Source organism: Strongylocentrotus purpuratus, unplaced genomic scaffold (genome assembly GCF_000002235.5).
Source record: "Strongylocentrotus purpuratus isolate Spur 01 unplaced genomic scaffold, Spur_5.0 spur5_scaffold_1, whole genome shotgun sequence".
In the NCBI taxonomy this organism is placed as follows: Eukaryota; Metazoa; Echinodermata; class Echinoidea; order Camarodonta; family Strongylocentrotidae; genus Strongylocentrotus; species Strongylocentrotus purpuratus.
This window is the reverse complement of record NW_022145594.1, coordinates 23,643,261-23,787,439: the sequence shown is the minus strand read 5'-3', so window position 1 is coordinate 23,787,439 and position 144,179 is coordinate 23,643,261. Positions and strand designations below refer to the sequence as shown.

Here is a 144,179-nt window from a genome sequence, read left to right as displayed (position 1 = left end):
AAAGAAAAGGGGCACCTCTCAGTTTTAAATAGGGCAATTATCAGATGTGAAGGGGCACTTCTCAAAAGTGAAAAGGGGCACTTATTGCAAAGGAAAATGGAAACTTGTCAAATGAAAAGGGGCGCATGTCAAAATTAAAGGGGCACTTATCAGAGGTGAAAAGGGGAAGGGGCACTTTTCCTAAGGAAAAAGGGGGAGTTCTTATAAAGTTAAAAAGGAACTCACCTATATAAAAAAAAAAGGGCATTTGAAAAAGGGGGCACTGTATCCCCCCCCCCCAACTCTTTCTCCCTATCTCCATCTCTCTCCCTCACTCTCTGTTCTCTCACTGTTCTATTTCAAGACTTTTTCCATGTATAATTCAATGAACCAAACAGTATACACACTTTGGCATAAATAGTCATTTCTGACTGCAATGCCAAAACAAATTTTAAATAAACAACAACAACAACAAGTATACACACTTAAAATCAAAAGATATGAAAGGAATATTGTATATAACATATCAACAATTATGTTCAGTTTATTTATTTTTCTTAAAACAGAAAAGATTGTAATTCACGATGAATACGATTATAATTGAAGGTCAAATATTAAGCTCCAATAGCCTCATAATCTGCTACTTGAAACTATTAGAATTAAATGTTATGTATTTGTTAAATTACTTTTTCCCATTTTTTAAAAACAAAGCATAGTCTACTTTTGAGCCGTGTTTCTTTTGCAGGGAATCTGTTATATCATGACTTGCACTATATTATAAAACACATTATAAAACATGATTTCTTAAATGATTCAAAATCACGATTTTTCCAGTGAAACAATGAACATCTGATGTACATAAAAACATCCTTATGAGTAATGGTTGCTTTGTGGTTCACACACACAACAAGGACATATCAGGCTTTTTTTTGTCCATGGTTGCTTGTTTGTTACCATAGCTTCATGTTATGAGGATTATACTACAAAGGTTTTTATCCCCATGCAGTCACAGTTACAGCAGATGGAGTCTGGTTCATTGAAGAGGCGAGGTAGAACTTCATAGTTCTTGCAAGTATGTCTGTTGAATGAAAAGAGAAAAGAATGAAAGGAAGCACATTGAAACCTATTTCTGTTAAACATTAAAAAGGTCTTGCATGTACATTGTGGTAAAAGTGGAGTGCATAATCAATAACATGAAAGTATTGATGGAAAAATGTGAATGAACAAATGCCATCCTTGAAGTACCTGGGCATACAAACAACAACTTATTCGTACAGCCTACCTGTCAGAAATTCAGTAAAATTCAGGAAAAAGTCAAATGAAAATTTACTGCACTGTACTGTACTGCCGTCTGTAGGTCTCTAAGTACTATATTGTTAGTGGAAGTTTGAATTTTCTTCTGACCCAAATTTGAAAGTAGTTAATCAACTGTTGATTATTTGTGTCTTATTTTCAGATAGTTCCGCCCAAAAGTCTAGGCCAAGCTGTCACTGTCAGGAGTGACTGGTAGCCATGGCAATCGAGCTGAAAGTATTAGCTCGTGTCCATGTAAAATGAATAAAAGTTTGAGTGTAGATTGTACCTACATTCATCAGAAAAAAACAATTTTAAATCACTTCATAATGTACCTGTAGACAAATTTGCAGATTCATAAATTCAGCAGATCTTTTTAATAACAATTGTATAAACATGATTTAGTTTACAAAATCTAGGCGTAATTACTCACCAGCAGACTTTCCAAGAAAAATGGAGTATCTATTTTTCCTGTTCAGGAAATAACTGGTGTTGGGCCAACTGGCTTAGAGATGCCTATGTGGGTGCAGTCAATAGCACCGACCATATTAACGCCAGGGAAATGGCAGTAATTAAAAAATTCATGTTGGGTCTGCACTCTGCAGGACTGCCTCTCTTGTTGAAGGAATTGTGATGTATTGCTCCAATCTCCTGGCAATGGCTATTGAGATGGAATTCACAAGGCGGGACATCATAGCTTGGGAGAGGCCTTTTTTTTCTTCATCCCTATACATCAATTGAAAAGAAACTTAAATAGCAGAAATTCAAGATGAAAAATATGTTGATATTTGATAAGAAATTACAATTTCTCTTTCTCTGTAGTTAATTTACTATCTAATAGTATTATTAGACTAAACTACTGTAACATTATCAGCAAATGTATGTCAAAAAGGAATCTTCTGTCCATTTCCTTTCAGGCCTAGACCTGTCTGGACTAGACTCTTATTGATGAAATTTAGATCTAGGTCTACTAATAATATTGTTTAAAAATATATATTTTTCTTGAGGGGGGGGGGGGGGGGGTGGTTATGAAAATCAGGGTGGTTATGAAAATCATCATCATCCTGTAGAAAATTATCGCACCAACAGCCACAACTAGCACTGCAGCTCAGGCAGAGGTGATACCAGACCGAAATTTGTGTCTCTTTCGTTCGTTAGTCTCTGATTTGGGTAGTGTCGGCTCCTGAAAGAGAGGAGCCGACCCTACCCAAATCAGAGGCTAACGAACGAAAGAGACAGCTAGATCTAGATTTACTTGGCCTAGTGATGGTCCACTTTTAGGCAACAGCGTCTCGAAAATCCACTATAAAAGTAGATTCTACGTTTAGCAATAATAGTTTTAAGGTGGTGTTAAGGTGGTATATGCGTACGAAAGTACAACAGTGCCAAGAAAAAAATTACCCTGTAAGAAATTGCTCAACCTCAGGAAACGAAGTTGTTAACCGACAATTATTTGCACGTATGGGACTGGTCTGCGAACACTGTGAAGATGTACCAAGTTTCCCCCAAATTTATTTAGTTAAAACATTTTAGATTATCACCAGTACAGCAACATCAAAGTAACAACAATACTTTATTAGCTGGTGTAACTTTGATGAGCGCTTATCCATACAAAAGAGTGTAAATTGTTATCAAATATAGAAATTCAAATGCAAAACTTACCGTTCACTCTCCGCGGAGAGTCGATTTAACTAAAACGTGACGTCACGCGAAGTTAGTCCGAACTATGACGTATTTAAACCTGCCCTCTGAGCGGCCTAAAGTTAGGCCGAACTATGACGTATTTAAGCCTGGCTTATCTTTAGGCCACCTTCGAGAATAGCAAAAAAGAGAGTCCATGGTTTAAACCAGGTTTAGGCCACTGATTTAACTTAGGCCGCTTTCGAGAATACCACCCGTCATGTTTTGTTGTAATGTTTTTCATGTTGAATAAAACGTAAATTAAAAATAATAATCTGAAGATTAAAGTCAACCATGACCACATCGGGCGGGATAGATGTTTAGGGGGAATGGTACAATACACACCACGCATGTTTCAAATAAATTAAAAGAACTGTCTCGAAACACTCTAATATCTTGAAAAATTACTGTGACTATACGATTGTTTTCAAACCGAGGACATGATACGTGCATGTGTATACAATCTCATAGAAAAAAAGAAACTTGTTCAAGTAGTTTATTGTATGTTATGATTATCTAATTGATAGGGAATCATTGTTATTCAGTAGGCGTTTTATATAATAAAACAAAAAGGGGAATGTATCAGCGCTCTTTTCGAAGGAAGGGAAATGTATTTAATTAACGAAATGAACGGACGAAGGGTCGTGTTGGAATCCACGAATTGAACGTGGTCGGAATTGGTGTTGTTCAATAATATGGATAATATATAGAGAACAGTACATGAATTCAAGTAATCTTACCTGTTACCTCCGTTATCACCGGGATCCAGTCTTTATAATATCGCTTATCAACCGGGCTGTAGATAAACATGAGAAAATGAACCCATTCGGAATCATTATTATTCTCGTGGTGATAATGATAACAAAATGCATAAAATTTGATTCAGCAGCCTCCTCAACCCCCTTGAAAGAAATAGTATGCTACAACGATTAAATTAGTGATCTGAGTACTCTAAAATTCAAACCTTCTTCATATCAAAATTAACAATTCTCGCTCCATCGAATGTTATTCGTAGATGTCAACCTTTTTCTTAGCTCCGTAAACATTCTAAATTACCGCTATCTCAATTAAAGACCAAAAATGAAAATAAGGAAAACGACGAGAAACGATTTTATGTATATAACAGTAATATAATATATTTGGCTCTATAACGTACAATTAAACATTCGCAATTATAAATATTCACTCTCGGTCATTACGCAAATCAAGTGGTGCAGTACTTCTTGTTCATTACAAACCCTCTATCAATAGGCCCCCAAAGTCAAGGCTTGGGGCGATTGCTAACCTTTGATTTGTGTTTTCTCGTACCCCTCGCTAGAAAGGATGACATAACATACATAACTTTGCCTAACAATCAGTTGGGAAAATACAGACTCTCATGGTTCAAATAGAAGAAATATTTCCAAACAGCACTCTCTACCCCTAGGCTCTTTAAGTTTGTACTTAGGGGCTTAATTTCCCGTATAAAGGAGGAAAGGCAAACTTTTTTCCAACATCCGGCAGGCGAGATAACATAATTATATTTATACACGTAATTCCTTTAAAGGGATAGTTGAGTTCTGTTGCAGAGGGCGCTACACAAAATAATGTTGTGTGAGATATTTAAAAACTGAGTGTCAAATTTGAAAGAACATACAATTTAAATGACAAAATCACCTTTGTTTGATCATACTCGGTTCAGAGACGGCTGAAATATCCATAAATATAACGATTTCTAATACTTGTATACCACCACAAATACTAGATAATTTAGGTATTATTACGCACAACCAGCCGGCCCAGGTATTGTTATTTTTAATTAAATAATTATTTAACGGTCACCGTATTTTTCTTAAAGTGGAGCTGAATTGGTATGATCGTATTGGCTAAATTTCACACATTTTGGGGTCTAAAATTACCTTCATAGCAATTGTAGGTTCTAAAAGGGCACTAGAAATGTCATAGATAAGAATAAAAGCAACATGCACTTTGAAGGCATTTGCGGTCTGAAAACAGAACTCAAGTATCCCTTTAATAATTGTGCAGTATATGGATTTGCTTTCAGCACTTTTTAGCGTAGTTTCAAACTTTCTAAATATCTTCTTATCGCATCCGGTCTCTACGCTTCCTCTCATTTTAATAGGTGGAATGTGTGTTCTTAGTTTTTAACTGTAATGAAGGGGCTCTATTTAGCTGGAAGTTTTGTTCTGTTTTTGCATATGTAATCTTATTTATAGTTTAGAAGCAGGCTGTACATTTGTCCCCTATGTATAAACTTCGCGAGTGAGTGAATGATTAAAGATCAGAGAATGGAACCTTCATTTTGGTGCTATTTTATTATGAAAGAAAGAAACGGGAACTTCGCTGCCCAAATAACCAACTCACATAGGCCACATGCTGATCAAAGAGATAACCTATTTTCTTCTATGGGTGTGACTTTTTTTTTCAGATTTGCGATAAAAAATCTATATTATTTGATTTCAGTAAATATGGAAAATCAAAAAGATAATACTCACAGCATAAACTGCACCATACATCCAATCTTCCCAGTAAGGTCGTGTCCATCTTGATTTGATGTATATTGTGGGATTGTAAAATAGAAAGTATTTGATATATTGTGCATAATGGACCTTTGATATATCATGAACATTAAATTTAGCCTCCCCAAAAATAGATAGACAAGCTTGTGTAGTTCGATAAATAGAATGCAATATGCCTAATAACACAAATGAATCAACTGTTTGTGCACTGGCATTTCACGGAACTATACAAACATATGCATTTTGTGGTAATAAACACGGTAAATATAACGCATTTACTGAAGAGAATCTTTCATGGGTTTGGAATCTAAATATATATGTAGCTTGATAAGTATGTCACGTGGTGATTTTGTAAGAATTGCAGTAGGCAGTAATGGTCCAATACCAAAACCAGAAATGGAAACACGCAGAATAACAACAACAACATGATGATGTGTGAAAAGCCCCATACATATATTATGAAGCTCACATAGAGGTAATCACTCTTATCCTGCCACATGGCTAATCCCCATTGTGCCAAGCCTCAATTCCCCCCAAGTGCCAAGTTTATTTTGAGATAATCGGATTAACGCAATGGTAGTATCAATAGCGCGTGCGAAACACTAGGCACAGTACAATGGGCATGAACAATAACTGCTATTACGAATGCGAGCAAACGTGCAAGAAGCAGCGAAGCAGTAGCTTGCTCGTGCGTGGCAGGATATGAGTTAATGAAATGGTGCATCTATATATCAACACTGTGTGAGCTTCATAATATTGAACATGTCTTTGAGAAATGTGTGTTAGGGCTTATTATGGTTCTACCCTATATGCTTTTCAGAGAGAGAAAGAGGGTTAATTCTATAATTATTCTCATTTACTTTGTTATGATCCCAATGTGGTGATCTGACGTTTGACCGTGTTCGAAAACCTGTTTCTGCAATTTACATACACAAGTGTAAGCCAATGCATGATATCATGATGGTACGTAGTCTCCAAACTAATTGAATCAGCCTGGTCAAGTACATCTTTACAATGAAACATACTTTATCATCTACAAAATAAGCCAGGTCATAATCTGTTCTCCTTTCCTGCCTTCTCTCACTTCACCTGAAGCACTGTTTTGGGTGTGCATCTGTTCCATTTTACCACTTTTTATTTATTTATTTCCTTATTTATCTCCTTCCTCTATCTCTACTGTATACATGTACCTGACTTCACGCATGCCCGCACATATTCATGCATACATGTAATTTATATGTTATGCTCTGATCACAATTTTATTGCATGATGATTACTATTTTCGAACAGTTGTTGTCTTTTGCCATGCTTATTTTAATCAATGTTAATATCTCGTAGTACAATAATGTAGCCTATTACAGTAAATTTCTTCAACTCAACCAATTTGTATATTTGAGAAGAGGTGCTTTTATCTATTTAAAGAAAATAGCTGTCTTTTATGAAAGTGTTTATACCCGTAATACATGCAATGGAAATTATGTGATCTGTTGAGTTTTGTACACCTACAGATGATCTGTTGTAATTTTTATTTCTGTATCAAACAATTTTTTTTCTATTAACCAGTATAATCATGATTTGGAGGAATCATTAGATTCACATGAAATCAGAACATTGTTTTTTTCTTCAGAAATTGACGTTCATTAAGAACTAGTTTCAATTTAAGTGGCATTTTTTATGTAAACAACATTCATAGAAACGGTACATTTAGCAGTAGTGCTCAAATTGGGTATGAATTAAAACGGGGGAAATGCAAAGTATTGTTTGACCTTGCAAAACTTCAAAAAGCGATTCCAAAACAGTTGCTGAAGTAACTCTCAATTAAAAAGAACTAATTCCAAGAATTCCAAGAATTATTAGTAGAGGTAAAATAAAAAAGGCTGTATGAGTTAACCGGTAGAGTATAATAGGACATGCTAAGCCTAAATGATGAGGTTGCTAGATGCCGTTGGGGGGGGGGGCTTTCAGATAAAGATATCAACTGGCCAAATCGTTATAAAAGAATTATTAAAGATGTAATTGACATAAATGATAATATTAAGCTGAAAGAATCTCACATTAACTTAGATGTTGTATAACATTCTACCAATGAGAAAGAATCTTTTGATTAGGAATCTTAATTGCACCTGATGATACGTGTACAACTTGTAAAGCAAGTGAAGACATTGTTCGTGCGTTTATTTTATACCATTGACCTTATGATTACAGGATAAGGAAAAAAATGTCATCAGCTTCATCTTGGAGGAGTAGTTTCATTTGAACTTTTTTAACAAACAAACACAAATATATCAACATTGCATTTGTTTTCAATATACAAACCGCCGAGATTTTGTATGATGACAGATATAGAATCAGTTAGATATTCCTCCTGATCTTCAGTAGATGTTTGACGATTATCAGCAAGCTTGCTCGCCTCTACGTCCCCATCAAGAGCGCGTCTCAGGGCATGGACTATTTTGGACGCATACCCGTACGGATCGATCATACCAATGACAAGCTTCTCAGGAAACACCACCCGTTCATCATCACAACGTACAGCCTTTCCTGGTTTGTACGACAAGATTTCATGCCGTAACTTATCATTCCTATTCCTAATCTCAGAGCTGGATGTAGCCATTTTGAATGACTACCTGCCTATATTGGAGAGGCACAACCGAATGCAATTGATTTGATCAATATATTCATGCATAGTAAATGTTTACTGTTCAAGCTAGATATGTCTATAGACTGATAATCGGTTCCAAAGTACATCAACTAGTACTGAATGTGTATTAGTGATAATTGGAGCGAGGTTTATTTTTAGTAAGGATAAGGTCAGTATATGCCGTGGACTTTGTATTTCCAGTGTTGCCGAAATTATTGCTCCATGGGCATTATCAATCCTATAATTTAATCTTTTTTTAAGGGGTTTGTGATTCGCTCTGGTGGCCTTTTTTTAATACTGATGCATCTTTTTTTCCTTTAAAGCCCCACTGTCCTACTTGTAGCTACTTGCTCCCTCTATATAGAAAACTTCCCCAATCGGAGCCTGTTGGTCCCCCATGATCCCCTATTTCTTATGTTATTTGAGAGCTGAGTTGATGAGATAGCCACCTGTCAGTGACCTCGCTGTGTGGTCTAATCCCTCCTAGCCACACTAGTGTTGATAAGCTTTAATAGTTACAATGTATGTGCACTGATTTGACTCGTGACCACTGAGCTGCCCGTTCCCAAGCCCCCCCCCCCCCCCTGACATCCATTGTTTGTGACACACACACAAACATAATACTTTCAAGGTGATAGGCTAAAACACATTACTGATTCAATTAATTAATATTCAATTTAATTGAAATTGTTTATTTATAACATTTCAGCGGGGCCAAAGGCAGAATTGCGATCTTTCATTTTCTTCACATTAAAAATACAAAAATATATATACAATCATAACAAATAGGTACAGAAACAATAATGCGAGATAAATGCGAATGTGTCTCGTATATGCCTCCGCTCTAAATTCAGTTAAAGAATAGATATAAATAGTGGTGACATATGTCACAATGAAAACGAAAAAGCCTTCTCTTATGGTTCTTGAGATATGGCAACAGCAACGCTAAAACATTTTCAGTGAAAAAAAAACCATGTGACCTGTGACCTTTCACCTTTCAACACAAAATCTGATCAGAACATCTTCCTATGTAATGTAATGAATACTATAACGAAGTTTGAGACTTGTATCTCTAGTGTTTTCTTAGGTATCGGGATATAACAAGGCTATATCTGGAATTGCAGAAATTGACCTTTGTGACTAGCTTTGATCAGATGATCTTCCTATGGTAATTCATATTAACACAGCTATAAACCCCTCAAACCTTTAGAGACATGTCATTTGTATGAAGATTGATAATTCCAGATATTTGTTTTTCTGAAATTTCTTGATTTCGAAAGTTCATTAGAGAGACGATTAATAATTCAAAAAATGACATGGATTCATAATTCTGATGATTCATAAGTTATTCAATAAAACAAAGAGTTTATTTTTATGAAAGTAAATAATTCTGCAAAACATAATGAAAAGCCTGTATCAGCTGCATTACAAACCCTTCGTAACAAACACTTTGTCTACTTTCCAAATTATGATTGTATTTGATTTGATTTCATAGGTTCTGGTTCTTGAAAGATGAAGAAGGTATCCTTTAAATAATTAAAGTGAATTAATGACAATTTAATTAGCATGATAACGTATTTATAGATTCATGCATTTAAATCTCTAAATACTGAGAAATTTAAAAAGAAAGTACATATATAAATTATGTTAGATAGGTTTACATGTTTATTATTCAGCATATTCCCTATAGTCCTATATTCTACGTATTCATAACAAAATATCAATACTGCACAGATCTATTATACACAAACATACGCACTTAGTATTATTTATGTATACAAAGAAAATCAATAAGTTAACAAATATGTTATATGTTATAAATTTGGGGAAGGAAAAAAAAGAGGTAAAAATGGGGAAATATTGAAAAAGGCAAACAGTGAAAAAGTTCATAAAGAAGAATTTCATGGTCAATTGTGTCGCCATAGCAAAAGTCAGATTACCACAAGTAAGGCAAAGGTATGGCACTAGATTGTTACATGTATAGCCCCTATAGCAGAGGATTTGATATTTAATCCACGATGTCAGTCCAATAGCTATTATGACATGTACACCAGTCTTGTCAGTGCTTATCGTCAACAGCAAGATATCATCATTCAGCAGTTACATGTAATGTTTAAATTACATACTACATACATGATTGCAAATGTTTTTATTCTATTAGCACAAATTATGTTGATCAAATAATGTTATTGCATTTTTTGTATAGATGTATGCCAAAAATTATACCATATTTCTCACAATTGCGCCAGGATCCGGACTCGGGAGTGTCATATTTCACAGACATGACGCAATATTGCTCACTATTGTTATTATTACTAGTTGTAGTAGTTGTACTCCACATGCATGTTCTTGTACAGCATAATATGATAACTCGATAATAACTACGCGCTTCCGAAGGACTTTGGACAATTATGTAGTGCCACACAATGTCATGGCAGTGAATTACCACTTGAATTTGGTGAGAATGCGCTCTGTCCATCAACGATTTTATCCATATTATTGGTCATGGCCACAATGCGACCGAGTTTATGCGACAGTTGACCCAGCATTTCAACAAGGTCTACCATTGGTAGCTTCCTGAGTTCATCATTATCATTGTCCAATGAGAGGGCTTGTTCCACCGATGAGTGTCTATTGCCGTCTTGTACGGGACAGCCCAATTGGCTCGTTTGAATGGGTGGATCCGACCGCCGTACCTCTGAGAACAGGGCTACTCATGATGGAGCGAACGATGTCGGATGATGATGGTGATCCGTCACGCCCATCGGAGCTCATCCCGGAATCGCTTTCTCTTCTCGATAGCAAGGGCATAGACTGAACACGCCTCACTAACTCTACTTAATTGGTAACATCTAAGAGTAGAGGAGAGTCGAAATATAAAGTTGTGAAGATGGAAAACTTCATTACCTAGCTAATACATGTACAACTTTCAAAAAAACAAAATAAAACTGATTTGCTTTCACCCAAGCTTTTCTTAATCTGTTTTTGTACGCCTTTAAGTAGTTGTATTATTAATGTAATAATATTTTGAAATAAAAGTAATATTTATGATGATGATAATGATGAAAATAATAATATGAATAATAATTTGATTTTTTTTCTCCAGGGGATACAAGGCACTGTCACTAGGTCTAAGGACAGATTCAGAATTGCTTAACCGTTTCTAGTGCAAGAAAAATCTATGCCAGTGTTTAAAAGGGTTGTAGAGGTGTTGGAGTCCAGTGGATGAGTCTTTGGACTGTGAACCACAAGTTACGTGGCTCAAATCCCTGTCTCAACATTAATGTCTTTTGGTTCAGGAGGGCTTCGATCCTCTGTCTTCCTTTTTCCCCTCATCCTTTTTTTAATGTTCTTCCAACCAACCCTTCTTCTATCACACTATTTTTGCTAAACTTAGAATTTAAGACCAAACAACACCATCTCTATATAGCCTAACTTCCGTGTAGACACAACCAGTTCAGGAGGGCTATACCTCTGTCTTCTTCCTTCCCTTCATATCATCCTTCTTTAACTGTTCTTCCAACCAACCCTTCTTCTATCACACTATTTTTGCTAAACTTAGAATTTAAGACCTAACAACACCATCTGTACATAGCCTAACTTTTGTGTAGACACAACCAGTTCAGTTCTATTTAAAATAGCAATACTAATGATAATGCTATCTTTATATATGTTATAATTTCATTATACTTTATTATATACCTCACCTAAGAAATCCAGCCATCTGCTTGGTCGAAATTGGAGTCGTGCTTTTAGCCATTCCCGTAAAGAAACAAAAAATGCCAATACCGGTTAATAGTCCAAGAGTGAGATCCCTCAAAATTCTGGTTACCATAAAAATAGTAAAATTTTGCTGCGATACCCATTGGTTTACGTGTTAAAATGTTCTTTGTGCGAGCGTGGACACCATACAGTGCTTTTTGTCTGCGATTCCCAAATGATTGAAACGTTCAGTCATTTTTCAAGCAAAGATTAAAGACAGTGTCTCAGATTTTCTGTGATGTTTTAACCAATCTTTACTCAATAAATGGATAAGGTAAGAATTCTTGATAGATTTTCGATTCAATTCGCCATATAAAAGACATATCAACTGCTTTAATAATCAAGATATGCAGGATAGTTTTCGTGTATCGTTTGTTCGTTCGTTCGTGCAAAGAATATCAGGGAGTAGATTAAGATCCTTATTAAGCCAACAGATTGTCTTATCATCGAGCTCACGAAGTCCGGAAGCGCCGTGGGGGGATTTGTAGATCGATCGGACAATCATCAATGACATGATCCATAGTATGCAAATACCAGATAAACATGAAAGCATTTGCTTTGACTAGAGAACGTTTACTAAAGCCCTACATCAAGGTATGTCTTGTCCAATAAGAGTTCATCAATTGTGTCCCACACTGACAATGATGATAATGGTAATAATAGCAATAATATTGATAACACCTATAATACCAATGATACTATTGATATCAGCAATACTACTGCTATGGACCTATGGTTGTATTATACATGCAGAAAATGTTCTCTGTGTGCAAGTCCTGGGTATGAACACAAATGCATTGACTTTGATTATAGAGATCGAAGCTCTAAGCTCAGCAGCAGGATCCGTCCTGTCCATCAAAAGTTTTTCAAAATTGCCTGTAATTCTGTAACCTTCCAAAAAAAAGATGTCACAATTAAAACGTCAATGACTTCAACATTCTGCAGCCCGCCTATTAACAATGAATAAAAATTCTGATTCATATCCACAATTCTCTGTTCTTTCCATTGGTTGCCAGATGACAAAAGGATTACATGTATCTTTTACTAGTACATCATTCAGTTTCCAAATACAATCCCACACGAATTCTTCACTCGTCATCAGACACGCTATTGCTTCATACACGTAGAATAGAACATGCTTGGGGCGATCACGCTTTCTCAGCCATGGGTCCAAAACTCTGGAATGAACTCCCTCTACAAAATACGTCAACTGTCGTCAACAGAAACATTCAAAACACAAATGAAAACTACGTACCGGTATTTATTTTTTTAGTTGTAATTATTGCAATATTCTATGTCTAGGAGAAATTCGAATTTCATTTTTTGTTTTTTCTTTCTTATGTTTGTTACATGTATTTTTCTCTAAGCGCCATGAGCACCGAAAGGTCGACCTGTGTGCTATACAAGTAGCCACTATCAATATTATTATCATCATCTGGATTTATTGCCATCCTGTCATAGGACTAAGCAGTCCAAGGTATTTGGTCATTTGGTCTTCCGTTCGTCACCAAGCCTTAAAGGCCCACTGCACTACTTGTAGCTACTTGCACCCTCTCTATATTAAACAATGCCTAATCGGTGACCATTGGTCCCCCATGATCCTCTTTTTCTTATATTACCTGAGAGCTGTGTCTAATCTGTCTAATCCCTTCTATGAACTAGTACTGATAAGCTTAAACAGTTCTCAACCTACTACATTGACATCAAATGTATCTTTTCGCTTCTTTAATTGATGTAGAGTAGAGGTGTCATGGATACCTCACCGGACTGCGGATCACATGGTTCGAGGTTCGAAAATGTATTGTTGTTTATGTATGTACATGTTTGTAAGCAATGTATTGTATAATAATAGAAATGTTTACACCCTTAATAAGTTTGCCACATCAAAAAGAAATACAAATAAAGTTCATAAAATCAAGGTAATTCAACTTGTCAGTCTATTTTTATTTTCATGTAGCTCATTTTAATTCAATAGATATATTTTACAAATACATATATAATACATGTCATGGTATGTGCAGGGTGAGGGGTTAAAGGCCACCCTGGTAGTGACGGTTAATGTCACAGACTTGGCAAAATATGCTTTTCTAGGTGTATCTAGAAAACCAAATTGGTAATCACTTTTATTCACATGTAGGTCTGGTTGTGAAACTACTTATTTACATCAACTGAATATGTGAACTTCAGCAACATATCTATACTCATCATTAAAGAGAAGGTGGAGTTCTGGGAAGAGGTGAAAAATAATTTGTGAGCGTTATCATTCTTATTATGCAAGTGTGGAAGAACATCAGATAAGACATATGTTCCCTGAAAAGCATGGCTCTTCAAATGCCTTCATATTCTAAATATGTCATGTAACATCGTAAAACTCCAGGGTAGGATTTTTACGCCACGTGTTGGTGTAGTCCCATATACCGGTACATCTTTCTGTGTACAGTGTTTGTAAGTTTACCAAGACTTGGCCAAATTTCTTATCATTTTGATGATTCCAGAACCTTGCAATACACACAAATTCTTGTATGCTAGATGATCAACCTTTTCTGGTCGATTCCACACTGTTTCTTTCACAATGCAATCACATGACCAGAACTCAACTTCATCTTTAACATCATCTTCACTGCCAATAGCAGTTTGGTTTAATATCCTTTCTATTAATACATTTATTTCTGGGCCCCGCCTTATAAAGACTTGCGATTGATCCAAATCAATCGCAAGTTTGCAGTCTCCTATATCTGATGTAGGCCTACAGAGTTTTTATTGATATTACTCGCAAATAAGTTGCAAATGAACTCTTTACAAGACGGGGCCTGGGTCATATTTCACCATTTAGGCAAATACCTTTATACAGTGTAACAAATACAAAGTAGCAACACAATAGTTAATGTTAAAGAATGATAAGGCCTTAAATAAAAAAAACTTGTTGTATTGCCCTTTGCAACCGACCGACAAATCTGAAAATCTACGGTCGGCATTTTATTTTTTTATTTTTTTAAATGTTTTTATTCCTCCATTCTCATTCGTGCAAACCATGGATAATTATAGGGTGAAAAAGGTATCAATGGAATGATGACACTGAAAAACAGGTATTAAAGCATTAAAAACTGAGAAATATCAGCAAAAAGAGGGAGGCAAAAAAACAAAAAACATTCAAATCTGACAAATGTCGGCCCAAAGAGGGCGACAAAAAAAAGTTTTTTTTTTTAAAATTAAAAATTCTGACCGACTGACCCATGTTTTGGCACCCAAAGGGCAATACAACAAGTTTTTATTTTAGGCCTAATGGTGTTTTGGTCATATAATCCCCTTTATAATGAAGTATTCCATGCCAGCTGTTGGGGTTTCATTTGAACTGTTTTGCCCAAGTAACAGCATTTCTAGTCAGGGTCACGTCTTATAAAGAGTTGATATTAATCAAACTTATTTGCGATTGATATCAATCACAAGTACAGTGTATACACATGAGAGATGTGAGACTGCAAACTTGCGATTGAATAAGGGAGTTTACAGATACAATCTGCGCATGGGCAGATAAAGGTCATTTGTACCAAAATGTTAAAACCCACAGAGATGAATACTAGATATGCACTCATGAAAGTTATGTAACATTATTCATTTATGCACCAACGGTACATTCTATGATACGCAGGTGGAAGTATTATTTTCAAGAGGTCAAACAAAAGGTATTCATGAAGCACATCTAGGACTTTGGCAGTTATTATTCTAAGATGCTCAAAGTGGAACTTCTCCATGTGCAAAAGATCTGTGGATATTTGGGGTCATTTGTACCATGTGCTATCTGTAAACTCCCTTATTGGATAATGCGCAACTCTTTACAAGATGGCGCCCTTGTCTATCATGGCGGTTTGCTCTCTGTATGAGGTGCTTTTCTCTTCAGTCTGCCTCCACCTCCCGTCTCTTTCCTATATTGGTCTCTAGATACATAAAAGGAATAGAAAAAAGACATGAATTGATAAATAAACTTTAAAAGTTCCCTCCTAAGACAATTTAGACAAAATTCATCGTAATACATATCTTCTTCAACAGTATAGGCTTATGGGTGCACCAAGTAAGAGAGGGGGGGGGGGGGGAGGATTGGGGAGTCCTGAAAAGGATCTTTCTTTGAGCTTTATAGTGTGCCAGGAGTGTCATTTTTGACAGACATGGCGCATTTTAAATGTTCACTATTATTAAAGAGAACTAGTGCCGGTTGGAGAGGAGGGGTAGTAGGAGGGGCTCGACGTTTCAAACAGGTTGACTATTCGTCGTCAGGGGACCTTTATCTTCATATACCTATCTTCTTGGTCATAGATGGATGCTGAAATGAAGAGTGCATGTCTATGCAAGCACCAGAAAGTGCTTAATCAATGGAATTTCAATTTCTTTTTACAATTAAACTTGCCTTTTGATGACATAGAATGATTATAGCGTGTATTGACGTGTATAAAAACTTGTATAAAGAAACATGGTGTAAAAACATCATCTGTATAAAAAATCATTGTATAGCACATGGAGCGAACAAGCTATAAAACAACAGCATGCTAAGAAATGTTGTATAATGAAACTACTTTTGGTGATGTCAATCAGTGCTTGCTCATGGTAATCCCCACCTAGTTATACGACGTTCCTATGAAACAACATTCAGACTAGACCAGGGACTTGTTTCACAAAGCCTTTTTCCCCATGAAAAATGACAAAAACCAGTGACAAATCTGCAGATAACCAATCAGAAGCACGGATTTCAGTAGCTTATAACAAAAGCTGTCATTTGTCACTGACGACAAGTTTTGTGAAATGGGGCCCAGGACACGGCTTCGTTATCAAGTTTTTGTTTGATGCGATGCTCGAACTAATGTTTTGTTATACAACGTTTTTTCATACGACGTTCAAACAACGAAAGGGTATTTACAGTCTAGCTAAACGATTCTTGTAGATCGAGCTATATGTATACAATTAATTTTAGTAGTCTGAATGCAAGAATATTCTTCAAAATACACCCTAGGCTCAGCATAAGGCTGAGTTGAGAAGCTTGACACAATGTACCGTGTCCGAGCTGGTCCTTGGGCGTCTTATATAGCCGATAGGCCTTTTGCTCGTAAGCCACTGAATTCTTCAACATAAACAGTTTAACTTTTAAAAATCCAATTTATCCAAATCTATATATTTTTTTTTTAAATCTAATTTTAAAGGGGAAAAAAAAATCCTAAGAGAAGAGGCGTAAATATTCAATTCTGAATGACAAACGCCTATAAACTAAAACAACAACAACAACCCTGGGGCCTGGGCCATTGCAATGTGGATTCAAGAGGCTTGCTCAGCATTTCACCCGTCAATATTCTGCAAAATAATTATGCTTACGGTTGTAATAGATAGACTTCCTCTTGAGATTCGGGATGCTCCTTCGTTAGATTCTTTTAAATCCTCCCTTAAGACATTCCTTTTTAATTCTCCCTGTTAATCCTCCCTGTTAGTCTGTAGTTTTTCACGGTAGATGTAATGTAATTGCCTTAATTTGAATTTGTAATGTTTTGCCCTAAAATTAATTGTATTCTATTGTATCTATATGTATTGACTAGATGTATCTGTGCTTATGTATTTTTGAATTAATTGTAGGGTGATTAGTATATATTAATTATAGTTATTGAATGTATTATTATCTAAGTACAACTTTGTAAAGCGCTTAGAAACATTGTAATAAGCGCTATAGAAATATAATAATGTATTATTATTATTAAGTTTTGACTTTACCTTGATTGCCATCTTCTGCCCGAGTTCCAAACCCTGCCGAAAGATGGAAGCCATTCATCGCTGGTAGGAGTCACATGATCAAACTTGGCTCCGACTCGGTTTGGATTAAGCTTCCTCTTCTTTTCTCTATCTACTGCATGATGAAAACATAGCGAGATAGCTTCAGTTTGGACTTGATTACCAGTAATATTTGTAGTCATATTAAATCATACCCCCATTGCAGGGCTTACATTAATCCAAGGCCACCAAGGCCACCAAGGCCATGGCTGTGGACGCCCTTTTGATTGGCCTCAATGCCCCTCTCATTGGCCTTGGAGATTTTGTGTGCCCTTTCCAATTCTTCCTATTTGTGCTGTAATATAGGAATGTGCCCTACAGAAAAGTGGCCTTGCCCTAAAAATATTGAAATTTAAGGCCTGCATTGACTTCCAATTAATTCCCATTGAACCTCCTACAGCCAACAACGCAAGTATTCTTCTGGGGGACGGTGTTTCACAAAGATCCTAAGCCGAACTTATCTCTAAGTTGGACTTAACATTATGGAAAGCTGTTAGTATCTATGAAAATATTTTGTAACAATTATTTTAAAAGGCATGAAATGTTGATTCAAATCGTTCATATTTTCTATCATCAAGGAGATTTCATGATCTTGATGTGAAATTTATAAAAAGCCAAAAATACTTGATTTTTTGCTTTTTAATATATTTTATTTCAAGGCTAAAAATAGCTCTCCATAATTTGTAATTCCAACTTAGAGTTAAGTTCAACTTCGGATCTTTGTTAAACACCCCCCAGCTGGTATGGTAATAAAGATCTTACCTGCCTTTTTTGGGGTAAAAATTGAATAATAATGAGTAGTGAGAAAGGAAGGATAAAGTAAATTGTCATCTCACATGCACAAGGGATTCACCTGTTAAGTATGAAATGAAAACATAAAGCTAGTCTGCAAACTGTTTGCCTATCTTTTTGAAACTATACAATATCTTTCATTTTTCTTAATAAGTTGTAAAATGTAAACAATATCATCACCAAAATGAAATGGATGGTGGTAAAACGTCGTGAATTCTTACAGTGTTTTTGGAAGTCTTCCGCTACTGGACCAATCACACCTGATGTCCCTATATCATCTGAGTCTGATGTTAACCACGGGGGTGCGGCACCTGTGTGTATGTTACCGTCTATGGAAGCCTGCTTGGTCTTTAGGACAAGCAGAAACAAAGAGAGAGAGAGAGAGAGATAGATAGTTACAAAGTGGTTGAGAAAAAGCAGGTGATACTGTGACAGATATACCGGTATACAGAAAAGGAAGGAAATTAAATATGCAAGGTATAGGATTGATCGTGAAATAGAGAGATAGCAAAAGAAGAAAAGAATATCCTTCTTCTGCACTCATTTAAGAAGACATTTTGAGGAAGGTGCGATGGCTCAGTGGTCTCATAACCGGGAGCTCCCATGTTCGAAACCACTTTGATGCACTAGCGCCCTTTGGGAAAGCCCCTTGCAAACACACGAAACAAGTTCTCAAAAACACCCTTCCCCGTTCTAGAAAATCGTAAAACAGGTTGTGGTCGGAGTAGAATGTTTAACTTTGTCCAAATAATGTCTATAATACAATCCTAGTTTGTTCATAAACAGTCCTCAATATGTCCATCTCTTCTTCTTCTTCTTGGGTGTAGTCTGCTTCCTTCGATCTTGAAGATTCTTGCAGAACGATGGTGTAGTGTGTGTGTCACAAGGATAAGCATGTGCCAATATTTAACAAGGTGCAAGTAAAAGCAGCATTGGATCTAGCTGCTGTAGCCTCTCGTCAGTTGGAGACGAAAAGCTTCGACAGATGGGGCTGTCACGACATTGGCTGGGAGGGTGTTCCATGTCCTCACAGTTCTGGGGAAGAAGGAGTTCTGGTGTTGTAGAGTCCTGGATTGAGGTCGGAGATATCCTTGTGTGTGAACGTAGCTGTTGTTGGTCTGATGGATTTGGTGATGTGTGCCTCTGAGTTGAATGGAACTAGCTGGTTGTGAATCTTGTAGAACATCACAAGGCGAAGGTGTTCTCGTAGCTGTTGGGAGTGATGTCTATCCAAGCTCCTGCAACATTGAAGATACGCTGGATGTGTTGCGGTATTGATTCAATGTGTATCGGCTGCCCTTCGCTGGATCATTTTCCAGCTTGTTGTTGTACTTGGCCGTTAAAGGATCCCATACAGAAGAGGCATCCCTCTGTACCCATCCACAGTCAGTTCATATCAAGTTCAGATCGGATAAATCTGCCATTTCCAAGCAGTCTAGGCCAGTCCGCAGTCGTTTTAAACCTTTTTTTAAAACCATTCTTAACTAGTTCCACCTCGTTCCCAATATGTCTACTGGTAAACTCATTCCAAACTAGTTCGCAACTTGTTCTAACTAGCTTGTAACCCGACCACCACATTCAGATACAGTTCGACTTGTCCTCTTGCCATTCCTCATCCCCGATCAACGCTTCGAGGTGCAGATCAAGACATTCAAGTACACCACTACAGTCGTATCCTGTGTTTCATCATGACAGCAAAGAGAAGTGCCAGAAAGCTTTAAAGCCCCACTGTCCTACTTGTAGCTACTTGCTCCCTCTATATAGAAAACTTCCCCAATCGGTGCCTGTTGGTCCCCCATGATCCTCTCTTTCTTATGTTAGTTGAGAGCTGAGTTAATGAGATAGCCACCTGTCAGTGACCTTGCTGTGTGGTCTAATCCCTTTTGGCCCAGTAGTGTTGACTCTCTTTAAGTTGCTGAGTCTCCCGAGCCTGTCCCTGGACCCCATAGATCCCCACACTCTGTTTCAGTAGATGACGGAGAGCAGGAGAAGTCCCTGAAGAAAACCAAGACCTGAAGATCCCCAAGCTCCAGCTCCTCTGAAGGTCAGTCAGATCAGGCCCGAGTTGCTGAGCCTCCTGAGCCTGTCTGTCCCAGGACCCTGTACATCTCCACATTCTGTTTCAGTAGATGATGACGGAGAGCAACAGAAGTCCTTGAAGAAAACCAAGACCCTAAGACCCCCAAGCTCCAGCTCCTCTGAAGGTCAGTCAGATCAGGTCCAAGGTTGCTGAGCCTCCTCAGCCTGTCTGTCCCTGGACCCCGTAGATCCCCACACTCTGTTTCAGTAGATGACGGAGAGCTGAAGAAGTCCCTGAAGAAAACCAAGACTCACACCCGGCATGGCACCCCTGAGCAAGCCAGATCAAGCCCAAGTTGCTGAGCCTCCTCAGCCTGTTCCTGGACCCTGTAGATCTCCACATTTTGTTTCAGTAGATGATGACGGAGAGCAGCAGAAGTCCCTGAAGAAAACCAAGACTCACACTCTTGGCAACCTTGAGCAAGAAGAAGCCATGGTGGAATGGCTCAAGGCCAATGAAGTTCTAACAAAAAACTTGAGGCATTTAAGGACACAAAGAAAAAGATTTTCCTGTGGCAAAAGCAAGCAGAGATGAAGTCTAAGTTACGTCCGCCAACAGCAACAACTCCTGACCCCATAGATGAAGACCGTCAACCGTCCCTCTGGACAGGTGACAAGTCAGTCTGACACTCAACAGTAGTATAGCACCACAGCAGCCTCCACCACCACCACTGCACTACTTGTAGCTACTTGCGCCCTCTATATAACAAACAATGTCTAATCGGTGACCATCAGTCCCCCATGATCATCTTTTTTTTATGTTGACTGAGAGCAGAGTTGATGAGATAACCACCTGTCCAGTGACCTTGCAGTGTGGTCTAATCCCTCCTGTACACTAGTACAGATGAGCTTTAAAGCTCTTTTCATCCAAAAAAAGAAAGAATATGATATGTCTGCTTTAAATATGATATGTTTGCTTTGAAAAATATTTAGATAAAAAGGAAAATATCTTACATGTGAACCAATGGATGCGAGTCCTCCTGATGATATAACTCCTATGGTTCGAACTCTGCCCAAAATCTGCTTCCCTCTACTGCTCTGCTGCTGCTCAGAATGTCTAAAGGATAGCAAGTAACAAGTCCTTATAATTAGAGGTGTAGAGGTCCGCGGTTCAAGTCCCGCCGCGGCACTAATGTCCTTTGGCAAGACATTGATCTACATTTGCCACACTCAACCCAGGTGATGTAAATGGGTACTTGGCAGGAATTAATTCCTTGAAATGCTGGTGCGCCACAGTGGCTGTCTTGCTAAAGCCAGGGTAATAATCGGGGCAGCGACAAGTGAGCTATATAAGAAGCTACCATTATTATTATTATATCAGATACAAATTTCACCTCAAGATTCTTCTTCTGAGGCTGCCCTCTTAGTCGAGCGCTGCTTTATGATGACAGTCTCCTCCTCTTTTTCTACAGATGTATAGGATAATACTTTAAATTCCTAATAATATATTCTAGAAAGGTAAATCACATTTCGACATGAGGTAATTGTTATTTGCCTATTTGTATTATGCCTTACATGCTTTATGTTTATTCAGTTAATGTTTTAGAAAAACGCTGATATCAAACCAAATCAAATCAAATCAGAAACATGTACATTTAATCAATCCATTCCTAAAAAAAACAATCCTTTCTGCCATAAGCAAGCAAATTTACAAGAGGATATGAAGCAAAAAAATGTTTTTAAGCAAAATTAAAGCTTATGGTTTTATTGAAATTGAAATAAACAATGCTAAAACAATAAATAGAAAATAGGAATATAAAGATATAGGATTACACATGTACATTAAACCTATGCTAGCACGTTGTTATCTTTGCTTAAATTCACTCAGTAAATCAAGGCTGTTGGTTCGTAAATACATGTAAATAGATGTAAATAGATGGCCCTACAGACTGTTTAGCAGGTCTGTAATATATCAGAGTTGAGACTATATTTGCCATCTCCCTGGTTATGGCCGATTTCAAAATGCTGCTCGCACTTTAGTAAATACATTATAATAATGAGCAATTCTGAGAAATGTGTTCCATATGATGAAAGTCTCTTATCCATTTATTTTACAATTTTCATCCAAAAAGTTGACTACCGGTATTGGGTCTTTCTGGATCACCCTCATTCAATGAGCATATTAAGAGATTTTCATTTTGGGTCAAGCTTTTCATAGATGGAAGACCAGTTTACTATTCAGCATATTCAAATTTTATGCATACTTTTTAACCAAAGGTTGTTTTTGACAACATGAAAGCTTGTCAGCAGCTAGCCAACATATCATCAGGTAATGTATGCCGACTGGATTCCAAGTATTGTAGTTCATTCATTAATGACAGGTTAATGGATAACTTGTCACTACCGTATATGTCCCCAGGAAAGAAACATTCATGAATTTGAATATATTAGTAAACCAGTCTTTTAAAGGTAATGCAAAGTTTTGGAAATGTTGAAAATTGGATTGATAGTAATTCTTTAAAATGTTGAAATATTGTGATGCACCTGTGGATGTATTATAAGCACTAAAAAATTTAGCCCCTAAAACACTTTGCTTTCAAGAAACTGAATAATCCCGGTAAATTTCAAATAATTCAAATAGTGCCTAATGCCATTCCATGGTAGCTGCGACCATGAAAATCTCAGAAATGCAGTTCTGATATATAATTCCAAACGGGAATAGTAAATCGGTCAATTGTAGTCAGGAAACATTGTTTCAAATCTAAAGTAATATCAGTCTTGAGAGGACGCTATGCAACATAAAGAGTTTATTATTTACAATTTCATCACTTTAGACTCGATTTCAACCGCGACAACGATCATTGAATATTGTAAAATCGCATATGCTTTTAATATGCTCCTTTGAACCAAATTCATGACCCCATACCAAAACGTTGTAACACCTTTAAAGTACACTTAATGTATTCACCAAATTATGCATCATAATCCTAATAGTTATGGAATGATGTATACTGGTACCTTGCTTGTGTATCTAAACTCTCATCTAAGGATTGACCTCGTGATGACCTTGACGGAGGATGTTCAGGTTGTGATGTGTTTTCTTGGCCGGCATGCTGTAAACGCTCCTTCTCTAACCTACTGATACTGGATGCACTCTACAAAACATGAAGACAGTGTTATAATAACATGGGGTGGTATTCTCATAAGTTAAGCCGGGACTACGTCCAGACTAAACAAGAATTTTAGTTCACACTTCTATCGAGTGCTAGGTTTCATCTTCCTCCTTCAATATTCATGACAAAGATAATCTACCAAAGACTTTGTTAAAGTTCAGCTCATGCTCATATCATCTTTTTCTTCCCATATTTCATTGCAAAATTAGTTTTTTGGACGGGAATCGAACCGAGTACATCTGCATTGTGAAGCGATGTCTTATCCACAAGACCACTGTGCTTCACTGATATTAACTTGTTCGGTTCACGATGTTAACACTTTCTGATGTTAATGACTTTAAAAAATATGCTGATAAACTACTTGTACTCCTTTGTTGAGTAGGAGGGGGTGTCCCCTAAACAAAAAAAAGAGATAAAAAAAAAAAAACGTGAGGTAGAGAGGCGTAGCCGGGAATCGAACCAAGTACATCTGCATTGGACCGAGTACAATTTTTTGGACACTTTTCATTGAAGGATTAAAATAATCTGTACATGGTAAATGAGTTGGCAACTGGCACTCCATAAAAGTGTGGACTATTAACTAATTAGTACGCGCTACCAGAATACCACCCATACTCACTATGAATATGATGGACAAAGAAAGAGGACATAATATACAGTTCCTCATTCTACCCTCAACGATTGCTGTGGTAGACAAAGGAACATCCCTTAACTGCTATTATGTAAAAATGTGTAGAACCGGTGTCACATGCATATTCACCTGTTCTACTTATTTTTACATAATAGCAGTGAAGGGATGTTTCTTTGACCACAGTACAGCAATTGTTGAGGGTAGAATGAGGAAATGTAAATTTTGTCCACTTTCTTTGTCCATCATGTTCATAGTAACTATAGCACACAAAGATGATATTATGATGATAAAACTGCTATAACATTAGTGTGAGTATCATTTTTAACAAGCCTTTTAAGTGCTTTTCATGATCCTCACACTTCAGATATATCTCACTTTACACGTCTGTATTTTGCAGATTATTTAATATTGTTTATGAATCTTGACGCGTAAATAAATAAAATGAAAAAAATGAATGAAAATAATTCATTAAATTCTGCCCTTCTTGTATAGGTAGGCATACTGCAGTATTTATATACTTCTGTTTGTAGGAGTGCTTAGTGAAATATCCTAGAAACTTACAATAATAAAAGAATTGCGGATTCAATTCCAGAATGCCTGGAGAAGATTGACATGCCTTAGCATTTCAGTTCTCAAGCTCAGATTAAAAGGCACGGCATGCTACTAGGAAGACTTTGAATGCTAAGACATTTATATTTGGTTAAATGTACACCATTTAACTTGTATCAAAATTATATATTTAGTGAGTAACAGAGACTTTGAATGCTAAGACATGTATATTTGATTAAATGTACACCATGTAACTTGTATCAAAATTATATATTTAGTGAGCACCAGAGACTTTGAATGCTAAGACAAGTATATTTGATTAAGTGTACACCATGTAACTTGTATCAAAATTATATATTTAGTGAGTAACAGAGACTTTGAATGCTAAGACATGTATATTTGATTAAATGTACACCATGTAACTTGTATCAAAATTATATATTTAGTGTGTAACAGAGACTTTGAATGCTAAGACATGTATATTTGATTAAATGTACACCATGTAACTTGTATCAAAATTATATATTTAGTGTGTAACAGAGACTTTGAATGCTAAGACATGTATATTTGATTAAATGTACACCATGTAACTTGTATCAAAATTATATATTTAGTGTGTAACAGAGACTTTGAATGCTAAGACATGTATATTTGATTAAATGTACACCATGTAACTTGTATCAAAATTATATATTTAGTGTGTAACAGAGACTTTGAATGCTAAGACAAGTATATTTGATTAAGTGTACACCATGTAACTTGTATGAAAATTATATATTTAGTGAGTAACAGAGACTTTGAATACTAAGACATGTATATTTGATTAAATGTAAACCATGTAACTTGTATGAAAATTACATATCTAGTAAGTGAGTAACAGAAGGACATTGATTTCCTTATATCATATACATGTAAATGTCAAATGATGGCTCAGTGGAAGAGCAGTGGTCTTCCGGATTCGAAACCAATTTGATGCACCTATGCCCTTTGGTATTAAAAGGCATTAATCCATATTACCAAGTCCCTTTGACAGGACTTAAAGCCATCAGTCCCCTGGTTGCTTTAACTTACAATACTTAAAAGCATACAGATACTTTCTTAGCTGTTGGATAAAACAAACAAACCAACAAACCAATCCTTCCGACTGTATTCCCAGATTGCCATCTGTTTATAGCCTATCTTCATGTAATTTCTTTGTAACTTTAATCCAAAATCTTTCCAAAGAATTAATCATTAAACTGACCTTTTGTAGATCTGAGTAAGCTTTGTTTTCAAACTGGTCCAGGACTTGGGCTAGCTTGGTCTTGAACCCGCTGTAGTCCTCATCAGAGAAGACCAGGCGCTGCTTAATCTTCTCAGGATCAGCATGATGCAAGCGATAGTACTTGGTGGATGCTATCTTGTGGGAAACACTGGTATATACAAACACATATATTTTAGGTTTGTAATATGATAATATTTATCATTTAAACTGGAGGTTAAGATGGACTTCTGTTGATGGGCTGAATATGAACAAAAATGTGTAGTTCAAGTTCAAGTTCAAGTTTCAAGTTTCAAGTTTCACATTTCACAGAAAAGAATTCACATAATTGACTAGATTTGAACATAATATGAAATATGCAAAAGTGTCACATTATATAATTAATTCTGTGAAAAGACGTCGAAATTAATTGTATTGAATAGAAGGTTGTAAGCTCAGCTTGTAGATTATAGCTGTGTAGTTGAATGACTATATTACTGTGATTAAAGGACAAATTAAAAAGAGAGATATCAAATTATCTAAACAGGGGAGGAACAATCCAAGGTGAACAAAGAAATAAAACGTACCCGTAAATCTCTGTGTATAAGGCGTACTTTTTTGCCGCCAAAAAAAATTGAAAGTCAGGGGTGCGTCTCACACAGGTACACAATTTTTTTGTATTTTTTTTGTGTGTCTTCAAAATAGGGGTGTGCCTTATACACAGAGATTTACGGTAAGTGTAGATCTCTAAATTATTTTTTTTTTTCAAAGGGGATCAATGAACTAAACAAGATCTGAGAACTGGGCCCCGTCTTATAAAGAGTTGCGATTAATCCAAATAAATTCGCAAGTCCTCCAATCAATCGCAAATTTGCAGTCTCCTATCTCTTATGTACAACAGATTGTGATCAATATGTCAGCTCTTTATAAGACGGGCCTGATCGATACCCATTTAATCAGGGATGCCAGTTAGAATTGATCAGAGGGCCTGAAAATCACCTAGAATGAGCTATTTTGTACACACCCTAAACTATACGGCCTCAAAATAAATCGCCAGGGCCTGAAAACTTGTTTAATGTATTGGTAAAAGAAAGATTGCTTGCCAATATTCAGTATGCCTACCAAATTTGGGGGTTGGAGACGAATAAGAAAGTCAATGCTGAAAGTTTGACTAATATTCCATTTGAATAAATACCTTGAATAGAAAATAAGTTGGGCTATAAATCTACAAACTAAATTATTCATATCCCTTCTAAATTTGAAGAATTTTCATATGGTGCTTTTGGTTGAATTAGGCCCTTTTTGTTGATAAATGTAAGCCTTAATTATATGTCACATACTCAAGAAACATTAATCAGGACAAAGCAATTTTTCTCATACATGTACTTAACCCTAATAAGGCCGGGCTATTTGAGGTCTTAAGATCTCGGCCGCAAAGCGGCCGATCGCCGCGAAAATTTGCACGCATGTCAAGTGAAGTGTATAGAATAATATGATAATTTCAATTTTTTGAAAAATTCACTCATTTGCATATTTATGGTAATTTATGCAAATAAAGTCATAAAAATCACATTTTTACCCATAAATCATATATTATTCATATTTAAGCATTCTTTTTCACTACATATATTCATTAAACCATTCTAAATAATAATATGACAACAAAATTTGGAAGAGCCAGCTTATTTCTTATGTTATCCCTTATTTTAATAACTTCTTATGTATTTCATTGTTTTTTTAACTTATGTATTTCATTGTTTTTGTTGTTTTATTTCATTTCTTACTACAATTCAACTATATTGACTCCCAAAACAACCACTTTAACTTTAAACAAGACCCAATAACCCATGTTTGATCTGTTTTTAGGAAAAATGACTTTTCCATATGTTTTGTACACAAATCACGAAAATGAGCGATTTTCGGGCTGACATGCAATGACAAAAGGTCACGTGACCTTGTAACCGTAGGTCTGATTTTCAAAAAAATTCTTTTAAAAGTTGCGCAAGACTCTAAAGAAAAAAATCAGCGAGTGGCGGGGCGCCATCCGTATGCGTTCCCGAGCAATCAGAAAAATCGTGGAGGGGGGGGGGGGCCATAATGGCCTCTCTCTCTCTCTCACATGATGCATCCGCAAGCCTACTGTACCATGCAAGCCGAATACTTACAAGCAGCATCGAATAATAAAAATGTTGCTCACCTGCACAAGTGTTCTATAAACATTGCCAATTTGACCGTGAGAAGTCCATCCTGGGCATGTCGAGGAACGTCATGAGAACAGAAGATACACCAGTAGGTGGAGCCCTTCTCGTACGACCCTTCTATGACCTCTGGGCAGCCAATCAGAGCCTCCGCTGCTTTCACCTGCCATATGGTTCAGGAAAAGGGTGAAAGTGTGAGAGAGAGAGAGAGAGAGAGAGAAAGAGAGAGAGAGAAAGAAAGAGAAGAGAGAGAGAGGGAGAGAGAGAAAGAAAGAGAAGAGAGAAAGAGAGAGAGAATTAGGGAAAACCAGGAAAGGAAATTAAAAAGAAAAAGGGAGATGAAGAGAGAGGTATAGAGAGATGGTTTCAAAACATGACAAATATACTTTGAACATCTCTACTACATGAAGGTCTGCCTGAAAGAATGAACTCATCTTTGTTAATCCGTTTAACTCTACCGCAAGCCCTAAATAACTTGGGCTGGGGTTTTTCAGAAATTGTGCGTTATTTGATGTTAATAAACTGAGAAAAGGGAAAATGTTCAAAACAAGCAAGTTTTTCTTTCATATACATGTGGCGGTATATAGTTTTTAGTAAAATTCTGGTTCACAACTCTACACATCAGTTTCAAATATGTGGACACCATTTCCAAAACAATTTTGTTCCATCTTTATTTTTAGCATTCATTAAATTTCGAGATGAAAACATCATCTCCTTCATCAGTCTCTCCCATTCACTTATTGAGTCCTTCATTTCCATCTCTTATCTTCACACAGTTTCTATTTTTACCTCATCTCTACATGCATTTCATCCATTTATTGTGATCTTCATTCATTCAACCACTCTCTCTCTCTCCTCAGCTGTCTTTCACCCTCTCTCCTTTTCCTTATATGATCTCATTCCCCCTCTTCTCTTCTCTTCTCTTCTCTATATCCCACCCCACCCCTAGTAAAACCATCTCTCACCTCTCTCTTCCTCTTCCTTTTTAATTTCCTCTCCTGGTTTTCCCTTTTCTCTCTTTCTCTCTCTCTCTCTCTCTCTTCTCTTCTCTTCTCTATATCCCAACCCACCCCTAATAAAACCATCTCTCTACCTCTCTCTTCCTCTCCCTTTTTCTGCTTAATTTCCTCTCCTGATTTTCCCCTTCTCTCTCTCTCTCTCTCTCTCTCTCTTCTCTTTCTCTCTCTCTCTCTCTCTCACACACACTTTCACCCTATCCCTGTCTGTCCCATGTCTGTCAATATATCTCGTTCACAACAGTATGCAGCAGTATACTATCGAAGATAACTTTAGAACTATTAAAAAGATTAATAATAATAATTTAAACCTACACTAAAGAAACCTGTACATAAACAGGAGCATCATTTTTGACAAACATGGCACATTATAAATATTCACTATTATTATTATTATTATTATTATTAAAGACCACCTGCCTATAAAGACTTCTTTTCTTGCCTCCCTTCAGCGGTCTGTACATGTTCCACTGTTTAACCATTATATTCAATTACAACACAAAATAAATGCTATGTACATTAAAACTGTGAGGGAAAAACAACTATCACTAACAATACAAACTATTACATCATTATGCATATCAGCTTTGTACAAGAATTTTTATTTTTTTGCACCTAAATGTACAGCATTACAAGAGTAAAGGAATTTCACAACACATTGAATTAAAAAAATTACCTCATCTCAAACAAGGGCAGATTAAAAATACAAATACGATAGATGTACAAATAGGTTAAAATTCACAAACCATTTTAAAGTTCCCAACATATGACTGAATGGAAACAAAGCAGTCTACCACAAAAAAATGAGGATTACTGGGTATCCACATTCAAAGTTCCTGAAGGTATATTCTTATGATTGTAACATATGAAACAAGTTGCAATCAATCATGCAAATCTATTATACAGTTGTACCTTAAAGGTAAAGACCAGTTATGGTCATGCGATTGCATTGTGAAAGAAACGTTGTGGAATCGATCAGAAAAGGTTGATCATCTAGCATCTAGCATCTGCAAGGTTCTGGAATCATCAAAATGATAAGAAATTTGGCCCATTCTTCGTAAAGTTACAAGCACTTTACACAGAAAGATGTATATGGGACTACCCTATATCTCTCACAGACCATGAGAGAAACAAGTTTACCAAATATATGAATTAGTAGGCGGTTTCCCGGCAAATTTTTTTATCATCATGTATTAGTCAAAACATATTCTTTCACATGATTGGTAATGAGAGGTTCCATTTCATTTTTTGAAATTGGGGCGTTTCCAATACTGGTCTTTACCTTTAATCTTGCTGCAATTAACTGTCATTATTTCTATGCAATATTACACAAATAATGAATGGTTATGAGTTCAATAGTGCGAATATTTTCACGAGTTGAAAGATTAACATTATATTCAACGAGGCGTCAGCCGAGATGAATAGAAGTAACGTTAATCTTTCAACGAGTGAAAATATTCGCACTATTAAACAAATGAAAAACATTCATTATTTGTTTTATACAACATCAAAGCAGATCTAATAGAACGTTAATCAACAAATTATGCTTTACTCCTTATTTTAAAGATAAATTAAAGTTGGAGTCAAGCCTTCTCGATTACATTCAGATTGCCTTCGCGTCAGATACATGCAGGGATACTTGCAAGGCAGAGAGGTACACAAGTGAGTGCATGGAAGGGTCTGGAAGATATGGTGGTGGAAGTAATAAAGAAAAGTGGATCGAGATGGATGGATCATGTGTTGAGAAGGGAAGATGATGAGCCTGGGAAAAGATCATGGAATGCTCCCCAGGGGGTGGAGAATGTGCATACATTGTGTGCGGGTAAGCCTGAATCCGATGACTGGGGGTAATAATATGATTGCAGGGCCCTCAGGGAGAACAGTACGAATACTGATGAGGCTACCCTGGGTAAACAAGACATATTATTATTATTATTATTATTATTATTATGGGATCTGGAAGTGGATGCCATAGAAGGGAAAGAAAGATCAAAGATCCCATGGAAAGATATGGTGAAGAAAGGGAGCGGTAAGGTTGGTCTAAACTCTAAATGAGGAAGCTCGAGACAAGAAGTGGAGAGAGGGAGTGCCATGATGACAAGTAATCCTTCGTTAGCGGGAAAAGCGCAGACTTTAATTAATAGTGATGAAGATGATGGTAATGACCTGGATGGAGAGTGGCAAATAAGGATTAATGTCTTGCCAAAGAAAGGAAGTTTAATAAGGCCAGGCTGGGATTTGAACCCCCAATCCTTCAATTGAGAATTAAGTGAATGAACCACTATACCACGACACCCCCAGTTCATACCAACATGCTTCTATGGTTGACCAATCAGAAGGTTCATGATGATTGACCAATGTAACTGACCAATCAGATTGTCTGATAAATCTGGCTAATCACATTGACCAGATCAACGTGATGGATAAGATTGATCAAAAACATAAAAATTAAAATAAAATCATATTTTAAAGATCTTACAGTATTACATCTCAAAAAATCTATTGAAACATATATTTGTGGAGAACAAGGTCCATTTCTCATTGAAATACATTTCTTTGAAAGAGACAATTCTACTTAAAATCCCTTCATAAATCAGTCTACCATAGTCTGTTCAATCGATTAAAAAAATAAAGTATTACCATCAAAACTATGGATTAATATCATGTTCAAAGTAAACATGAAGTGATGCCCTGTTCTACAAAGTATAAAAATAAGCAAACTTTAAAAGAATGCAATATTTACAGCAGAAAAGAAATGATACACTCTACTACATCTACTTTGATTTCATTACTACATGTACTTTTCTCAGTACAAGATCACAAAGCCTTTCAAAAAATCAAACTAAAGCAATTTCAATTGCCCTGTGTGTCACCATCTCCGCATCTAGACCTTGCAGCGAATGAATGTAGTTTCACATTTAAGCATCTTGGGATTCACAAAACAACTCTTTGTAAAAATCTTCTCTTGGTAAGCTGACAATGTACACACAGAATACAAATGTACAGGTGTATATACAATACATGTACAAAATATTTTAAAAATCAACTACAGTTGTACATAAGACACACAAATTGAGTTTCAATACAGGATCGAGTGTTCATTGATTTCGACAATACAGACATGGATGGAGAACTCTTTTAAGAAGACAAGAACAAATTAAAGCAAGTCAAGCTGGCACACCCTTCTACGTAAAAATACTAAGAACAATTTTTACATTCCAAAGTGCTTTCAACTCTAGTAAAAGTTCAAAGTTTTTAAAACTAAGTGTGTCTCCAAATCATTTGTTAGTTAATATGGACAGCAAGGGGCAAGAGCTTCAAGCAAATTTGTTGTACCAGAGGTGTTGTGGTCGAGTGGATACGTCGCCGGACTGTCGATCACAAGGTCCACGGTTCAAGTCCCGCCGCTGCACTAATGTCCTTCGGCAAGACATTGATCTACATTTGCCACACTCCACCCAGGTGAAGTAAATGGGTACCTGGTAGGAATTTATTCCTTGAAACGCAGTGCGCGTAACAGCAGCACTGCTAAAGCCAGGTTGCTGCATTATTGTAGAGCGCTTTAATAGAGACTTATGATAAAGAAAGTGTTAGGCGCTATATAGACAAGGATAATTATTATTACCAAGATTTCCAACTCACCAAAGACAGGTAGTTATAGGTTACACAGATTTACAGATGTCGTTTTCATTTCTAGATTGATAACAGAACTTTGCCCAAAAGGAGGTAAGAAAGTAGGAAACTGTTATTCCTGACTGAATGAAATTAGTCTAATCTGTATTTTACACAATATGACAATGTGGGAAAAACTATTGATAATTACACCATTTGTAAATTTAGGACATGTTCACTATGTACATTAATACATCAAATCTGACACGTATACCCAGAGCTGCCAACCTTGTGCAATCAAAAAAAGGAACCATGATGGCAAAAAAAAAGGAATTTCAAGCAAAAGCGAAACTTACAACCATGCGGGACACACTTCCAAGTTCCAATGCAGAATTGTCTATTCCTCATGCTAATAATTCCATATTATTTAGGACCTACCGGTATAGTTTATTTACAAGTAGGTATATAGTTTTATGTTGATGTTTGTTTGCATGGTATTTTCTTTTTGAGAATATTTATGCTTTTCACTTTATTTTTGTTTACTATTGAAGTAGTGCTAACATTTTAGGACATTTGGTTGATGTGCAACAACAACAACAACAAAATATATAAAAACCGTATTTTGTGAAGAAAAAAAGTACTACCGTAATCGGGAGTAAAAACAGAATAGTTCCGGAAAAAACGTAATGGTTGGCAGCGCTGTCTACTGGTACTTGAGAGTTACCGAGACTACACAAAATGAGCCAAAGAGCAAGTCGTCAAGGAATCTAAAAACCTGCTTTATCTGGCATATTGACAACTTCCACAAAATATTTTTGATTTGGTTAAAAAGACTTGAACTGACATAATTGTAAAGCGAATTTGAAAATACATTTTAAGACTATTATCATCTGTCCCTTCTGGTATTTCTTCATATTATTATTATAATTATCTTTATTACTATTACTATTCCTAACATGTACTACTGCTACTGCTGCTACTGCTTCTACTATTACTACTACTACTACTACTTCTACTGCTACTGCTGCTACTACTACTACTACTACTACTGCTACTGCTACTACTACTACTACTACTGCTACTGTTACTGCTACTACTACTACTACTACTGCTACTGCTACTACTACTACTACTACTGCTACTGCTACTACTCCTATTATTATTATAATTATTATTTTATTTTTTTTATTTTTTTTGTGCAACGCCTTTAACAACTTATTTCTGAAATCAATATCAGAATGCAACACATATCAAGGAAATATTATTATAATTAGAGTAAACTGTATATAAAGCTGCTACTGTCAATATGCCAGTCTTATGTTCCTTAAATTCAGAAATTGTAGTTAAGAATTTAACTACATGCAAAAAATGAGCTGACAAAGCTTGTGCAATTATGTAATTATCGTAAAAACAACTAGCGAAAATACGAGTGTCGCTACTATCCACAAATATATCTGTATCCAAAAATATACATGAACAATTCCTGCATACACAATTGGTAATCTCTATAAATTCCAACTTAAGTCCAATATACACTATGCTTTTTCAAGAAATACCAGACAGGAACAGAAAATCTAAGAAGCCAGGAGATACAGTAGAAGCACTGCGTCCTAAAGAGTTTCCAAAGCATGTATTACTTTTAGATTTAGCAAAGGAATGATTTGTACATTTTTTTTTTAATCTTGTAAATTTTATCTGAAACTAAGATGTCAAATATAGCATCTTTCACCTTTGACATTTTAAAGGGAGTGTGTCATGACGAGACTATGGGTCCTTCACTCGGCCCTACCTGGGGTCAATCGGGTATAATACGACTACGGACGACGCGACCACAGCATTCACGTGCGCGCAACATACGCGAAACCGAAGCGTGAGGAGCACTTCGGTCTGTTTCGCGAATGCTAGCACGTGCTGACCCAGTTTACGCGCACTGACCCAGTTAATCAAGTCTGTTCGTTTACGTGCAGTTGTCCAAAAGAAGACGTAGCTAGCGTTAACTAGTATTTCCCATGATACACTCCCTTTAACAATTTTCTGCAGTTACAGTGATAAATGAGTTTTTGCATGATTGCCAAATGAACATACCCTTATACTGGACAGAAGGAAAGATTGTGCTGCTTACATAAAGTTAGCACACATTGAAGCATGCAATTACTAAGAATGTGACGGACAAAGAAAGCGGACAAAATAAATGTGGTAGACAAAGGAACATCCCTTCACTGCTATTCAATAGCTGTAAAGATAAGTAGCACAGGTGAATATACATGTAACACCTGTTCTACACATTTTTACATAATAGCAGTGAAGGGGTGTTCCTTTGTCTACCACAGCGATTGTTGAGGGTAGAATGAGGAACTGTATATTTTGTCTGCTTTCTTTGTCCGTCATGTTAAAGTGCATATTAACAATGGGAGGGGATCAAAGGAAGAGGGAAATAAACAATTAATTAAATCCAAGGGGAAAACAACATCATTAACCAGTTGAGTACTAAATTAGCCCGTGAAAACAAATGGTGAAGTAGTGAATCATTTGTTCAAATTTAAATGAGGTAGCCGCATCAGTATCAATACTACTCTCCCTACAGGCTTTCAATTATTGATACCCAAGCATTGCCGGGTACCCAGTAGTGGTGGTAGTGGTGGTGATTTTACCTGACTGCTAAGAAAGAATAAATGCTTGTTAGTAAGCAACCAGAGGACAGACGGCTTTAGGTCCTGTCCGAGGGACCTGGTAATGAGGATTGATGCCTTACCAAAGCGCATCTACAATGTACTTGGTTTCAAACCAGGATTACGAGACCACTGCTTTACCAACTGAGCTATCTACCTAATACACCAGAGGACAGAGGGCTTTAGGTTCTCTCCGAGGGGCCTGGTAATGCGGATTGATGCCTTACCAAAGCGCATCTACAATGTACTTGGTTTCGAACCAGGATTACGAGACCACTGCTTTACCAACTGTGCTATCGCGGCTTCTCTACTTCATACACCTGGGGGTGTTTCACAAAGATCCTAAGTCGAACTTAACTCTAAGTTGGACTTAAAAATGATGGCGAGCCATTTGTAGCCTAGAAATAAAATATATTCAAAAGCGAAAATTGAAGTATTTTAGACTTTTCATAAATTTCACATCAAGAACATCTCCTTGATAATAGAAAATATTAATGATTTGAATCAACATTTTATGCCTTTTATAATAACTTTTACAAAATATTTTCATAGATGCTAATGGCTTTCCATAATTGTTAAGTCCAACTTAGAGATAAGATCAACTTAGGATCTTTGTGAAACACCCCCTGGGATAGGAGGGACCAATGTAGGCAAAATTCCTCATCCAAGGCTATGCAAAACAAGCAAGGATTGAACCCGGGACCTGATATACGAGAGTCATCACAAAGGGGTTCCCCAAAATGGTCAAATAGGAATTATCTACCGGTATCCCCCAATCTAGAGCGGGGGGAGACCAGGGTGTAACATGTCAAGAGATGTAGGGTCATTGAGAAATGGTCTATCCACCTACTATACCCTAAGAGCAAGGTGAGACGTGTGTTTAAACATAAAGGTGAGTTCTGGTAATGCGATTGCATTGTGAAAGAAAAGGTGTGGAATGGATCAGAAAAGTTGATCATATAGCATGTAAGTATTGGTGTGTATTTGCAGGGTTCTGGAGTCATCAAAATCAATTGGGCCCAGTCTTGGTAAAGTAACAATCACTGTACACAGAAAGATGTATATTGGACAACACAAATAGTGTCAGGGCTAGTACTACAGTGTACCTTGATGTCCTTATCTTTCTATGCTCATTACTCAGCCAGTATACATTTTCTTCCAAAATTGTTTGGCACATGACATTTATTTGTAATCTTGAACATTCAGTGTAAGTTTCATGAGATTCTGTGAGAATTCATTTTCTTTTTTTTACCAGAACTCAAGTTTATCTTTAATATCGTCATACTGCTTTCAAGCTCAAAACACATTCAATAGTCATAGAACAAATGGGATATTTATATAGGGAAATAATCCATGTACATTCTCCTCTACATTTGCTGGCGCTCGATGCCAACAGGCACCCACTACGGGCACCCGCTAGACACGGGCCCCAAATATAATCTCCAGATCCTAAGATTTGTTGGAAGGGAGTCATGAGTCAGTTCCATGTGCAGAAGGCCATAATTCGCTGACACCAGACTTGGTGGGAAAACCATTAGTGGGAGTACAAATCTGCACACAGCAAACCCGTTGGCCAGTCAAGAATTACCCCTTTATTTCTTGGAGAGTCTAGCTTCGGATCCTGATTCAGATCGGGTGAGGGAAAAGCAAAGCATTAAATAAGGTTGAATGGTCATAAAACTTGGGTGAACACCCGAACGGTGTTGAATTCCCCATGACAGCTAACTACTGAGTGTCTTTAATTGAAACATGGGCCCTGTGCAGAGGGACTTTAAAATTCAGTCAGGAGCCTCAGGATCGAGACCCAGTTTAAACAAAAATTGATACGGAGCCCTGACATGGGAAACGAATATGTCAATGAATTCCAAACTATGAAAAAGCTTCAGTCCTTTTACACCAACCCTCTCTTCCCTGGGTATGCCCAGATGCTAGCACCTTTCAATAACCGGTACAGATAAATGAAAGCCAAAACACTTGATACACAAGGATGCCAGTCAGTTTTACTCACTGGGCCTGAAAAGAAGCCAGAACAAGTCAAAGCCCCATATGTGCTGTACAAGATAAAGCCTGAAAAAGCCTAAAATGGGAAGTTGACAGGGCCTGAAATCAGGCAAAAGCCTAAAGACTGGCATCTATGGATACAGCATGAGCAACGATTTTGGCTCCATTCTCATGAGCAGAGCACCAAATTTTCTCTGTCCCAGTCATACGCTAATGCTTTGGCATGAAGCTCGTCGATATCATCATACTTCACCGTATAAAAGGTGTAGAGATTGTTCAGATGACCAATTTGTTCCTCGTCCAGCTTGAGCAATTCACTAGGAGAAGTCTTGTGGACCACCTTCCCTTCGTACCACTTGTACAGTCCATGTTTGCCCAAGCTGCAGCGATGCCGGATGCGCTTTCCAACAATACCATCTCCAGGAAATTCATCATCTTTTACGAATTCCTTCTCTTCGATCCCCGCTGGTTCGGAATTACCCTTTGCCTCATCATCAGCATTCTGATTGGACCGAGTCTTTTCAATTGCTGGAATGTCCTCACTGCCACATTTTTCAGACTTATTTTGTTCTTTGTCTCCTTCAACTTGACTCTCTGTTTCAAATTCATTTGGACTCTCATGTTCTTGCTTGTCATCATTGGTTTCATCCATTTTATCATCATTTTGTGGTTTAGTACTTTCCTCCTGAGTGGTAGATCCATTTGACTTTTGTTTTTTAAGTTCCATTTCAGTCTGCTTTTCGAGAAAGTCATCATCATCATCATTCTCCTCCTCATTCAATACAATGTCATCTTCCTCACTGCTTTTGTCATTGGGCTGATGTCTAGCATTTGTTTTTCCTGGAGAGGATTTCTTTCCAGAATCTGTCTTTCTCCTCTTGGGACTGTTCAGCTGTTTGACAAAATCATTCAGAGATCGTTTCTTCACCTTCTCCTTTGCGGATGCTCCCCGCCAATCCCCAAAAGAGGACATTCCCGCTGCCAGAGCGGCAAAAGCAGATCGCTCCGGTTTCTTGGGAACCTCACCCTCGTCCTCACTGCCGCTGTAAGGTGGTTCAATTTCAGAGGATTTGTGAGTTTCCTCCTTATCAAGTTGGGATTTGTCCCTTCCCTTCCGAGATCTAGGTGAGGGTCCCTCTCCCTTGTCTGAATCCTCTTTGGTCTTTCTAGACCTTGAAGACCGTGAAGACCTTGTTGACCTAGAGGGTTGTTTCTCTTCTTCTTCGCTTGAGACTATTTCCGTATTTGTATGGTTCACTCTGCCATTTCTGCTTTCCCTAGGATTGATCCTTGTGAAATTCTTAGAGGTAGGCTTCTCGTCAACATCAGAATTATCAGAATCCTGTTTCTTTGATGAATCGGAAGTGACCTTCCTTGAATTCTTATTCTTAACACAGCTCACATCTGCAGTTTTCTGCTCTGACTGAAATTTGCCGGATCTTCTTCTTGCTCTATTTGAAAGTTTGTCGTCTTCTTCCATCTCTCGGTCTTCCTCATCGCTCCTCTCTTTTTCATCATCAGAGTCTATCTTTGGTTCCGGACCTCTCCTAGCTGGACTTTTTCTTGCACTTGTTTTCCCTGACTTCTCAAACGAAGTACAGTGCCTTCGTGTCGTTCTTAACCCTGTCGACTCTTCGTCACTATCTTCAAAACTATGGTCATACTCTTCTAAAGTCTTCTTGACTAGATGTTTACTACTAATCTTAACCAGAGACACAGACACTCTGCTAGAGAAGAGCTTTTCCTTGTCAAAATTGTTGATTTCTTCTTCGGTGGCCATGGATTTTGTTGAACTTGAAGCTCTACTACCCATCTTCTGCCGAGAAACTTTTATTGGCGTTCGAGTCACTTTAGTTGACTGTGCACTGGCTGTAGGGTGAGAATGGCCCTTTCTGGGGGAAAGCCGTTTGACGTTGACAAGTGGTCTCTTAAGTTTGGCTTTTACGCCTGGTTTGACTTGAACAGTTATCTTCTTAGTTTGCTGTGATCCCCTGGTACGTCTCACCGGTTTTTCCTCATCACTTTCTTCTTCTTCCTCGCTACTCTCCTCCTGTACCTCATCTTCACTATCGTGTTGTGCTTTGTCCGATTCCACCATTTTCATGACATTGTCCAGCTTTTTCTCGGCTTTTTGAAGATTCTTGCATATCTTGGCAGTCTGACTTTCCAGGTAGTCCATCGCGATTCGCATGTCTTTCTTTAGAGTATTCACAACTCCGCTCATGGACGTGAAAAGTTTAGCAGCCTCAGCAATATCTCTCTTGATAATACTGGTATTCCCAGACTTGCGTCTGATTGTCCTTACTTCACCTTCCTCGATGCTGTTATCATCCTCCTCCTCCTCATCCTCCTCCTCCTCATCCTCTTCTTCATCCTCATCATCGTCATCATCATCATCCTGATCACCAGAACTATAGTCATCAGACGACTCTAGTATTCTTTTACGACCACTGCTTCTGGCAGGCTTTTCACCAGTACTAGAGTCATCAGATGAATCTAGTATTCTTTTACGACCACTACTTCTGGCAGGCTTTTGTACTTTTGATGTGGTTTTCTTTGCTGGGGCTCTTCTCTTTGTATTCTTAGAAGATGTAGATTGTCTAGTTTCCTTCTTACTCAAGGGTGATAATGCTGCACTTCTAGATAAAGTCTTTGGGTCAGGTTTACTCATTTTGGCCCGAGCAGCTATTGCTGCACCTCTAGATAAATTCTTTGATTCAGGTGTAATCATTTTGGCCCGAGCAGCTATAGCCGCGCCTCTAGATATAGTCTTTGATTCAGGTGTAATCATTTTGGCCCGAGCAGCTATAGCTGCACCTCTAGATAGAGTCTTTGATTCAGGTGTAATCATTTTGGCCCGAGCAGTTTTAGCTGCACTTCTAGGTGATGTCTTCCTTGAAGACTGTGATGTTGACGCTTCAACTGCTTCTTTTTCCTCACCACTGCTCAATTCCTTATCACTTCTGTTGTGAATATCACCACCATCGTTGCCATCAATTTCCCCATTTTCATCTCCATCAACAGGTGAAGATGATGTGACCGGTAATTTCTTTTCACTTGGTGGTTTATCCACTTCTGTGCCCTCTTGAAGGAAACCGGATACATCCATGGCTTCTTCTTTGTCATTCTCTGCATCATCCTCAGAAAATTCAACAGCGATGCCACTTGCTTCTGGTGGATGCTCCAAGGATGGCTTAGTTATATCCTCTTTGCCATGGCTCGTTGTAGGGAACTCCAACCCAGAAAATTGGAATTTTTGCAAGAGGTATTTCTGAGCCAAAGTTAAGCTACTCTTCTTCCTTTTCTTGGTCTCTCTCATCAACGTGGCGCACCAATTGTCAACCATCTTTGAAGTAAGGTCAAATTCATCGCCCCATCCCATTATTTTCTTGATCCACCCTGCCAGGGTCTCATACGTTTCTTTTGTACGGGTCACATATTCACTGAGTTCAAACATCACTCTGTTCGAAATGCTGTCAGGATCAATAGCCTTAGGGAACAACTTCTCCTTGTCAAAGAGAATATCACCCAAGATTCCTAGGGATTCACACTCTGGTCCTATCGGGAAGCAACCAGGGGCTAGCCATTCTACAGGTTGATGAAGATCATCATCGGTCTGACCCTCTAGATCGTCCATCTTGGCTTTGATGTCGCGGCAGAAGTCCTTGTGAGACTGGTTGCGGATCCTAGCTCTGCCAGCGGACAAGACGGTGATGGCAAGGTCCAGATTGGGATCCAAGGGTTTGTCCACCTCCTGCAGGAGATCAATGATCTTCTGGACCCTGAAGTAGGATGCAATACCATCCTCCCAGTGAGCTGCAGCATGAAAGAAATATGAAGAGCATCAGTTGCTTGATGTAAATGTCATGTACTGATTTAAAGGCCGTCAACACTACTGGGCCAGAAGGGATTAGACCACACAGCGAGGTCACTGACAGGTGGCTATCTCATTAACTGAGCTCTCAACTAACATAAGAAAAAGAGGATCATGGGGGACCAACAGGCACCGATTTGGGAAGTTTTCTATATAGAGGGAGCAAGAAGCTACAAGTAGGACAGTGGGGCTTTAAAGGATTGACTAATGTTTGCTTTAAGCCGAGGGAAACGAATAAGGAAGTATTTTGAAAGCTGCATTCTTTTCAATTGGCAGTTCAACATTCTGAATGCTCACGCATGTCTAGGGATCTAGTTGGCATGAGATGTCTTGCTTTGTGCTGTGATGAAAGTCCCATTTTATAGGGATATCATTATTCATTGTGCCAATATACCCAATGTGGATTTGAATTTCCTTTCACAATCTGTTGGCTGATAAGATTACAAAGCAACCAGGCTGAAAATTGCCTCTGTTAAAATAACCAAACTAGACAAGATTTCAAAACAAGGGAAACGCTCTCGGCGGTCTCGCCTGCATTACGCAATTCGATATGATGAAAAATTGAGGTTGGAGCATTATTCACAGGCAGGGTGGTTCATTAGCAGGCCCCCAAAAACGAAATCCTCTGAATATACCGTAATAAGCATTTTGAAGTGAATTATGACTAAGAATCATCAGAAGAATTATTTACTAGTAATTGTACCACGATCAATAACTTGAATGAAATATGAACAAATTAATCAACAAAATTGATTAAATAATTCTCATATTAAGTTGTGAAAACATAATCCCAAGTCTACTGACCAAAAATGACCTAAAATGACCTTGTGACCTGGAAGTTGTGTCATATGATTTGGGATACTTGATTTCCCTTGGGTACAAGTTTCATGGAATTTGAACAAACAATTTTGAAAATATGCTAAAAAATTTATATCTTAATGTTGATGACACAACAAAGTCTCAGTTTGTTGACCTAAAATGACCTTTGACCTTAACTTAGTGACCTGAAATTCTACTCACATGATTGGGGAGACTTGATAACCCTATAGTCCAAATTTCATTGACTAAAAACTTATACTTTAAAAATTATATCACAAATTCAAAAACTTAACCTTTGGTTAAGTTTTTGATGTTGACGCCGTAACCGCCGTCGCCCCCGCCGTCACCGGAAAAGCGGCACCTATGTCTCGCTTTTTGCTACACAGGCGAGACACAAAATTATAAGCATTGGTCTACTATTCCCATGATAAAAATGTTTTTCCTGTGAATTTGACCATTTCAGTTCCACTTCCACTTGCCTGGTTGAATAAATCGAGCTTCTAAAATGTTAGTAAATCTATGTAATTCTTAAAGGCCCACTGCACTACTTGTAGCTACTTGCGCCCTCTTACAACAAACAATGCCTAATCGGTGACCATTGGTCCCCCATGATCCTCTTTTTCTTATGTTAACTGAGAGCTGAGTTGATGAGATAACCACCTGTCCAGTAACCCTGCAGGGCGCTCTAATCCCTCCTGTAAACTATGGCAGATAAGCTTTAATGAAAAATGTACATCATCTTAGCCACTTGACTGCTACATGTATTGGCTTAAAATTTGTTCATACCCCCTGTGCTACAGCATTTTTGTACTGTACACTGTACACAAAAAAGCCAGATTTTTGTTGGAAGAGCGCCATTTGTGAAACAATTCTTTGTGAACAGAGAGCATCATTAGTTCTTGTATTTTTGTGTAGTTTCTCAATCTCTGAGCAGAAATCTAGACTTTCTTCTATAGGATGAGATATACATGTAGATGGCTTGGGATTTGACTTTGTGAGGTTTAGGATTAGGTATAGAGTGGTGAAGTGTGACGTCATCAAAAATCTAATTTTAGAATTTCGCAATTTTTCTTCATTTTCCGAAATGGCATCAAAAATAATGTACAAATGTCGAAAACCAATTAAATATGTTAAGTATTGGCTGAGATATGACCATCTGAATAAATATATGTCCTATGGGAACTCAGTGTTATATGCTCTGGCTCCTAACCATTACGAGCCAGAGCATATAACACTGAGTTCCTATGGGGAATATATTTATTCAGATGGTCATATCTCAGCCAATACTTAACATATTAAAGTGGTTTTCGACATTTGGACATTATTTTTGATGCTCTTTCGGAAAATGAAGAAAAAAATTGAGAAATTCTCAAAATAGATTTTTATGACGTCACAGCTTTGGTACTCTATAGAGCTAAGTCTAGGCAAGGATTAACACTAACAGGGACAGAGTAGTACACATGGCCCCTTACAAAAATATCCAACAATCAAGAGGTACCTGAATCACCTAAAGCATACAGACCCACAATATTAGGCTCCTAACCTGGGGACAATAACGAGTGTGGGGTTTATAGCCATTTGGTCTGCAACTACATGTCACTATGAATATGACTGACAAAGAAAGCGGACAAAATATACAGTTCCTCAGGTAGACAAAGGAACATCCCTTCACTGCTGTTATGTCAAAATGTGTAGAACAGGTGTCACATGCATATTCACCTTTTTACATAATAGCAGTGAAGGGATGTTCCTTTGTCTGCATGAGGAACTGTATATTTTGTCTGCTTTCTTTGTCAGTCATATTCATAGTGACATGTAGTTCATCTACTACCCAATTGGTCTAAATTACAATATGGTCTACACCCAGCCTGTCTAATCTCCACATGGTCCCATAATTATTTTGCCTACTTATCATTTGGTATATCACTTACTTGGTCTAATTGCCAGTTGGTCTAATTTCCTGTTTGTCTAATGCCCATTTTTTCTACCACCCATGACTAAGATCTTTGAAAAAGTTGGTGATTATCATTATTGATTAAATGATTATTAGATAAATTGGATAGTTGACAAAATAGGCATAAGAAAAACTGGCAATTAGACCAAATGATTGATAGACCAAATGGGAATTAGACTTATTGGATATTAGACCAAAAGGAAATAAGACTAATTGACTTTGGCCTATACATGGTAATTAGAACTAATGATAAGTATACAGAATGATTATGAGAGTACCATGTGGATAGTAGACGGGCTGAGTGTAGACCATATGGGAATAATTGGGTAGTAGACGAACTAGTTGTAGACCAAATGGCAATTCACCTGAGTGTGGCACCCTTCATAGTTATTTCATTGAATTGAATTGAGGGCTAAAATCAGGGCTCCCACTAAGCTGAGTTGTATTAGCAATTTAAGACGAGTTGTGGTGAGTTGCCTCAAAGAGGCACTCGCAATAACTTGGGAAAGCTCTTCTTGTAACTCGGGATAACTCGCAAAAACTCAGTATGGCTCAGCGTAACTCTTTACAACATTCTTCGACTCTCCTTGAAGTCGGGAGCAGTTACAAAATTTTGAAAATTTTCAAATTTTCACTGATTTGTTGTTACTTGAGGTGAATTCACTTACATGTACATGTACTCCTAATATCCTCGCATTACTCGTAACAAGCTCGCACTGCACTCTTCATAAGGTGGCGAGTTGCTACGAGTTATGAAGAGTGCAGCACGAGCTTGTTATGAGTAATGCGAGTATATTACGAGTTTTACGGTAAGCAAGTTTACCTGGAGTTACAATGAATCGTTGTTACTCGAGGTGAATTAGTTGTTACTCGAGGTGAATTTGTTGTTACTCGAAGTGAACTCGCTTACACTCGTAATATACTTGCATTATTCGTAACAAGCTCGCGCTGCACTCTTCATAAGGTGGTGAGTTGCTACAAGTTATGAATAGTGTAGCGCGAGCTTGTTACGAGTAATGCGAGTATATTACAAGTGTAGGCGAGTTCACCTCGAATTACAACGAATCGGCAAAAATTTTGAACAACTGCTCGCGACTTCGAGGAGAGTTGTGGAATGCTGTAAACAAGCCATACCAAATTGTTGCGAGTTATCCCAAGTTACAAGAAGAGCTGTTCGCGAGTTATTGCAAGTGCCTCTTTTAGGCGACTCACCACAACTCCCCATAATTAGCTAATACAACTCGGCTAAATGGGAGCCCTGCTTAAAGGTAATACAAAGTTTTGGGAAATTTTGAAAATTGGCTGGATAGTGATTCTTTACAATTTTTATATATTTGGATGCCCCTGTGGATGAATTATAAGCACTAGAAAATTTAGCCCCTCAAACAATTCTGCTTTCGAGATAACTTGAATATAAAAATTTACCGGTGCTCCCGGTAAATTTTGATGAATTTCAAATAGTGCCTACAGCCATACAATAGTAGTTGGGACCATGACAATCTCAGAATATGTAGTTGTAATATATAATTTCCAAACGGGTTTAGCCAATTGGTCGATTTTAGTCAAGAAACATTGTTTTATAGCTAAATTAATGAATTGACCTTGAGAGGGAGCTATACAACATAAAGAGTTTATTATTTACAATTTCATAACTTTAGACTCGATTTCAACCGCGACAACGATCATTGAATATTGTAGGATCGCATATGCTTCCAATATGTTCATTTGAACCAAATTCATGACCCCATACCAAAACTTTGTATTACCTTTAAGTGTTAACAAGTCACGCCAGAGTAATTTTCAGCTAGAGTGCATGCACGCATCATTGAAGCATTGCATCATAAGTAATACTAACCTGGTCTGATTTGATTCTTGAGCATGTCATCGAGCTGCTCCTTGGTTAGGGTCTCCTCGAAGATCCTCTCAGTCACCTGGTTGTCCAACGTCACCAGACTGTCCATGGTCCCAGGTCACCAAGCTAGCGCGTATTGGGTGTAACTCCCTCCTTCCTGATCACAACCTCAAAGGCATCAGTTCTGTATGGAGAGACGTTGGCTAACCATCAGATTAGATTAAAGATAAAGACCAGTAATATCCATGGTCAAGCGATTGCATTGTGAAAGAAATGTTGTGGAATCAATCAGGACAGGTTGATCATCTAGCATATAAGTATTGGTGTGTACTGCAAGGTTCTGGAATCATCAAAATGATAAGAAATTTGGCCCAGTCTTGGTAAAGTTACAAGCACTGGACACAAAAAGATGAATATGGGACTACACGACACATGCGTGATATCTATCGGGTCCAAATAGATATAATAATTTACCAAATATATCAATTAGTTGGTGGTTTCTCAGAAAAATTTGTATCATCACGTATTAGTAAAAACAAATTCTTTCACATGATTGGTACTGTAATAAGAGCTTCCATTTCATTTTTGGAGAGGGGGGCATTTCTAAAACTGATATTTACCTTTAAAAGAGAGGTGGCAGGGAAGTGACTCTGAAGCAAGAAAGAAACATATGGTTTGATATATATATACACTGTAAACCAGTTCTCCACACTAACTTTCCAGTTAAACATTTTTGGGGTCCACCTGCATTGGCTCCCTGTCAAGGTTCAACATTTGTGGTCCAAAGTGACAATTTAGGGGACCCCATGGATCTGTTGAGTTTGGTCTAAGTCTATTCTTTCTTTCTTCTTTTCTTTTTTTTCTTTCTGGTAGACTATTTCTCTTTATCTTTGACATACTTTTTTCAAAAGGATGGGGACCCTCTAGTCCCATCCCCCCCCCCCCACCCCACCCCCTGAGCACCTTCGTTCTGTGGGCCCTGACATGTACATGTAGGCTTCTAAATAAGCATATCTTTTGCTTGACTGGGAATTTGGGAATTTGTCATTTTCCAACAAATGCATAAAAAAGTATAGTCTAGTCTCTAGACCTAGACGGTAGAAATAATCTTATTTTTTTTTAAAGTAAACAAAATCCCGGAAAATCATGTCACTTCAGCAACATTTGTAAATCACTGGTATGGTAGTGGTATCGAAAAAGAAATAAACCATGTTAGAATGCTATATAAGGGGGGAGGCAACTACATGTACATGTACCTGATTGAAACATAGACTATCTATAAAAATACAGAATAACAACCAGTAGGGGCGCTGGTCCGAGAATAAGGATCATCCACATAAACGAGGATCGTCTTTGTAAACGCAGACGTAAGCCATAAACTTAAGTGAAATACTTAAGCTGAAAAAATCTAACAAATAGAGGGTTTGAGCTTTGAGTTGACTGAAATATCATGACATGTCAAAATCTCCTTGGTGTGACATAATAATAAGGTATGACAGTATTCACATTTCCATTGAACTTAAGTTGCGCTTAAGTTGACTCTAGGCCCTCTTTCACTTAAATTTGAAGCCACTCGAGCGGATTGGTGGGGGCTGTCGCCCACCTAAAACGCCGGCCCCCAAAAAAGGAGAGAAAAAAAAAGAAGGAAGAGGACGTAAAAAGAAAAAGGTATAGATTCGAGAACAGTACAACGAATCGTCTTCTTTCTCTAATAATTTAATGAAACGTCAAAGCTACCGCGCGGGAGAGGGGGGGGGGGGAACTGAATTCAGACAAGGATTAAGAGTCGATCGAAAAAGGTACAACTTTCTTTAATAATCGAATGAAACGTCAGAGATTACGCGCTACCCGCAGAGGAAGGGGAACTTGATTCAAACAAGGATTTAGAGTCGAGGACGGTACAACGAATCGTCTCCTTTCTCTAATTAAACGTCAAATGAAACTGAATTTAGATAAGGATTAAGAAAATTCGAGAACGGTCCAACGTCTCGTCTTCTTTCTCTAATTTAATAATTCAATGAAAAGTCAAAGAGCGTGGGAAACTCCCCCCTCCCTGTACCTAGGGAGCGCGCTCAGTAAGTGATTTGCACATTTTGCGTGCTCACAACTGCCCCCCTAACCTGCTAACTGAAATCCTGGCTACATAGTACGCGCTTGAATGGGAGTGGGTAATCGAAACTCACTGGGCGCCACTCCTACAGCGCTCAATGCGCAAAGTTTTTCGTGCAACACCCACTCTCTCTAGCTCTCTACTCAGTCAGCTCAGTTGACATTCTCATCTTCGATTCACAGTTGCAGCCTCGCTTCACAGTGCAGTGCAGTGCAGTGCAGCCTTTGGCTTTATGACTAGACTCTAGGCCTAGTTTAAATACGCTCAGCTCAGTTCAGCGTTCAGCTGCAGCCTCAGCTCAAGACACGCACACACTTGAGTTTGCAAGTCTAAATTCATGAGTAATGATCAATGATTAATGAATGAGTAATACACACAACACAATCCCATGTTTCGACCTCAATAACAACATCAGTCTCACCTTCAATGCAAATTTTTCTAACACAAATATGAGGCGATCTTGATGTTTCTTGCTGAACACGTGCTTTCTTCCTCTGATATCACTTTGGCGACAAATCGGGCAAAAATAGAAGTCAGTCTTTTTCTCAGCCATGTTGTGCCATTCGGCGCGCGTTATTAAATTTTAGTCTGAGTTTCAGGCCATAATAATATGCATTATTCAAATCAGTGAATCTTATAGGAGAGAAGATAAAGTAATTTTCAAAAAAAAATAAAGAAATTAGGAAGGATCGTTATTTCTATTAGAAATTTATATTACTTTTTATAAAAGCTTTGACTCAGTATCCTATCAGTGATTGTCAATAATAATTAAAGTCTGATATTAAATCTAGCCAGTGCTCGAGTCGACCACAGACAAAACAGACTATACAGGTCGATGACCTTGGCCTGGGTTTGTTTTGACTGGTTTGGCTGCAGGCGGGAGGGGTAACTTTCTTCATAATAAGGGAGTTTACAGATACAATCTGCGCATGGGCAGATAAAGGTCATTTGAACCAAAAAGGTAAAACCCACCAGAGATGAATACTGGATATGCGCAGGTGGAAGTATTCTTTTCAAGGGGGCAAACAAAAGGTATTCATGAAGCACATCTTGGACTTTGGCAGTTATTATTCTCATGCTCAAAGTGGAATTTCTCCATGTGTAAAAGATCTGTGGATATTTGGGGTCATTTGTAGGCCTACCATGTGCTATCTGTAAACTCCATTAATTTGCATGTTGTTTATTCATTAATAATAATAATGATATCGGATATTTATATAGCGCAAAGTACTCCGAATAATTTGCCCGGCTCAGCATTCAAGGAATTCATTCATACCCATTTAACAACTGCCACATGCAGTGCAATTAAGGCATTAGTGTCGCTGGGGGACTCGAACCGCAGACCCTGTGATCCACTGTCCACTAGACCACAATACCACAGCCTGGTCTATAACCCACTCATTGTAAATCGTTCTTTGAATTAAGAGCCTTGATTTATATTTTCACTGTGTACGTAAATTGATTAAAATGATATACTTATAACATTTTGCAATTTATAATCGCAGTGGAGTTTGCCTATCAACTATTTTATCATGCTGGTTAAGATAGAGAATCGTATGATACCAATGACGGTCCCAACAGTAGAGAGAGAGAGTCGGGGGTCGACGGTTAGGGCCCGGGGGAGGGCGGCCGGCGAGGAAAGAGTCGAGGGGCCGGGGAGATCTCGAGAAATAGGCCGGGCCCATATTTATAAGGCGTATGAGTTTTGATTTGATTTTGATTTTATTTCTGCATTTTTTCCTTATAAAATATAACTGAATAACAAATAACATATATAAATGTAAGGTATAATATACAACATGAACAAACAATAATTTCTGCATGTCAAAATGTTTATTTTACATAATACGAAACTTAATATTTCCATAACATATAATCATACATTTAAAGTATTATCCAAACTATTCTGTTGGAAAAGTGCAGGAGACCGCAATCATAAGCAAAGCTTGACAAGGATGGCGGCCTGGTATATAATCCTCGGATACTTAAACAAATCCACTTGTCATTGTACAAGGAACCATGAATCGAGGTCATACGTTATTGCATTTATATAATACACGATCGAAGCAGGATTCGTTTTCTCTATGAGTTACGCCTATATGCTTATTATGTTCAGTGACTTTGTGAGCTAAGACATTTATAGAGAGCATCAGTCTGTAAGTAAATTAAATGAAAATCCAAATTTTAAATTTAAAAAATCCTGAGCACCTCCAGAGAGAAATTTAATCTGTGCATCTCATTAAAATGAACTTCGTTACTACTAATACTACAGAACACTTCCGGGGAACCTCCAGAACCCCTCCCGAACACGTCTTTATGGGCTCCTCTTGAGCAGGTCAAGCAATTTAAGAATACTTTAAGAGGACCTCGATCGATCCAGAGCACTAAATTAATTTGATCCTGGGTACCACCAGAGCACCACCTCAATAGCTGAGGCCAAGGGTGTCGATTTATATCCGTGGTTGGGGGGATGATAGGTGCCAAAATATTTTCGGCAATGGATCAAAGCAATCAAGAGGTAGAAGCGTGTGGCCGGGTCGCACCCCTCACCAAGGGCGTAGCCAGGAGAGTTATAGAGCGCGCAAATGGGGTTGGGTGCAGGGAGGGCCCTCCCCCGAGAAGCGCGGAAGCTTTGACGTTTCATTTACTTATTAGAGAAAGAAGACGATATACGTTGGACCGTTCTCGACTCTTAATTCTTGTTTGAATCAAGTTCCCCTTCCTCCGCGCGTAGCGCGGAAGCTTTGACGTTTCATTAGATTATTAAAGAAAGAAGGCGATTCGATGTACCATCCTTAATCCTTAATGTTTGAATCAAGTTCCCCTTCCTCCCTGACGTTTCATTAGATTATTGAAGAAAGAAGACGATTTCATGTACCATTCTCGACTTTTAATCTTTAATGTTTGAATCAAGTTCCCCTTCCTCCGCGCGTAGCGCGGAAGCTCTGACGTTTCATTAGATTATTAAAGAAAGAAGACGTTTCGATGTACCATTCTAGACTCTTAATCCTTGTGGGATTTCAGTTTTCCCCCTCCCGCGCGAAGCGCGGAAGCTTTGACGTTTCAGTAAATTATTAGAGGAAGAAGACGATTCGTTGTATCGTGTCCTTGTCTGAGTGCAATTCGCTCCCGCCCTCCCGCGCGGAAACTTTGACGTTTCAATAAATTATTACTCTTAATCCTTGTCTGTATTCATTTTCGCCCATCCAGCGCTAAGCGCGGAAGCTTTATCGTTTCATTAAATTATTAGAGAAGGAAGACGATTCGTCGTATCATGTCCTTGTCTGAATTCAGTTTTCCCCCTCCCGCGCGACGCGCGGAAGCTCTGACGTTTCATTAGATTATTAAAGAAAGAAGACGTTTCGATGTACCATTCTAGACTCTTAATCCTTGTGGGATTTCAGTTTTCCCCCTCCCGCGCGAAGCGCGGAAGCTTTGACGTTTCAGTAAATTATTAGAGGAAGAAGACGATTCGTTGTATCGTGTCCTTGTCTGAGTGCAATTCGCTCCCGCCCTCCCGCGCGGAAACTTTGACGTTTCAATAAATTATTACTCTTAATCCTTGTCTGTATTCATTTTCGCCCATCCAGCGCTAAGCGCGGAAGCTTTATCGTTTCATTAAATTATTAGAGAAGGAAGACGATTCGTCGTATCATGTCCTTGTCTGAATTCAGTTTTCCCCCTCCCGCGCGACGCGCGGAAGCGTTGACGTTTCATTGATTATTATTCTTAATCCACGTCTGAAATCACTTTCGCCTATCCCGCGCGTAGCGTGAAAGCTTTCACGTTTCATTAAATTATTAGAAAAAGAAGATGATTCGTTGTATCGTGTACTTTGACGTTTCATTTGATTATAACTCTTAATCCTAGTCTGAATTCAGTTGCCCCCTCCCGCGTGAAGCGCGGAAGCTTTGCCGTTTCACTAAATTATTAGAGAAAGATGGCGATTCGCTGTACTGTTCTGTATATTAATCCTTGTCTGAATTCAATTTATTCTTGTCTTATATACGGTTGTCACATTTACTTCGTATATATGTATGTATTATGAAAATGAGATAACAAAATGTGTATATTGACGGTCATCTTGCGAGTAATAACCATTAACTACTCTCATCGGGCTCTCATCATTATTTTTTTGGTTTTGTTTTGAGGGTGAATTATTGGGGGGATGATTTTACAGGCCACCCCCCCCCCCACCTGAAATATTGGGGGATATATCCCCCCATCCCCCCCCCCCCCCGGGGGGATCGACACCCATGGCTGAGGCACTTCCAGACCAAAGAACACCGGCTGAGCACGTCCAGAACACCTCGATCTGTGAATGCACCTCAAGATCCTTACCACCTCCAGAACATCCTATATGTCATGTCCAAATAAGGCACTTCCAGAACACCTCCCGAGCACGTAGGTAGGCTAGAATTCGACCGCTTCCTGAGGACAACCAGAGCATGCACCACATGTGTGCCAGGGGGGGGGGGGGTTCACAAACTTTTTTTCAATGACAAATGACAAAAATCAGTATTTAGTATTTAGTATTCCCCCTTCTGTTTCATTTTTTTTGTTTTTAAAACAAAGTACTGTTTTTCGAACAAGATATCTTGGCAAGTTTCTGTAATAATAATAATAATAAATTACATTTATAAAGGGCTTAATACAATGTTTCTAAGCGCTTAACATACAAGTAATTAGGTACAACGTAAAATAAACATACAGCAATAATAATACATAATTCTAATAATAACATTACAGATAATTAAACTGCCCTATAAATTACTATTACCGGTAAACAAAAAATACTTCAAACTTGCCTTAAAAGACTCTACATCGCTATCATCCCATAGGAGATCCTTTTGTATTTTGACCCTATGCATGTCTACTTCCTGTACAAGATTATTATGGTTTCATAACCATTGAGACCCGATACATTTCGTTTCGAGCCCAATGTATTGTTAGCAACGGCGAATCCAGGACTTACCCCCAAAAAGGGGGAGGGGAGGGACGATGACACCGTTTGCGAAGCGCGCTGCATGCGAGCCCTTCGTGATGGGGTTCAAGGGTCAGCCTTAGGGCTCCAGAGACCCCCAGAGACCACCAGAGACCCCCAGAGAGAACCCTGTCGGGGGCCCTTACTGCAGATCCTCTGACGCTCTCGAGATTTACACATTTAGAACCTTCAACATAGCCGTCTTTAGCAATAGAAACGCATATTCTCTCCTAAAAAGTCAATTATACAACATAGGGTTGTCTTGGGATTCAATGAATAAGGCCAAGAGACATGCCCTCGAGTTTTATCAATTCAAAACCTTCAAGATAGCACTCATAAGTGATACAAATTATATTAGGCCTACTCATCCCTTGAAATTGGCACTGCCCCTATATTGGTTTATTTCGTTGCAAATCAATATTTTTTCCCACACACACCCGGTTCGATCGGTTCGGGAAACATTGACGAACAAAGAGCTGTCTTGGGAACCACTTCTATTTTACGGATAAAGTCCAAGGGCCCGCCTATAGCCCCTGCTGGGTTGCAGGAGCAGAGCCCTTACGGGGATACAGGGACGGAGCCCCAGGACTGGAAGATCTCGAGTTTTATAGCTCTATAGATCGAGACTCATGCATGCACACTCTCTCCTAAGGACAATATTATACGAAAAGGGTGTCTTGGGAACCACTTCTATCTTTACTGATGGGGTCCAGTGACCCGTCTTGACGTCCGTGTCGGGTTGCAGAGGCAGAGTCCATGTAGGGGGTACAGGGCGGAGCCCCGCACTCTCTCATGCGTTTGATTATTTAGAACCTTCGAGATGGCCATCACAAGCGATAGATCTCCTTGAAATTCACACATTTCGTTAGAAATCATCTCTCTTTCTCCCTAGAGATAATTTCATACCCCCCCCCCCCCCCTGCTGTTCTAATTCCGTCCGATGTCTTTGTAGGCACATGTGCCAACCCATCGGCAAAACAACAATGTGTACATTTAAGTTTCATGTTGGTTTTTTCCCCTTTCTGCTCTCTGTTCTCTCTCCATCTATCTCCATCTGTACCCTTTTTGTCTTTCTCTTTTCATTTTTTCTTTCGCTCTCCCCTTTTTATTTCCCCCACTTAGGCCGAAATAAAGGGGGCCGCGGTCAATTGCCCCCCCCCCCCCCGCGATCCGCCACTGATTAATACATTTATGTATGCATTACGCGTACTGGCTTGCAATGCAGTGGGGTGGAGTTCCCGACCTGTTGCTCATGCAGGGTAACGATTTAAAAAAAATGTCTCTCTGTCTGTCTGTCTCTCTATCCTTTTCATATCTTCTTCTCTTTTTCCTCTTTTTGCTCTTTCTTTTACCCTTTGTTTTTTCCGTCGCTTTCCCTTTTCACCCCCTTTTAATCTACCGCCAAAAAAGGGGGCGGTGGCGGCCGATATGCCCCCCCCCCCCCCACTTGAATCCACCACTGGGATGAGGGATTTTGGATGGTATTTGGCAACATATAATAACACGCCTCATAAAATGCAGAACTACAGCTTTTGAAGGACCGAATATGTCGAACCGTAATGCATGCAATTCTATTGAATCCTATAGAGTCGTTTATTGGGGTCGGTAACTCAATGATTGCATGGTGCTGGGTGATTTTAAACATTGGTAAGCTGACATTGGAAGAATATCTGAGAGGGGAGCAAAATCTAGCTCAGTTAAGGGGCTCCTAAAGGGGTACCTCCTCAATGGGAATGACTATAAACCTACCGCGCATTAGTTGGCATATCTCAGTGTGTGTGTTGTATGGCATGGCAGGAACCTGTCGAAGGGGGTATAGGGACATGGCTATACTATTGGTCCTACAAAAAGTCAAGGATGGCCAATTAGTTATTTAAGCATAATTATGAGCCACTTAAAAAATTGAAGAGAACAAAAATCTAACAAACTACAACTAGAATTATTAGTATGCTTATAGTTGTATAGTTGTATTTGGGTGGAGATCGATCGAGTGGCATACTGTACTAACTGTAGCCTACAGTATAATATGCAATTTATGTTTTGGTGGTGATCAGTCGGGGAGACTCCCTAATTAGTGATGCGCACGAGCTACATGTATAGCAATTAGTCCCTATTGAATTATGACCCATATAACATAGGTCTATACGTGATGATCGGCGGAGAACTGCGTCAAAGGTCCAATGAAAACTTTAAAGATCATATCGGGAACATTATGTCAAGGGGGCCCCTTTATGTATGACCTATATATATATATATATATATATATATATATATATATAAAACATAAATACATATCCTGTCACGTAGGCTCCAAATGGTAGCTGGGCTCCACGAATATCCAGTGAGTATATCGCGCGCCAAAATAGACATATTTATATCCTGCATCAAAAATTTGTTGGCTTTTGATTGGTTGAGAGCTCGTCACATGACCAAAAATATTTGAGCTATTTTTAGAAAGTACTATATGAGAGTACTATTTTGGTTTACTATTTGGGAGTTGAAAAAAAATTGTGATTTTTTTTTTTTAATTGAATCAATTTTTTTTTTCAAATCTTTATTTAATGAAAACAAAATATTTTAAAATCTTTTTAGATAAAAATTAACATTTTTTTTGTTCCAAATTTTTTTTTCTTCCCAAAAATGTTTTTTTTTTTTTTTTTTTTTTTTTTTTTTTTTAAATAATTTTTTGATGCAGGATATAAAACAAATATAACATGCCTTCTATTCGAGGTACTGGTTAAACTATGGGCCTCGGTGACTCCAAAAGTACCATTTGCTTCGGGGCTGCGCCCCTCAGCAAATAGTACTATTGGAGTCACCTCTTGCGCATAGTTTTAACCAGAACCTCTCAAGGCAGTGTATATTTGTATACTAGCTGGGTTTCAATGTATGTATGTATATATACATATATATATATATAATTGTTTGTAGACCTATTATCTGCATAAATACCAAAATAATTTTTGGGAAAATTTCCTTTCCGTAGCCTGGCCCCAATCTGAGTCTCTGATACTGAGTTGACACAACGACCATACCCCACCCCGTGGATGCAATAAGCGGGGTGGATGAACTCTTCGCGGTTATCATGAAGACCTATATACTGTAGCTTGCTTTGAGCGCAGACTTTGTATTTTCCCCGCGAAAACAACATGTGTGCGGTGTGTGTGTGTGGTATCTGCTTGTTCAGCATGCACCATCTATTAGGGTACTAGCCATGCACGCATCAGACGGAAAATATAGAAGGACAAAGAGAGATCGACACAGCCACAGCTCAAGGCGAGCCCAAGAACGATAAAAGCGCATGCGCATGTCATTCAAGACTCGATGATTGGCTTGCTTTTTCTTCCGCAGCGCAGCATCAGTGCTATATTTATACGTACCTAGTACCTCTGTACATTAACTACGTACGTATCGAGAACGGGAGTGAACGCGTGCAATCCGAAATGGACATCTCATTTTTGTACTGAAAATTTCGGATTTTACAATTGTCAAAATCTTCCCGGAATTGTATCGTTGGCATGTACATTTTCTTTCCCCGATGTCGTGATATAAAATAATTTTTCGTATAGCCGGTAAGTATTAGAATTTAAATGGACATTTTTGGGTGTTGGCCATGTGAGATTCAATTTGTCGTCTATTTCTGTGTATGGTATGCGATTGAACATTGTAACCCGTGTACAGACAGCGTGTGTGAAGTCCGACGATATAGCTTTTGTGTATGGCACAATATGTGTGTGTGCTATAGAGGCTTCGTCTAGTTTGCGTGGAGAGCTAATTTGGCATGCATGCATTCTCGCACTATCTTGCTCGCTGTAGCTGCATGTGCATGGTGTAGATCAATACATGATGCTGTGTATTGTGAGTCGTGTGAAGTGCATGCAAGCTTGGGGGCCTAGGCGATGGCCTGCCCTTGACTAATTTTTCATGACTTGTGTTGTTTTAGAAATGTGGGCCGAGCGCCTTGATTGAATGGACGATGGACAGGGGACAGGGTTTAAACTTAATGGCCTAATTGGCATGAGTCAACTAAACTTGTCAATGTCTGGGTCTGGGAAAAAAAATGATAAAAGAGATAATCGATGGCCAATGACCAGATGACATGCAATAGTACGTAAAGTTGAACATTACCAACACCAGGATCTCGGCCATGAGGAAGTTTTTTTTTTGGGGGGGGGGGGGGGGGGGGGGGATATACTCCTTTCACGATCAGTTTCTCTCATTTACTCAACCCTCCAAAATTCTGCCTAAAATTCAATTACATGTAGGCCTATGCATATTTCCCTTTGATAATTGGAGTACACAATTATGGTCAAATGTCCCGGCCTTTGTGGGCCTTCTGACAACTGTTCAGGTTTGCTGGACCGACATTGCTGATCTCATTAGCTGTCGGTCTAGTGGACTGAGTATCTCATGGACATTGGTCTTGTGTGCCTTCGATCTCATGGATATTAGTCTAATGGGCTGCCGGTCTCATGGGCTGCGGTCTTATGGGCTGTCGGTCTCATGGGCTGTCGGTCTCTTGGGCTATCTATCTCATGGGTATCAGTTTAGTTGGCTATTGTTCTCATGTGCTGCGGTCTTGTTGGCTGTCGGTCTCGTAGGCTGTCGACCTTGTATGTTGTAGGTTGTCGGTCTCAAAGGCTGTTGATCTTATGGGTATAGGTCTAGTGGACTGCCGATCTCGTTGGCTTTTGGTCTCATAGGCTGTTGATCTAGTTGGCTGTCGGACTCATAGGCTGTCGGTCTCGTAGGTTGTCGGTCTCAAAGGCTGTTGATCTCATGGGTATCTGTCTAGTGGGCTGCCGATCTCATTGGCTATTGGTCATAGGCTGTCGGTCTTATAGGCTGTTGAACTCATAGGCTGTCGGTCTCATAGGCTGTTGAACTCATAGGCTGTCGGTCTCATGGGTATCAGTCTTGGAAGCTGTTGGTCGGGTATACTGTTAATCTCATGGGCTAGCTGCTGCTTTCGTGGACTGCAGCCTCAGAAATTACCCAGGTGACCTCTGCAATTCTCACAAGAATATGCTAGCTGCTTGCGAAATCATCAATCATTATTGAGATTAAGGAAAACTGCCGATCTGCATGCAGCTGCAATAGTGGGCTCTGTTTGAATGTGCACTCATTACATGTATGTCAGAGAAATGTTACCGAAATGCATTTACGAGCAGAAAGATCGAGCCCTAATATCTGCACTAACTATACCTGCCCATAATTGTGTGCATTACCAGTTTGGATAGGGAAAACAAATGCAGATAGCAGCCATGCAAAGGAAATTAGGAATTCTCTATACCGGTAAATTGCTATGGTAGCTTCAGAACTATTTTTTTGTAGTCAACATGTAGGTTTTTGGTTTTTATTTGATTGAAAAATGTAGCTAGCTATTATCCCCCCCCCCCCCCATAAAAAGAACACTTTAATTAATTCTTAAATATTTCTTGTTTTTATCTGTAATATGTCTTTATAAAGCACCTTTGAATTGAGCAGAGTCTACTAGATTGTTCTCCAGTTTTTAGATCTTTCAATCTTGAAGGCATCGTTTAACAATGTTAAATCTGAGATGCATGGCCCTACGTGTTATCTGTATCTGAGTAAAAGTTACCGGATCCCTTTAAAGGGAGTGGGTCATCTATTTCCATGTGCACGACAAGGTCATATTTCGCTGACACCAGACTTGGTGGAAATACCATGTACAAGTTTCAAAACGCAAACATGAAACCCTGAAAAAGATGCGTTTTGTATCGTGATTCTACAAAATCATGGGCGCTAAAAATGGATTGAAACGCAACAGAGATCTCAATCATGATTTTATAACGCAGGGAAAAAAAATACTGCTATAATGTCATTATCATGGCCTGCTTCCGGTTTGACCGACAGTTGACCTTGAACAAATTCAGGAGGCACCAGGCAACGTTAACCTATACTTTGAGGGGTGTATGAATCGCGACTTTGTATCTATCCGAACATCGTATAAACGATGTTCACACAGGGAAGATTTTCTTTAATGATGTTTAAAACTGTAGAGTTAAACATCTTTAAACTAATCAGCTCTAGAAATGATGAATTTTAGCTGTGTGTGAAAAGGCTGTGTATCTGTCAATGGCAGTAACGGCCTTTCTTGCAGGCAGCAAAAAAATCTACAATACTGTATTACAGTTCCATGTACATGTATGGTGCTGTGATGTGTACAACGTCAATACTCAGTCTGTTGAGTCTGATAGTAGTTCAAACCCTGCTTTATTAGTGGTTACGACTACCTAGTTAAAACTGATGAGGGGGTTTCTGGTTTTCCTCGCACAGTACATTGTATATAATGTACTGTACATGTACCTTTGTACATACATACCTTGAAAGTTTGAATATTCCTCATCAGGGAAATATTGTTGAGTAGAAAATAGGTTGTACAGTCAAACTAGGAAATGTTTGTGAATGAGATAAGTATAAAACTAATAAAAGACATGTGATTTTATGATATACAGTATGTCAAGCTATTAAAATTGTCTAATACACCCTATGTTCTATTCTCTGTTGTAGATCTATGCGAACGTATAACTCTTGAGAAATCAGTGTGAATTTGTGCAATCATGGACAAGGACAAAGAGAAACAAGGTAAAATTAATTGTCTGTCAGCAAATTCTTACTCTTGTGTTCCCTTTACTTTCCTGCTTGTGTGTCTTGCAATTGTACGTGAAGTGAACTGTTGTGATTGATAAAAGTTCATAGATTGTAGTATGATGGTCTGTCGGAACATTTAAGTAGTTTGCTGCAAACTGAAAAGTTTGTTACTTAGTGGTCGCCATAAAATGCAACACAGATTCAGCTTGGTATGGTAGATATTGAATGACCGACAGAACCAAAAAAAAATCTGTTCTAATCCAGGATTTGTTTGATACAGACTGTTAAACACATGTAAAGCATTAGATACTCTGAAGGCCAAGAGACATTATATGGTCCTTGAGTTGGAAAGGGAAGAAGATCAGTATCAACCACATTTGTGTGAATGACTGAATACCAATAGTTATCAGGTGTAGAAAACATGATTGTACTGATGTTAAATTCAAGTCAAGTCCGGGAGCTTCATTTTGGTACAAAAATATTTTGGCAATAATCATAGGCATTTCGATAGCGCCGTCTATCTAGAAATTCTATTCTGAGGTGCACTAATTATTACCTCTGCTTTAGCCTAGCAGCCATTACAGACTTCAGCATTTCAAGGAATTAATTCCTGCCAGGTACCCATTTACCGCACCTCACCTCACCTGGATACTGGCAAGGTGTATGACTAGGACATGTTCACCATTTTCTTTTAGGCGTTTCGATCAGTGCCTACCTAATCCCAGAGGTGGTGAAGACCAAGCCAAAGGTCACATCCAATGTTGAGGATACCCCTACACCCGATGGTACTCCAGACCGAGCCAGCAAGACGCTGCCTGAAGGGCTGGGGATTCGTGCCTCCGGCATCCCTGCCGCTGGCCTAGGGGTCTGGGCAGAGAGAGACCTTGAAGAAGGGACACGCTTTGGGCCGTACGAAGGAGTCGAGGTGGACAAGATTGCAGGCTACAAAAGTGGATATGCATGGGAGGTAAGTCCACATTCATTACTTACCCTTGCATGAAATATTTGCAAATGTTGTTTAGTGGTTCAGGGGGGCATTTCACAAAGCTTGTCATCGGTGACAAATGACATTTTTTGTTATAGAACCTACTGAAATTCTTGCTTCCGATTGGTTATCAACAGATTTTTCACTGATTTTTGTCATTTGTCATTGAAAAAAGGCTTTGTGAAACGGGTCCCAGAAGTACTGTATGACAATTTTTATGCTGTGAAATAAGTGAATCAGAATTCACACTTCAAAAAATAATTTACAAAAATCGTTGCCCTGAAACATTTAATATTTGTTCAGACATTGTTTTGTTGACTTGAGTATGTGAGTGGTGTAAGGTTTTGCAGAGTGACCAAGGTCTAGACCATGTGAACAAGTCAAGGTGGCACAAGACTAACAACTCCCTTGTTGCCCTGTACCTTTTTGTCTTCTATGAATTTCGTTTCTTGTCGTCCATTTTGTAGCCACTCTCCGATGATTTCTTGAACGTCTTTGCTATTTTTATCCCAGATTAGTAATGATGGAGGCCAAGGAGAGCTCATCCATTGCGTGGATGCTGAGGATGAGACTAAGAGCAAATTTTTGTGTTCTATGAATTCCATTTCTTGTCGTCCATTTTGTAGCCTCTCTCCGGTGATTTCTTGAACATCTTTGTTATTCTTATCCCAGATTCGTAGTGATGGAGGCCAAGGAGAACTCATCCATTGTGTGGATGCTGAGGATGAGACCAAGAGCAACTGGATGCGCTACGTCAACTGTGCCTGCAAGGAGTCGGAACAGAACTTGAGGTCGTACCAGGATGGTGAAGATATCTTCTACATAGCTTACAAACCTATCAAGGCTGGCACTGAACTCTTGACCTTCTACGGAGAGGAGTACGGCAGGAAGCTGGGCGTTGAGACAGAACCTTCGACAGGTAAACAAACGAACAAATAATGTTTAATTTTTGTACAAATACAGTACAGTCAAACCTGCCTACAGCGGCCGCTCAAGGGAAACACAAAAAGTGGTCTTTGTAGACAGGTTCCTTTAGTACATGTTTCAATGGGAAACCATTTTCAAGGAAAACAAAAAATGTGGTCCCTGTAGACAGGTGGTCACTAAAGCAGGTTTGACTGTATTACCACTTTCTCAAAAACCCATTTTGGTGATGTATGAAACACCTTCCGATATATCAAACTTTGTTTGCGGGATACAGCCACCATAGTTAGTGATGTGCCCTGAGAATAACTTTCCAGATTGTTAATTCTTTCCTCCTTTTCTCTGTATAGTAGTTCAATGTTGCATTGTGGTACTAAGCAATACACTACCGCTCAAAGGTTTTGGCATCGGTTCCGCCTCGTAAACCGCACCGAACTGTGTACGGTGAATGGCGAGGATCCGTTCACCGTACTCCGAACTTCGGTTCCTCGCCGTTTGCTCACCGTATGCTCACCGTATGCTCACCGTTTGCTCACCGTTTGCTCACCGTTTGCGAACCGAGACTTTGCGGTGAACAACAAAATCATGGAGATTAACCTAGGAGGCTTACCGAAGGACATAGCGCACCAAACCGTTACCGAACCGATGTGCCAAAACCTTTGAGCGGTAGTGTATATGTTTTCTAATGATTCATATCCTGAGGTGGCATTTCAGGGGGCTGTTTCACAAAGATCCTAAGTAGAACTTAATTCCAAGTTGGACTTCAAAATTATGGAGAGCCATTTGAAGCCTTAAAATAAAATATATTCAGAAGCAGAAATTCAAGTATTTTAGACTTTTCATAAATTCCACATAAAGAACATCTAATCTCCTTGATAATAGAAAATGAGAATGATTTGAATTAACATCTAATGTTTTTTTAAATAACTTTTACAAAATACTTTCACAGATGCTAACAGCTTTCCATAAGTTTTAAGTCCAACTTAAAGATAAGTTCAACTTAGGATCTTTGTGAAACCCCCCCCCCTGGTTTGTATTTTCCTCTGCAGTTGCCACAGGAGACACTCACCTCTGTAACATCTGCGGCCAACTTTTTACATCAGTAGAGTTCCTGACTATTCATCTGAAGTATGTTCACCAGAGTCGTTACGGCATTCCCTCGACATACAACATGAATGCTGATGTTTCTGATTGTAAGTACTGTCAAACCTGTCTGTTAAAGACACTCAGTAGTCAGCTCTCATGGGGAATTCGACACCGTTCGGGTGTTTACCCAATAACAGGTGTTGTCAATCAGCAGGGTTAGCCTTCAGTTTTATGACCATTAGACCTTATGTAATGCTTTGCTTTTCCTTCACCCGAAGATTCTTGAGTATAGGGGGGAGTTCTTGACTGGCTAACGGGTTTGCTGTGTGCAGATTTATACTCCCATTAATAGTATTTCCACCAAGTCTGGTGTCAGCAAATTATGGCCTTCTGTCTACACATGGAAACTGACGAGTGACTCCCTTTAAGGCCACCCAAGGGAAACAGAAAAAAGTGGCAACTGAAGACTGGTGTTCTTTCTTGACTGGTTCTACAACACACATTTCTTTCTTGAGGGAAGCAATATACATGGCCACTATAGACAGGGGATCTTTATAGAGAGGTTGCCACTAAGGCCTAAAAAAAAAAATTGATGACTTGGCGTAACCCGCCCGACCCTATTTTTATCGCCGACCCTACGCTTTTTTATTTTTTTTTATCCGATTGCGATTGCGTAAATATCGATATCGCAGTGGGGAAAACCTGGATGTTTGTTGCTTTCGTTCTGGGCTTTGCCGCGCCGTGTTTGGGCCAGCTCGCGCGCCGAGTGCAGCGGGCAGGTACGCCATAGTACCGCTAGGCGATTGTATCCCCAACATGGCGTCCTATGGCGTTCAGTTCACGGGTAAATTTGGTGTTCACGTTTTATTCAGCATTCTTCGGAAGGTGGACATTGAAGCAACAATCGGAGAAATCGTTCAAGATCTGGCCGCTGATAATTTTGTGGTTAAGAACATCAAGGCATCTAAGGAAAACTGTGGTCCGTTTTCTGATTTGCTGTTGTCTGAAACAGTGTCACTATTACAAGATTTCGGGTATCGATACGTGGTTGCAACACTCACGCCTGTCAGTGTCACGGATACCGAGGAGGATCGCACGAAGCCCAATGCCTTTGAGGTATTGATGTCTTCGTCAAAACGACGAGACAAAGTCGATCTTCAAGTCATGAAGAAAACGACAAGCTCTGGCAAAGTGGATGACCTAAATGCAAAGGACAAATTACATAATAGTGATTTCATTTGCTCATTTTCTCAGATTGTTACAAAGGACCCTAAACATGTTAGTCAATACATTGTGAAAATACTAATATTTGTGAACAGCCCCTTCTAAACCTACATATTCACCTGTTTATCCTGTTGAAGACAGTGTCTGAGATATCTCAGGCTGGGGTCTGTTGGAAACCTATTGATGCGTTCGTATGTTTGCATTTTATGTGCATGAGGGTGTATGTACATGTACATGTATGTATGCAGGGGGGGGGCAGGTGTATGTATGCATTCCCCAGGTCCCAAGGTGATCAAGATTTCAACAATTTCTTGCTCACTTTGCTCACACAGTGTGTGTGTCCATATATGTGTGTGTCCATATATATGTGTGTGTGTGTGCGTGGAGTTATTTGAACATATTGTGGTCTACCCCTCTCATCAGATCATCCCCAAGGTCTGAGGACCTATCTACGCCACTGTATGTATGTATGTGTATGAATGGCTAATTTCATGTATGCAAATATAAGCAACAACAACAACAACAACAACAAAAAATCGCCCTACCTACCCTTATTTTCAGTGACCCGTTACGCCAAGTCATCAATTTTTTTTTTTAGGCCTAAGGCTCTGACCTACACTGTTGGCCCACTCCATGTACCACTCTAATGCCTCAGTCACACATGTGCGTATTTTGCTTGTGTATTGCTGCGTATTTATGGCAAGCCGTTTTAACAGTTATTCCTCTTTCTTGATATCAAGAATTTGATTTCTTGATATCAAAAATTCTTTTCTTGATATCAAGAATTGGGTTGATTTCTTACATGTGCTAAAATGAAAGTTGCTTGTACTTGGCTCAGTTTCCGTGCTTCTTTGCTCAATACTCTGCAATGAGTAATTTATATTGAAATATGTAACAGATATCATTTATTTGTTGTCCGGTACATTGTTGTTCCTTCTCTCCACCCCCTCCCCCAATCCACTGCATCCTCCCCTACTCAAATACTCACTTGTCTCACCCTCAGTCTTTTCACACACAGCTAAAATTCATCGTATCTAGAGCTGATTAGTTTAAAACTGTTCAACTCAACAGTACTAAACAGCTTTAAAGAAAATTTTCCCTGTGTGAACATCGTTTATACGATGTTTGGATAGATACAAAGTTGCGATTCATACGCCGTTCAAAGCAGGCTGTAGATACGAAGCCCGTATCTAGAGAGCTTGACATTTTGTGTGTGAACGGTTATACGTGTTTAAACTGGATCGAGCGTGTGCTTTGTTTGATATGACCTGACCTTCAATGCGCAATGGCACTACTGCGCATTTTAAGAGCAGTAGGAAATCACAAAACGATTAACGATCGCACCGAAATTTCTGTGATGATGTCGTATGTAAAGCTGATAGGCGCTTTAAACTAATCAGCTTTAAAGAATTTTACTCGTGTGTGAAAAGGCTCCCTTTAACATTTGTTTTCTTTCTCCTTCCTTTCCTGCTTGATCACTCATGCATTAGATATGAAATCAGTGAAGCAAGGCAAGGACCTACTGGAGAAAGCAGTGAGCCGAACCGACACAAGTAAGTATGTCTAGATTGTAAGCTCTGCCACTCACTATGAACATGACGGACAAAGAAAGTGGTCAAAATATACAGTTCCTCATTCTACCCTCAACAATTGCTGTGGTAGACAAAGGAACATTCCTTTGCTGCTATTATGTAAAAATGTGTAGAACAGGTGAATATGCATGTGACACCTGTTCTACATATTTTTACGTAATAGCAGTGAAGAGATGTACCTTTGTCTACCACAGCAATTGTTGAGGGTGGAATGAGGAACTGTATATTTTGTCCGTTTTCTTTGTCCGTCATGTTCATAGTGACTGTCACATCAGGATATTGCACTGAGTAAATAGACCGGTTTACTAACATATTCAAATTTATGAATGTTTCTTTCCTGTGGAACAAGTGACGAGTTGATCCATTAACCTGTTATTAATGAATGAACTACAATCATCATCATCATAATAGGCATTTTTATAGCGCCGTCTATCTAGACAATTCAAATATTACCCCGGCTTTAGCCTAGCTGCCATTACAGCGCTCTAGCCTTTCAAGGAGCTAATCCCTGCCAAGTTCCCATTTAAACCTAAATTTAAGCTTAAACCACTCGACTATGACACTTCTACAATACTTGGAATCCAGTCTGCATACATTGCTTGTTGCTATGTCGGGCAAGCTTTCATGTTGTTGAGATCGACTTTGTTTAAAAGGTATGTATAAAGATGAATATTTTGCCATACTATTTTGGGTATACTTATTTATTCATCCTTTCTCAGGTCCTAATACGTCAGCGAAGAAAGCTGCAATTAGAAAGTCCAGACTCGGTTCTGCAATACAGAGAGGTCAGTCATTTAATTTTGTATAGATATTAATTAAATCTTTAAAAGCATTTAAAGGATGCTTATTTTGTTGAAATTATTTTATTAGTACATGTAGTGACTAATGTAATGATAGCACACCTATATCCATTGCGAAATTTGATATGTACCGATTTGTACAAGGAGCATCTTGACGACACCAGGGGGGTGTTTCACAAAGAACCTAAGTTCAACTTATCTCTAATTTGGACTTAGTAGTTATGGAAAGCCATTTGCATCTTTGAAAATATTTTGTAAAAGTTATTTTTAAAGGCATAAAATGTTGATTCATTTAATTCATATTTTCTATTATCAAGCAGATTTCATGTTCTTGATGTAGAATTTATGAAAAGTCTACATTTTTTTAATTACAAAGGGCTCTCCATAAACTTATTCTACTTAAGATCTTTGTGAAACACCCCCCCCCCCCCCCCCCAGTATTGTGTCATGAATTCATCATGCAGCAATATTGCACTTCCATTGCTGTCTGTTCCGCACCTTTTCAGTTACAGAAATATTACAGTGTACAGGTGTAATTGTATGTTTCAATGTTCAAGGGGGGGGGGGCGGGGTTGAGACAAGAAAAAACTACAGAGTACTTTCATCAGAGAGAGAGGGAGAGAGGGGGCATGAGACATGAAATAATATACAGAGTACCTTCATCAGACAGAAAGAAAGAGGGGGGGGGGGGTTGAGACATGAAAAAACTACAGAGTACTTTCATCAGAGAGAGGGGGATGAGACATGAAATAATCTACAGAGTACCTTCATCAGACAAAGGGGGGGGGGGAGGGATTTTTAAAAGAGCACACATCAAAGTTAGCTAAAACATACATTTATAAGGCAAGTGGGAATATAATAGTTCTGAACTACATGTACCGGTAGTAGAGTTTTAGAGATAGATAGATAGATATTTGGTTTTATTCGAGTACTGATTAAAAAGTCCGAAGACTAAACAAGTCAGTTAACAATATAAAATGCATAACAAAAAATATACAAGGTAAAAAAACACATGGATGAATTAAATCATTAATAAGTAAAAAAAAAAATATAATAAGTATATAAGTACATAATAATAAGTAAACAAATAAGTATATACAATTACCATAAATAATTATATATAATACGATCATTGCTACAGTGAAAGGACTTGGAATTCAAATTAAAAACAAATTAAAACAGCTTTGGGAGATCATACAATTACCATAAATAATTATATATAATTATATATGGTCATGTTATTTACCTCCTGCAGTTATCAAGTCTACCAGACCCTCGAAGGCTCCGTGTTCTCCTACGAAAGAATCTAAAGACCTGACTTAAGTTTCAGTTTTATTATATTTTTAGAGATGGAACTTTCATTTACTTTCTGCAGCTATCAAGTCTACCAGACCCTCAAAGGCTCCAAGTACTCCTAAGAAAGGATCTAAAGACCTGACTTAAGTTTTAGTTCCAGTACATTTTTAGAAATGATAATTTTATTTTAATACCTCCTGCAGCTATCAAGTCTACCAGACCCTCGAAGGCTACGTGTTCTCCTACGAGAGATTCTAAAGACCTGACTTAAGTTTCAGTTTTATTATATTTTTAGAGATGGTACTTTATTTACTTTCTGCAGCTATCAAGTCTACCAGACCCTCGAAGGCTCCGAGTACTCCTAAGAAAGGATCTGAAGACCTGGTCCTGCTGGACAATGAGGATGATGATATCAGATTGACCGGTAGCACCAGTAAGCATTCCTGGTCCCTGAAAGCCGATTCTGATGATGAACTAGCAGATACAGCTGTACCAGGTACGAACACCTGAAGTTATACATGTACTTATAATGGTTTTTTAAAACACTACCATGGTGTACATAGGTCTTTGGAGAATTCTCAAAGCATCTCATGCACAGAATCAGGTACTAGCATGAAGGTCTGTTGGGTGGTTATGAGTTAAATACTTATGTCGTTGCTTTATGTTCTAATCCCCGTTTATGTGGTAAATATATCCATTAGATGTTAGACAGTTCAGACTTTAAACTTTGTGATTTACCACACTGCATGCATCATTCTTCATTTCATATAATGTAATATCAGAAACTTTTATGTGCTATATTCCTTAAGATATTTGTTGCTGTGGAAACAGCTGACATTAAACATATGTATAAAAGTTTCTGATTTTGCAGTATATGCATATTCAAGACCTCCTTTGTGTCATATCATTCGGCTTTCATGTTTTTTTCTCTTCCATTGGGTGTACACAGTGTTTAGTGCATGCAAACACTTGCTTAATAGAAAGGGAACATATACTGTACACATATACGTGTATACTATATCATAGTTTGATTAGATTCACATGTAGCCAATTTTATCAATTCACAGTCATTTTATTTATCAGTTGCAAGAAAACACAGTTCTGCCCATAAACAGCAAATAGACTTTTGCATAAGAACGTAAGAAGCATAGACTATTGGCATGTCTAGTTTCTTCTAACTCGGTGCATATTTTTAGCGATACTTTGTATAACCTGATTACTTGTGATGATGGGGATTTGTGTGTTTGGACGCTTTACAAAAATGAACCTGATTCTTTTGCCTTTGAATTTCACAAAAAAATATGCATCAAATAGCACTAACCATGACAAATATTATTCTTTTAAAATACTGTCTAATCATTTAAAGATTTATGAAATATTGCATGTAAACTTCTTCAAATTGCTGTCTTAAATCAACCGTCTGGACACCCAACCTGTCCGAACACACATGCCCGAATTCACAAAGGAGGTTTGTCGACAAACCAAGGTTTATGTGCGTCATATGACACGTTTCGACGCGTTTCAAACCAAGGTTTTTCCACAAACCTACTTTGTAAATTTGGGCCATAATGTCTTGGTATACAATTTCTAGCCCAAAATGCTTGGTAGCATGGTTTTCTCTTTGCTGGGTCCTAAGATTTATGAAATATTGCATGTGAACTTCTACAAACTTCTTCAAATTGCCGTTTTAAATCCACTGTCTGGACACCCAACCTGTCCGGACACACAATGTCTTGGTATACAATTCCTAGCCCGCACTGCTTGGTAGCATGGTTTTCTCTTTGCTGGCTGGGTCCTAATGCAGTGTTCTCTCTTCTGTGTTCTTTCTTGGTTCAGACCCTGTGGTGTGCACGGTGTATGAAGATGTACAAGATTGGGCAGAGGGGTTAATAGGTGAGATATGTCAGAAAGCATGTGATACTCTCATTAACACTTTGAATACTAAACCAACAATTAAGGGGTTAATAGGTGAGATATGTCAGAAAGCATGTGATACTCTCATTAACACTTTGAATACTAAACCAACAATTTTTTGTAAAGGGTTGATGGCAATCAAAGAAATGCCCCTGGATGATTTTGAGGATGTTCAGGGTTTAATGGAAGGGTTCGTAGATGAGGAGGGGTTAATAGGTGAGATATGTCAGAAAGCATGTGATCCTCTCATTAACACTTTGAATACTAAACCAACAATTTTTGTAAAAGGGTTGATGACAATCAAAGAAGTACCCCTCAATGATTTTGAGGTTGTGCTGGGTTTAATGGAAGGGTTCGTAGATGAGGAGGGGTTAATAGGTGAGATATGTCAGAAAGCATGTGATACTCTCATTAACACTTTGAATACTAAACCAACCATTTTTGTAAAGGGTTGATGACAATCAAAGAAGTGCCCCTGGATGATTTTGGTGGAAGGGTTTGTAGATAAGGCATATTTGATACTCTCATTAACCCTTACTGTACTTGGGGGGGGGGGGGGGGCCTGGGAGGGCCCCCTCCCCCAAGTCTTACGCACATTTTGATACCATTTTCGTCGAAATCGGATATACCTGTAAGGTATTACATAACAATTAGTATGCGCATGTCATCAAAAAAGTGCTATAATTGCATATATTCATGTACAAGCAGAAATGTGAAGATATGAATTGGTATCAAATTGCTTTTATATGTTTCTCAAAGTAACTTGATGTATTTCAGAACAAAAGAATACATCAGAAATAAAACAATAGATATAATAAGAAATAAAAAACAATAAAATACATAAGAAAATAAATAGTTGAAAATCGCATCAAATTTGCATAAATTATCATTATTAATTACATCAAATAACTATTTTGTTTTAGAAAAGAAGTTTCATATGAATAATGGGTTTCAATTAACATTAAAAAAGTGGAGTCTGACAATTTTTGTAATGATTCTAGTTTCCTATATATGTTTCCAGATTTGATATTTATGAATGCGTATTCATAATTAATGCAAATTAACCTATGCATTTACAAAAATCATAAAAATAATGAAACCTCATGAATTTGAGGTGAAGGAAACATTTATTCAATACATTTTCAAGATTCTTCACAAGTCTACGGACAAATATGTAGAGTTTTCTGTAATATGCATAAAATTAGCATTTTGCATAATTAATTAGGCTTTAACGACAAAAATTTGCATATTAGGAAAAACCTTATTATACCATCTTGTTCCTTACGTAAATATCTACAAACATGCAAATGTTCGCGTTCATCGGACATTCAACGGCTTAGATCATAAATTGTCTTTGTCACTGATGACAAGTTATGTGAAATGCCCCCCAGGAATTTGATGGAAGGGTTCGTAGATGAGGCATATTTGAATGCATGCATTTTCCAATTTTTTTCTTGGAATACCAAAATTATAATGATATATAAGGGTTGACAGCAATGGAGGAAATGCCTCTGAAGATATGATTGTCCATTGATTTAAAGGTTTAGAGGTAAGACATTCCAGGATGCATTAGTTGTCCTAATTATCCTTTCGAAATTTGTATTCAAATACTTTTTTGGAAGGTCTGAAAAAAAATTAGATGCTACCCAGAGGCTGTATACAGCAAACTATAAGAATTCTCAAAATATTGTAGAAGATGTTCAGTATTGAGCCAAAGCTTAAACAAGTAAGATATTCCAGTATGAATCTTTGACTACTTTAAAGGGGTTATGTAAAATGTGGAGTGAGTAACTTTTTCTCAAGAGCTGTTAGACATTCTAGGGAATATCCAGGATGCATTTGATGCCATGAATTTTTGTTTTAATGCCAAACAACTCATTTCACCTAAAACACAACTCCTGTGGTTTTTCAACCAATTAAACCATTTTGATAGGTTACAGAAAGCTATGTAGGACAATAAACATGGTCAGTCACTTCAGGTCATATCACCTCAGCACAAAATATAATTTTGAATCATATTTCTGCCTTATGTTAGCATGATTTCTTGTGTACTTTGTGATACATCATATATGCTGTATAATGAACGTAGCTGTTACCATTGCTTGCTTTATATGCATTATGTTATGCTCATTGGCATGCTCATTCATCTTAGACTCTTATGTAACTGAAGATTGTATAATCTGAAGTATCAGAACTTCGATCAGACAAAACCTGATGTGTTAGAACTGGACAATATTTGGTAGTGTACTGGACACCACATACCTTGGACATAGATGCCCGCACTACATTTGAACCATTGGTGTAACATTGTAGATGAAGCACAACTCTTGCATTTCACTATTCCATGCATGCACTGCAATTTACCAAGTAATATAACACATTTTCAGAGTGAGAGAATAAACTTACATGTAGGAGATGTATGTTCCAGAAAAATGACACCTTAGATCTGATGGAGAACATTTCATAAATATGTCTGTTGCTTCTTCATCTTTAGGTGTTTTAAAAGGGCAAAGTTGAATTAGCCTACATATGCCTTCCTTAAGGTGTCGTGGTCGAGTGGATACGTCGCCGGGCGGTGCAAACTATACCAGACTCAATTGAATAAGTACCAGCTTACACTGATATAGTGACCTTTCAATAAATCAGTCCATCATTATTGCTTTGTATTTACAAGAAAATCTATCCTTGTGTTTTGGTACAGGTACAATAGGATAACCTTTATAATTTCATCACATTAACAACTACTATGGTTGATAAAAGTTCAACCATGAACATTTCTTAAAGGTAAAGACCAGTTATGGTCATGCGATTGCATTGTGAAAGAAACGTTGTGGAATCGATCAGAAAAGGTTGATCATCTAGCATCTAGCATCTGCAAGGTTCTGGAATCATCAAAATGATAAGAAATTTGGCCCATTCTTTGTAAAGTTACAAGCACTATACACAGAAAGATGTATATGGGACTACCCTATATCTCTCACAGACCATGAGAGAAACAAATTGACCAAATATATGAATTAGTAGGCGGTTTCCCGGCAAATTTTTTATCATCATGTATTAGTCAAAACATATTCTTTCACATGATTGGTAATGAGAGCTTCCATTTCATTTTTTGAAATTGGGGCGTTTCCAATACTGGTCTTTACCTTTAAACATGAAAGGATACATCATTTTTGTTTATCTTACAGATCTTGATGAAGGTAAAGATGTAGATGAGATGAAAGCAAGCAGTGATAAGCTGTCACCAGAACAGGATGAAAGTGGTGAGCAAAAAGATGTCTCTAATTTTGCCTTTTCTGCAAAGTACAGCAAATTATACAACATTAAAGCCCCACTGCACTAGTTTGGCCAGGAGGGATTAGACCTCCCTGAATAGTCACTGACAGCTGGTTATCTCATCAAATAAGCTCTCAATTAACATAAGAAAAAGGAGATCATGGGGATCATTGGTCACCGATTAGGCATTGTTTGCTATATGGAGGGCGCAAGTAGCTATAAGTAGTGCAGTGGTATTGATTATTGACTGGGTTTCTATAAAAATCTGAAAGTATTGGGCGCAAGCTGTTCTGAGGTTTATTGCCTTGTATCGGCCAGTATTGACTTAATTTGTGAGTGTTCCTTTACCCATAAAGGAAATTATTAGAGCAGCTCATATTGTTTTAAGATATCTCTTGAAAGCTAATGGATTCATGTAACTCTAGGAAAGTGTCAAGTTTCAAGATGCAAACTTATCCTGTTCAAATCTTACAACTACCATTGAAAACACATGTATAAAAAGAACTACTATTACCAAACATACTATGTTTATATTTTATCAAAGCATCATCCTTATTATACAAATTGTATCACATTTTATCTGTAATTAACATTTTTTTCCTTTGCTTCCTTCCCCCCCCAAAAAAAAATAAATAAAAAAAAATCAGAACTTGACTGGCATCTGTGTCATGAATGTGGACAGCTCTTTGATGAGGAGGAATATCTGGAGATCCATGTTGCTGCTCGTCACAACAATGGAGGTAAAGGTGTCGCTGATAAAAAGACGACACCCTCCACAGAAGCTACTACCGATGGTAAGGCTTCCTCAAAGTCTGAAGACCCAATGACAAAGAAGATTAGCGATGCAGAAGGGAAGAAGATGACCGTTCTCTTGGGGATAAAGAAAAGCGTGAAGCCAGCAACGGGAGGGACTGCAAAAGAGCACAGCAGTGATGTTGGTGCCAGGAGTGATAACATATTTGACAAGTTTGGACCGATCCTTGGAAAAAGGACAACCTCAAAGGCTGAAGAACGATCTGTTATTGCGAAAGCTGATGTAGTAGAGATAACAAGGGTTGAGAACGCTGATGACGACAAAGCAAAGGATGGAGCAGTGCAAGTAGACCGTGAAAGGACACAAGGGTCTGTTGACAAGGATCTTCCAGTGCATTCTTCAAGAGATGAAGTGGAGTCTTCAGATAAAATCATGGACAAAGCTGACCAGATAACTATCAATGGACATGACCACCCAACTTCAAATGCAGGTCTCCTTGCAATGGGAGATGAGACGTCAGGCCAGCTGGCTGATGTTAATGAAGTAGGAACTGATCAACGTGACCCTATTTCAACTGTGGGTGATTTTATCCAGGTAGACGACACTGCATATGCTGACCAAGCACAAGTTGGTTCTCATTATGCCCTGGATGGGGATTTCAACCCTGCTGCCAATGAAAACATGGAGAAAGAGATAGTGGAGATCATACCCGGTGATGAGGATCAAGGTGAAAGTACAGTCAACTCCTTGGCCAGTAGGAAAATTGAAGATGGAATGTCCCAACAGGTATGGAGGCAAAATATCTGCAGCATCTGCAAAAAGGCGTGTCACAACAGGCAGGCTCTTGAAGAACACCAGAAGACACATACATTGTTTCAGTGTGTAACATGCTTTGTGTCGTTCATTAATGAGGATAGTCTTAGGCAACATGAGGTAGATCACAAAGAAAGGCCCTTCTTCTGTGGTACTTGTGGAAAGACATACAAAAGTCAGTCCAGCTTAAAAGAACACGAATACAGCCATACTGGCCATCGGCCATTTGTGTGTCCATACTGTCCAAAGGGCTTTATGCGCAATAAGAAACTGAAAGTCCACATCAAGAGAAATCATAAGAAATTGATCCGTGCCGCTCAGAAGCCTCATCCCCCTCCTTTGGTTCTGCCACAGAACAACCAGTTTGAGAATTCTACTTCTGTGTCTGATGTGGACAATTACATCTGCAAGTTCTGTAGCTTTGAGTTCTTTGATAGGGACGAGTTCAGAGAGCATGAAGCAAACTGTGTTAAGGCACATGCTACAATGACAAGTAGTGACCAAAGGGAGGGCGAGTTCAAATGTGAAACATGCAACAGAAGTTATCCTTCTAAAAAGATGCTAGAACGCCACTCTAAAGTTCATCAAATCTGGGGAACTGCGTCAAGTATATCAGCCAGCTCTGCTGCTTCTTCTCTTCGGGATAGTGATAGCATTGACGACATCTCTGTAGAGGCTGGGACATTCCCTGATGAGGTTAGGCCTCCTCGACCCTTCAAATGCCAACTCTGTGAGTCAACATTCCTTGAGGAATCTCACTTGCAAATTCATGTAGAGATTCATAGTATGGATGGACCTTGGGCCTGTGTTGTCTGTAAGAGGAAGCTTAAGCAGAGGGCACACCTCTTGGAGCACATATATGTTCACTGGGGATACAAACCATATGTTTGCCTGTATTGTCCTATGGACTTTAAGAGAGCCTATGAGGCAGAGAGACATATGATCTCACACAAACAACAGCAGAGGGAAACAGTAAAGCATGGACGGATTGGAGCAACAAGCAAGAATGGTGATGTTAACAATGCTGGCGAAGTTGATGAATCCACAGGGTCCATTCTCCAAGTTTTGTTAACAAAGCCGCAAACTCGTAATGAGTCACTTGTCTCAACAGTACATAACCCAAGTGATGACTTCGCAAGTGATGACTTCGCAGGTGAGGATGTGGGTGAAGCGTTCAAGAACTTGGGTGACTCGTCCCTAGCCCCACAGTCTGTTACTCCTCTGAGATGTCCTGATGATGGCAAAAACAGACCTTTTGCTTGTGAATTATGTGACAGAGCATTTACTGCCAAGTCTTCACTGAGGGAACATCTCTTCTTACACTTTGGGAAGCCGTATCCCTGTGACTTTTGTGAAAGACAGTTTACAAGGAAAGCCTACCTGATCAGCCATATGAAAGAAGTGCACCCCGAAGCAGATACCTCTGCCATTGAGGACAGTGTTCTAGATGCAAAATACGAAGAGATTATCAACAAGGCTCTTGAAAGGAATCAGTCCATGGACCAGAAGAAAATCTCTCAGCCTGATATGATTATTGAACCAATCTCAGACAGGCCATACGTCTGCAAAGTTTGTGGTAAAAGTTTTGAGTTCTCTGCCACTCTCAAGAAGCACATGCAAGCCCACGTCAAGCTGAAACCGCTCCTCTGTGACTTTTGTGAGAGGAGGTTCGTAAGACAGAGCTATCTAGATGACCATATCAAAACTCAACATCCACCAGGATTGAGATCCAAAGACCCTAACAAGCCCTTCAAGTGTGAGATCTGTGACCTTACCTTTTCCAAGCGATCTTATCTCAAGGATCATCGCTACAGACACAAGCTCAAGAAGCCATTCCCTTGCAGTTTTTGCACCAAGAGCTTCCGTCGGAGATGTCTCCTGCTAATGCATACCTCTCGCCATCATCCTAATGAGCATCGGCAGATGGTACCCAACCAACCAAAAGCAGCATCTGCTTCTCATTCACCAGGATACGCACCAAACACTCTGAAGATCAAGCTGCCTTTCCAAAAACAGAAATCTGCAGCTTCTCTTGATTCGAGCCTGAAAAGAGACCCTCTAATGTGCCATGAGTGTGGTACCACTTTCTCATCTGTTGCCAATGTCAGGAGACACTTGCGTATCCACAGTGGGGAGCGTCCATTCACTTGTAAATTTTGCTCCTGGTCGTTCAACCGCAAGGAGGTGTGGAAAGGCCACATGAAGAAGAAACATGCAGAAGAACTGCGGGCAGCAAAAAACCGAGCAAACCCAAACCTTGGCAGAATCAAGACAGAAGGCTTCAACTGTGACAAGTGTGGAGGAACATTCAAGAGCTCATATGCTTTGTCTGTACACTTGAAACAGCACAGCCAGGGTTCTAGTTCTCGTCCATTTAAGTGTTCGTTATGTGATCTAGCCTTCATTCGACAGTCTGATCGTACCAAGCATTTGAAGTTTGTTCATGGTCTTGACCAAGCTGATATCGACGCCAGTGCTTTGGGCAAAAAGGAAATCAAAATGGAACCTAATACGACACCACTCCATAGCACACCACAGACTGTGACACTTCCTAATGAATTGCATGTGTGCCACAGATGTGGGGCACGTTTCGATTCATTTTGGGGTCTGGAGAGCCATTCAAGAGTTCACGAAAAGCACTCAAGATTTCCCCGCCCATATAAATGCGTTGAATGTTGGGCTGCATTCAAAGGACTTTCCAACCACACACGCCATATGAGGGTTCATACTCCAGAATACATTGCGGAGACAAAGATGCTCCTGAATGAAATGCCTGGCAGGAAGTCAAGAGTTCAAACATCCACAACTTCTCCGCCGAATCTCACTGTGGAACCAACAGACAAAGGACCGTTTCTAAGTGGGAAAGAAGCAAGGCGCCATGTGTGTCCCAAGTGTGGTACTAGCTACAAGTATGCAAGGAACCTGAAAAAACACATCCCTCGCCATATCAAGTCCAGCGATCGCCCCTTCCAGTGTAAAGTCTGTGGGATTTATGCAAAGACCAAAACTAGTATCGCCAAGCATGGTCAGATTCACGGTCCCCAAGCAGCTACATCTACCTCCACTAGTACAGTTTCCTATGACTGCGTAAAGTGTGGGAATGCTTTCACTACCAAGCAAGAGCTGCTGAAACATCTGGCATCTCATACCCAGTCCATATCTTTTAAGTCAATGTTCAGATGCAAGTACTGCAGTGCCGGTTTCAAGCACAGGGGATCCCTTACAATACACGAACGCTCCCATTCCAAGTTGAACTTTGGTTTTATGCGGGGGACGGGCCATGCTGTGAACGCAACAGAGATTTTCCGGAATGGCGATAAGCAGGTGTTCGTTATAAAAGGCTTGCAGTGTCCGGTGTGTGAGAAAACATTCACGAGACGCTCCGGTGTCAGCAATCACAAGAAAGTTCACCCAGACGTAGAGTTTGTATGGGAGGAAGAGCTAATGGGTTCTGTAGATATGACTTCGGATAGGCCTTATCAGTGTCGCATCTGCCTCATGAGATTCATGAGGAGATCAGGCCTTTCTAATCACATGCACTCTCACCGTATCAAAGTGGGTAAAAGCAACCCCTCGCCCTCAAAGACCTATACTAAAACAGAAAGCGACGGTTTCCTTCTAAGTACAGATAATGAAGGGGTGACATCAAATGCAGAGGAAAGACCCTTCTCTTGTGAGCAGTGTTTGTGCACTTTCAAAACCAAAGGTTCACTGACGACACATACCAAAGTACATAGCCATGATAGACAGGATGAGCGGAATCATATCTGTGACATCTGTCAGTGCAGGTTTATTAGTTCTACAAACTTGAAGAAGCATCAGAAAGTCCATACAGGTCAGCCAGGGACTCCTGTACGGACCGACCCTGTTACGATGTATTCTCAACTAGAAAATGCAGAGAGTATAGATATCAAGACCAAGAGGCCCTTCCGATGTCGATTGTGTGGTGATACATTCAAAGCCAAGCACCTCCTAGATGACCATATTCAGGTTCATAGTGTTTCACCAAGACAGTCTGCAGTTAGACAAAAGGAACAAAGTGGAATGGCTGCTCACTTAACTGAAAGTAGTGGGGAAGCCTTAATAAGAATGTCAGATAGACCCTTTCCATGCCCAATTTGCGGTGACAGGTTCCGACTGAGGACTACCAAATACAAGCACATCCGTCTCCACAAACAGAGTGCAGGCAAACCTTTCAAGTGTGTTGAATGCGGCCTTGGCTTCTATTCTGTTGGTAACATGACGAAGCATTTGAGACGAGCCCATCGCAGATTTTCAAACAATGTAGGAGACGAACCGGTCGCAGAGATGTTGAACAGCCTGAAGGTTACTCCTGAGCCGGTATCCCAGTCAGTCAGGTCTCCAATCAGGTCTCCTTGTAGACCCTCCAAGATGAGACCATTTGCCTGCAAGTATTGTGGAGATACATTCACCATGAGATGCAACATGAACAGGCATCGGAAACGACATGAAACTGGAGACAACTTGCCGTTCCGTTGTTCACACTGTGGGTTCGGATTCAAGAGCACCAAAGAAAGGACAAAGCATATAATGCGTGTTCACAATGAAGATCCTAAAGACAATGTGACGCCTGATTTTAGGAAACCAATACGCACAGGACTGAAAACCTACAAATGTCCCATCTGTGAGGATAACTTCAGTGATTCTTCAGGAATCTACAAACACTTGCGCGTTCATGCTAAGAGTGCAAACAAACCTTACAAATGTGACGTCTGCAAGATAGGATACAATACAATGGTTGGTCTGTCTAGACATCGTGGTCGAGTTAAACACTTTGGCAGTGCTTCTGGCAATGAAGGTTTAGCAAGTTCATCCAAACAACTGCCACCAAGAGACATTAAACCAGATCTAATTTCCCTACAGGCTAGCTTAGGAAAGAATATGCATAAATGCCATTATTGTCCTGCTACTTACAAGGATCGATCCTCTGTCTGGAGACATGAGAGAGTTCACAAGCTGGGTGTATCCAATACAAGACCGTTTTCTTGTAAAACCTGTGGATTTGCCTGCTACTCCAAAACCCACTTGGAAAGGCATGTACAGATGCACCGCAGAGCTCCTGGATTCATTCATCCAGATTTGCAGTCGAGGAAAAAGTCAACCTCGGACCGCTGCAAGAGATGTGGGTTGTCATTCCGTACAAAGAGCCTCTACCTTGTACACATGAAGAGATGCTCAAGAACCTCGACATTTGTATGTAAAATCTGCTCTGTTCCTTTCAGCAATCAAATCATGCTCACCAAGCACGTACGCCAGGATCACGGTGGTCTTCAGAGGGACGTCATCAACCTAGGTGGTAGGAGGATCATCAGAGAGACTGGACATGACAAGAAGTTCTGCTGTGACCAGTGTGACCAAAGGTATAAAAGACCTAGTGAACTTGAGAAGCACTTGCGACGCCATGCCCTTGGCTTCATCAGGCCACAAGAAGGATTCACTCCCTCCGTCATCAAGCAAGAAGAGGATGTGGAAGTGAATGTGGAAACAATGGAAGAGAGTTATGAAGAGAATCTTCCATTAAGAGACGACACAGAGCAAACAAATGAATTGTCTGAAGTCGAGGTGCCATCTACTAGTACAAGTAGTTGGAATATGACAGCAGGTCGAATACCAGTTCACAATAGAACAAACAAGTCGGATAGGGCACGACCATTTGTATGTCAAACCTGTGGATTTGCCTTTATGACTGTCATCCATCTGCGCAAGCATACACGTCTTCACAAGGTAGCACACACAAAGCCGTTTGTTTGCAAAATCTGCACGCTGGGTTACACAAGACTTTTGGACTACCACAGGCACTGTAATGTAGTGCATCCTTGGGGGAAGGGGAAAGGTCATCAGGACGGGGTCAGATGTCCTCGTTGTAAGGAGAAATTCGAAACTAAAAGTGACTTGGTGGAGCACCTGGAAAAACAATCCTGTAAGTTTGTTGATGACCTTCCAGAAGTTGAGACGAATCAGCAAGGTGGAGATGGAACCGAAGAGATGAATACAGCATCTGCTGCTGTAGAGGGTGTTGAAGGTGAAGAGAGTGCTGCTACTACTGCTGCTGCTACTAGGCAAGGTTTTAGTAATAAACATCTAGTGTGTCCCATATGCAGCTATCAATTCCTTGCCAGACCTCATCTCGAAACACATATGAAAAATCATGACAACTGGGAAAACCAGCCCTTCAGATGTGAGCGCTGTCAAATTGGTTACAGTACTAAGCAACATTTGAGCAAGCATGTCAACATGAACATTCAATGTATCAAGCTGGCCAGGGAAAAGGAAAGGAAGAAAAAACTAGATGAGCAAAACAATACTATGACTACCAGTAGTACAGAGTTTAATGCAGAACTAGGAGAGATGGCACAACCTCAGATGTCGCGAAGTGGAAAGCTGAAACGACATATCTGTCAGTACTGTAAGAAAGGATTTGTCAAAAGAGGACAGTTACGCTTCCATTTGGAGCTTCACAAGCCATCCCCTGATCGACCACATGTATGTGCCAAGTGCGGTATGGGCTACAAGACTCTCTCAAACTATGCCAAGCACATGAAATGGGAACATTCCAGGCCCACCACTTCTCAGGAGAAATTGACGGCAGCTATATTCATGTGTCGGGACTGTGGGTATTCAGTCACCAAGAAGTCCCTGTTGGAAGAGCACACCCGCTTTGGGTGTCCCAAAAAGAAGGAGAATCCTGCCACAGAAGCACCGCAAGCCTGTCCAGTCTGTGGTAATTACTTCAACTCAGCCGGTATGCTGTGCATTCATATTCATGAACATATATACCACAAGCTGTTCATCTGCAGTCAGTGTCCTCTAAGATTCGCCAACCCAGAGGAGCGAGAGAAACATGAGCTAAACCACCCAGACTGGAATAATATGTTGCTGCAGTTATTGTCATCGGAGTTCAACCACAGGCTCAATCATCCAGAAGACGGGCAAACTATAAGAGTGAAGACAGAGCCCGGTCTGGAAGAAGACGCTATAGCTCCATATGTTGCTGAGAAAGTGCTACAGCAGGGACCATCTACTGGAGTCCTGGTGGTCAAGCCAGAGCCTGTGGATGAGCCAGAGTACAACTATGATCTAGGATCTCTACAGGATAGTGCCCTTGGAGATTATCAAGCCCTGCTTCCTGACACTTCAGACAGTGTCTTGCCAAGTATTTTTCAGCAAACCAGAAGACCAGAAGGACAATCTTCATCGGCTAGTAGACTGGAGAAAATAGTGTCAAATCTTGCAGCTCAAAAACCATCATCTACAGACTGGTCAAAGACGTCTCCTGGTATCTTTTCTGGATCTAGTTTAAGTTCTCAAAGAAGACCCAGTGTAGAGAATAGGCCCAGTACATCTACAGTTGTCTCAACACCAGTTTCCAGTGTCTCTGCATCAGTTTCTACTGTCTCAACATCAGCTTCAGGTGTGAATGCAATGCCAGATTCAGAGACACTGGCAAAACAAGTGGCAGAGGTTTTACCAAGCTCCAGTCCAGCGGCATCTGTCAAGCCTTCACCTAATGTTGTTTCCAAGAAATCTATGGAGCAAAAGGCAACTCCAAAACAGAAACTGTTCCGTTGCAGATATTGCCCATCTGCATTCAGGCTTAAAGGACTCTGCATGGCTCATGAGCGTCAATCACACAGGAAGATATACTCGAAGGCATCTGATAACAGCAAAAGACCTCTGAAGGATATCAGCAAGATGTCTGTCTGTGACATTTGCAATGCTGTGTTTGAGCAGCAGTCAAGTCTATCAAGGCATATGCTTTTCAAGCATGGGGTTCCTCTTAAACCTAAAGAACCTGCAGGAGATGATACCATTCAAAGAGCTCACGGGCGTGCAGGTAGAGCTGAAGTACACTATATTGCTGATGATGGCAATGTAAGTGAAGGTCCATTTATAACCAACATAACAAGCCAAGGAAATTTGCATAATGAAGCTGTCCAACATGAACAACCATCGTTGTTGCAGCAACGTCTGGAGGCCCCACTCTCGCCCTCGTTGGTACGACCGTCCTCTTCTGGTCAGCCAATGTCTCATCTAGAATCCCTATTGACTGGAAGATCTTCATCACCTGTAAACCAGTCATCCCTTCTTTCAGCGGGTGAGCTGGATTACAGACCTTACAAATGTGATAAATGCAACTTTGCCTTCACCCAGCGCCACCATCTTGTCCGACACATCAAGAGGGACTCCTGTGCCTTCCATGTCCTGGGGCGCAAGGCTGCTGCCCAACTCAAGGGTGGGGATGTAGGTAGCAAACCAACATCCACGAATGTCCATGGTATGAAGATCAAGGTCGCAGAGAAGAAGCATAAATGTAAAAAGTGTTCCAAAGCTTTCTGGAAACGCATCAGATTAGAGAACCACATGCGGGTGCATCACGGAGAAGGCCTCTTTCAATGTCAATTCTGTGCTAAGGAATTCAGGTTAAGGGTGGATTGCGCAGACCATGAAGATTCTTGCCCATTCGGTCCTGGGGCAATGGATGATCTGGACCTTAACGGAGGAGACTTGGGCTATGAACAGGGGGTGGACTTTGGGCAGACTGAGGATCAAGATCTTGGGCCTGATGCAGAGCTAGAACCTGATGTAGAGCTAGAACGGGCTCAAGAACAAGCGTTTGTTGAAGATCAGAATGATAACTTAGGGTATGAGAATTCTAACCATCTTAGTGATTCTTTAGTTGATGGTATCGAGGACGATCGAGAATGGATGGGGATTCAAATCAAACAAGAACCTCTTGATTAGTAATTCCAATTTGTATCCCCCTCCCCCCCCCCAAAAAAAAAAAATGAAGAAGGAAAAAATCACATACAAAGCAGGATACAGGTGTGCATTGTTTTTGCATTCTTTGTCTCCTTTTTGATTCAGTCAGCAAAATGTGAGCAAAAGACAATATTTTTGTTTTCTCCCTGAAATCAAGTTAGAAATGCCAAACTTTAGTTTTTATATGTCTTTTCTTGTGGAGCTTTTACACAGAAATTTAAAAGATGGAAGAAAACAGAGCTGTATGTGATATTGTATGTTTTTTAACATAGATTTGACTCCCTTCTGGATCTGAGCAGACGATATGTTGACTAGGATGCGCACACAATTTTGAAGATTTTATTTGACTGTAATAAAGCGATTAAGAAATTTTTCAGAGGAATACCACCCATGACTGAACAATTTAGACAAAGTAGGAATAGATTTATCTTGTTTAGATTAAGTAAAATGTGGTCAGTGTTTTATAAACCACATTTCTGGAAAATGACAATTTACTGTCAACTGGTTGTGTTCACGCCCTTCTGTGTGGCATGCTATGATACAATCATTCTAGAAGAAACCGAATTTGGCCTACAGACTGCAAGCACGATCATAATGCTAATTTCTTTTTCAGTTTCTGCTAGTGCCATGCATTTCATGTCATCATCTATCGCCATTTGAGATGCTGCAACTGATCTGAAAAAAGAACCAAACTAATCAACTCTTTTATGAATATGGACAAGTTTATACTACCCTGCTGTTTAGGTCCAGTTTAGTTGGAAAAATTATGACTATTGAAAAATAATGTATTATCATGTTTATGTGTTTTATGATTATAAAAACTTGTCTGGTTTGTACAAATAATACATGAAGATCATTTTTAATTCAATTTTCTTTGTGTTTTTCGATGAGAATATATCTGACTGTAATACGGTGCTTTTGCCATTTCGTAGTAAAGGGTGAATGTGTTGAATTATTCTAGTACATTTTTGTACTGGCACATGCTTACTAGAATAAAGGGTTTTCTTGGTCCTGTTTTTGTCTACTTTAATATAATTCCAAACACACGTTCACCCTGTTTTAGAGTGAATTTCAAATAACTAAAAGTATGTATGGAACAAGTAGGCAAATGTTGACAAATAATAAACAAATTTTGTCAGCGTTTTCTGAAGTTTTACCTCTAATTTGCAATAACATGTACTACATTTCCTGATGTTTACAATAATTTTTGTTCAGCTTATAATCAATTTCATGATAGCTTGCGATGTTCATGAATCACAATTTTGCCTATACTCTGAATATGATCATGATGAATTAATGGCTCTACGGCCACTTTCCAACACTAATCACATTTTTGAAGATAAACCCAGCACTGTATTTTACCATAACCATGACCGTATACAGTCAATCCTGCTTTAGTGACCACCTGTCTACAAAGACCACCAGTCTACAAAGGCCACATTTGTTCTTTCCCTTGAAAATGGTTTCTCATTGAATCATGTACTGAAGAAACCTGTCTACAAAGACCACCTGTCTACAAAGGCCACTTTTTGTGTTTCGCTTGGGCGGTCGCTATAGACAGGTTTGACTGTACAATCAAATTTGTACCCCTGTATCTTTGTTATGACTGAAAGGATTGTGCATTGTTATATTAATTCTGTAAAAATTGGAACTCTCCAGCATTTTCTGAAATTCAGTACCTTGGAGGAGTTTGTACATTTTCTTGCCTCCAAGCCACAATGTGTCATTAATGATTGACAGAGTACTTGAAAATATCATCCAAAGGCACTCTGAATATGTACATTTTTAATTTTTAATTCTTCTAATTGTATTTAGTCATCTCTTGCATAGTACATGTGTTTGTAATACGAAAAGTCTTTTCTTTTTGTTTCTTTTTTGTTTTTAATGAACTATATTAGTTCAGCTTCAAAGCTAAGTTGTGATGAAAAGTTTATATACCTTAAAGAATTTGTTAAGAAGAGGAATAAGTTCAAAGTTTGTTTCTCTATCTGTTAATCAGTTTCATAACAGATGGGAACTGAGAATTCATCAATCTATGGTACTGTCTTTTGAGAGCTTGAAAGGTATCAACTTTGTGTTAATGCATGGGCCACAAATTTGGCTGTAGCTTGCTTTAGAGAACATAGTTTCAGTTTTCAGAAATTGTAAATATGACAACCTGTTAAGCACTGCATTATTGGTCTCGTAATTCCTAACTTTTTTGCTCTTTACCTGTGCTCCTTCCCCAAAAAGTAATCAAAGTACGTTGGTACATATTATAAATATAGAACAAAAAGTTTTTATCTTCCCCATCAAAGCCCTCTGGAGCCCGCACTACGCTCTGTTGTCCCTGTAATGAATTAATGTCCTTTTGGCACTAAGGTGACCATGTATGCTGTAAAGTAGTGTTCGTTTTTTTTAATCAAACAAGAAAAAAAAGTAAATATTTGGCATTTGATAGTTCATTTACAACTGTTTACGGTAGTCGATCTAGCGGCAGAGAAAAGATATAGGGACACTTAACTTTTAACAACTTGTGGTGCAACTTAGCTAAGTGGTTGTTGTTTTAACCCTTATTCTCCCCAAATCAAGAAATTTTGTATACTATATACATACATCTGCCAATGTTATTAGCTAGGTTGTGCTAAATGGGCATGCATTGTTGACTATAATTCAAAAGTGAGAATGTACGAATTATAAGCAATGTGATGAAATATTTTCTCTTAGTTTTCAAAGAGAAATATTGTTATTATGGTTTGAATTAATCTTGCACTGAAAACTGATGCGTCATAATGCTTCAATGAAAATCATAGCTAGGAAGAGCTGTACAGGCTTTTAATTTCAATTCTTGAATGGTTATTGTGAGATATTAAGAATCTGAAAAGTATTTCTGATTTATAATGACTTACAACGTGTGATACATTGTGCTTTGCATAAATACAACGTACTGTAAAATAGGGTAAATAGGAACAACAAAATTGTTCAGTGTTTTTTCTTCATGATTTTAATCTAGTAATTATGTAGATCCATTTCATTCTCTTATCTATCGTGAATAAATAAAATGAACTGGTTTTATATCTTTCCTGGAGATAATGAAATACATGTACAGTTAACAACTTAATTATTCATACCCCTTGTAAATTTGATATTTTTGGTAACTAAATGAGAAGGATGAAAGGTCAACTAGTTAAATCAGGGCCTTTTTTATGTCATCTTTCCACATACTTTAAAGGGATCGTTTAACAATGTTAAATCTGAGATACACGGCCCTACGTGTTATCAGTGTCTGTAATATAGTGTAATATTGAAGCCCTAAACAAATTGCGCTTTAAAATGATCAAGAAGTGCCTCAAAAAAGTAAGAATCTTTGAGTGACCGGTTTTACCATACTCGTTTTCCCCAATAGACTGTAGTGTTATGAAAACCGTCAGGCGAACGGTTTTCAAAATTTGTAATTCCAATCATAAATATCTTGATAATCAGACAGGCGATCGGCTTGTAAAAGTCATGGGGTTCCTGACTGACTTAAAAGTTTATAATTATCATTGCATCATGAGCTAAATCCAGAATTTTGTTTCAGAATCTGAGACAAAGTTACCGGATCCCTTTAACAATTACAAGACTTGGTAAGGGTATGAATAATGAATAATTAACTGTATTATGTGAAGCCCACCCTTCTTTTGGTCCTGTTCACATTGTTCCTATCTCCTCACTTATAGGCTTGTTCACACGTGAAGTGAGAAACGGCTAAAGATAACTTCTTTTCTTTTTACTTGGAAGTTAATGGCAAGTTAATGACAAAAAGGAAATGTGTGCAACAAAGATTTATGTAGAGTACTCACTTATTTGCAATGAGATATAGAAACCTGGAGCACATTGCATTTCTGTCATTAATAAACCCACCATGGTACCCTACACCTTATATTTGATAAGCCTTTAAAATACAATGTAATGATCATGACAATTATTTCATTTTCAGTGTGGCATTTTTCTATGCCTTTTGACCTTTTTTTTTTATAAATCCACCTTCTTTATCAATTCTTGTAGGAAGGTAAGTAATGTTCATGGTTAGAGATTAAATGCATGGAAATGCTCAGTAATGGAAATGATGAATAGTTGCAAGCATTTTATTAATTCCATGTGGTGTTCTTGGTGCATGTATGCACAGTATTAAAATCAATCATCCATAATGTATTATTTTGTTTATTGAACGTTGCTTATTGATTGTACAGTGGAAACTCATTATAACGAGGTCCCTGGTTAATTGTATCAGGAATCTTATTATATCAGGGTAAAAAAAACCCAAAGAATACAAAGAGCTGGGATCAGCAAAATCACCTTGTTATAACGGACACCTCCTTTAAAGATACTATGTTCCTTTTGCAGCCAACATCAAATTCTGTAGAACTTTGCAGGAATTATGAATATGGCATGTATGTCCTATCTGTGAAATTTAAACGTTAGCAGTGTCCTTATATTCAAATTATGCAAGGAAACCCATTTACTTGCTAGACTTCACTGTCAGACACTATTGAGTGATTATACACTATTGAGTGACTGACTGGCTTTTTTCATCTTTGGTAATAACATACATAGAATGAGCTGCAAAGGGTACATGAGCATTTGTCAATAACCCACTTCTTGTAATGGCCAAAATTAAACTGATTGAATCTTTGCGCAGCATAAAACGTACGACCATTCAGTTCAATGGTCTGAAAAATCAGACTATTACTTATACTGGCTCTATAGCTCCTAAGTCGATTCGACATCTAATTGTCCATATTTTCCCACTCAAAGACATTTCCAAGCCCCCCCCCCCCCCTTTTTTTTTAAAGGGAAGTTCTAAATTAGTATTGTCTTTCAAATGCTGTTGAAATTTAACCTTTTAATTTTGTTGGCCTGCAAATGGGACATATCAGAGCTCTTTATACCGAGGTTCCACTGTACTTGTATTTTAACATGCAATATAATCTTGATTTAGTCTATACAGTGGAACCTCTGTAGAAAAAACTCTAGTCTGTATTCAATTGAACCCTGCCCTGGGTCTAAGATCACATTTAACAACAAAAAATAAGACCTCGGACCAACTTAATTCATTTATTTATTTCAGTTTACGACAAAAACCTAATTATTTTACCCTTTTAAAATGAGACTGTGTTGGGAAAGTGTTTTATGTTAAAGAGGTTTCAAAAATAATTAATAAGTATTATTTCTCATTTCCATGTAATTAATTCACCCTTCCTTTAGAGATAGAGAAGAGAGAGAAGAGAAGAGAGAGGGGAAAAGGAGAGAAAGAAAGTAAGAATACCAGTACAGAGAAAGAGAAAGAAAGAAATAGTAAGGAGAGAGAGAGAGAGAGAGAGAGAGAGAGAAAGATGAGGAGATTGGGATAATGGAGAGTAGGAATGGAAGAAAAGAAAACAAGTGTAAAATGCATACATTCACATGTAGAGTACCAGGTCCCTATTTTTAAAAGAGTCGCTATCAGAATCTGTCACAGATCTTGATTATTTGCAAAATTACAGTCAAAACTCTTTTTATGATGCTGGCCCTGGCATGAATAAATGAGATAAGAGAAGAAATTGAGAGAGAGAGAGTGAAATTGTATTCATGCACCGAACCTGTAAGGATAATTCTTACTGCTTTACAACTCTTTGTACCTCTTCCTCTCTTTCTCCCTCTCTCTCTCCTTACTTTCTTTCTCCCTCTCTCTCCATACTCGTTTTTTTTTTCTTTCTTTTTCTCCCTTTACTAACTTTCTCTATCTTCTCTCTTTCTCCATCTCCTTACTCTTTCTTTCTCTCTCCTGCCTTTCTCTCACCTTCCTCTTGATCTCTCCTTTTTATCTCTCCTTACTTCCTTTCTCTTTCTCTCTCTCTCCTTCTTTCTCTATCTCCTTTCGTTTGCTATCTTTCTCTCTATCTCCTTATTCCCTTCCTTCCTCCTTCTCTCCTCTCCTCTCATCCTTTAATTTCCTCACTCTCCTACCTTGCCCCTTAAAAGCCGGTATTTCATTGACATCGCTACCCCTGCTGTAATGTATTTCCAATTGCACCATCTCAAAGAGTAGCATACCGGTATATACTATAGTATCCACACATTTGAGTACCCTCGTGAACTAGTCTTTTTCATGAATGAAAAAAATGTAATACAAACAAACATTTATTTCCAAGCACATTTATTGTAACATTGAATGCATATTTATATGCTTTATATGGCAGGGTTAAAGCGCGGGATACAATATGAATACACCATTTTCAATCATTTCATTCTGCAAAATAAGCTACGGGGAGGAAGTTTCGACTCCTATGGCTACCACTACACTAATTTGTACATACACATATATTTATAAGTCACTCAAAATGATGTGTGCAACAGTCTACAAAATCATCAACCCTTTTTGAATGATTTCCAATGTTATACCGAGATATGAGCCTGTTGGACTAGTGCACTTATTGTCATCGAATAGGCATTTTCTCTGCTTAAGCGTTCCGGTGCATGTATATGGAGAATTACAAACGCATGTTAGCTAGGTAGACAGAAAAGTAGTTTTCCTTGAAATTGTTACCTTTATTAATTATCTGTAAGCAACTATAATTGGGTTAGACCTCTGTCTATAGAACGACCGAAGGTGTGTTGTGGAGTTGCATTTTTTTTATGGCAGTATTAAAGGTCTGTCCAAAGATGTAAATAATCATACATGTATTTTTATTAAAACAATGTCTGTAAACACTCGAGCACACACACATATTGGAATATTCGTAAAACTTTAAAATAATCTCTGTTTGGCATACCAGCATGACGACTAATCCCTCCTCTCTTTCACTTAGAGTTTACAAATTCAAGGAGGAATTAACTGGCAAAGAAAACGTTTTGCTCACTACAATTAAAAAGGCCCTTACTGCTATTGACAATACAAAGCTTTTACAGCCTTGTTGCGGCCAGCCAAGATGGTCAATGTTCTTATACCTGTATAGCTGTTAACAATTACATGAAGATTAAGTCCATAAATAGGCTCTTGAATATGCATTCAGTATAACTGTTCATAACAGCCATGTTCATATGTGACTGTTATAGTTTTAAACTTTAAGTTTGTGAAACCTCGGAATTTTAAACAATGAATTAAACCCTGATAAAGGTTCACATGGGACCGAAACAACGCATATCCAGAGTTTTAAACCATGAGCCAGGCAAACAGTCTTCTTGACTATCTGGCGAATACATTTTAGTGAGAACAGAGTAGACACAGCTATCGCGTTACCCTAAGATCGTTCATGGTTTATTATTTCAAGTGATCTTAAAGTTTCATAACCATGAGTGCATCTGCAGGGTTCATAGAAACAGAATAACCTGTGAGTTTAACTCCTGACCTAAACTTTTAATTTTAGGATCCGCCGTGTGAACCCAACTAGCTAGTAGCACGGAAAGGGGTTGGGATAATTCACTTTCACAACAAAGGCTGTTGCACACAATTATACATTAACATCTTAATGGAAGAATCTACTCAAGTAACTAAAATCGATAACAAATTATTTACAACACACTTGCTAGGCAAACAAATAAGTTACTGAATCAGCCATTGGTATGACTAGGAAAAAAATAAGTACCACTGAAAAAACAACACCTTTTGAGTTTGACTCTAGAAAGTTATTGAATAGTAACAACTTGAAAGTAGACAGTCCTGTAAACAAAGGATTAGTAATACATGATTAGGTCATTAGTAAACTACAATCACCGATATACATGTACATATTCTAAAAACATACTCATTTTTACATCATTATTCAGATAAAATTACACTAAACATTACTTTAGAAGTAATCATATATTTAACGACATTTAGTGGTCCCATTTGTTTAACAAAAAATATCTGCATTCAGAATACAAGATATCTACGTCTTTGGTATATATGTATGTTGCGAGCTATCATTCATTTTTTTTTCTTCATACAAATAATTAAAGGAAACTTCACCCCCAAGAACAAGTGCAGGCATACTGAAAGATGGGATGTATTCCTGCCTTTATAATGTACAATATTCCTTACATAAGCTTACAAGAGATATATAAATGAAGATATTCTTGGCATGATGTAATGAGTTATAGCATGACATGGGTGAAGCCATTTTCTTGATAATGTACCAGGCAAACGTGTACATGTATCATGCACCAAGCTTTAGTCGGAAATGATTTTAATTCAACAACAAAACCTTTACTTTTCAATGAGGGAAAATCATTGCTGAGAAGGTAAGAATTATCTTTGGTGAAAACTATATAAATTGTAACTCATTTATTTAAAAGTAATAACATATAGCAATAGACAAATCTGTTTCAGTTAAGCAAAACCATGACCCCAGAAGAGCATCGACTGATTTATGCAATTTGCGTTCTGATAATTGTAGTACAAAGGATAATTGGCAGTTGAATGAAATACTTAATCACATCATACACCTCGGAAGGAAGTATCCATAAATTGAAATACATTTACTTGATAAATGACTTTGCATAGTACGTCACGTTATCAAGAAAATGGTGATGCCCATGTCCTGCTGAGAAACTGTACATTATGCTAAGAATATCTTGCTGTAAACCTCTCTCATACCCTTTAGTGGGGAATCTTTTAGATTAAAAGGCAACAATACAATAAATCTCTCAGAATAACTGAAGTTATTTCTTGGGGTGATATTTCCAATAAGCTTACACATTGGACTACACAGACTTTGCAACATAATACTCAGGAGTGACACAAAACATAAAAGCACATTCCTTTCACTATCCTCCATTCCCCAAATTTAAAAATATTCATAGAAGTTAAACAAAGGTGATTTCTGGTTAGGACCCTATTTGCATGCTTCACAAAAAGAGAAAAAACCTCTGAAAATGATATTAGTTATTAGTTAACTAATTTGCAAATTTAGCGTACCACTGGCAAGAGGGTTAGTTAGAAGAGTCAGCTGCATTCTTAACTTTTTTAAATGTCATTTTGACAGCAGTGCAGCCACTCAATTCCATGTGCTATATAAATTTGTTTCAAATTGAAGTAAAATTTGTGCAAGTTCACTGATGAAATTCTTAAATACAATTAATCCCAACACCAATTTCCTGCCTGCATTTAATTATCAAAGGCTTATTTGGCAATTTATGAAAACAAACTTGTGCGAACAGAGTGCTAACATTTCTTACAATACCTTCTTCCTTATACAAATTTGATAGTAATTATTCCACTATATCTTTATTTAATATTTCCCATCCATTGTAACTCAACAAAGGGTGAACAACACAATCAAACCTGCACTAAACATCTTGCAAATTTCTACATTTCATGTGTACAAAGCACAGACAATTACACATGTAAAAAACATTATTTTCATTTGTTAATTGATACACCACCATAAAACATCGTTGAATAACCTCTACTTCTTTTCCATTCCTTCTCCCGACATTCAAGATTGATTACATGTACTTTACACTATGTTACAAACTTTGAATTCATTTCTCCATAGAATACATACATTGGCATAAAGAGTGTTTCTATACAGCATCTACCTACCCAGCCTGTGCCTCCAATTAAGACATTGCCACAATCACCAGAGGCAATCACTCAGAGGTATGAGAGCCACTTTCAGGGGGAAAAATGGATCAGCCCCAAATTACTGACAACAGTATTTTGAGATGCTGTCTTAATTAGCTTGCAAGGGATTTCAATTATTTTTAAAAACATTCCCGCCCCCTATTTCTGACAGCCTTGGATCTGCCACTGAAAAAAAAACCTTCATGGATTTCAGCCATGAAGGTAACTATTGGTTATATTCTGACAAAGTTTTACTGGGCTTATTTCTTCATTTGCAGAACTCTAGCTCTTAGCAGTTTGATGATGATGTTTACTACATCCAAATGCTGAATAGCTGATAGATAGGAAGTTCATTCTTGTAAAAAAATAAAGAAGCGATCGGTGGACGTACAGCTTTAAGTCCTATCCAAAGGACTTGGTAATCCCGAGTTATACATGTAAACCAAAGGGTAATGGCATATACCCTAAACTCAGTCTGTGTGGAACTTCGTAACTTTCAGATTTGGGGCAAATTTTTTTCCACCGAGCAATCTAAATCCCCAAATCAACTGAAATTTCCTCAAACACTTTGAGCCTGCCGGGCTGGGTGTAACAAGCTGGATAGAAACACTTAAAAAAACTCACTGTACAACGACATCGGATATATAATCATCACAATATACAAAATGCATGTATATTTTTGAATACTACTCTCCACACTAGAAAGACCTTAATTTCTTTTCTTTTTTTTCACTTTGGCACTACCATTGATGACAAGTTGATGAATAAATCTTTGTTAGATTACGAACACATAATGCTTCTGAGCTACCACATTGCAAAATTTCCATGAATTCAGTCACACGGAAGGAATACACATACATGATTTGAACTATTACAAATATTAAAACAAGATGAAGACTTACAATACATGAGTTGCAATTACATGTACATTATTCATTATTCTGCATAAATACACCAAAACAGGACATCATAAGTATTCGTGTTTTTGGTCCTTCCACCTCAATGAAATGATCTTTTAAAGATATATTATCATACTTCAATATTTATGAGGGAATGGGAAAGATTGGTCTAGATACACAAAGAAAAATAGGAGATAACAGAACAATGGAATGAAATCCTAGAGTAAAAAACAATACACTTCCACAGTGTAAAATCTGAACTGCTATTATACACATCGACAATCCAAGCACCTTTTAAAAATGAACATTTCTACATTAATGTGTCGGTTATGAACATATGGCGTCTTTAAAAGAAAAAAAAACATACAATGGCAATCACACTTTCAGAGAATTCTTTTAGAACATATACAAAACTAAAAATAATACTGAACCCACATTCTCACTCAATCCATTTATAAATAGAAGAATTGCATTTAACCAACACAAGAAAGCAAGCACAAGAGAAAATCAGACGTTAAAAAAATAGTCTGGCATTGCGAGGGAAAGAATGGTAAGACATATTGCTAAGCTACAGATACTCTGTTTGACCTAAAAGAAAGTTATATTGCAACTAGTTCTACACAAAAGAATCTTGCATACATTGAAGAGCAATTCTACAAGGTTTCATTTTCAATAAAGTTCCGGCCTTGGGCCATATAAGTACCGAGAAAACAAAAATATGAAATTGCCTGTTGCATCTTAATAAACAAACACAAGGCATCAACAATAACATGAAATGCATTTTTTTTTCTGGCAATATGTGTGTATTCGGTGACCTTAAGGTATTCCCAGAAAGAGCTTACAGGTATATCTATTTTTCCTTTTTCTTTCTGCTGACGACAATAAAAGACCAGTTCCCATATATGGTTTCAACTTTAAGTATACTTATTCCTCAGATACTATGTGATACCGTATTGCATTCTTTTTTAAAATGTATTTTAACAGTGAGAATGTAGTCCCCAAATTGTATTTAATGAGCTAGAAATTTTGTCTAAACTGTGTTTTAAAGGCCCAGGAGAAAGAAAATTACATTGCTGACACACATCGAGTGAGCTTTTGGGTCATTACAAGGACCCCCACAAAAATGCGATGAATACATGTGAATTTGTGAACTGGTCTATGTCTACAATTCGCAAAGAAAAAGAATTCTCAAACCTCAGGGCCCCGTTTCATAAAACGTTTTATCTATAACAAATGCTAAATTTCTATGACAAATTTGCTCTCAGCCAATCAAATGCGAGGATTTCAGTAGCTTATAACAACTATCGTAACTTGTTATTGATAACCAGTTTTATGAAACAGGGCCAGATACCTACTTCAAGATGACACAAATAAAAGATAATGATTGTCTGAAAGGGCTGCATATTACACTGGGTGAAGTTACGTTGAAATCGTGCTTCACCGTAAGACACACACAAACCAACAAAATATAGTCTACTTCAGCAATTGAATACATACCTTTAGGCAAGACAAATATGAATTACTACCATGATAAAAACAAAAAACAAGTCACATCATCCCAATAATATAGAATCTCTAAAAACTGTATAAAAAAGACAAAAATACAAGGTTTAGTGATCATCACATTAGTCTGACTAAATATGATCAGAATTACAAAGTTTGGTTTATTCTTGTGGCAAAAATTACATCATCATAAAAACAGCTGCGATTAAATCATCTCTTTTTGGTGGATTCGATCATGTTATATTGGAATCATTCATCTATACTTCTCTACACTCTCATAATGCTGATAAAACGTTATTGCAAGGTTGAGTTGCGCTACAGAAACCTCCCATCAAATCGTTCGTTATCTGTTCAAGCTGTCCGTTCATGGGCAGACTTTTGTTGGAGTTGAAGAATTATGAACTATGGCACGTAATTACGATGGCACTACAGTGTAGGGTCAGGGTTTGTTCGTATGAACAGAGGACCATTGAAATTTATACTGTAAACTTCCCTTCTCTCAAAGAACTGATATCCCCTTCTCCCTCTCTCTCTCTCTCTCTCTCTCTCCCACTCTCTCTTTCTCTACCCCACTTTCTCTCTCTCTCTCTCTCTCTCTGCTGCTCTTTCTTTATTGACGTTCTTCATCCCATCTATCTCCTTATCTTGTCTTCACTTATCAACTCTTTCTTTTACTCCCTGATATTCTTTGCACGAACGAACGAACGACCTCTTTCTTTCTTTCTCTGTTCCTTTCTTTTTCTCTCTCTCACTTCTCTAATCATCTCTCCATACCCCTGTCCTCCATCTCCACCTCTGTCCCTCTGTCTGTCTGTCTCTCTCTCTCTCTCTCTCTCTCTCTCTCTCTCACTTTCTCATTAAAACAACACACAGTGGTCCTAATATCACCCATCCCCTGGGTTGTTCAACTTTTCAGAACAAAATATGAATTATTTTTAAAAATGGTAACATACCAGGCAAGATGCGAGCTATCAACCTCTACATATTTTCAGCAAAGTCCTGTACTTATTTAAAGTTCTTGAACCCTTCAACCAATCCCCAATAACCCTTAGGATATGATTTGATTTTTCATTGACTCCAGCCTCCCTAATTCTCTTGGACTTTAAGTGTTTAATGGGTTATTTCATATGTAAATGTGACAGTGTTATTGTGTGCATAGCGTATGGTTCAGAGTGACAACTTGACATATTGACTGATCAATTGTCTCTCTTCTGTATTTCTTGAGTATCGATGTGTTAAGAAATTATAATTGTAACAAGTCCTGCAGGCCTAAAGGGATCAAGTGCCTTCCTAGAGCCCAAAAGGGTTCATTGAATCAGTTATGTTTATTACCGGGGTAATAATATATTTGTAAAGCGCTTAGAGACATTTGTATAAAAGCTAACTATTATTATATTATTATCAAGGGACATCATCTGCATCAAAATATTGATCTGCCAGAGATATTTGACAGAATTTGTTTTCTTTTCGATGAAACAAAGGGTTTGTTTCCATTGTCAATCTACTGGGGCTCTGTTCGATTGTGAAGTAAAGAGGCATTCTGCAAACTCTCTTGTATGGATCCTTGCTTCTTCTTGGTGTCCATATGGAACCATTATTTACATGGCATGTAAATCCAGTCTTCACCTTCTGACACAGAGCAAACACAAGAACTACAAACATCCAAAGGCAGTGAATACATATGTGAAAGGGTTCAACCCTCATCAGAGTAATAGCATGTTTTGCGGTGGTGGAGCTTTCTCACTCCCGGGCAGGGAAGGATTGCCCACGAACTGATGTTTCTGAAGGTGCTTCTGCAGGGCGCTGTTCACAATGAACGACTTGCCGCACACGGGGCATTGGTGGGGTCGGAACTCCGTATGGATCCGTTCATGCATGTTCCTGGCACTACACTGGGAGAAGCGCTTGCTGCAGAAGCGGCAAGGGTAAGGCTGCTCACCGATATGCGTGCGCACATGGATCTGCAAGTAGCGACTCTGTGTGAAAGTCCTTCCACATATGTTGCAGATGAAGGGTCGTATACCATGCACTTTCTCGTGGTGCGCAAGTGCAGCAGTGTCGTCAAAGCGCATGCTGCAGAACCTACAGTTGTACAGTGGACGCAAGGCAGAGTTGGACTGGTCCATTAATAGATTCTGCGCATTGTAATTTGGAATGGTATCATATGGAACGTTTGAACTAGGCGTTGGCATTTGATCTACAGGGGACAGGGGGCTCAGTTTGTAGTCCCCATTTCTTACATGTATTCTCTCGTGAACATTACGAGAGCTCCCTTGGGTGAAACGCTTGGAACAGTACCGACATTGGTATGGTTTTTCGCCCGTGTGCGTGCGTTCATGAATTTGCAGATATCGGCCTTTGCTGAAAGCCTTCCCGCAAAAACCGCAGATATGATCCCTTGGCCGCATGTGCGTCTGCTCATGGCTGACCAGCAAGGCAGCATCAGTGAAGGTTTTATTGCAATATCGACAGCTTTGGATAGCTTGACGCACTGGAAGATTTGGCACAGTGGAATTTTCGCTATTCGTTTCTGGAGCCTTCTCGCCTTCCTTCTCTCCATGTGCTATCTCTGCAGCTTCGTTCTCTAAGGCTTCTTGCGCTTGCTTGCAATTCTGTTCAGCTTCTTTCGCTGCTTTAATCCTTTCATGGATCCTCTCATGCGCGTTCCTAGAACTGGTTTGACTGAAGGTCTTCCCGCAGTACTTACAAGAGTAGGGTTTCTCCCCGGTGTGGATCCGGACATGGATCTCCAGGTAGCTCCTGTGCGTGAAACGTTTGCTGCATATGTCACATGAGAACGGGCGCAGCACATGGGACTGCTGATGTTGTTGCAGTTCTGAGGAAGACGCAAAAACCTCAGGACATTGTCTACAAGGGAATACTTGCCGCTGCTGCATCGGGGCAGGATGGATTGGCTGCTGCATAAGCATAGCTGGGAGGCCATTTCCCCCATGCATGCCACTGCACTCATGCCGAAGCAAGTCTCTGCTTCGTTTGAAGCTTAGACTGCACTTCTTGCAGTCATACATACCCCAGTTGCCATGCTTCTGTTCATGGACATTACGGGATGTCATCTGGTTGAAGCGTTTCCCGCAAACTCTACATGGATAAGGCTTTTCACCAGTATGCAAACGTTCATGCACACGCAAGTATGCCTTCTGATTAAAACCTCGTCCACAAACACCACAGATGTAGGGTTTCAGAGAGCTATGAGTAAGCTCGTGTTGCATCAACTGACTTGCAAAGAGGAAGCATTTGCCACAGAACCTGCACTGGAATGGCTTGGAGTCACTGTGGATGCGCTTGTGGGTTCGGAGATGACTGCCGTCTCTGAACCTCATCCCACAAGTCGGCACATCACACATGAAAGGTTTGATCCTGGTGTGGGTCCTTTCATGGGTGTTGCGTGCACTCCCTTGCGTGAAGGACTTATCGCAGAAGCGACAGCTGTAGGGTTTCTCTCCTGTGTGGATGCGTATATGCGTGCGCAAGTACTCTTTATGGCTGAAACGTTTGCCGCAAACATTGCAGAGGAATGGCTTGTTGACATCCACGTTAATTTGGTTGTTTCCGTTTTCTGCCACCCTTGAGCCCTGCATACAGGCATGCCCTTCAAGATCTTCCTTTGTTGGGAACAGATCGCCACACAACTCACACTTCTGTCCATCTACAACACTATGCGTGATCATGTGAGCATTGTAGACCAGTTCAAGAGCAAACTGCTGTCCACACACGCCGCATACATACGATTTCCCACCTCCTGCTGCATCTTCTAAACCACCCTTGTTAGGTCCCTCAATCTCGGCCCAAACGTTGTCCCCGTTACTACGTTCATACTCCTCGTACCTTTGCAAATTTAGATCCATCATTGGCTCGCCATTGCTCATGACATAACCACCCATCCTCTCACTCTCTTCATCTGACCTCTGACCTACTGTATCATAATACTCCGACCCTTGACCTCCATTCTCATAACCTGGGGAGCTCTCACTCATCTGTGCTTGCTCTACGGGATTCTCTCCTCCGTTCTCATATGAACTCTCACCTGTAACCTCTGAACCCTGACCTCTTAACTCTGAATCCTCATCTCTAGCCTCGGAACCATGACTGCCGAAGTCTGACCTTTGACCTGTGAAAGCCTCGTTGTTGGAAAACCGTGTCATGGCTTCAGCTTCGGCCACCATGGCAGCAAGGGTCTGTCTGTCGATGCTCTTGACCACATGATGACTGGTGGAAGATCCTTTCATGACTTTGTTGTGGGAGTAACGGAGATGTCGGGCAAGGTAGATGGCAATGGTGAACAGTCGACCGCAGAACTCACACTTGTATGTTCCAGATTCTGTAAAAGCAATTTTGGGAGACAGTATCAGTATGTCTGCTGAGAATGTTAGTGTTTGATGGTCACGTCTTCCTACCCCACACAGTTCTCACATCAATAGAATACATGACCCAACAAAGCACATGGCACAATCTCACAATATCTGACTAATATAGTCAGACATATTGCAAGAATGGGATCATAGCATTATTTCTCTGAGCTTCACTCCGATGACCTTTCACCTTCTACCCTGTAAATACTGTGATAAACTCTCAATCAGATATGATGAAATCTCTCACAGGATTCTCAGAAATTTAAACAGTACCAGCATTTCAATGTCAGTTCTACTGGCCTCAGAGACTTTGACTTTTGACCTATGAAGGTCAATGAAAAAAGTGCATGCTAGTATCTTTCTTTGTTATCCTCTAGAGGGGTTCTAATGGAAAATACTACAAACTGAATCAAATGCAAAATAGATTTGCAGACTTTCATCTTCGACCTAAAAGTGAATTAACTCATTTTCCTTCTCTGCTTTGCACTTGCACAATGTTTGAAACTCATTCCTGCAATATAGACCATTTTCTTAATGTAATCAAATTTAATGCACAAATCATTGTCAAGTGCCTCAATCGTTACAATTGATTTCATCAACCTGTTATGAATAATTATATTTCAATAGTCAGAATGTGAATTGCATACATGATGTGTTGTTAGGTGAGACAAGCCATAATGTGTGTCCTACCAAGCAACAATCAATGTATGCAATTTGCATTCTGACTATTGCAATACAATTATTTGTAACAGGTGAAATAAATCATTTGTAATGAGGCATTTAACAAAGATTGGGTGCATTCGAATTGATCACATTATGAAAATGACCGATTGGTCTTGAAGTATTGTTATTAGGAAATGGAGGAGACAATCTGACCAGAGAAAAACACAATAACTGAAATTCAAACCTAAACCAGGGTCCACGCCTCTGATTTCTCACTTTTGGCTAAAAGGGTCCACAACACAAAGGGAAAAAATCAATAAATCAATAAATATTGTTTAGCTTTTGAAAAAATGGAGGCAAAAACATATCCAGGTCTTTGACTTTGGTTGTATTTTGACAGTTTTGTTCATGTTCTTTTTTCACTTTCTTGGCCAACCAAAGTAAATTGGTAGCTTATAGACTATGGTTTAGTTTTAGATCACCTTTGTGAAATCAGGCCTATTGCAGACCTGCCAACCACTGGAATTCAAAAACTGTATTCTTTAATCCCAAAAGTTGTATTTTACTGACAAAAGTGGTATTCTTAAAAATAAACACGAACTGTTACGCGGATCAATGCTTCTTACAGTTCCTACATACAGGAAGAATTTTTGTTATGGATCATTGGTTGAATTTGCATGATTTTGTCACGACTGTTGTATTCGATAAACCAATGAACCTCCCAAAATTGTCGATGTGGGATGCTTGTAGGATACTTGACGAGACAGAATGGGCATTTTGCCATTGAAAATGGCACACACACAAAGGAAAAAAAAAAGAAAAAAAAAAGAAAATCATATTTTATTGGGGAAAATCGTACTGTCGTATTTGCTTCTAAAAATCGTATGAAATACAACTAAATCGTACTGGTTGGCAGGTCTGCTATTGACTCCTGCAACATCTTCAGAGGTAAATGCATACACATCGTTCTTGTATCTGACTCAGGGAAAAAAATACATGGGGCTCGGGGTGAATTAGCCCTCAAGTTGCCCAAAAGAGCCCCTGAAAGTAAAAAAAGAGCCCCCAAAATTTGCATAGAGTTCAACACAAAACAAATTAAAGAGTGTCATTTTCATGCAAGCAAGCTTGAAAAGTAGCCCCCCAAATTTTTTGAATAATTTTTTCCCTGATCTGACTTACTTGAGTCATACATAAGGCTGGCCAGCTCGGAGACAACGTCCAGCTTCTTGGCGAATTCCTCCCCGTAGTAGACCAAGAGTTCCGTGGCAGGCTCGATGGCTTTGCAGGTGTGGTAGTAGATCTCCCCAAGGTGCTGGAAGGCGACCAGGTTCTGCTCGGACAAGTTGCGCGCGCAGTTGACGAAGCGGAGCCAGTTGCCCTTCCTCTCATTCTTCCCGTCGATGCAGTGGATCACCTTGCCCTGGACACAGATCTGAAAGATGTCCAAACAAACAAACTGTAAGGTTTATTGTTGAACTTTCCATCGGTATGCCCCGACATAATCATCACATGCCTTCAATTCACTCGTTTTCATGCATTGCATATGACAACCTGTTCAAGTTCTTGTGCTATTAGAGTATACGACTGTCAAATTAACTTGCAAATTAATAATAATACCCTATACTAGACTTCTCATGCCAATAAGTCTGTGACATATCCAGGTTTCATAACAGCCATCCATCAAGCCCCATCTACAGAGAAAGTATGATATGCAAAGCCTTTGTATCAAACAGATCCTGCAGCTGAAGTAAACCATCTTGCAGAGTCGACTCCCTGCCTTACGCCCAAACTCTCCCACAGTAACATGTCCCTTTCAAAGCAGATTCTATCTATAGGATATCCAAATATGACCCATGCACAAAGTTTAATCGCCCTCAATTCCCCTTATTTCCCTACGACAGAACATCAAACTAACATCGTCCACCCGTAAGTGTTGCAGAGAATAAATGGTTATTAAAAAAAGACTGACACCAAGAGATGGCGTAGCCTGAAATTTGGACTCTCTGCAACCTTCTTCCTTGAAGAAATATTCCTCAAGACTTTGTAGAATTCTGGTAAAAAAACGATAAGTGTATGAAGTAATTTCATTGAATATCCCAGGAAGGCCCTCATTAGTATTAATAATGTTCTCCATGAGGACCCTGTAATGAAATAATCAGCCCGGCTTTAGTCGAACTACCATGATAAGGCATTCAAGCATTCAAGGAATGAAGCTAGAGGATTCTTGAAGACCAAGCACCCGAGATACCATTACACAACACCAAATATTTAGACATTAAAGCACATAAGAACGTGTATGGTAGTATTTAATCTAACAGGATGTCAGGTAGGTGCTTAAAAAGTTAATGGTTTAAAGGATTAAAAAGTTACATATTTCTTGTTAACCCTTTGCTGCGAGAACTGTGTTGTTTCTGTACTAAACCAATGGGAATGACAGAATTTAGTAATCAAAGGGTTAAAAGCATAGCAGGCCTACCTCCCAGGCAAATCCACTCCAGTAGCCAGCATCATTGCTCACAATCTCCCCTGCATAGGGACCGAAGCGCACCCCTTTGGGGATGTGTTTCTCGGCCCACACCCCTTCCCCGCACCCCTCCACACCCGACTGACGGATGGAGAGGAAATCAGGGAGGGTCAATCTGGCCCTGTTTTCGCACTCCCCAGGGACCGGTTTGTCTTCGATGATGGTGAAGGGGTGCAGAGGACACTCCCCTTCATAACGCTCCTTGCATTCCTCACAATCTAGACAGCAACAAGAAAAAAAGAGAACAAGGGAGGATAAAAACGAAGATAAAAATTGTAAGAAAAGTAATACACAGCACAACAGAAGCTTCATGCTGTGGAATTGGGATTAAAAAAACTTTTAAAAATTTAACTGGGCAAGTTTCAACTTAATCAAAAACTGTGATCATTAACAGCGCATGAAAGTTTAATGTCTCAAAAAAATTCTGGCTTTACAGGATCTTAATTTATTGTAAAATGAATTGCTGAATGAGACGGAAATCAAATTTTGGCAAATGCAAAGTTTTTATCCTAAAAAGTCTACATCTTTAAGGATTTTCATGGGAGAGCCTCAAAATTCCTCACTTTAACTGATTTGTTATGACAATCTATATTTTAGGTCCTTGATTATCCTCGAGGGCCCTGCCGTCATATTAGTACCCTAGCTTAAGCACAGCTATCATGAACAAGGCGCACAAGCATTTTCTGAATTTTCTGAATTTTCCTCCTACCGGGCAACCATTTACTACACCTGGCTGAAGAGTGGTAAAAGGAGATTGATATCTCGCCAAAGGCTATAAGTGCCACAGCGGGACTTGAACCACAAACCAGATGATTCACAGTCCAGCGACAAAACCACTAGACCCCGACACTTCTTCCCTCTAACAAGAACAGACTACAAGAATGCATGAACACAATATGGAATTACCCATAACCTCCCGATTAGCAACAGCAACTAGACTGACTCGCTGAGTAGCATGCAAAGTAAAAGGGGACTGTGGCGTGCTTCTACTTTTATACCAATATTTTTTACTACCCTTACTGAATATATCGTTATATGCATCAGCATCCACGCATGGATGGGTTTGGCCAGCGCTATTATATGGTTCGCAGGTAGACATATTTCATCCCTGTGGGCCTCTTTCTTTTATTCTTAATATAGCGTGATATGAACCCACACTACTTTGTTACGTACTCTCTGATTTTCAAAAGCAACAATTTATGAAAGCAGCAAAAGTAGGCTTAGGCGGTTGTACCATGCAAAGGTATTTTAAAAGGCTTAACGATGCATATCTACAGGAGCCCCATTTCTTTTAACAAGCAGAGACCATATTTCACATTAGCTATTGTACCATGTAGAAGCTATTGAAATCGGTGCAGAATGCCTTTCTATAGCCATGGTACGGAATGTATTGTGTGTAGCCACATAAAAGAAAAACTATTAAATAACGTCCCGTTTGCCATGACCTCTTTCATGAAGAGTTCATGATTATTCTGTTTTTCGATACCTGGTGCGATCATGACTCGTCCTACTTCTACCGGAGAGCTGTTCATGAGAGATTTCACAACCCTGGAGACTTTTGTATTATTGAATAATAATAGCTCGTTCTTATATAGCGCATTTCAGGACCGAAGGCCCTCTCAGAGCACTTTACAGATAAGTATATTATTAACCCGGTCATTGGATTCAGGCTTACCTGCACACAATGTATGCACATTCTCCACTCCCTGGGGAGCATTCCAGTCAGGCGTCATTTTTACAAGCGCACACTTGCTAATCTAACCACATTAGCTTTCGCATCCTACCGGGTACGCATTCAACACCTGGGTGGAGAGTGGCAAACGAAGATCAATGTCTTGCCAAAGGAATTAGTGCCGCGGCGGGACTTGAACCGCGGGCCTTGTAATCCACAGTCCGGTGACATATCCACTCAACAACAACACCTCTTCACCACGTCAATTATGTTTACAGGGAGCGGCATATTTTGTCATCATGAAGTCGGGCTAACTCAGACCCGGGAGAACTCGGCCCGCTGCAAAAACAGTCAGTTTTTGCAGGTTTAGGGTTAGGTTTAGGGTTAGGGATAGGGTAAGCGTTAGAGTTAGGATTAGGGTCAAATTAAAAAAGACTGACTGTTATTGCAGCGGGCCGAGTTGTCCCCGGTCCGAGTTAGCCCGGATCCCTTATCACAGAGAAATACCATTAAGCAATGATTCTATGAGTTCAAGAAGGACGTATGTATACTTCTACAAAAAGGGCGTTAACTCTGGATCAACGAATAATGCCCTTCTTGCTCTTCACGGATGAAACCATCTGTTTAGAACCGGAATGGCATTAACTATGCAACTGTATAAAGGAGTGTCAGGTATAAAATAATGTGATAACAGCCTTCTGGCTGCAAACAGGCCACATCATCATTTTCCCCCATATTCGGTGACAAGTACACAATTTAACCTACTTTTACTTGAATGGGTTCAGTAGAGGAACCGCAACCCTGGAGCCTCTTGTATTGATCACCCCAAAAGTTATTTTTACTTGAAGTAGTATCGTCTATGTTTAAGGCATTACATTGAAATATATTTGTTGATTGTGTGGTCAATGCTGGCTTTCTCTATTTCTGTCCCTCTTTTTCTCTCTGTCTATTGTAGTCTCTTTTTATGTGCTTAGATGTTTATTTATCCCTTATACTATGTACTTGCCCTAGTGATTTTTCTATCAATAAGCCTCTGTCTCTCCCCCTCTCTCTCTCTCCCTCTCTTTCCACAGATTATACTTTTATTTGTTCTCTCTCTGCTTATGTTTATTCATCATTGATGTACCTGTCTTTGTGCTCATATATATGTTTGTCTACAGGAATGTCTCCGTCTGTGTTTCCATCTGTCTAGTCTAGTCTCCCTTCTCTCTTTCTATCGGTATTATAAGTATCATTTTTATCAACTTTAGATGTTTCACTACAATGCCTACCCTACCTATTTAGTGATTCCCTTTCTCCCCCCCCCCCCCCTCTCTCTCTCTCTCTCTCTCTCTCTCTCTCCCTCTGTCTATTTGTATGCTCCCCCTTCTTTCTCTGCCCCTCTATTGGTCTCTTCATTTTTCTTCCATTTCTCCCCCTTTCATTTCCCCCTTGCTCTCCCTCCCTTTCTCATCCCTCCTCCTTCTACCCCCCCCCCCCCTCATAATACCCCAACACAGGACACCTACAGATGAAGCTATCATCTGGCACGCAAGAATGCAAATACAATTTTCGCTCCTCCCCCCCCCCTTCCCTTCCCTTCCCTCCCCCTCCCCCTTCCCTTCCCTTCCCTCCCCCACCCCTTTCTCCTTCTCCTTCCCCCTTCCATTCCCTTCCCTCCCCACCCCCTTTCCCTTTCCTTCCCTCCCCACCCCCTTTCTCATCCCTCCTCCTTCTACCCCCCCCCCCTCATAATGCCCCAACACAGGACATCTACAGATGAAGCTATCATCTGGCATGCAAGAATGCAAATACAATTTTCGCTCCTTCCCCCCCCCCCCTTCCCTTCCCTTCCCTCCCCCTCCCCCTTCCCTTCCCTTCCCTCCCCCACCCCCTTTCTCCTTCTCCTTCCCCCTTCCATTCCCTTCCCTCCCCACCCCCTTTCCCTTTCCTTCCCTCCCCACCCCTTTCTCCCTCTCCTTCTCCTTCCCCCTTCCGTTCCCTCCCTCACCCCCTTTCTCCCTCTCCTTCACTTCCCTCCCCCAACCCCTTTCTCCCTCTCCTTACCCCTTCCCTCCCTTCCCTTCCCTCCCCCAACCCCTTTCTCCCTCTCCTTACCCCTTCCCTCCCTTCCCTTCCCTCCCCCACCCCCTTTCTCCCTTCCCTTCCCTTCCCCACCCCTTTCTTCCTCTCCTTACCCCTTCCCTCCCTTCCCTTCCCTCCCCCAACCCCTTTCTCCCTCTCCTTACCCCTTCCCTCCATTCCCTTCCCTCCCCCAACCCCTTTCTCCCTCTCCTTACCCCTTCCCTCCCTTCCCTTCCCTCCCCCACCCCCTTTCTCCCTCTCCTTCACTTCCCTCCCCCAACCCCTTTCTCCCTCTCCTTCCCTTCCCTTCCCCACCCCTTTCTCCCTCTCCTTCCCCCTTCCCTTCCCTTCCCTCCCCACCCTCTTTCTTCCTCTCCTTCCCCCTTCCCTTCCCTTCCCTTCCCTCCCCCACCCCCTTTCTTCCTCTCCTTCCCCCTTCCCTTTCCCTTCCCTTCCCTCCCCACCCCTTTCTTCCTCTCCTTCCCCCTTCCCTTTCCCTTCCCTTCCCTTCCCCACCCCCTTTCTTCCTCTCCTTCCCCCTTCCCTTTCCCTTCCCTTCCCTCCCCACCCCTTTCTTACTCTCCTTCCCCCTTCCCTTTCCCTTCCCTTCCCCTCCCCACCCCCTTCTCCCTCTCCTTCCCCCTTCCCTTCCCTTCCCTCCCCACCCCCTTTCTTCCTCTCCTTCCCCCTTCCCTTCCCTTCCCTCCCCACCCCTTTCTTCCTCTCCTTCCCCTTTCCCTTCCCTTTCCTTCCCTCCCCCACCCCTTTGTCCCTTCCCTCTCCACCCCCTTTTCCATCTCCTTCCCCCTTCCCTTCCCTTCCCTCCCCATCCCCTTTTTCCCTCTCCAGTCTCCTATCCCTAAATTTCAAGAAATGGCAATCATGGGGAGTGCTAGGGGTACTTGCACAAACACTTTTGCTTTCTCTGTCCCCAAACCCCTCCCCCATACTTACAGATACTAATCAGCCTCCCCCCCCCTCCATCATACCCCTATACTTACAGATATAGCGATCATCTGGCATGCTAGATTGCACATACATTCTCCTTCTCGCTGCTTGCCCATCAACAAATACTGCATTGTCTGGAGAAAAAAACAAAACAAGAAAAACCCAGACAAACATGAATTATCATTCATATAACAGACTATTTATTCAGGAAGAAAACAAATTTATACATAGATATATGCACGAGCAGTATGAGGGAGAGAGAGAGAGAGAGAGCAGAAGAGACAGAACTTGAGCATACTATACAAATATTTACTTCTCCAGACAATTGTGAAACCCATTGCGTGGTTCACATTGTCATAATCAGTTGTTACATCAGATCATGTGTATGCTGTATATCACTTTGGGGATCACGGTAAAAGTATAGTCTCCCCTCCAATCATTTTTTATTAGCTCCTAAAATGACTTCATATTTGATTATTGTGATTATTTAATTCAGGTTTAGACAGATAACTGTTGACAGCTAGTTACACCAGCAGTTCCTGCAAAGAAAATTAGTTTGTTGCTGGTCAGATGATGTTATGTATCACTCATCTACTTAAAAAAAGAGAGAAGTAACTAGACATTTCTAACCCCCTGGGTATCTGTTTTTACTCCCAGCCCTACATCTAATAATACTAATAAACCTTTCTTGTCACATAATGATATAACATCCCTAGGTGCTTCAATAGAATTTGCAGGTTATTACCCTGGCTTTAAAGGGGGTGTAGCATGGCAAATACTGGTTAACGTCATCTACGACTTCTTTGGACAACTGCACGTAAACGAACGGACTTGATTAACGGCCCATTAGTGTTCGCGAATCAGACCGAAGAAAATACTGCGGTCGTGTCGTCCTTAGTTGTATCATACTTGATCAGCCTTGAGTCAGGCCATGGAAATGACACATAGTCTCGTCATGCTACACCCCCTTTAACTCTGGCAGCTGACATCATTGCACAGAGCATTTCAAGGAATAAATCTTGCCAGGTACCCATTAAACACCTTGATGGAAAGTTGGGCTGGACTCACGAGAGTGGCAAATGTGGATTAATGCCTTGCCAAAAGACGTGAATGCCGAGCTGAGTATTGAACCTACACCCTTATTAGATGACGAGTCAAGTGAATGCTTCATCTCTTAATCTATTCACCCACAACTATGGACTAATCAGAACAAGCTATCTACATGTACGTGGTTTTTATCATGAGACGTGAATGCCGAGCTGGGGTTCGAACCTACACCCTTGGGGGAGAGTCAAGTGAATGAACCACTATACCATGACACCTCTAAATCTATTCACCCACAACTTTGGACCAATCAGAACAAGCTATCTACATGTACATGGTTTGTATCATAAGAACCAGTGAATGAAGTACTATACCATGACACCTCTTAATCTATTCACCCACAACTTTGGACCAATCAGAACAAGCTATCTACATGTACATGGTTTGTATCATAAGAACCAGTGAATGAAGTACTATACCATGACACCTCTTAATCTATTCACCCACAACTTTGGACCAATCAGAACAAGCTATCTACATGTACATGGTTTGTATCATAAGAACCAGTGAATGAAGTACTATACCATGACACCTCTACATCTATTCACCCACAACTTTTGACCAATCACAACAAGCTATCTACATGTACATGGTTCGTATCAAAAGATGTGAATGCCGAGCTGAGTATTGAAACTATACCCTTGGAGGAGAGTCAAGTGAATGGACCACTACACCATGACACCTCTACATCTATTCACCCACAACTTTGGACCAATCAGAACAAGCTATCTACATGTACACGGTTCATATCATCTCCATGAAGCCAGAACTGAAGGGCATTAACCCTGATCAGTTTTATCATTAACCCATTGTTTACTGGAACCGGTTGGCTCATGTATTAAAGCCTATGGGAATGAGAGAATCCAGTAGTTAAAGACTTAATGCTTGTATGGCTCTCAACAAAAAGGCAGTGTAAAAATGGCATGCAAGTCTACTTCATGGTGCATGAGTTGTGAATGATAAAAGTCAGTTAGTAAATGAAAATGATAAGAAAATAACCAAAATTATCAAGAAAGATTGAAAGAAGAACATGAAGTGCAGATGGATGCAATATCAAGAAAATGATAGAGAAGGAAAAAGGCCAAGGGACACATATTGAGAAGGCAGACAGCGAAAGACAGAGAAACAGAGAAAAATAAAAACAGTGAATGCCACTGGGAAATTGGGAGAGCCAGTTGGGGTAAGAGAGAGGGAGTGAGAAAGAGAGAGACAGAGAGAGACAGAGAGAATAAAAGTGTAAACCAATATCTGGCAAGACAGAGTACAATACATAGAGAAAGAGAAAAGAATGGAAAGAGAGAGGGAAAGGAGGGTTTTAAAAGCAGGTCAACGGAAACAGACAGAATCAGACAGACAGTATTCAACTCCTGAATAATGCATTTTTCAAGGCCGCTATCTACACAATACAAACAATTGTCACAAAAATAGAAATCAGCTCAATTTCTCTGGTAGGTGCCTATACACAATAAAGGCTGGTTAGTGGTTAGACAGCATAAACAGTGCCCCCAAAACACAAAATTATGTTCTAGTTCAAATAAAACTTTATTCTTGAAAAAAAACATTCTACAGCTCAACTTCAAATTTGTGTACCTTACAAATCATGTTAATATTAAAGTAAGCGAGTAAACGTAGGACCGTTACATTTACGTTTGCCATTCATTTAGTACACACAAGCTGTCGTGGTAAAATGCCACAGTTAAAATTACAAGAACAAGCCATAACAGAGGTCTGGTTAGTCCAGATTCTGTCAGTTTATATTTTAAAATCTTCAATCATCTATGTCCTCCTCTCTTACACGCATCTCACACAGCCCCCCTCCCCCTCCCCCCCCCCCCCCCCGAAAAAACCCAGTCAAGGAATGTCTCCGTTTTAGTGTTGAGTAAGGCTGCGATATTCAAGTAATCGCGCTGTTGACAACTACTTAAGTACGATTTCTCGTACTCGAATAAACGGCCGCCATTTTTTTTTGCACGTCACTGGCACCTGGCACTTTCCAGGCGGACGCTTACCCGTGCCCGGCGGGGAGAGCTCCGGCATGGTGGTACCGTGGGTAAAAACATTTCCCAGCTCAATCACTGTCGAGTATTCAAGTATTCGCCTGTAAGCATGGGTGTACTCGATTACCTCATTACACGTTATGCACAGCCTTACACGGTGCGTTATTTTCTCAGCTGATCGGATGCACGACACAGGGTAGTCCAGGCAGTGGACTACGGTCTTGTATGCTTGAAGGTCTAAAAAGTTTCACTCTCGGGTCTTAGTGGCCACCTCTCTTTAGAGGTTACCTTTGTATTATAGTGGCCATGGGTTTTATCTCCCTTAACAAGGAAATGTGTGTTATAGAACTTGTCTAGAAAGGCCATCTCTCTGCGGTGGCCATTTCTAAGTTTCCCTTGGGTGGCCTTAATAGCCAGGTTTGACTTGACTGAATGCAGATACTGAGAGTGCAAAATATTGCTCCCATCCCCAAATGGAATAAAATTTCGGTTTTTCTTCTAAGTCCCTTCTCCCTTTAAAAATAACATTAAGGTTCCATTAGAAGTTGGACTATCAGGGCACATACACATAAGACTATACAATGTAGACTCTATTGAAAAGAAGTTTTTAACAGAGTACAAAGTTCAGAGAGATGCATGCTATACCATTGCTATAAATATAGCATTATTGTGAATAAGAGCCCTGCACCTACATGCCTATTGATCGTATCAATACGATGTGATAGCTACCTGCACATTAACAATGTGCCAAGATAGTCTATAGAAAATGAGAAAAATAATACTATTGTATACATTTTTTCTACCATATCTCATACACTTCAAATGAAGTACTCATAGAGCAATATGTTTGTACGTGTAGAAATTACATGCCTACACAGCATTGCTGGTGTAATGTGCTTTGTAACTTGTTTGGGCTGTTGTTGAAAAGAAAGCCATATCGCGTGACAGTATGGAAAAGATTAATTAAAAAAAATAGAATGTAATTAAAATGTACGCATTATAATGGCCTGTCTAGGAATCATACACTTTAAAGACCACACCTGATGCTATTTCTTGCTCATAATTCAATGAAAGTCAGGATTTATCATAATTACATTGTCTTTTTTCCTGAGCATCTCCACGTTTGTGAGAAACTTTATTGAAAAGACACAACATACACATTAAACAACATCTCATTACCAGGTACATACATGTACTACTTATTCCTTGATTATAAGGCTGTGCACAACTGTGTAATGAGGTACCCGAGTACACTCCCAGGCTTACAAGCGAAAACTCGAATATTCGGACGCCATGTTTTTTTTTAATTTACATTTTTTTAATTTTTTTAATTTTTAATTTTTAATTTTTTAATTTTTTGTTGCCTCCACCATACCACAGGAGCAGTATCCCAGGTTCGTCTCCAAAAACTCATGCAATTTTACTTCGAGTTGCCGTGTGGGTACTCGAGCATTCAACTACTCGTCGCAGCCCTACTTGATTATACCTTCTTTTTTTTTTGGGGGGGGGGATACGCACTACATGTTTATGATGCAAGGATAGTTGGTGTTTGCCAAAGAATGAAAATAGCAATTTAACATTTAAAACATCTTTGAAGCACTTATCTTTTCTGTTAGTACTGCTTTTCAGCACAATACTTTACTACAAGCCATGCTGGGTCCATGGCACAGCTGTAATAGTCTATATAGACCAAAATACAAGTGACTTGCTCTAGTCCATAATGATAGATATGGTAAGACCTCTCTACAAGACAGAAAGAAAAATGAAAGTCTTCTCCAATCCATAGGGTTGGCTAAAATCTCACATGAGATAAGGATGGCCAGACTGATATCAGGGGAAAAATTGTGGGGGCTACTTTTCAAGCTCGCTTGCATGAAAATAACACTCTTTAACTTGTTTTGCATTGAACTCAATGCAAATTTGGGGGGCTCTTTTATGACTTTCTGGGGCTCTTTTGGGCATTTCGGGGGCTCATTCGCCCCCAGCCCCGTGTATTTTTTTCACTGACTGATATGGTATGATCACGAGTACATGTAACATCCGTGTACACCTCGCAGGCTTAGCTAGGATTTAGGAGGGAAATAAACTTCCGGCTTAGAGATGGACCATACCAACAATGAAACATCCAACCCACAGCATGGTATTGGCTGTTTAATGCTGATGAAGATGATGCCCTAGTCTACCATACGCGTAGTATCACAAACACATCGCCGCCAATTACTCTCTAGTTAATTTTCAACACCAACCAAATTTCTAACTTCACCCCTGCAACCACCCTCTCAGTGTTGTAGGTGGCCCTTTACAGCATTTAGCCCTGGTTCATTTTGTAGTACCGGTACATTTGATAATTGTGTACTGTGAGGTTTGGGATCTACAAAAATAATACAAGATATTGGCTCAAGCTTGCCCGGAAGCACAAACTGGTAGGAAGGCTGCACACAGATATGGGTACATGGGACTACACACACATTTGGAATACCATACTTTCAAATTATATAATCAGTTATATTTGGAATATGTGGCAATTTAAGAAACATGTGACATTGCTACTTGTTTTCTTCGACATAATAAGAATAATAGGAATAAAAAGAAGCTCACATATTATCTTGTTACGTTTACTGGAAACCACCCTTCTCTTAAAGTTTATCGGTACTAGTTTACAGAAGGGATTAGACCACCCAGCCAGGTCACTGACAGGGGGCTATCTCATTAACTCAGCTCTCAACTACATGTAACATAAGAAAAAGGGATCAATGGTCACCGATTAGGCACTGTTTGTTGTATAGAGGGCGCAAGTAGCTACAAGTAGTGCAGTGGGCCTTTAAAACTCACCTTGCAGAGCCGGACTAGATCTGGCCTCACATTCTGACTCATCTCTGCTGCCCTCTTCTGCTACTTTCTCATTTGAACTTTGACCTTCTGACGCCTTCTTGACCTTGGGTGAAATTTGGGCTATCTGCTGGTGGACGTATCTGAGATGGATGGCCAGCTGGCCGGGCCCAGAAAACTCATAATTGCATAGGTGGCACAAGGAAGATTTGATTTCTACAAAGAAAAGGGTAAACACAATTATCATAATACGGTATAGAAAACCAATCACAGACTTTAGAGCCCAAAACAGTAACTGTTGCAAAATGAAGAAACTTTGTGAATTTGTATCAACAGCAATTTCAGCAGTAAGAATTTGTTTTGAGCAATATCGTTAATATCATTCACATTACCAGATGTGTGGCAAAAAGGAAAATGTTTGAATCGCTTCCTGAATATGTAGGACTATTACATGTACAGGTAGATGCAGGATGAATAATAAAACAATGAGGTGAATAAGACCCCAAAAATTGTTTTCATTTTAATTTCTTTTTCCAGGAAGGATACAGATATTTTTAAATTCATCATGAAAAAATAAAATGAACAGGACCTACATTTCTGGAAAATGAAAATCATGTCTACCATGCTTTATAACTTTTGTTCTTAGTGATCCCTTTACAGTACTTACAGTCAAAAGTGTACATAGAAAGGGGAGACACACAAAGTCCTCACATTTAGTTTCTCTCGCCTAAATGTGTTAGTGAGAAATAGTGATTCAAGGGGGGGAATGCTATCTTTAATTCGTTTTGGGCAGATGGGCATCGTTTCAAAAGATAGTCATAGGTACAATTTCACAGACATCCCATTAAAATAATATGTGCTAAATTTAATGCAAACATTTCAAAGGATTGTTGGCAAGCTTGTACTAATGACGAATCTGTGGAATGCTGCCCATGTCTTTAAATACATGTGGTTGTCGAAGAAAGTTTAGTCCCTTCCATGCCAACTGAATTACCAGTAACTACTGTAAATTTTCAAGATCAAAATATCTATTTTCTATTCCTTGTTTTATGGGTGGATCTTCCATAAAGACAATCTTATGAAGGTATAACCAGCTTTATATTCTGGGCGAAAGATTTCAGCCTAACGTTGCCTCGGATTCTGAAACTAAATCCTGGATTTAGCTCATGCTGCAATGATAATTATTAACCTTTACATGTAGGTCAGTCAGGGACCCCATGACTGTCTGATTATCAAGATATTTATGATTGGAAATCGAAACCAAATTTTGCGCTTTCCTAACAGTTTCCATAACAGTACAGTCTATTAAGAAAAACAAGTAAGGTAATACCGGTCACTGAAATATTTTTTATTTTTTGAGGCACTTCTTGATCATTTTGAAGCACAATTTTTTTTAGGGCTTCAATATTACACCATATAAAAAAAAACTGATAACACATAGGGCCATGCATCTCAGATTTAACATTGTTAAATGATGCCTTTAAACAGCAAGTTGAAGAGGATAAATGGTAACTATACCTGTAATTAAATTATCTGCTTGATTCATTTGTTCTCCAGATTGTTCTTGAGGCAGATCTCCAAGGTCTTCAAGGTCTTCTGATAATCTTCGTGGAGATTTCTGCTTGCGCCGACCAGACATTTCCATCTCTTGAATTCATTGATTTCTTTCTGAAAAAGAGAAGTGGAAATTTCATCATTTTAGGATGAGGGGGATTGTTGGCGAAATTTATATGTTTTTAATGTTTCGAATTCTGTAAAATTCATTTGTAATTTAGCTTTTGGCTACAATGAGTGAATAAATACCTTGAATTGAAAAAGTGAACCATGAATTACCAGTTTCTTGTCACTATCCTATCCTTTTGAACATCCAATATAGCAGGTATAGCATTAGCAGGTATGGCTCGACACTAAAAGGCACTCACATGGGCACCTAACATCAAAAATTAAGCCCAGAGCCCCAGACCCTGATTATTTTGATATTTTTACATAAGGCTCATGCAAACAAGACTATTAAAAAAGACCACCTTCCTTCTTGACAGCTACGGTACATGTAATCCAACAGGTAAATGCCATGGTACTGAGAAGGAAATTTTCAAACTTGAGATTCTGAAGCATCAGTGTTAGAATAGGGCTTGTCTTCTTCCTGATGATCAACTTGATCAGCTTTTGACACAAATAATTGACAGGTCTGGTGCCTGGCCCCTCACTCTGGGAACGGGGGACTGCATGCATGTTAAAAAAATGTTCGGTAAAGGGGTACTTTTCACGCAGCAAATTCTGGCTTTTAACACACACAAAATCGGCCCGTATTGACTTTACACACCAGGCTTAGGGGGGGTGGGGGTGTTTTCAAAAGGAGGGAACATGCATACGTGTACCCTAAATAACACTGAGTGGGGGGTGGGGGCGGGGTCTGGTGTCAAATAACTTGTATTACTGCCTATCATTTAAAGCTTTGTGTTGCTATTAGGGAGCAAAGCTCTCGTGTGCAGGAAAGTGTCATTAATATCTAGAAAATACAAGGATGAACTGGGCCAAAGAAAAAAAGTGCCAGTATCACATATAACATGATTAACCTTCGAGTGAATTTCTATATTTTGGATTTGGGGGCAGCACGTGTTTAAAAACTTGATTTTAAAAGGAGATCACTGGCTACCACGGTACAAAAAAAACACCCTCAAATTTCAATTGATCAAGTTGACAGAAATCTCATCTTCAAAATGTTTTTTAGCTTATAAAGAATGTTTTCAAATTGGAAAAAGGTGATTTTTCCATCAATTTTGCTAATTATTTGGGCATCTATGATTATTTAGAAGGGCGTGTGACTGGAAAATTTCAAGACTAAAATCTCTAGAAAAGATGGGCTGGGATGTGATGTGCCCATGACCAACATTCTCACTGTTTCAATTATTTTCACAGCACGGACAATGAATATTCAATAGCGTTTGACTCCATGGACACTAGAAATCGCGGTAACTCAATGAATGTTAAAGATAAACATGCGTTTTGGTAAAAAAAAAGAAAATGAATTCTCACAGAATCTAACGAAACTTACACTGCATGTTCAAGATTACAAATAAATGTCATGTGCCAAACAATTTTGGAAGAAAATGTATACTGCCTGAGTAATGAGCATAGAAAGATAAGGAAATCAGGGTAGTACTAGCCCCGACACCATGTGTGTTGTCCCATATACACCTTTCTGTGTCAGTGATTGTTACTTTACCAAGACTCTGCCAAATTTATGATGATTTTGATGACTCCAGAACCTTGCATTACACACCATTACTTACATGATTAATTTTTCTGATCCATTCCACACCTTTTCTTTCACAATGCAATCGCATTACCAGTACTCAAGTTTATCTTTAAAACAACAACAGGAAACATTTTCTTGTCATCATGATCAGGAAAATCTGAAATTACGAGGTTTATCACGCCCACTCTAGACTGGTATTCCTTGATAAAACTGACAACTGTTTACCTTCCCAATACACAGACGGCAACCCTTGCCACATGCACAAGGGAGGGGGATTAATTAGTGAATTTTCAACGGAATGCATAAAAAAAGTTTGCCCTCTGTTTTTCTTTATCTAGACTTGATGGAGAAATAATTGGTTTTAATTGAAGCAAAAATATGAAACGGGTCAGTGAAAGTTTGAGCAAAACCCACTTAAAAATAACAAATATATGAATATTTGAATGTGCCATCAATCAAACACAAACTAGCTAATCTGTGGCATATCTATAATCTTGCAAGGTCCCCTCCCATCTCATCTGCCCTTCAAAAATGTACACTTTCCATTAAGAAAATGTTCAATCATACATTCACCCTAAATATAATTACCAGTACTGCAAATATGTTTTATACAATCCCTGTATGAAACAAGTTTATTCTGTCATCAATAACTAAGAAAAAAGCAATTTGGAGGAGAGCTCGCAGGATACCTCACAGTGTTCTCAATTTGTGTTTCGCTGATGATAACTTCAAAAACTTACAACTTCCCTATCGTAATTGGATATTGCTCAACTTTCACTAGTTGTATGCTACTGATGTACTATCATTTTTCTGCTTTTATTACAACCAAGATAATATCAAAGTGGACTCCTCCTTTAACAGTTTGATTTAGAAAAGATGATGATTGGAAATAAAATAAATCTAACTTAGATGTAATATATAAGAAAATCATTGTAAAACATAAAAATATAAGGACCGACTTAGAGCTAAACTTTCAATTTTCATGAAGCTACTTGCGTGAAAAAATTGGCCATCACAAAAAACTGCATTGCGTAACCTCCCTTCATTAACTGTACTTTGTACTTCAGTCTCAGTATACGTATAGAGGCGGTCAGTGGAGCCCGACATAGTCTCAGCGGACTGATGAGACTGAAGTTAGTGATTAATGAAGCTTTCCGTCTAGACTCGTCTCCAGTCCAACTTGATCTTGAAGTAATTCTTCCAAATTCATGGAATTTAATTAAATACCCACCCCAAACATAATTCATAAACATGCAACAGATAATCATAAAGAAAACTTGAACATTTCAACACGGTTCATGGTTATCACCAATCACTGCACTGCAAAGCTCCGCAGTTGTTCACATGTACTTATTGCAATCTCACTTCGGGTATGAATGGAATTGCCATTTCCCGTTCTTCAGTCATGTATGACTGTATACAGCTGTGCACGCGAGACACAGATCGATGATGCCTCTCCAACGAACTGCCACTGGCACAGTGCACTCTTCAACTCAACTCTCACTTATTCACGCATATCAACCCTCAATTATACCATTTTATCATTCATATCTCACGAATCAGATTAAAAATCACATACTGCACCTTTTACTCTACCCAGCTATGCAGAAGAGACTAAATTCGGTTGAATAAGGCAGCCTTTGTTCGCTTTTCTCCCCATCTTTTCGTTCGCGGAGGCTCCGTAAAGTTTACATTATATTTCGCGAAATTTGACCTCTTTCCAATTGACTTTCCGGGTCGTGCCTTTTGGGTGACCTCAGGGGGAGAGCAACCTTTCCTCCAGGGGGTATAACACTGCAGCGGGTGGTCCGTTGCTAGCCATCGACAAACTTTCGACCAATCGCAGGCCAGGGATGAATGCATATTTTATCAGTCCAGCTCATCAAGCCATTGAAAAAGGTTACTATACCCGAATAAAAAGGTGATTGATTTAAAGGTAAGGGATTGGATTATCATTAGAGATTAGCTCTTTTGCTAATCAAGAGATGATTAAAAAAAAAGGGCTTGTCAGACAAAATAAATGACAGAAAACATATCACAATGGTTATGCTTTTGTTACTCTCACATTTATATCATCTGCATATATTAATTAAAAGAAAAGAATATAATCTCCCTCTCTATATCTCTCTCGATCCCCCTTGAGCTTTGTAGCTTTAACTAACAAAACACAATTTCGATAAATAGAAGGGTTCAAATATATTCGACATGAATTGGTGTTTGTACACGTCTCTACAATTTAAGCAAATAATGTATGATAACTGCATTAGACAAACTATGGTTGCACAAAACATCATTAGTATTGGCTGGCTACCCCCCCCCCCCTATCCCAATAAACAAAAACAAATACCCGCCAACGTCACTGCCGCTTCATTCTCCGATAACCCCCCCCCCCCCCCCCCCCTCCCCTCTCTCTCTCTCTCTCTCTCACCTACCCTCCCACACATGTATTTGTGACGCTATCTGAACCGTTTTACGCTCACTAATATAGCTGAGTCAACCATTGTGACGTAAGACACTCATATTGTTGAATGCGCTAATCAATAAAGCGCGTGTTCGGTGACCCGGCCTAATTTATCCGACTTCAGCCAATTCCAATTGTGACGTAGGACGCTTAAATTGTTTAACGCGCTTGAAACTCGCGCATGCTCGTCTGACTTTTGCAAAGTTCGCTAACCCGGCCTAATTTATCCGACTTCAGCAAATTCCAATTGTGACGTAGGACGCTTACATGGTTCAACGCGCTTGAGGCTCGCGCATGCTCGCCTGACTTTTGCAAAGTTTGGTGACCCCGGCCCCGGCCTCCGATCCTTTGATGCCGATTATGACGGTAAACGTTTGTATTTTCGAAAACGCTTAGGCCTTGCGCGCATGCTCGCTTTTAACTCAAAGTTCGATGACCCGACCTACTTTATCTTACACCATCGATTGTGCATGCTGCCTTTATAATCTATGTAAACTATTGATAAAGCGAAGGGCAACTTTATTGAGACGGGGCGGAGAGATTTATCTTCGGACTTCTGGACTAGTCAACTACCACACGACCTCCAGACCCATTCCAAGTTCTTGTTTAATAGTGTCTCTGTCTCTCTCTTCCTCTCTGTCTTCCTCTCCCTCTCTCTCTCTCTCTCTCTGTCTCTGTTCCTCTCTCTGTCTGTACCTCTGTCTCTGTCTCTCTCTCTCTCTCCCTCTCTCCGTCTCTCTCTCTCTCTCTCTCTCTCTTTCTCTCTCTCTCTCTCTCTCTCTCTCAACAAACACACATGCGTTTGTACATTTTTTTCAGTTTGGTATTGAGGTCATATTTTTCTAATATCCTAATATTGCTTTGAAATGATTTGACGGAGTATTATTTTTAAAGTAACCACAAGCCAAATATGTTTTACATTTCAAATAAACAAATTTATCTCATTTAAAAAAAAAAAAAAAAAACTTACATTTTGTTAACTTAAAATTAGATAGAGGCATCGACAAAAACATGACTAAGGAAACTATCTGCGATCGCAAAGTAATACAAGCTCTAAGACAGGCCTTCTCAACTGGCGGCGCTTTCAGTCAGTCGGAGTGGCGCGCGACTGTTGCAAACAATATCATATTTTAGGATTAAAAACTCTTTGAAACCAAGAAGTCCCAGTCGAAGTGGAATTTAACGTTTTTTACCATTTTATACGACTCTAAACCTGAGCTCTAAACAACAATAAGCTTACGATGTGCTACCAATTTTAACATTTCCACTGTTTATTGCATACAAAAAAAACTACATCATAAATATGCCTCCAGAGTAATTGTACCCAGGAATTGTACAAATTTGTTCAAATCAATATGAAATATAAAATGATTGATATATTTTGGAATAAAAAATGTGTTAAAAATGCCATATCTGAAACCTTTGGCTTTAGAAAGTCCTAACATTCGCCAGCTTCAGGGGGCTCTGCCCCCTGCACCCCCGTTTGGGGCTTTACCCATGGACCCCTCCCTTCGTTGGCTTAGTAGCTACGCTCTCTCGCAGGACAGTCAAACATACAGGTTGGCACTTCAACTACAAATTATTTTCGTTTTGGCACTTCTAATAAACTAGTTGAAAGGGCCTGCTCTAAGAGATGCAGAAAAGTGGGTAGAGGGTGACATGACATTCAGACACAAGGGGCATACAGTAACTATTTAAACAAATTATTGGACATCCGATAGAGATGATGTCAAAAGGAACCAATCTATTGTCACACTTATGAACATGACGGACAAAATATACAGTTCCTCATTCTACCCTCAACTCCAGGTCCAGGTTCTTTATGGCGGATCTGACACAACACGGCTATAGATCTAGGGTCAACTTATGCTTGGCCCCATATCAAGGCAGAGTTAGCTAGGAGAGCTTTTATTGCTTGTACAGACTTAAATGAGTTTTGCACTATGTACAGTACGTGTGCCTTAGACATTGATTTTCAACTTTATTTGACAGGAATGTATGAAACATTTTAAGTAATTCAAAAAAAGATTGTTTTAGAGATGTAAATTCTTTAAACAAAAATGGGCTACTTAGAGTTCTAGTCTGGTGTATAGCGACTTGCACTTTAAAACCTAATAACCCATGTAATGCCTAGTTCACCCTACTCCCGAATCATCCAGACTCCTTTCATTTCATGCATGGCATTTTACCACTACAGAAGAAATACTCCCACCATCTGGTTTTAATGGAATGCATTGACTATGTATAAATGAATGTGATTTACATACCTTTCATGGGTATATTTACATCCAGTAATTGCATCAGTAGTTGTTTACAATTTCAAACAAGTAACACCATGAACATGACAGACAAAGGAAGCGGACAAAATATACAGTTCCTCATTCTACCTTCAACAACTGCTGTGGTAGACAAAGGAACATCCCTTCACTGCTATTATGTAAAACTGTGTAGAACAGGTAAATATGCATGTGACACCTGTTCTACACATTTTACATAATAGCAGTGAAGGGATGTTCCTTTGTCTACCAGAGGAACTGTTGAGGGTAGTATGAGGAACTGTATATTTTGTCCTCTTTCTTTGTCCGTCATATTCATAGTGACACTTATATGGAAACACGCGGTATACAACAATACTGTTAGGTCAGACAACGTTTGACCAGGGAGTTAGAATCATTGCAGTATAGAATTGATGTTGTGTAACCATAGCAACCCATTTTTCTTCTTCGATACACCTCTTTCCTAATTGTATGCATGTCTCTTGAACATAAGTTTATCTTGATGACTACAATACAGTAATGTAACCAAATTTAATGCATAAGTTTTTGTGAAGTGCATCAACACAAATTATTTCATTCACCTGATAATAATAATAGTATTTCAATAGACAGATTGCAACTGCATGTATTAAGTATTGCTAGGTAGGTCAAGCCGTAATGTTTGTCCAACCTGGAAACAACTAATGTATGCAGTTCGGATTCTGTCTCTTGAAATACTATTATTCTTATCAGGTGAATGAAATAATGTGTATTGAGGCACTTCACAAAGACTTATGCATTAAATTTGGTTACATTACGAAAATGGCCTATTTCCAAACATAGCAACAGATAATGTAACCAAAGCGGATTCCGTCTATAGAGATAAAATGATGTATATCAGGTGCATTAGATAGTTAGTAATCACATTGGTGTTGGTGGTTATTTTACCTGACTGCTAAGGAAGCATAAATGCTTGTAAGTAAGCGACCAGACTGCCGACGGCTTTAGGTCCTCTCCGAGGGACCTGGTAATAATGATTAATGCCTTACCAAAGGGCACTAGCGCATCGACTTGGTTTCGAACCCGGGTCACCGTATTATGAGACCACTGCTCTACCGACTGAGCTACCGCGCCTCCTGGGTTCGATCATGGGTTCGATCCCCAGCAGACTACTGATATCCTTGAGGAAGGTATTTCAGTAAAAACATTAGTAAACATGTCGATTCTATCTTTACAACAATCATTCGTTCACGGTGAACATATTTGTATGATACAACCAAACGGAATTTACACTGAATGTTTGAGAATACGTACATGTATTATACATGTAACTATTATTTGCCTGATGATTTTGATAGAGATTGCTTTGTATAGGTGAGTGGTGCGCAAAGAAAGACCTATATTGCAGTGGTGGCACGGTCTACTGACTGGGCTAGATATGCAAGAAGGTCATAGGTTCGATCCCCAGCAGACTACTGATATATTTGAGAAAGTTATTTGCTTTACATTGCTTCTCACCACCTAAGTGTTCAGACAGTTCATCTTTTCAAAATGAACAAATCTTTGTTTATTATTTGGATTGTGTCCAAGTGAGAGTTTGTTTTTTCTTCTATCATTCAGCTGAAACAATGTAAAGGTGAGCTTTAATAATGTGTAAAAAGGGATATGAATATCGTCTTGACTGTTTTGCAAATGAAAAAAATGCCAAACAAACGTAAAATTTGATTTCACACTTTTTAACCTAAAAAATGAACTAGATTTGTTCAATTTGAAAAGATATTTCATGCGAACGTCATTGCGGTTTGTTGCGCATTGTGTGCGACTGTGACATGGCGCCGGGCTGGAATGCTACCCAGGGACCACCATAGAATGTCCATACATTGTACATGGGCCAGACAGAATCCTGTGTATCGTATTATACATTTGTAAAGATTATTTTACGCTAAATAAATCCAGAAATATTAGTTTCATTATTGAATCTAGCTGGTAGTCTCGATCCATATGCCTAACATCTCCTGTTAGGATAATGATAATGAAATATAGGCTTACTTTCAAATTACGTATGATGTTAGCATGCTGACGTTAATTTGATAAAGTCTATATTTTGTTTGTCAAAACAACCCGCATCATTTTGTTAATAGAATAAAATTATAAAAGAAGCAATCTTAGCCCGTTTCTGTCTCTATGCAATTTTATTCCATGATTATCTGGTTGATATATTTGTATACGAACATGCATCCCCCACATGTATTTCAACAGCATATTTGTATTGATTACAGTTAGATCATATTCATGAAATAAATCTCTTATAACTATAAAGTGATTGCAGTTTTTATATGTTATAACAACTGTACAAGTATTCTTTTTTACATTTATCAATCTCTGATTCGTTAGATTGGTCAATAAAAATTCGGAGAAGACATGAACGTTATCTTATACGGTAGGCTTGCGGGTGCACCATGTGTGTGTGTGAGAGAGAGAGAGAGAGGATTGAGGAATCCTGAAAAGCAGCAAGCAGCATCAAACTTTATCTTTCAAGGGTAACCGTATGTATCTACAAATATATGCGTTAATAAGTCCACGTGTTGGCCTAACATGACGCAAAAAATGATGAAGAAGAGAAAATCATGGTTTACTAAAGACATATTGCCAGTCGTAAACTAATAACAAATTGTTGGAGGTGTACCTTTTAAAGGGATAGTTGATTTCTGTTTTCAGACCGCAAATGCCTTCAAAGTGCATGGTTATTGCTCTTATTCTTATTTAAGACATTTATAGTGTCCTTTTAGAACCTAAAATTGCTATGAACGTAATTTTAGACCCCAAAATGTGTGAAATTTAGCCAATACGATCATACCAATTCTGCTCCACTTTAAAAAAAACACGGTGACCTTTAATTAATATAAGCAACACGAAAATGCCAACAAAAAAGCCAACATCGGCATTGGCTGAAATACGGCGTAAAAGGCGTTATTTCGTTTTTTCAACGGTTTTTTTCAATTTTTTTCAAAATATCTAATATTTGTGGTGGTACATAAGCAATAGAAATCGTTATATTTCAGCCGTCTCTGAACCGATTTTGATCAAACAAAGATGATTTTGTCATTTAAATATTATGTTCTTTCAAAATTTGACACTCAGTTTTTCATTATCTCACAAAAAATTATTTTGTGTAGTGCCCTCTGCAACAGAACTCAACTATCCCTTTAAGCATGAATATTATCTTTTTATACAGACATATAACTTCAATAAGACCTCCAATTCAATAGGACCTCTGAGGAATAAATAACGCTTTTGGCAAGTACCATTGCCATTATGAGTGGTTATGAACGCTATGAAAAGGGGGAAGAAAAGGATTTCAAAACAACTTTTAGGTAACCCATACAATACAGTGGCCCTACGGGTTTCTATTGTTGTATAAAATTCACCACCCACGCCTCTAGATGGGAAATCTAATTTGAAAGATTACTCTTTAATTTATATACGCTCATCGGTAAGTAAAATTATTATTGAACAATAAAGCGCTTTTCGGTTTAGGCCATTGAAAAATTCTATTCATCTGAGCTTTCAAACCGTTGGGGTGTGGGAGAGGGGGAGGGGCTTACACTGACTTCAAACTATACTAGATAGAACTGCCAATGGTATGGCAGACTGTTGATCCTTTTAAAAGTAATTGTAATAAATAATATCATCGACACATTTTTCTTCATTTTGATTTCTACTAATATTCAAGCAATCCCCTTCCAAAGAGTACAGACGTTTTCGTTTGTTTGTTAGTTTGATTGTTTGTTTTTTGTTTTAGCAATGAAAGTAAATTATGTCATTATATGGAAGATTTCTTACAAAGAAGTTTCGCCCTAACTCCTGGTGGCATTGTAATTTGCATATTTCTGTTTATAATTAGGTTATCTGATAAATTATACTATTACTACTACTTCGACTACTACTACTACTACTACTAACAATAATAATATTGGTACCGATGAAGTTCATGATCCCGTTTCATTTCCTTCATTAATTATTCTCGACTCCGTTCCACCAAAACAATTTGGGTTTACCTCTCTAGACTAGCAGTGAACCATACAAATGTAATTAAACTGACAACTAGTTTAGTAAAGTACTATGAAAAAAAGGGGGTCAAGTTTTCGCACTTGATTGATGTTAAAAAGTCATAACCTCTCTTCTTCATTGCATCGGTGGTTTTACAAAGACTGTTATACAAAGACTGTTATTACAGTTTTTACGCCACCGCAGGCGCGGGATTGAAAGGGGAATTCCCGAACACTAAATTCTACACAGTGTATACAAAAAAGTAGAACATCGCAGTATCCAGATTTTCATATATGTGACATGTTCAAGCTCTAATGAAAGAAATAATATTTGCGTCCATTCCAAATGAAGCTTTTGACGACATTACTGGAGCGCGATGATTTGAGAAAGCACGCATCCCGACATTTGGAAGAGGGACGGGATAAATAAATTACAACACGAATCAAATAAAAATAATCGTTAAAAAAGTTCGATATTGCAATGAGTAAAGTGTGCAGGTAAGAAACAACCTGGAACGATGGGGATATATATATATATAGAGAGAGAGAGAGAGAGAGAGAGAGAGGGGGGGTGTAGGGTGATCGAGGAGAGGGGGGAGGGAGGGAGAGAGGGTGTGGAGGGGAGCGAAGGAGACAGAGATAGGGGGAGAGAGAGAGGGGGGAGAATGTGAGCTAGAGGGAGAGAGAGAGGGTGAAGGGGAGCGAGACGCCACTAGGGCATGTAGAAGTAGAGGCTCAAACAACTGTTCACATCACTACCGATAGCTCACACAACCGATAATTGCTCTCTGACGTGCACTTTTACGTTGAGATCTGTGCAGACTGCAGTCTGCACAAATGTTTATCAACTTTCACTAAGTTGCCGGTGTTCACTCACACGCAAATTGTTAAATAATTCTTCTGCGTACGAGAAGGAAAAAAATCATCCAGATTTTTTAAAAATGTCCAATCTTGATTACTTTTCAAAAAAAAATAATTGTTTACTAAAGTGTTCCTTTTTGTTATACACCCTGTACAGTCGAGACTTGAGAGGCCTGTACGATGTGAAGGTCAATTCCAGTGAGCACATCATTGACTTCGAGGTAAAGCTAGGTCAAAATCATCGAGGACTTGCGTAACTGAAAAATAAGTGCGACCGAAAGCGAATTCAGACCTGAAAAACGCTTTGTTAATTGTCCAATAGTAACTGAAAAACGCTTTGTTAATTGTCCAATAGTAATTAAATGCAATCATATGGAACATATTGACGAATTTAATAGGATTTTATTCGCTTTGTATACTTCTATGTATGGTCAACAAAGCTATAGAATAATATACATGCCTGGGGTTCGGGGCCCCAGTGTGCGTAATAAATAAGTAGTGTTTAATAACAATATTTCTTACCGCTATTCGCACTACAAGTAATGGCTAATATTGAGAGAGAATGGCCCAGAGAAGAAGACTGGCGAAAGCTTGAACAAAATAGGACAAAAACCAAGAATGCTAAGAATTTTTGAAAGTTGTAATCACTACATGTGTGGGCACTTCAAATTGGCTAAATCGGTAATATCACTGTGAGGTAGTACTGGACTAGAATCCCATTGTTTTAATGACTAAAATTTCATTTAAAACAAATCTTAATATACAGTAGGTTTGCGGGTGCATCATGTGAGAGAGAGAGAGAGAGAGAGAGAGAGAGAGAGAGAGGGTTGAGGAGTCCTGAAAAGGACTCTGACTCGGTAGTCTTTCTTGGGGGTGTGTAGTCCTAATATCTTAATATGTATGACTCCGGATGGTCTTTTCTATCATGGGGGACCTGTAATAATATACTTTCCATAATATAATTTGAGTAGTGCCCCAAGGGTGAAGGCTCTTTGGAGAGAAAAAAAAACAATTAGTGATATGTTTGTACATGACAAATGAGAGAGTTATCCATCACTATGTCACAATTCGCTGACAAAATTTCCTGTTTGAGATTCTTATAGATTTAGTGATATCATATTTCAGACATTCATTATTTTTGTATTACTGTTCCGAGTTAATTTAATATTTCGCCATTCAATTTCTCTGATTTCCTGTTTTCATTCAGGTTTGGATTGCCCTTCAATGCGATTTGAAATGATATGATTTGATTTGATTTGATGTGATTTGATTTGATTTGACTTGACTTGATTTGATTTGATTTGATTTGATTTGATCTCGTTTGATTTGACTTGATTCGATTTGATCTCGTTTGATTTGATTTGATTTGATGTGATTTCGTTTGATTTGATTCGATTTGATTCGATTTGATCTCGTTTGATTTGATTCGATTTAATTTAATTTGATTTGATTTGATTTGATTTGTTTCCATTTGATTCAATTATTATTCGATGTGAATCAAGCAAATCGTAAATCTGAGCAAACCCCCCCCCCCCCCCCATTCTTGATATTTCCCGCGAGGTGTGATTATGTGTTCATATTATCATAACCTTTTACCATTTGTTTGGTTTAAACGTTTAGAGCAACCAAGAAATTGAAGGATATAATATCAGGGCTGCAACAGACACTCGTGTAATACTCGGTCATTCTCCCTTTTCAAATAATATATTGAGCAGAGAACCCGCTCTTTGTAATAAACTACCATACCTCAAACAGTGTACATCAATAAACAACAAGGCAGCCGTTGAAAAACGACATAGCGCCTTATACGTTTTATTCCAGCCAATGCTAATATTGGCTTTTTGTTGGCTTTTTCGTGTTATACGCACAACCAACCGGCCCGTGTATTGTTATTATCAATTAATTAATTAATTAACGGTCACCGTATTTTTTTTTAAAGTGGAGCTGATCTTCGGTATGATCGTATTTAATCTAAATTTACACATTTTGGGGTTTGAAATTACTTTCAAAGCAATTTTAGGTTCTAAAAGGGTACAACAAAATTTCATAAATAAGAGCCTAAACATGCACTTTGAAGACATTTGCGGTCTTAAACAAGAACTCAACTATCCCTTTAATTTGAGTTGCTTCGATATCATATGATTTATTTCATTTCATTTTATTCGACCTATTTCTATTTGATGTGAGTTAATCTAATTTGATTTGAATTGATTTGATTTGATTTAAATTGATTTGAAATTGTTCAATTTGATTTGATTCGAGAGCGAAAGAGAGAAGGGGCGCGAGAGAGAGAGAGAAAAAAAAAGGAGTGAGAGAGAGAAAAAAAAAAGGAAAGAGAGAGAGAAAGGGGAGGAAGGAGGGTAAGAAAGAGGTTAATACGAGAAAAAAGAAGAAGAAGGCAGGGGTTGGAATTAAATAGCATATGTATCAGGGTCACGATTAGGGGAAATCAAAAATCTATTCTATAGTTTCCTTTTTTCGACCTTCACGTCTCTCTCTATCTATCTCAGTCTATCTCCTATAACCAAAGTAGGCAAACAAAATGACCTTATCTGAGGTAAGAGGTATTCGCGACAAGTCTGTATTATCGATTATCTAATTAAGTAAATAATTAATCCGTGAGGGATCATCTAAGATTAATCAACAAGGTCCTTGAATTCTTTGACTTTGAACTCGCGTCTCTTACGATGCTAAGGCATGGTTTAGTTGTCAAGTCTTCATTTAGTTTCCAATCGTGAACCAAGGTAGCAGGAACCAGTAAGCCCAAGATCAGTATCTGGTAAGTGTATTCTTCATACAGTCTCTCGGATAGGAGTTTAAGCTGTCGATTGGCCGTACTAACCAGTAGAGTATCTTAATAAAAGAGTTACACGAACCCGTGATGTGTTTCCATTACTAAGCATCATTAAATCAAGTGCAATGAGCACCTGTATGTTTGAAACAGAACTTTAAGAATCCGAACGCCATCTCGTTTCTCTTGGATAGGATTTAAAGCTGTCGATTGACCAAGAAACCCTGTGAAGAAGAGTAACGCCAAACCATGATTTGAACGTCAATTCGTGTCCACTATTACGCAACATTATTATTATTCAAGTGCCATAAGCTATTGCATTCCTTTGACTCGATTGATTGATAAATAGGACGTCCATGTATAAGCTCTTCCCCCAAAAACTCTACTAACTGCTATTCCTGATTTCATTTAGCAATTAGTTTGAACAGTTAAACCCTTCACACGATGGGAGCTCTTACATGTTTTGTGTGTATCGAGTCAGGCATAACTTTAAATTTTTATCATTTTCTCTTGAGATGATTGCAACCATTTTTATGTCTATAACTTCTTGTAAAATAATGTATCGTATGTTTTCATTTTGTTTGTCCTATTGGCAAGGAATTTAAAATTGTAATCATAAAGTATACTCATGCTTAACCTAATGCATTGTAGTTTGATTTCCCTCTATACATGAGATTGGCATGGAACCCCCCTCCCCCCATCAGTGTTATTTAGGGTACGCGTATGCATGTTCCCTCCTTTTGAAAACACCCCCCTAAGTCCGGTGTGTAAAGTCAATACGGGCCGGGTTTTTGTCTACTACGAACCGGACTTTGGTGCGTGAAATTACCCCTTTACCGGACAGTTTGGGAACACGCATGGTATCCCTCCGTTCACAGGGTGGGGCCGGGCATGGGAATGATTTAGACGACTACACCCCCACAAGGCCAATATCAATTTCAAAGGCCTATTTTTTTAATGGAGGGTTCACTTTAACGACGGCCCAGGAATCCAACATTTTTCTGCCCACTGATGTCCATGTATTCTTTGTTGTGTCAGTCTCAATGGCCGACGGTCTCATTGTCTATTGGTCTAATGATCTGTGTGTTTCGTGGGCTGTCGGTCTTGAGGGATGTTAGTCTCGTGAACCTTATGTAAATCTAGGTTTCATGGTGGCTGTCAGGCTACTAGGATGAATACGACTTTTGTCTAGTAATTTACGCAGTGTTTAATATCGAATGCTAATTAATATACTGTATAGTGTGATTTTCTTCTTCTCAGGCAAATACATTACGTTTTTCCTATTTATATTATAGCGATTTGTATTATGTCACTTCGAATTCTAATGCTTCTGTCTGGCACTGTTCTTTTTCAACAGGCATTCTGTTTAAAATGCACGTTTTATGACTTGTTCAGTTCACTGCTTTTGATGGCGCTCTCCGATATTATGATTCTGTGGTATTGAACTTGCGGATCATTTTCTCCACCTATCTGCTTCGAGATTGTATGAAAAACTTGTTATTTAATCATTTCCATCCATCACATACACAGTCTACGTATTTATTTCACATCCATTTCATTTCCAATTTTAATTTTTACAAATGTGAACATTTTAAGAGTAAACAACAGTTCATTATGTACAATGAATTAGGGCCTATATACATAAAACAGAAAACATAATGAAAGATGATCAAATGCGGAAGAGGTGGTCAAAAACACAATGATTTATCGTGATATATCCCTAATGAATTCGTGAGGTGTCAAAACAAAATTCGAAACCCATCAAATTAAATTTCATTCATTGCACTTTCTCAGTTAAAAGCTAATGGAAACAAGTTACTACCCAATTTACAGACCACTATTTCATTACCTTTCTGTTTACCAGATGATTTGAATAAGAACAAACTCAGGCCAGACTCAGGCCAAACTCTACAACCTTAACCTATCTTTAATTTACGTTATCAACACTACGTCAAGTATACACGTCCTGACACCAAAGTTCGTAAGAGATCATAGTGTTTATTTAATTTGTTTGATTATTTATCGCTACTTGATATAATTTGGCAATGTTTCAATTCTACGTACGACCCAATTACTGCTTCCCTAATAGGATAACTACCATATAATTAAAGAGATAATTGAGTTCTGAAAAAAGTGAAAAATAACTAGTGACCTTTTTCATGCTTTTTATGTAAGCGTGGAAGAGTATCATAGAAAAAGTTTCACCAGAAAAGGATGGCTCTTTAAATGCCCACGTATTCAATATTATGACAAGTAACAGCCAAAGATTGTGGACCACACTTTCACGTCACACATGTTTGTATAGTCCCATATACACATGTCCTTGTACAGTGCATGAGACTATTAGCAATACCTGGCCAATTTTTCAAAATCATTTTGATGATTCCAAAACTCACAGTATACACAAATACTTTTCTGTTACATAATTAACCTTTTCCAATTAATTTCACACAGAATCTTCTACAATGCCGGAACGTAAATTCATCTTTGATAGTTTTAATTAAAATTAAAAATGCTACAAAATTAAGAGTATTGTTCAGTCCTTAAAAGGGAAAACCGACCATGATATTAGCTGTTTTTAATACATCGGGAAAAGATAAGAGAAAAAAATTAGTAAAAGTTTGAACAAAATCCGATTATAAATAAGAAAATAATGAATTTTCGAAGTTGTATTTTTGTTAACATAAAATTAATCTGCAACTCTGTGATGTATTTGTAATACTTCCAATTGCTTGGTACTGTTAATTACACGAATTTACATTTTTCTTATGTTCTAATAAAGGAATAGAATGGTTTCATACAGGATTTTTGAAAAAAAGAACTTATTCTCATAATTAATATAATTTTGCATGTTCGATAAAAACAGTTTCATTAGAGAAAAAGACTTTTATGAATTTTCTATGAAAAAGTATACTGAGAAAATGGCGAGGTTTATATTTCGTCGAATGTTAATTAAAAATCCATAAGTTCCATATTCCATTGTAATTTGGGCCAATCCAAAATCAATTAGATGTGTATTTTTAAATTGGTGAAGCTGAATCGTATCAAAAATGGCATGAGTAGCCTGTATCCCACTTGGAGGTAATTATGTAAAGATAAACCGACTACCTTAGTTTATGAATTAGGCGAACTGACTCTCTGAGATTTAAATCCTTTCCAGCGCGTGTGAGGTTGTAGATTAACATTTCGAAATAATAAGAATTATTGCTCTTAATGACCTTGTGAGCTTATCCCAAACGATCATAATTCATTTTGTCTGAAGAGACATGGAAAGGTCTTTAAAGGGTTAAAGTTCTTGCAGTGATAAGCTTGGGAGTAAATGCAAATAGATTGAATACTTGAACGAGTTGACTAATCACTCCGTATATGATAAAGATGAGGTTAAGGAGTTTTTCTCAAACTGGTTATATGCGCTCAATGACTAAAAACGGCATACTCATATTTTGACCTATATGCGACGGGAAGGTCATTGAGAAAAAAAAGTCATTAATATCATCATGGATGGGCCCGACATACAAGGGAATATAACCATGACGTAACAGAAGATGATAATAACTCTAATCCTGGATTTAGTAAAGCTTTCCCATTGCCTTGTATAGATCATTGTATTTTCATTTCATTTATTTTCATATTTCTCATGTTACATATACATTTCAAATAAAGTACAAATTGTTTTTTCAATAATACATAGTAAATAACAAAGATAAGTGGTCAATATGGAGTACTGAATTAACTAAGAGAAATATGATGGGACCTACATGAAAGCAATGTGTCTGCAACATTATTTGTTAATCTTCGTTAAATATTCAACAAAATGGAGTATCATTTTTCTTAAACCCATTCCTGATTGCTACATCACTTTAAAAATATGCGGTATAATGATAATAATTATTTTTTAAACAGTGCATGACGCAGTGTCCATTCATTTTACACATTTTGATTTACGAGGTGAAAAAACAATTAGTATTCATTTAGTGCCAAAGCCCTTAAATTTGCTTAATGGGATTAAAGTTCAATACAGGTATACCAATTATTAAAAGATTATTACTGCCTACTTTAAGGTATTACTTCACTTCATGAGCAGAATATTATCTACTTTTGCGTATGAATAGAACTAATTTAATCGTTTTTTGGGTAAAAAAAAAAAACCAATTTGTACTTTTTTAGTAAAATGAAAGTATTAATCTTAGGCAAATCATATCAATACTGATTTGATATATTCCAGGGTATTCAACTAATACACAATAATAGTCAGTATGCGCATAATTGTCTTTTTCCAATGCATGTGATATATATATATAGCAAATTACTTTGCAAAATACTAGATTATGATATGATCAGTCTCTTCTTTAGAATATTTATATGCCTAAATCTCTTGAAAAATGTATGGAGATAATCATACCGGACAGCCGTGAGACATAGAAAGTGAAAGCTAGTATGCACACCACTGTTTTGGCAAAAGCAGAGGAAAGCATTATCATTTTGCACATGAAGAGATATATGACTATGGATCCAACGCATACACACGCACACACGCATCCAAGAACACACGCCACCCCATACTCTTCTCTTACATCATTAACTCGTGCCCATTTGCTCAGTAAATTATTAATGTCCTCGAAGGTATGCTACTATCTAATTTGTCTAATGCATATCTGAAGGTACAAGGTGTAAAAAAAAATGATTAGCCCTTCTGAAAGATTATATTAACGCTCCATGCCAGATCGACCACGTCTTTGATAAACACTATTTCGACTTATCACCTACTTTTACAGGCGACTAAGGAGTAAGAAGCGACTGCTACACGACTGAACTTTCGACCCACCACTCATGACCACTCGGTACCATGGATGGTATAGGAACCCATGCAATTGAGTGCTATAACTTGAGCAAGCATTATGGACGAGGCAAAGGCAAATTACAAGTATTGCAGAACCTGGAGATGAAAGTACCAAAAGGAAAAATGTAAGTTAAATAGAAAATTGATATCATACCGTTTAACATTTATTCCAAATAAAGTATCAACTGCATGTATTTTACATATTGTACTACATTTCGTTAAAAGACTGTGGCACCATAGTTCTCCAAGTTTCATAAAACAACAATCTTGAGAGTGAGAGTCATTAACGATTAGGGACATTTTGCAATTATTGTACAAATGTCATGAATGGTTAATGAATTCATCTCATGTTAATGAATATGCAAACCATTGACTATGAATATTCATTTCTACGTGATGACGTGTAGATCGTGATTAGGTTAATAAAGGCACCGATCTAGATAGTCGATCGCATTGGTTTTGTTCTAATATTTGTTAACCCTTTTTTCAGGCTTTGTGTTCGTAGGTTAGGGATAAATGAGGTATTGTGATCCTTTAAATGTCCACAACCTAATAAATTGCAGCTCAGCATTAGGCATTAATGTGATCTTGAAAAGGCCATCATGTCAATCATACAGAATTTAACGATAAAGAAATGGCGACGATGGTAATGGTGGTGGTGATGTAGGTAATGGAGACAATGATAATAATGATAATTATGGTGGGCATGGCAGAGGTGGTGATCGTGGATATAGGGATTGTGATAAGGATGAAGATGATGATGATAATGATGATAATGATGATGATGGTAAGGATGATGATGATGATGATAATGATGATGATAATGATGATGATGATAATGATAATGATAATGATGATGATGATGATAATGATGATGATGATGATGATGATTATGATAATGATGATGATGATGATGGTGATAAGGATAATGATAATGATAATGATGATGATGATGACGATGATGGTGATGATGATGATGATGATGGTGATAATGATACTGATAATGATAATGATGATAATGATGATAATGATGATAATGATGGTACAATGCTCTCTAATCATACATTATTGATGACCTTCTGCTGTTGCTATAGCTACGGTCTGCTAGGGCCCAGTGGATGCGGAAAGACCACACTCCTACGATGTTGCTTGGGCCAGCTAGGTAAAGACCAAGGCTTGGTCCTGACCTTAGGTCGACCTCCACTCACTCGAGGCCATGGTATCCCTGGTAGTCGGGTTGGCTACATGCCTCAGGTAATTAAAAGTGTAAAGTTCTTTTTCCCCCTACATTATATCTTCTTCTTTTTTAAAGTACATAACAATAACAAGAACGTGATGAAATTGTACATATATCGATATGACCAATATGATAACAGATTATTAATAACTAGTAACAACAACTATTATAGTCTACTAAAGTGATGGCTTTCGATTGGCTGAGGCAAATTTGTCAAATAAATTTATCATATGTAATTAATAACACGTTTTAAGAAACAGGGCCCAGGTATTTTAATAATTGTGCTGGATCATTAGAGGTGTCACGGCATGATAGACAATGAGAAGGCACTACCATTATCAGTTAGGAATTCAAAGGCCTAAATCAGTCTTTTAACTGCATATACTACCCTATTAAAAGACGTACGAACCCTACATAATTATGATCTGAAGATGCTGAATATTTTGACAGAAACCTATTTCTCAATACACATATTACCTCCATCATATCCTTGTCCTAGACTTATAGCCTTACAATGGGCGACGCAAAGTTCATGTATATCACCAACGTCCTGTTTCGAAAACCAATTCCAGAACTGCATATGATTCTTATATCTAGCTGCATGGGAAAATTGAGAGTACTTATTCCTAGTTGAATACCATTAATTTTTACCTCCATTTCACAGGATCTTGCCCTGTACGGGGAATTCACAATCAAAGAAATGCTGATCTATTTCGCCACACTACACAAGATGAGCAGGAAGGATGCCAATGCTAGGGTAGATTTCTTACTGGATCTGCTCAATCTGCCCTTCAGGAACAGAATGGTAGCATATCTCAGGTAAAATAAAATACAATACAAATGAAAGACAACTGTAAAGATTCCACAATATAGTAGGAGGACCCTTCTGACTGAGGTAAATTACCAAAGTCACGCAAAATTGTCGATTTAAATTCCACATTTTAGTGTTGATATCATGTGGAATTCTCCACTTGTGTAGATTCATTAATCTATTTCATTTTTATTTATTGACGCATGAAAACAGACCTGCAGGATAGGCTGAAAAGGGCAGTTGAGGTTTAATACAATATATATAAAGGCATGCCATTAATAATCGTATAAACTATCAGACAAAAAATTATAACAATGATAATTATCATAAATCAGGTTTGTTATGAGTAGACAAAAGAATCTTTTACATTACCTCACACGCTTCTGTTTCAGAGTTTTCAGATTTATCACGCATGTAATTAGACAGAAATTGTCTTTTGAAAAGTCGTTGTGCAAAAAGGTTGGACAATTATACTCTTTTTTTCCCCAAAGACATAAAACCCATTTTCGTGTGGCAAAGAAAACTATTTAAAGACAGGCGACGATTGCAAATTCGATTCTGACAATAAGATTACGAATGTATGATATCATGTGATTTTTTTGGTACACTTTGTAAAATATTGTCCAGTGGATTTTTGCGATCATTTCTTTGTGATTATTTTATTTTTAGTGGGGGCCAGAAGAGAAGGGTGTCCTTTGCAGTAGCCTTGGTCCAGTCGCCTGAACTTCTCATTTTAGACGAGCCAACGGTGGGCGTTGATCCACTCCTCCGACAGAAGTAAGCAGACTTACGGGAAGTTGCGACTGATTGCATCTTGCAAAATTTGCAACTGATTATTTGCAAGCGATTGCAACTCAACTTTCTTGCAACGCCTAATTAGTCTCGTAAATTCCTTAAGATATTGTTAGGATTAAAGGTATTACAACATTTTGGTATGAGGTCATGAATTTGGTTCAAATGAACATATTGGAAGCATATGAGATTTTACAATATTCAATAATCGTTGTCGCGGTTGAAAGTCTAAAAGTCTCGAGTCTAAAAAGAGAAAAATGTAGGTAATAAACTCTTTATGTTGTATAGCGCCCTCAATACTGATATTACTTTAGTTCTAAAACAATGTTTCTTGACTACGATCGACCAATTTGATATTCCCGTTTAGAAACTATATATTAGTACTGCATATATTGAGATTTTCATGGTTGCTGCTAGCAAGGATTGGCCTGAGGCGCCATTTGAAATATTTAAAATTCACCGGGAGCACCGGTAAAATTTGGATTATTCTATTTCGCGAAAGGAGAAGTGTTTTAGGGGCTACATTTTTTAGTGCTTATAATACATCCACAGGGGCATCCAAATATATCGAAATTTAAAGAATTACTAAAAATCCAATTTTCCCCAAAACTTTGTATTACCTTTAAAGTTTTAACAACTAGATCTAGCTATTATTCCCACTCTCTCTCTCTCTCTCTCTCTCTCTCTCTCTCTCTCTCTCTCTCGCTCTCTCTCTGTTTCTCTCTCTCTCTCTCTCTCTCTCTCTCTCTCTATCTTACTAATGCAAGCAAGTTCGTTCAATGCAAATTTACAATTAATCGCAAGACTTAGGCTTGATTTGGGGATTTGCAATTGATTGCAACTTTCTTGCAACGCCCCATGAGTCACCTTCAAGGGTTTCCATGCGTTTCTCAGAAAAGGGGCAAACGAGTTGCAGATTTAACGGAACACTAGTCAAGGGAACCTACGGCTTTGATACGTATACAAGGGAAAACACTTGAGTGTTCCTAACCGTGTCTCATCATGATAGCTCGAATAAAGCTGATATTATAATATTGATGATGATGATGATGATGATGATAATAATAATGAGAATAATAATAATAATGATAATACCCATAATGAGAAGAATAATTATAATACAAATATTAATCGGCGCTTTGTTTTCTCCTGAAGATTCATATAATAAGTCATATATAGCAAATAAAACCTCACTGAATGATGGTTGTTGATTGCAGGATCTGGGACTATCTCCTACAGTTTGCACAGACAGGAAAAACAACCATCATCCTTACAACACATTACATCGAGGAAGCCAGAAATGCTGACGTGGTATGAACAAAACTTAATCAATCTTTTAAAGCCCCACTGTAGGTACTTGCTCCCTCTATATAGAAAACTTCCCCAATCGGTGCCTGTTGGTGCCCCGTGATCCTCTTTTTCATATGTTAGTTGAAAGCTGAGTTAATGAGATAGCCACCTGTCAGTGACCTCGCTGTGTGGTCTAATCCCTTCTGGCCCATACGTTGTCTCTAACTTATATAAATGGTAATGATTATAGCTGTCAGTTTATATCGTTCATTTTCTATATACGGATATATTCAACTGCGCATTGCAATATCGGAGGAGAAAAAGCAAGAAAAATGAAAAGTTATGACACTGAATGAGAAAATGAGATTATCTTCTTCTTCTTCTTCATTTCTTTTTCTACTACTCTTTCTTCCTCATTTTTCTTCTGGTCCCATGAAAATCCAGCTGACTATGACCCCCAAATATCCACAGATCTTTTACACTATGGATACGTCCCACTTGTGCATTTTAGAATAATCACTGTCGAAGTGATGGGGGTGCTTCATGAATACCTTTTATTTGCCCTCTTGAGAAGAATACTTCCACCTGTGGATCAGATAAATGTACCGTCGGTACATAAATGAATACTAATCACATAACTTTCATGTGCAAGATACGAGTATTCGTCTCAATGGTTTTACAATTTGGGAACGAATGACCTTTATCTGCATATGCGCAAATCCTAATTACGAACTCGCTTATGCAGCTGCAAATGGGCTACATTGTCGTCTGTTTTATCCCGTTCTACATTTTGTTGTTATTCAATTTAATGCCATATGATTTATTTTTTGCTTATGTTAAACGTATATTTAGGGCAGACCTGCTATTTTTTGGTTGAGAGACATTCACGTTTGAACAGGGCAAAAGCTGTCAGAGGAGAAGGATTGCATAAACTTGTGATGGCCACAGCAGTGCAGCTAGCGCCACCTAAGTGAAAGAAGAAGAAATGTTTTATGTATATGGAAATAAATGTTGTTATTCTCCTGTTGATTGAATATTCTTTTATATGACAGAAATGAAAATTAAAAAAACACAATGCAAACGTAACCTTTCAATCTTTGTTTCCTACCACAGGTTGGTCTGATGAGGAACGGGAAACTTCTGGCTGAGGAAGACCCCCAAGTCCTGATAAGGACGTATAATTTTCCGGTAACAATTCCAGCATGAAAACATTAAGTATTAAGAGGTGCCGTGGTCGATTGGATACGTCACCGGACTGTGGATCACAAGGTCCACGGTTCAAGTCCCGCCGCGGCACTAATGTCTTTTGGCAAGACATTGATCTGCATTTGCTAAACTCAACCCAGATGATGTAAATGGGTACCTGGCAGGCATTAATTCCCTTGAAATACTAGAGCGCCGTAATAGCAGCCACGCTACAAAGCCAGGGCAATAGTCGGGAGCGCCAGGAGTGTCAAGTCTGACAGATATGAGCGCTATACAAGAACTCAAAATTGCAGTAGTAGTATTAGGATCGACTGCACGATCTGAATATATATTTTTTTATTCATTCGTGCAGCCAACTCCTAGGAGTTTGTTTTTTCATGAGAAATATTTTCCTTTATTATTAACATATTTCTTTGATTTTTTTCCTCAACATCTGTACCCATTTCTTTCTTTCGTGCATAAGTCTACAATTAAACAAAGTTTTGTTTTTGTTGCTTTTTGTTTCAGACCTTGGAGGAGGTTTTCTTGAAGCTCTGTATGGCCGATATAGAAGGAGATGATGATGAAGTAAGATTAAAATATTTTATGAAATGAAAATAATCTTAATGATATACATTTATAAAGTGCAGAATTTATGCAAATATATTCTACTGCTCTGCAAAATATGTGCCCTACGGTTCGATTTAAAAAGTACTGCACGATGTTTATTTCCTCATTTCTAATGGGATTCATAGGTTCATATTATTTAAAGACTTAAGGGTAATACAAAGTTTTGGTATGGGGTCATGAATTCGGTTCAAATGAAAATTTTGGAAGCATATGCGATTTTACAATATTCAGTGATCGTTACCGCGGTTGAAATCGAGTCTAAAGTGATAAAATTGTAAATAATAAACTCTTTATGTTGTATAGCTCCCTCACAAGACCGATATTACTTTAGCTTTGAAACAATGTTTATTGACTACATTCGACCGATTTGCTATTCCCGTTGGAAATTATTTATCAGAACTGCACATTCTGAGATTTTCATGGTCGCAGCTACCATGGAATGGCCTGAGGCGCTATTTGGAATATTTGAAATTCACAGGGAGCACCGGAAGTGTTTTGATTATTAAATTTCTCAAAAGCAGAAGTGTTTTAGGGGCTAAATTTTCTAGTGCTTATACAAAATCCACAGAGGCAACCAAATATATCAACATTTTAATGAATTACTATCCATCCAATTTTCAAAAATTTCCCAAAACTTTGCATTACCTTTAAGGTGAAACGCTAACACAAGTCAAACTGCTTAAAGATACTAATAATTATAATGATAATGATGGTAATAATAATGATAATGATTAAAATAATAATATAGTAATAATAGCAATAATAAAAGAATAAAGTTATTTTTGTAGTAGGTGTCATGTGCCCGTATCCTACTAAAATTTAAATTCGATGCTAGGTTTTAGCCAAAGGGAAGTTGGTCTGTAGTCTAAGTATTCCTGTCAAACGCGATCTTAGACCAAGGGATACCTACCTTAGAGTTTACTTTAAAAGCTAATACAATATCCATCGTTCTTATACATTCATATATTAATAAAGTATACATATTTATGAATTACATTGGAAATTAATACCTTAAAAAAGTGGCACTGTTGTGTCACAAGAAGAAAAAGTAGGATGAGTTGGCGAAAAGAAGAGAAAGATGAGGAAGAATGAAGAACAATGAAAGGAAGTAGAAGAGGAGGAGTAGAAGAATGAAGAACGAGGAAAGGAAGCAGAAGAGGAGGAGTGGAAGAAGAAAACAAAGAAAAAGAAGAAGAAAAGAAGAAAAAGAAAAGAAGAAAAAGAAAAAGAAGAAGAAGAAGAAGAAGAAGAAGAAGAAGGAGAACAAGAACAACAAGAACAACAAGAACATCAAGAAGAACAACAAGAACAACAAGAAGAAGTAAAAGAAATGCTTGCTTTCTAGATATCACCATAAAACTGTCGTTATCATCGTCAATCTTACTTATCATTGAAAAAACAAACACTTTATTACAGGTTTTCCCGCCCAATTTCATCAGAGTTGCATCCGATTTAACGATGCGATCATTCAATTTCGAGCGAATTTGAATGATCACCGAGATCAACATTCAAAAAGCTAATTAGTTCATTCAATTTAATTGTATAAGCATGCGATTTCATGATTTTCTCACATAAACTTGTGAAAAGCGCGTTCAAATTAAAAATGCAAGTAAATGCATTCAATTTCGCACCTGCACCGCCCTGATGAACGTTAGGGTATTCAAATTGACGAATAGGCAAGCATTTACAGCATTTGGGCAGTCTTTTTCTGTTACTGTTTATATTCTTTGCAATCTGCATCCCTTTGAATAAATTATGCAAACTTTATGTACCTTGAAATGGGACCTTTACCTTATAGTGAAATATCTCATTCATCTGACAAACCGTCATGTAAACAAATTATGATTTATAAGCATTCTGTAAGTGTTATATCCATACTGCTAGGGAATACAGTGAAACTGGAAGAAAAGAAATATATAGAATATGATAAAAAAAATAAACATTATGAAACTTTAAGAATGAAAATTAAGTTATATAATTAAAAACAGTGAAAAAAATAAATTTGACGTGAAAAGATTGCGGTAAAAATTAAATAGAACTACAGAACTTGTTTATGTTGATTTAATTTGAACGTTCAAAGTGCGAAGGTGTGTTCCTATAAATGAAATTGAAATTGGTATTAAGCACGAAATTGAACGTCTATCCAGCTTGCGCGAAATTGAATGAAAACTTAGCGGCACTAAATTGAATGGATTTCTCTCTAAATTGAATGAAATAAAATTTAAAAGGAATGATATAAAATGAAATTAAATACTCAAAGAATGAAAATGAACCATGAGAGCAGAGAGTTGATGAAAACCGTTCGAACTTGAACGCCTATTCATGAAGTCGAATGCAACTCTGATGAAATTGGGCGGGAAAACCTATACTATCACGAAAATAAGTCTTGTTTTCATTTTTGTTTGATTGAATCCCAGGACGACATTCCAACTAGCGTGCGAGCAGCCAGCATCTCAGAAGTCAACGAAAGGACACGCCTAATTTCAGAGTCAAGCAGTCACGTGACTCAATACACCAATCAGGTTTACGATGACGTACCTGCCATAGCAAGCGCCCCGCCCAATGGTGATGCGAATCAACACGCCAATGATGACGTATATGAAGAGATCTCCCAACGCAGGGCTAATGGGGGCGTGGCTCGCTCAATGTCCACCATGACAACAAAAACTGAAACTCCAGATTATCACTACGGTTAGCATCATAAAGTTTGCTTCCTTTATCCAGCTACATTCATATCTCATTAAAGGACGATTTTTGTTTTGCTCTGCAACTTCTACTTATTATAATACACATTTATATATTTGTTTGAAAAGGTTTGTCGATAAGAACACATTCTCGGCCAGAGGGTCGAGTTACAGATTCTTTTACAATCATAAATAGGAAAAAAAATCTGACCTTTCTGATTGTGTAATCATAGATATACCCAATTATGAATATGGTTAATGTGGTCTCAGACTTCGATAAATCAAATCATTGACTAGGGCAATTTTGATAGAAGCCAACTGTATGTCCCGTAGAAACTATGTTCGGATTGCGTACACTCTAAAAAATGAAATGTTAAATCACCATTTAAAAGAGCCGAGGAGTGACCACTCTTTCAAAATGGTAGATTAACACTTTGAACATGCTGGATCCAACACTATAAAGGTTGAATCTAGCAGGTTAAAATGAACGATCTGACATTTTGAAAGAGTGGTCACTCCTCGGCCTTTTTAAAATTGACAATTTCAGTTTTTAGAGTATATTACGTCATTGTCATTCATACATTTCTTAGGGTGAGGGACAAGGCTATTTCTTCTTTTTTCCGGATCACAAATTCCTCAAACTTTCACAAATTTGTTTCTCTAATTTTTCTGTTTTTATTAAAACCAACTTTAATATCAGGGCGGACTTCCCCTTTAAACTTTTACCCCAGGTTCTTTGTTATTAATCTACATTCGCCACTCTCCACCCAGGTGTTAAACGGGTATCGGTAGGAAGGAATTCCTTGAATGCCGTGAGCGCCGAAATCGGCTGCCTAGCAGAGCCGGGGTAAAGGTCGGAGCGCCTTGAGCACCATGCATGGTGGATATGTGCGCTATATACATATCCAATATTAGTATTATTATTGAACATGTCGGGATAAAAAAAAAATTGAACATATATCTAGATGATTGGCTTTGGGTAGCAACAATAATTATGTTATTGATTACATGAACGCAATAGATAAAATCGTCTCATGTTAGACAGAAGGGCGTCCTGTGTTAAAGACCGTCAATTCTACTGGGCCAGAAGGGATAAGACCACACATGTCATCAACTCAGCTCTCAACTAACATAAGAAAAAGAGGATCATGGGCACCGATTGGGGAAGTTTTCTTTATAGAGGGAGCAAGTAGCTACAAGTAGGACAGTGGGGCTTTACAGTTTGTTAGTTAACGCTCTTAAAGCACTCAACGAACGAAATACATGATGCTATTACACCTTTTTCTTTTTTACTGACTGTGTAAAGATATTTGAAGATCTTTATCACTTGCATGATAAGGATTATTTTTTAATGTTATTTTCTCAGTTTGATATTATCACAATGTACATTGGAAAGAAATGTGTTTTACAGATTTCGGATAAAACGTATTACTGTGACATTTTTACCCCAGAAATGCCGCCGTTGAAATACACGGATATCTTTCCAAGTCTACTCAACATGTGGGCCCTACTTATCAAGGATCTACTCAAGCTGGTTAGAAACCCAGGGTAATTAATTTCATTCCCATAAATTCCATTCCTGTGTAATGATGTTTTTCTCGAAAAAGAGGTTGGGTAAAATTTACCGAATATTCGGTAAAAGGGGAGCATGCATGTTGTTGGGTAAGATTTAACCCTAACTT

General features: G+C 38.6%; 4 protein-coding genes across 7 annotated transcripts in view; 2 read left to right on the top strand and 2 right to left on the bottom strand.

The window, feature by feature from the left end:
• Positions 1 to 36,137: 36,137 nt before the first annotated feature.
• LOC115918424 (nucleolar protein dao-5-like) lies at positions 36,138 to 48,723 on the bottom strand. 2 transcript variants are annotated; one of them, XM_030977850.1, is made up of 3 exons: positions 48,610 to 48,723; positions 46,082 to 46,281; positions 36,138 to 41,395 (listed from the first exon to the last, which is right to left on the bottom strand). In XM_030977850.1, the coding sequence occupies exons 2-3, from the start codon at positions 46,185 to 46,187 to the stop codon at positions 37,749 to 37,751; spliced, it is 3,753 nt and encodes a 1,250-aa protein (XP_030833710.1). In that variant the 5' UTR covers positions 46,188 to 46,281; positions 48,610 to 48,723; the 3' UTR covers positions 36,138 to 37,748. The 2 variants fall into 2 exon arrangements, with proteins under 2 accessions (XP_030833710.1, XP_030833709.1); XM_030977849.1 differs by having other exon boundaries at positions 46,082 to 46,262; positions 48,610 to 48,719.
• Positions 48,724 to 56,544: 7,821 nt separating this feature from the next.
• Positions 56,545 to 84,002, top strand: LOC100888304. Of its 3 annotated transcripts, XM_030977848.1 has the most exons (12): positions 56,545 to 56,744; positions 59,707 to 59,781; positions 60,483 to 60,754; positions 61,445 to 61,691; positions 62,746 to 62,889; positions 65,497 to 65,559; positions 66,318 to 66,383; positions 68,017 to 68,190; positions 69,531 to 69,587; positions 72,797 to 72,871; positions 73,532 to 83,114; positions 83,846 to 84,002. In XM_030977848.1, the coding sequence occupies exons 2-12, from the start codon at positions 59,757 to 59,759 to the stop codon at positions 83,853 to 83,855; spliced, it is 10,716 nt and encodes a 3,571-aa protein (XP_030833708.1). In that variant the 5' UTR covers positions 56,545 to 56,744; positions 59,707 to 59,756; the 3' UTR covers positions 83,856 to 84,002. The 3 variants fall into 3 exon arrangements, with proteins under 3 accessions (XP_030833708.1, XP_030833706.1, XP_030833707.1); XM_030977846.1 differs by lacking the exon at positions 83,846 to 84,002 and having other exon boundaries at positions 73,532 to 83,273; XM_030977847.1 differs by lacking the exons at positions 69,531 to 69,587; positions 83,846 to 84,002 and having other exon boundaries at positions 73,532 to 83,273.
• Positions 84,003 to 95,113: 11,111 nt separating this feature from the next.
• Positions 95,114 to 118,324, bottom strand: LOC588048 (zinc finger protein 26). Its single transcript, XM_030977845.1, has 7 exons — positions 118,196 to 118,324; positions 114,871 to 115,020; positions 113,356 to 113,568; positions 107,476 to 107,556; positions 102,691 to 102,956; positions 101,394 to 101,646; positions 95,114 to 99,520 (listed from the first exon to the last, which is right to left on the bottom strand). Exons 2-7 carry the CDS (start codon positions 114,995 to 114,997, stop codon positions 96,885 to 96,887), a joined length of 3,576 nt encoding a protein of 1,191 aa, XP_030833705.1. The 5' UTR covers positions 114,998 to 115,020; positions 118,196 to 118,324; the 3' UTR covers positions 95,114 to 96,884.
• Positions 118,325 to 139,716: 21,392 nt separating this feature from the next.
• LOC589868 (ABC transporter G family member 20-like) overlaps positions 139,717 to 144,179 on the top strand; it is a 17,673-nt gene continuing 13,210 nt past the window's right edge. The window contains exons 1-3 of the mRNA XM_030977844.1: positions 139,717 to 139,771; positions 142,231 to 142,504; positions 143,949 to 144,045. Of these exons, the coding sequence (XP_030833704.1) occupies positions 139,742 to 139,771; positions 142,231 to 142,504; positions 143,949 to 144,045 (401 nt within the window). The 5' untranslated portion in view covers positions 139,717 to 139,741. The remainder of the gene's footprint in view (positions 139,772 to 142,230; positions 142,505 to 143,948; positions 144,046 to 144,179) is intronic.

Bases quoted from the DNA above. Each gene is read 5' to 3' on its own strand.
- LOC588048 (XM_030977845.1), bottom strand. From the start codon at position 114,997: ATGGAAATGTCTGGTCGGCGCAAGCAGAAATCTCCACGAAGATTATCA. The intron at 107,557-113,355 runs GTGAGTTTTAAA...TTTTTTCTCCAG, and splicing joins ATCTAGTCCGGCTCTGCAAG to ACAATGCAGTATTTGTTGAT. The intron at 101,647-102,690 runs GTAGGCCTGCTA...GACATCTTTCAG, and splicing joins GGAGTGGATTTGCCTGGGAG to ATCTGTGTCCAGGGCAAGGT.
- LOC100888304 (XM_030977846.1), top strand. From the start codon at position 59,757: ATGGACAAGGACAAAGAGAAACAAG. The intron at 59,782-60,482 runs GTAAAATTAATT...ATTTTCTTTTAG, and splicing joins CAAGGACAAAGAGAAACAAG to GCGTTTCGATCAGTGCCTAC. The intron at 68,191-69,530 runs GTACGAACACCT...TTCTTGGTTCAG, and splicing joins AGCAGATACAGCTGTACCAG to ACCCTGTGGTGTGCACGGTG.
- LOC115918424 (XM_030977850.1), bottom strand. From the start codon at position 46,187: ATGGACAGTCTGGTGACGTTGGACAACCAGGTGACTGAGAGGATCTTC. The intron at 41,396-46,081 runs GTTAGTATTACT...TTCATGCTGCAG, and splicing joins CAAGAATCAAATCAGACCAG to CTCACTGGGAGGATGGTATT.